The sequence below is a fragment of the Euleptes europaea genome, chromosome 10, assembly GCF_029931775.1.
Source record: "Euleptes europaea isolate rEulEur1 chromosome 10, rEulEur1.hap1, whole genome shotgun sequence".
NCBI classification, from domain to species: Eukaryota; Metazoa; Chordata; class Lepidosauria; order Squamata; family Sphaerodactylidae; genus Euleptes; species Euleptes europaea.
In genome coordinates this window covers 58,641,476-58,785,654 of record NC_079321.1, presented here as the reverse complement: position 1 = coordinate 58,785,654, position 144,179 = coordinate 58,641,476, and positions in this window count along the sequence as shown.

The following is a 144,179-nucleotide window of genomic DNA, read 5'->3' as shown; positions in this document are numbered from 1 at the left end:
TGTAGAGTTAGGCCATTGAGAGATAACTTAGATAGCACTTTTGCTTTTCTGATCCTTGTGACTCAATCGTACTTAGCATTCCAAGCACTCCAGATACATTATTCTATTATATGTGTATTATATGTGAGCTCAGTAATTCTAACAAAAGACCTGTACAGAAAGCCAACATTGGGTGGGATCCAGTGATAATTTTTACCGATTTCTGTCAGCAAAATGGGATTTTCTCACCTGTCCCATCCTTCTGTAGCCTGATGTGCTTCCTGGGCCTCCAGGAACAGCAAAAGGGGAGAGATGGTAGTGTGCAGTGAAAGAGGGGAAATCAGCAAAAAATTACTCCTGTTTGTGGAAATCTATTGCTGGATCCAACCCATTTCCACTACCCCACAATTGCTAATGAGAGGCTGAGAATGAGAGAGTAATCGTTTTCCTAAGGCCACCTGCCGAGAGCACGGTGGAGGTAAAATCTGAACAGGGGATTTCCCAGCTTATCCCCTGAGCTATTACACCATCCCTGCTCTTTAATGGGACTGCCGCTGAACTCCTTCCCTTTAATTCATTTGTGTGATAAAAAGTAATGTAGTAGATACTTGGAAGTTAGCTGCTTGTGCCGGCTTTCCTACCTCCACTGTAAAAATGCCCTTAGAGTTCTTAAAGGAAAAAGAAAACATCATAAATCTTTCTGATAAGGAGTGCTGTTCAACATGTCTTGCTAACCGATGGAAGTAAAAAAAAAAAAAAAAGGAACAGGAGACTCAGGGCTCTTTGGCTCATTGTACAAAGGTGCAGTGTGTGTGAGTGTGTGTGTGTGTGTGCATGCAGGGGGAACGCAAGCAAAAAAGCTTTCACAAATCAAACCCAAATCAAACCGAGCAATATATTGGCATGCATCCTCAGGTAAGTTATGATAACGTGCCACTGGGCTTCCAGATTTCAATACAGAGAGGAACCGACAGGAATGAACAGTGCTTTGTCATTATTCTTAGGGCAGCATGGTTACAATAGTCTCCTTGCAACTTTCTAACTGCTCTGTCGGCCTGGCGTCACTTTGCTAATGACAAGTAAGATGGCTTCTGGCTTTCTAAGAATCACATCTGCAGCAGGACCTGCCTCTTGGGAATCCTTCAGCTCCTTGCTAAACACAACCGCTATGCATCAAACGTTTCCACTTTCTCTAACCCCTTTTAACACACGGGTCCCTCCCCTCTCCGCAGGCTGCTTGCAGCTATCTAGGGGCTCTTTCGCTTTTTGTCCTTTCCTGACCCTTCTGTACCCCATTCCGTTTTCTCATTCACACCATCTGCTCTCAAGGAAGGTAAAACGTCTGCTTTGAAAACCTCCCTCGTTCCCGGGTAGCGAAGTACGTTTTGTAAGTTACCTATTCAGGACCCAGCAACAATCAAAAAGTTATGTTTGAGGGATTGCAATTCAAGCGCTCATTCGGGCTTTAAAAATAGTTGGTCATTGATACATTTGTAGCTGTCGACGGCCTTTTCCTTTCCTCCCTCCCCCCTTTTCCCAGATAGTGGTACAATCTTCTTGTTCCTGACAGAAGTCTTTCTAAAGATCTGCTCAAGCCTCACTAAGCAGCTGTGAGTTAGGTCATTTTCCCAGGAGTTTTACATGTGGAAAGCTGGGCATTAGTACGGCCTCAAAAAGGACACCATCTGGCCCTAGTAAAAAAAGAAAGAAAAAAGGATCGTGACACTTTTGGTGGTACCAACGGGCCCTGATGAACCATAAAGGAATTTAGGCCTAGACTGTGATCCAATGGTGACTAGCTCAACAATCGCCCCAATGACAGCTAAATCCATTCATCTCCCCAGTTATCTCGCCACACAATAGACTTTTGTGCCACGCTGTTTACTGAAAGAGTAGTAAAATCCATTTTGATTTTTGTGCCCGATTTCAGGGCCAGCACATTTTCACACAACTCAGGGCAATATAAGGAGAAAAAGGATGGAGAAAGATCATCGAAGACACATCACTTTTAACATTCAGCCCCCCCCCCCATATCATTCTTATATTGTATGAGAGAGTAGATGAAAATAAAACGTTAGGCCCTGGAAGCATTTTACAATACAGTACCTTTATTGGCATCTTGGAATAATAAAACATGCCGAACGGCCGGCAAAAATAAGTTAAAATCATTCTTATTATTCATTAGTAGTGAAGGAAACATTTTTATGCTGAAGAAATGTCTGAATTCTAGAGATTTCAGGCAACATGGAGGACCTTGATTTGTGAGACGGGAATTCTGTTAGTGCAGTTTACAATTTATACTTCTCACTTTTTAACATTTTTGAAATGATGATTCCTCTCAACAGCTGCTAAAATTAATAAAAAAAATCTTCCCTAGACTCAAAGAAACTTAGAACTACTTTTTTTATCCAAGTGAGTTAATCCTTGGTTTTGTTACAAAAACAAGGCAATTCTGTAAGCATTATTAAATATAATAAATGTAGGTTGTAAACAAAATATGGCCTTGAATTTTGTAATGCTCCCTGGTTACTTTAGTTTAAATGTAGTAAATAAAGCAATATACAAATGTAACACGTGTAAACTTACATATAATGCTTGTGTATATGTGTGTTGCTATAATTTACCTGTATAAAGGTAGCATATAGTACTACTCGATATAATAATAACTTTATAACGATAAAAATACTATTATACTACTAAAATACTACTGTAATTACTACCATTAACCTTATTATAGTCCTTGTTTCAAAACATAAATAAAGGTCTTTGCAAAATTCAGTGCTCTGACTAATGAAAGCTCACGCTTGAATAAATATTGTTTGTGGCCCCAATGGTAGGGAGAGGTGGCAGGGAGGGGGAAAGGGGGACACAGAGGCACACAGAGAACCAGGTAGAGTGAAACCGGCCATGGCCTTATTGATTACAGCTGATAGAGCATTAGTGTGGCATAGCCTGTGGGAGGAAGCCCCTGCATGGTTCCCTTACCACCTGGCAGTGAAGTTGGGTGAAAGCCCCCCACTGCAGGGCTCAACCCCCAAGACCCCTTAGGTGGTCCCCACCCGGAGGAGGCAGGCACACAGTTGAAGCCTCCCCCCAAATGGATCCAACCCAGTGCCTGAAACCTCCTTAAAGCTGTGACAAAATTAAAGCACATGGTAAATGACCACACCAAACAGCATGCAAACGAGGGAGGGAGGGATGTCTGAAGCCAACTGGGCAGCTGGGCCCCGACAGCGTGGCCTAATGAAGGGGAGGAGTGGACCAGAATGAAAACTGTGCTCTTCAGGTCCGCTTCAGCCCCACCCCTCAGGCAAATCCGGGCAGCCAGCAATCGGCTGGCTCAACAGGAAGGCTTCAGGGACAGGCATGAAAAGAATTTTAATGCGCTTTTGGGTGGCTTAAGGCTAGACGGCAGTGCCTTAGTGTGCAGCTCACAGTGTTTGAGAACAATGTGACATCCCTGATTGCGTCCTGCGTTGTCTTCCACAATATATGCGAGGAAAAGGGTCATGATGCTTTGGAAGAACACCCACAGCATGGACCAACCCTCGCACAACTCTCTGAGCCAGAACCTACCGTTGTCTGCACCGCTGTCTGGGGCAGTATGACCCCAATGACAGGCACTATTTATATGAGGGAAAGGCAGTTAGAGAAGTTCTCGCCGCATTCATGCAAGCCCACGGGAGCGGCTGAACATAGGGTGCGGGTTGGCTTCCCTGGGGTTCTTGAACATAGCACACTCTGCACCTTGCTTTCCACTGACACTCCACTTGGATGGTGTTTTGGCCTTCTAGGTTCTCTGCAGGTAAAAAATCCACACAAAAAAGTTTGGGAGACCCACCACTGCAGAGTGGATGCAAGTGCCTGAATTACAATTTCAGGGCACTGTGCTGTTTCTTATCAGGGGGGTTGAGGACAGGAGTGGTGGTACAGCAGCATCCGGGATCTGCAGCACTCTCCTTACGGTGCTGTTTTTGGGGTGGGGGAGGTTAATGGATTGCATGTCATGTGGTTTGCATTTGGAAAAAACGCACACTTCAAAGCAACTGGTTAATGTTTGCCTTTTCCATTTCCCCCTGTGAAATGATGGAAACAAAATGCTGAAATGCTGTTTACTGTTACCAGTTTTGCTTTCAGCCCAAATTATTTAAATGGACTTGAACATTAGGCAAGTTTGTAAAACCCCACCTTGAACATTGACTGCATAGGTGCAGAATCACTTGATCGCTCACCTCAATTGGCCAATTCAAAAACACCTGCCTTTCCCCAACATTCCCATAAGCATTAGCATTAATTCACTCATCATGCCTTCCAACAGGACTGGCACCTTTTGGCAGAAGGAGGAAATTGAGTGGATCCTCTGCTACACTGAGCGCAGGGGGCATGCTGAGTGACTCATGAAAAGCACCCACATGCAGGGCACCTTGATACTGGTGGATACCAGCAGTCTGCGGAGCAATGCGGAGCAACCTTCGTGGATGCCCTTGAGGCCTGGAATGGCATCCTTTGGGAGACAGTGCCCCCCCTGCAACCAGCTGCTTTGTCTTCGGGAGGCTGAGCACTTAAACCATCACTACGGAGTTAGCATTGAGGTTGCCCCCCCCCCCATTTACAATTGACATTACGTCTCCTGGCCACCGTTGTGTTATTGCACCTTACTGGTCCATCTGTGGAGAATCCACCACCTTTTAGTGCAACTACGGCAGGAGTCCAGGAAGCGTAAGCAGCCACAAGCGATGCCCCACCTACGCCTGCAACCCTTGAAGGCGTGATGGAGGTCGTACAGCCCCTGGAGAGGTAGTGTCTCAGCATGCATAAGGACTTGTATCAACAGATTCACTTACACTGTCCTCATTGTCAAATTAGACAACAATGATCGTTGCCTTTCATTCCAAACAGTGCAATCATTTGAACGGCAACTCCAGAGTCTGGAATGGAGTGTCTGGAAGATAAAGGAGACAAAGCTGCTAAGGATCACTCCCTAGTAATTAACGAACATAATTATTTCCCCTCATAATTTATTTGAGAATGCTTTGGGAATTTCTCTGAGGGTATTTTTTCTCAATGGGTCCTGGCTGGAGCAAACTAGTGTTTGTTGTCATCGTTCTCTCTGTTGAATTGGCACTTTTCAGATTTGTTTCAAATGGATATACTCTGATCTCATACTTGGATACAAAATGACAGAACTGTGGCCGTAATTTCTTCTCAAGGGGAACATTCTGTTGGTTGTAAATTGTGAAGGTTTTAATTATGGTTTATAAGCCACCTTACCCTGACCCTGGCTAGTATTTGGATGGGAGACCTTCAAGGAATACCAGGATGGTGATGCAGAGGCAGGCAATGGCACACCACCTCTGAACGTCTCTTGCCTTGAAAACCCTACAGGGTCACCATGAGTAACCTGTGAATCGATGGCAAAAAAAGCCACCTTAAGACACAAGGAAAGGCAGGATATACATATTTAATAAACAAATCATGGGCCTTTTGAGGTCTGTGAAGGCACTTTTTACCCTAATACATACTTTCATCTAAACTCTGAATCAGGTTGATGCAACTTCTTACTAAATTAAATTAGATTAATTAAAAACATTTCGATCCCACCTTGTCTCCTCAGAAGGTGGCTAAATGTCTTATGAATGCATCCGCAGTTAATGCTTGCTAGTAATCTAGTGCTGTTTTGATGATATTTGGTAATGCAAAAGTTAAATAAATATGGTTATATTTTGTATAAAAAGAGCCACAGGTATTAATGAAGGATGATCAAGAAGGTTGATCATATCTGAACCCATAGCTCAATAGAAATATAAAGCTGTGATCAGTGCAAGTTTAATTATTTTACTCAGAAGTCATTCCCACTGAGTTCAGTGGTAGTCATTCTCTGAAAAGTACCTTTAATTGTACTTTTTGAAGGGGAACATCATGGCTAAGCTATGAGATAAGGGGAGAGTGAGCCTTTATGGATGGTTCCTATGCATGGATGTAGCCAAAATGATTCCCAAGTGCTAAACCTTTCCGAGACACATTGTGGGCTAATGTTATGCCTCCCAAGAAAACACTACAGACTATACATCTGATTTGCACAGTGGCTACTTTAAAAAAATGCACTTTAGTGCAAGCCATTTGTGTGCTACTGCTCACCCAAGTGCCTTTGTCCATTTTCATCACATCACTGCAAACATTATTTCAGCATTTGGAAGTGAAAACATGAAAACATGAAGACTTGTGCACCCAAATGTTTGCCACATTCTCAGTCTCCACATGGGTGTTTTTGAAGGTCCCCTGATGCATCTGCAAGTAGGCCTCTGCTGGGAACAGCTTGAGAGAGGCATTGTCATCATAGATGGCTTGCCCTGTCTATTCATGTGGTCTGCAGTGCCTTGTCATAGTCCAATAAAGCAGTTTCTGTGGCAGTGCCCTGTGCCGGTTCTCTAGGCATATTATGAGATATGGTAAGGTCTATTTGGAAGTACTAAAGGTTGCAGAGTGGGAAACAGGTCTCATGGTGCCAGTCCATGAGGATGACCGACTGTGCAAACTCTTTAAACACACAGGAGTTGTACAAGTGTTCTAGAACCACTCATGCTCATTTCAAATGATATGTGCAAAGGAGAACTTCTCAAACCATCCCCTACATTAATTAGAGCATGTCATCATTTGGATTTCCTACCTCAAGGTACCTCTTCCATTTGGACCACACCACCTGGCCACAGCCTGTGGTGGCTAGCATATGCCATATTCATTGCATATACAAATTCTGTATGGACTGGGCCATACAGACTTCAAAATCATGCTTGCTAAACTGAGTAATGCCGAGACCTTTTAAAAAAATAACCAGTGATACCTTTGCAGAGGTGATGTCTTTTTTTTTTTTTTTGAAATTTTTATTAGTTTTTTAGGATACAGAATTTAAAAAGGGGGATTAAAGGAAAACGGGAAAACAAGGAAAGACAATATTACATGTTGTGTGTATCCTGCAACCCTTCTCTAGTAACAGCCTTTGCTGTAAGATTTTGAGTATCACTTTACTTGCGTGAGAAATTATTGCAATGGTCCAATAGTTGCTGCAATCGTTGATGTCTCCTTTCTTGGGAATTGGAATGTAAATGGATCATTTCCAGTCTGTGGGCCATTGTTTTGTTTTCCATATCTGTTGACATATTCTTGTCAAGATTTTGATGGACTCCGTTTCTGTGGCTTGGAATAGCTCTATTGATATCCCATCTGCTCCTGGTGATTTGTTTCTTTTGATTGCTCTCAGTGCAGCTTTCACTTCACTTTCTAAAACTGTCTTGTGGCTACGAAACAGCATAAGAAACCCTGAAAGCATCCAATAAAAAAAAAGGAACATAAACTTTGGAGAAGGGCATGCACATGGTACAGAACTGAAAGCTGAACATTTGAAGAAGTGGTGCTATCATGTGCGAGTTCCAACGTTCCTCAGAGATCATGTTATGTTAGAACAATCCCTTTTGTGTATGTCTAATTTAAGAGATCTAAAGCAAGGACAGAAGCAGCCAGTATCCACTTACTGAAGTGTTTGCACTATTATGCACACAGATGCTTATTCTGAGTTGAAGCCTTTCAGAGTTTGCTTCTAATGCTTAAATTAGAAAATTGTCAATATGCTTTCAGCTAAGAAGACACACTGAGAGCCGCTACCGTCAGCACACAAAGAATATCTGTGAAGAGCAGTGCTGGGTGAACCCCCAGAGCAGAGAGACCTGCGTTTTGAAAAGGAAGGAATGCAGATATGTGGGAAAGGCTTTTGAAGTCCACAAAAAGCTTTAAAAAAAACTCAAAGAGGAGCAGGAGGAATAGATTGCAACCTTGTTTTAATTCTCAGCTCCACAAACACTGAAAGCTTTTACTTAGACAACTGGAAACAGTCTCGTTCTGAAAATCAGGAACGTGACTCCCACCGTGTAAATAGTTAAATGTTCTGTAATCCAAGGTACATGCTCACTGTGCATTCAGGGATCTCGCGTCAGCGTAATGAAAAATGTTGGGCTCGTTTTTTAATTTATGACTAAAAGAACAATTTGGAAACTTGATATATTGCAAAACCATTAATTTAAACCCTCATCTGTTTGATGCCTTTTTGTACCACTGATTTCTCCATGTCAGATGCTTTCTAAGGATTAAATGATTTTATGGGGGATTAAATGTTAATTAAAAATATAATAGAAATATCTGTCGCAGAGATGGCCAACATAAGCATTTGTCTGCACAATCACACTGTTATCATCCACGCAGGCGCCCCCCCCCCCACACACACACGTTGGAGCCACAGTTCATAAGGATATAAATTACAGATATGGTAGGGGTTCTTTCTTAAGGCTGTTTGACAATGCATTTGTTTACACTTCACAGAAGCAGAGCAATGTCCTTGAAATGTCTAAAGGTCATTGTTAATGAGATCAATTTTTTTTTTTTTGGCACCAACTGTGTCTTTCTTAGCTTGTAAGAACACTATTCCCGGAGAGGATCTTGAAGGGGCGAGAGGAACAAATTCCATGCGGCCAGTTCAGCCGCAATAATCTCTTTTCTCCTTCTGGTCCAAGCCACACATGACAGCACTCTAGTGTCTTTCATCATTATCTGTCACTCTTTTGTGTCAAGAAACTTATATCCACAGCCATTCTGGCAATTAAAATGAAAACGGGCCCGTCGTCATTCACGCTGAATAACTCGGAGGCAATGACATCAAGCGCCAAACGCTCTGTGGAGCCATTGGTACCTGATACCACTAGACTATTGTAAGTGTTTTATGAAGAAAACAAAATACACTGTTACATGCAGGGTTCAGAGCCCGAGGAAGACATATCAGATCGCTGCAGTGTCTTGGCAGTAACCACTGCAAGAATCTTAGGAATCGGTTGTGACTGGTAATGAGTAGCAAAGAATAGTCAGAACGGGAAACAATGGCTTGACTCTGTAGACTTATTATTATTAAAAAAGCTGCAAATTTCATAGCTCATTTGCCAAAGTCTCTCAGGCTACATCAACAACAATTTCCCAAATGACATCTGCCTGCTAGGAAACTAAACTGTTGATTAGAGCACTGGGCAGTTGCTCCTAGTAACATTAGGGCCCTGTATAACTTTTTAAGGTGAATGGTTTTCTAGTTAGGACTTCTCTGCAGGTTGGCAGACTAGAGGAAGAATTTTTTAAAGGGTACAGAAGAAGAAGAGTTGTTTTTTTTATATTCTGACTTTCTCTACCATTTAAGGGAGACTCAAACCGGCTTACAAGCACCTTCCCTTCCCCTCCCCACAACAGACACCCTGTGAGGTGGGTGGGGCTGAGAGAGTGTGACTAGCCCAAGGTCACCCAGCTGACTTCATGTGTAGGAGTGGGTAAACAAATCCAATTCACCAGATTAGCCTCTGCCACTCATGTGGAGGAGTGGGGAATCAAACCCGGTCCTCCAGATCAGAGTCCACTGCTCCAAACCAACGCCCTTAACCACTACACCATGCTGGCTGTTAAGACAGTGGAATCCTCTTGTTCAAGCAAAGCCTACAAGCTTAATACATATATCTAGCTCTCAGACAAATTTCACTTTTGATTAGGCTTGATGAGCCTAGTCAGCAATTAACATCTTCATTAGAAGCCTGCTTGGGTGATCGCTTTCTGAAGTAAGGTGGGTAACTACCAGAGACAGGGCCTTCTATGCGGTGATGCCCCATCTCTGGAACGTCCTCCCCAAGCGGATGCCTAGTTTACTCAGCTTTAGGAACCAAGTGGAAATTTTTCTTTCACACTAGTTTTTCAGTTAACATTTTTTTTCTCTTAACAAATACCCCACACCTGAATTAATTGTATGGGTTTGATTGCTTTTTTTAAATTATGAAGTTGGTGCTGTTCTAAATTATTATTGAGAATGAACCATTTAGGCCATGAGTGTGAACTATAACTGTTGGCATTTATCTTACCTTAGGCTGGAAGAAGGCTTCAGACTAGGGTTGCCAGGTCATCCCTGACCACTAGGGTTGTCAGCTCCAAGCTAGGAAACTCCTAGAAATTTGGGAGTGGAGCCTGAGGAGGATAGGGACCTCACTGGGGTACAATGTCATAGAGTCTATCCCCCCAAAGCATCAATTTTGCTCATGGGAACTGATCTCTGTAGTCTGGACATGACCTGTAATTCCAGGGGATCCCCAGGTCCCACCTAGAGGCTGGCATCCTACTTCAGTTATTGCTCAGTGGAGAGGTAGGCACATGCCATTTTAATAAAGAAAGATAGAAATACTCACATTTGACCTTCTTTTGTTATGATACTTCTGCACACTAGTGTTTCAAAGTGGGTATCGGTTTCTTTTCCCATGCAAATATTGAGCACTAGGGCTGAAAGCTTTGATCAATTTAATTAGTAAGTTAGCCAACAGAAGTTAGTTGACTAATTTGTGACATCAAACTTTGATTGGTGGGATTGTGATTTAAGGTCATATCTGTTCAAATTATGAGACTAAACTGAGGATAGTTTAATAATGGTGTGTTAATTACATTAAGCATGAAAATAAAACATCAAAGATGTTTTTTTCTAGCTGGTAGGCGTCAATTATCAAATCATAAGTTTAGTTGCAACTTCTTCAATGACCATATTTAGACATCACAAACAAACTCTGATCCATTGATGATATGTTAAAGCCTGGTTTAATCTCAAGATCATGTGCTCTCTAGCTCCCCTGTTCATGTGCAGATCCAAGATCCAAAACTTCTGAGTTCAGGAATTCTTCAGCCTAACCAGTTTGTTGAGATAACATAGCAAGGTACACTTGTTTCGGTCTCAGTACTCAGGATTAAAAACCATAGTTTAATTTTGTTTTGTGAGAAAAACAACAACCAAACCTCAGTTTGCTGTGGCACACACATTCAGACATTCTAACAACAATCTGTGGTTCAAATGAAGACTTTCTAAACCAAGGAACCTTCAATCTTCAGTTTGTATATGACAGGATGAGAGAAGGAGAAGTAAAGGATGAAAATAAAAATCAGAAGCACACAGCCTGACCTGCTTTAATTGGTTAACTGCTATTAATAACTGTCATCATCATCTGTATAGCAATTTCTGTAGAGGACTTCATTAATTGTTACAGTGTTAGATCAATAATATCTTATATTCTAATAGTGATGTCGACCAAATCTTTGGATACTTGAATCTGGTGACTGGAGCTGTGAATGGGCAAGACGGATTTTTCTACAAACCTGAAAAGGGCCCCAGGGTTGCAGAAAAATCTGAAATCTAAAAAGAGGGGGTTAAAAAACCCCAAAATTACAAAAGGATGGGTTTTAGGCAATGGGTTCTTTCAGGCAACCACAGTATTCCAAGGCTTGGTTCTGTCAGTAACATCAATGGGGAGGGGACAGGGCCCTTTCCGGGCCTATTTTGGCCTTTGAGGGAGGGCATCTTGGGCCCAGGCCTGGCTAGGGTTGCCAGCTCCTGGTTGGGAAATTCCTAGAGATTATGTGGTGGTCTGAGGAGGGCAGGGTTTGCAAATGGGAAAGGCCTCAGCCAAATATAATGCTATCGAGTCCAGTCTCCAAAACAGCCATTTCTCCAGGGGGACAGATCTCTGTTGCCTGGAGTTCAGTTGTAATTCTGGGAGATCTCCAGGTCCCACCAGAAGGTTGGCAACCTCAGGCCTGGAATCAACCTCTGGGTGACTTGATACCACTCAATTTCTATGTCTCAACTAGGCCTGGCATGTATCTTATCTTAGGCTAGAAGAAGGCTTCAAACTAGGGTTGCTTGGTCATCCCTGACCACTGGCAGGGGGTGGCGGGATAGGGTATTCTGGGCCCAGTACACAAAAGGATTTTAAGGTTTATAGCAATACCTTGAATTTAACCTAGAAGCATGAAGGCAACCAGTGTTGCTCATACAAGACTGGTGTTACAGGAATACAGGAAACTGCCTTATAATTAACCACCATTGGTCCATCGCGGTCAGTACCATCTACTCAGACTGTCAGTGGATCTCTAGGGTCTCAGGCAGAGGTCTTTCACACAACTTACTGCCTTGTCCTTTACCTGGAGATACCAGATTTTGAACCTGGGTCAACCAGATACTCTACCACTAAGCCATGGCTCCTTCTGTTTTTCTGTACATCCTGCAGGCAACACCATGGCTGTTTCACACAGGGGTGCACAATGGTGCCGCCTCAGGAGTAGCAGCAACAAATGAGTTAGAGGTGAGTAGAAACACCATTCACATACCGTTTGCCTTGCATTGTGCCTTTCTGGTGCCTCCTTGCCCACCTCCTTCCCCCTCGTTGCATTGTACTGAGAGAATTGTACTGCCCCTTCTCCCGAACCCTGGCAATCTCACTTCCCCTCTGAGAGTCAGGTCACAGCTGAGCCCCCCCCAAAAAAGAAAGGCCTGTTTAAAAGCTGGAAGAGATGTGGGGTAGAGATTAGTCCAGCCATTCTTGCTTCTCTTTCGGATTGGCTGCAGGCAGAGATTTTACATAAAGGCTCTGGCTTCAGCCATAGCACCCTTTCCTGTTTAAACTGAAGCAAAGAAGGCCCTGAAAAACCCAGAACGACATTCACAATCTCCAGTTGGTGAATCAACAGCATTTTTCTCCCCACAGTTAACACCAGAAACAATATGGCTGCTGTATTCTGTATCAAACAAGTTTACAAAAAGCATTAAAAAGTAGTCCAATTAAAGTGCATTATAGTAGTCAAGCAGGGAAGCTACCTAGACTTGCATTACAGTGACCAGGGAAGAACATATTTGGAGAATCAGCCATGTTCCTAGCTACTAGTTCAGAATGAGAATCCATACCTCATCCATACCTAACAACATCTAACATTCTTATCATTATGTAGTGGAAGGCACTAGCAGATGAAGCTTTTTACATCATGCCCGGCCACCAGCAGTCACTTTTGATCCCTGGGAAGATTATTCCTGGGGTAATAGGACTAGGGTTGCCAACCTCCAGGTGGCACCTGGAGATCTCTTGTTATTACAATGATCTGCAGACAACCAAGAACAGTTCCCCTGGAGAAAATGACTGCTTTGGAGGGTGGACTGTATGGCATTATACCTGGTAAGGTCCCTCCCCTCAAACCCCACCCTCCCAAGACTCTACCCCCCAAATCTCCAGGTATTTCCCAACCCAGAGCTGGCAGCCCTAAGGAGGACCCATGTGGACTAAAATCAACATGGGTTAGTTGGGGGAGGCTGCAGTGAGCAGGGGAAGGGGAAAATGTCCCTTCTCCCATCAGCAGAGCTGCCCTTGTGGAAGAGTAGGAAGGGGTGATTTCACTCCTTCCTCCTCCTCACTGCAGCCCTCTGGTTTGCCTAACTTAGTCCATGTGGATACGGAGACTCTGGGAGTCAACTTCTCTAGGAGTTGGAAGGGAGCGGTGGAGGAACAGGGACACAGTAAACAGCTGCAACCCTTTCCCTGGAGGGTCCCACTGTATCCAATCATGCATTTGCCAGTGGGGTTGGCTGAGTGGGGGATGAGGGAATAAAAGCTCATCCAAGACCATTCAGTGAGTTCATAGCTGATGTGAAATTGGACTTGAGGTTTTGAATTTCCTCAACTTAATAAATGCTGAAAAAGGAAGGGCCATAGCTCAGTGGTAGAACATCTGGGTGGCATGCAGAAGGTCCCAGGTTCAATCCCTGGCATCTCCAGTTAAAGAGACTAGGCAAGTAGGTGATGTGAAAGACCTCTGCCTGAGACCCTGGAGAGCTGCTGCCAGTTGAGTAGACAATATTGACTTTGATGGACCAAGGGTCTGATTCAGTATAAGGCAGCTTCATGTGTTCATGAGGGTCAGTCCTGGTTAGTACTTGGATGGTAGCTCACCATACCAGGGTCACTATGCAGAGGAAGGCAATGGCAAACCACCTCCATTAGTCTCTTGCCTTGAAAACCCTACTGGGTTGCCATAAGTCTGCTATGACTTGATGGCACTTTACACACACAATAAATGCTGAACAGTTTGTAAAGATATCAGCAAAAACACCAATGAGACTTGAAGTAGGGAGATGTGGGTTCAGATCCCTGCTGGGTGACATTATCTCTTAATGTAAAGAAAAGGGATCACCTATCCAAGCACATGTCTCCAAGCTCATTGCAAGAAGGGTGCGAGACAAATATGAGCAATAAAAGATGGGTGGATTCCAAAAGGTTGCGTTCAAAATAACCTTTTCAATTTGAAAAAGACCAGCTTGAACACAGTAGATATTTGAAGCTATAAAGTCTACATTTCAATTAAAGCCATGCCGTTAGACAAGTTAAATATAACACTTCCTTTTTTTTAATTAGAAAGGGGATCATAGCCAAAACCTGTTATTGCATAAATAGCAAAAATAGAAAATAAAAATGACACCTTGCCCTGGAATGTGTGAAGCCTTTTAATGACAACACAAAGATGCAACTTTGCTGGAGGGATGAGCCAAACAGCGAAGTTGTTTGTGCATTTCACTGTTAATTGGTTTTGATTTGCTGAACTTTTGTTACATTGTTGATGAGGGCTTTGTTTCTTACAGTAGCCAACCAGATGCACCCAGGAAGTCGGCAAGCTGGGCATGGAAACAACAGCATTCCTATTGCAGAATGGAACATAAGTGCCTTGCCCACAGGTGTGTACTAACACGGTCTACATTTTCCTTAATAAACTCTGGGGGTATTCCATCAAGCCCGGGAGCTTTGCCCCGTTTGAGCTGTGACAGCACGATAGATTTTCCCTGAATATGGAAGATCCACTTAAGCATTCTGATTTAGTAGTTTGTGATAACCTCTTTTCCTTTCTGTAAATGTACTGAAATGTATTAAGACAGCAAGGGAATAGCTTGTTGCTGGGCAGGATAACTCTTTGTGTGTGCTAAAGGTAGTGGGGGAAAAGTCATGGAAAGTCATGGTGAACGGTAACAAGAACTGGAACTGGATAGAACTGCTGGAGCTCTTAGGCTCCAGACTATGTAAAACAACCTGATAAGTACAGAATGTTGATGTGCCTCATCAGAGCATGGATTTTGGATAAATGTCTGACTCCCAGTAGAATCGGGGCTCAGTGTTTGACTTGCTAGAGTAACTGAGCCACAGCTGTGAATAAAACTGTTTTTCTTGATAACGGTTTTGGGTCTCTCTCTTTCCCCCTCGAACCCTGGTTTCTGCTACAGAGCCGATTAATGGGTGACTCAACCTCCTTTAATGTGACCAGTGGCAAAGGGGGAATACTGGGTTCGTCTGGAGTGTAAGGTGACTGAAGATGTATGTCATCATAGAGGCTCTGGGAAAAAGAAACCCATTTGTCAGGAGCCACGAAGGAACTTAATGGTGAGATCCCCTTCATATTACATCCAGTAATGAGTTTTCAGAAAAGTGATGACTTATTATCTTTGGCTGTTTGAATCAGTATCTTCCAGGGATCCCTAGTACGCTCCTTTTTCTTCTGAGCTAATTCTTCTGAGTATTATTATTATTATCACGGCCCAGATTAATTACTCTCTTCTTAATCGTCCTCAGCATTTCCTGATAGCCCATATTCCTAACCCTAACACTTTAGAAAGCATCTTCCTTCAGCAGGTGTGAGAGTCCCCCTGGGTAAAGGGCATTGAGAAAAGAAACTTCAGTCTTAAAGTAAAAGCACCAAATCACAACCAGAGCCTCCAGTGAGCACTGTGCAAACTCTGTTCTGAGTGCAGTTCCTGCAATGCATTTAGGCACTCCTGCCGTCCAGCGAAGGATCTGAAGAAGTGGACTTTCTATGGACTCAGAGGCTCCATTAATCCATTTGCCTACCCTAAATAAAAACTGAGGAATCATCTTGGCAGCAAAGCTGCAGGTACATACTGTCCTCCTTTTGAGTAAAAGCACTTTAAAAGAGTGTTTATATTTGCCCTGGCATTTTTGTAGCTAAATAAACATGAGTTTTTCATAAGAACATAAGAAAAGCCATGCTGGATCAGACCAATGTCCATCAAGCCCAACAGTCTGTTCGCACAGTGGCCAACCAGGGGCCTCTAGGAAGCCCACAAACAAGATGACTGCAGCAGCATTGTCCTGCCTGTGTTCCAAAGTACCCAACATAATAGGCATGTTCCTCTGATCCTGGAGAGAATAAGTAATGGTATGCATCAATGGACTAGTATCCATTTTGACTAGTAGCCATGAATAACCCTCTCCTCCATGAACATGTCCACTCCCCTCTTAAAGCCCTCCAAGCTGGCAGCCATCACCACATCCTGGGGCAGGGAGTTCCACAATTTAACTATGTGTTGTGTGAAGAAATACTTCCTTTAATCTGTTTTGAATCTCTCACCCTCCAGCTTCAGCAGATGATCCCGTGTTCTAGTATTATGAAAGAGGGAGAAAAGTTTCTCCCTGTCCACTCTCTCCATACCATGCATAATTTTATAGACCTCTATCATGTCTCCCCTTAACTGCCTTTTTTCCAAGCTAAATAGCCCTAAGTGTTTTAACTGCTCCTCATAGGGCAGTTGCTCTAGTAATGTTTAATTAAATGTAACCCTGACCTGGATGGCCCAGGCTAGCCTGATCTCGTCAGATCTCAGAAGCTAAGCAGGGTCGGCCCTGGTTAGTATTTGGATGGGAGACCACCAAGGAATACCAGGGTTGCTGTGCAGAGGAAGGCACTGGCAAACCACCTCTGTTAGTCTCTTGCCATGAAAACCCCAAAAAGGGGTTGCCATAAGTCAGCTGTGACTTGACGGCACTTTACACACACACACACACACACACACACACACACACACACACACACACACACAGGCCATAATGAAGGTGTGCAGTTGTGTTCTCATATAGTTTAAAAATTAGCCATATACCTTTTATCTATTGATGTTTTAGCTGCTTTAGCCCAGAGACAACATCTTGCTACTGAAACAAATGCTGCCCGGAGTTCCGTAAATGATGAGGATCTATATGATGGCTTATGAAATAAAAAAACAAACTAATAAAACACATGCACAACATAAAAAGCGGTCACAAACATTAGTGGCTAGTATCAAATTAGAAGCAGTTAAAGTGACCTTAATAGCAGCATACCATAACAGCAGCAAAATCTTCCCAAATGCAATTATCATTTTAATACACCAGAAATAACATTCTTTTCAAAGTAGCACAGCAATACATGCATCTCCCCCACACACCCCAAAAACAACAACACATGGCCCACAATTAGCCTGTGCGATTGCACTGTGTTTATGTGCTGCATGCATACACTGGTTATGAGACCACTTGTGACCAATACAGTATAAATTCAATGGGAAGCGAGATCAGCATAAACTTTTCCCATGCCATATTGTATTTAGTATGTGCTTCAGTTTTGTTGGTTAAACAGGTCTGTATAACTTGTGATGCTCCAGACATATATGGGAGCTCCCAAGTGCTTTGCATTTGTCTGCCTAGGATGGTAAAAACATGAGTGTTATCAAGTACCTGGCAGACGATTGTAAATTATTTATTACATTTTCACCCCACCCTTCCTCCAAGGAACTCAAGGTGGAGAACATCATTTTCCTCTCCTCCTTTTTATCTTCACAAAAACCCTGTGAAGCATGTGAGTTGGAGAGAGGTTCTTGTTTGGAGGTTCTAGCAGGGGAACGCAGCTATCGTATACCCTTGACCGAAGAAGAGTACACTCCTTCTATCTGGGATGGTCGTCCTCTTCCACTGGCCGCACAGCTTCAGGAGGGACGCACATGGAGCGGTGAGGGAGGTATGGGACACCTGCCTAGCCAGCCAGATCAGCCGAATCAACCCTGGCGATCAATGGGGTGACAGATGTCACAGCCAGATCGCCCTCACATCCAAGTTGGAGAGAGAATGACTGGCAGAAAGTCACCCAGTAAGCTTTCATGGCACGCAGGAATTTAAACCGTGGTCTCCCCATGCATAGTTCAGCACCATAACAATTATGCCACACTGTCAAATCATATGCAGCTTAGCAGATCGAAAGTTTCACACTTTGATGTTTTAGAACTACTGATGTCAATGGTATTTATGGTATGTAGCCAGTGATATAAAGAAAACAACCCTCTGACAGCCAGCATGGTACAGTGGTAAGAACGGTGGTTTGGAGCAGTAGACTCTGATCTGGAGAATCAGGTTTGATTCCCCATTTCTCCACATGAGTGGCAGAGGCTAATCTGGTGAATTGTATTTGTTTCCCCACTCCTACGCATGAAGGCAGCTGGGTGACCTTGGGCTAGTCACACTCTCTCAGCCCCACCTACCTTACAGGGTGCCTGTTGTGGGGAAGGTGATTGTAAGCCAGTTTAGTTCTCCTTAAGTGGTAGAGAAAGTTGGTAAATAAAAACCAACTCTTCTTCTGGCGAATGCATAGTGGTTTTGAGAAAGTCATAACCCCAAGTGGAGTAGCTCTAGTTCTGTGATGCTGAAGAATTTCAGTTTGCCAACAACACCAACTCCCACTTAAGCCTAATGGTTATTGGCTTCACTACAGAACACAGAAAAAAAAAACCAGCATATAGGAGACAGCTCAGTTATGCAATCACTTGCTTTTGCAGTGTATTTTTAATATCTGTTACTTGATTTCCTGTATCCACCTCTCTCTAGGGGAACAGAGATAATACCTATGAAGTGCAGCACTTTCTTTTTCCGACCAGTGGGCAACACAGGCTGGGATTCAGAATATGTTATCCATTTGGAGAATCAGGCGTGTGGCTCTTAAGCATCAGTGGGATGCTAATGCTGAAGTGGTGGGAAGCTCCGGCTAGCAGCAGAGCACAAGGCTTCTGGGGACAGCCAGGATGCTCTTCAGTGTACTTCAAAGGGGGTTCTCAGTTACAGGGAGAGAAAAAAGAGAGATTTTGAAGTTTCTCGATGCCAGAAAGCTTGAAGGAGAGCCCCTGAAAGGGTTCTTCTTTTAAGCAGGGATAATGCAGGTAAGGCTTTCCCCTTTAATTTGAGTTGTGGCTTTCAAAACTTCACAGAAACTGTAAAACAGGAAGAACGCCTGGTTATATTTTTTTAATTTGGTTGCTGGCCAAAATTACCACCGTTGCCAAAGATAAATCACTTCTTACTTTGCAATCACTACTTTTTAATCATACTTCAGAGGGCAGTCATCTTTAGATTTTATATAGCCCTCTGTTTTAAATATATATATCAATGTGATACATATTCAGCAGCAGTCAGCACATGTGGTGTAGAGCCACTGCAGTATAGTGGTTAGAGTGCCAGACTAGGATCTGGGAGACCCAAGTTCGAATCCCTGCTCTGCCATGGAAGCTTGCAGGGTGACCTTGGGCAGCTCACATACTCTCAATCTAACTTATCTCATAGGGCTATTGTGACGATAAAATGGCGGACACAAGAATGATGTATGCCACTTTGGGTCTCCATTGGGGAGAAAACTAGAGTATTAATGAAGTCAATAAATACAGTAAATGTAAAGGGCTGAGGGACAGGACTGACCATCAGTACCCCCTCCCCCACAGTTGCTCTTCCACTGCCAAGCTAAACCTGGAGCACACTGGTAGCAGCATCTCATCAGGAGGTTCTGCTCCCTATGGATGGTCAAGTGCTGCAGGACTGTATGGCATCTTTCTGGTAGGAAGTGGTTGCCTCCAGCTTTGACCTGGGTCTTTATAGGACCACAACTAGGAATAAAGAATCTTTCTGAACAACTTTTAATTTTCACCAGAAGGGCCCGTGCAAGGCTCACAGGGGAGGGCAAATCCCATTTCCTACCCTTTCCCTGGCCACTGTTGTTGTTGTCTTCCCCATCCCCACCAGCTCCCGCTCATCTTCCCCACCTCCACTGCAAGTTTGCAATCCTGCGTCTTCATTTCTTTCCTCTGCTGGCTTCCACCAGCTCCTCCCTCTTGGTCCTTCCTGCTGGTGCCTGCCCCCCTGCCCACGCTCTAAAGGTCTGCTTTTTTGTCGCAGCTTCACATATGCTGATCTTACAAATAAGGGTGTTCTTTTTCCCCATCACAAAATTATATTTTTAAGAAGAAAGATTATTCCAAAAACGGTGAGGTTTTCCAGCTGGCAAATCTTCTACTGCGGTTGTGGCTGTAGTGTGGATTTAGGTATTGGCACTTGTGCCTGCCATTTGCTATTAGATATAATGATAATGTATTCATTGGTCATTTATGCATGGTCGCTTTAACCTCCATTATTCCCCGTTTCAGCCAGGATCAAATTTTTCAGTATGCATGACACCTCATTCCTTGGAAGCTCAATGCTGTTTCAATGCAAAACGAACCCAGCTTTTCCCATTCCTCTTCTGGCACAAATTAAACTGTGGATCCTGGCTTATTCCGGAGTCACAGAGCATGCATACTCTGTTTTCAGGTTGAGCTTCCCCGCACCATCACGTCCCACCCTTTTCCAACCCCCTCTTCAAAGCAGCATGCAGAGGGGAAAACAGAAGATTGGCTTCTCTCACAGCTAATCACAAAGCAGTGTCTAAAGAGGCAGGGATTCAAGTGCTTCCCTGCTACCTCAAAGCTCTTTCTGAGCAAAAGAAACACTTTTTTAAAATGAGCCTTGGATACACCCCCTTCTTTCAGATTGCTCATTTTTTGTTTTTTGTTCTTAAAATGCTTTTTTATGCAGCAGTTGGGTTTTGGGGGAAAGGAAATCTTCTCTCAAAGGGAGCACTGCGAAGTAAGCCAATTACAGAGCAGCATTTAAAGGGGTGGGACTTGATTTGAGCATGGGAGACTGTTTTTCTGTATTCATGGTTTGATTAGCACACAGTTTCGTCCCTGATCATTCAAGCCAATGCATACAGTTTCACCCAACCCGGGTTACTTTAATGTGCGATGAACCCAGGTCCAAGCAGGGAGATCCAGCCCTTGCATAAAAGACCATTGTTTATGTTAACTCCTGGATTTTAATTTTTTTTCTGGAATATTTGCCAAGTATGGAATAACCTTTCCAAAAAAGAGAGATTAAAAATAACACAATATTTTAAAACAATTGCCAGGCACGAGCAATGTACCACCTATGTTATATACAGAGCCTTAAAGCGAAGTATGTGACTTGTTCACAGCTGACCCTGGCAGACTCTGATATTAATAGGTTATTGACGTGCTGGGCCTTAAACAGCCAGAGGGAACATCACAAGCAGTAGCTGCAATGCATTGGAGATTTGTATCATTGATTGGTCTGTTTAACCCATCATCTCCAGGCATTTAACCAATGATATACGCTTGACAAATCTAATATTTCATTTTCTATCCAGGGACCACAAAACAGAAATTTAAGGCGGGGGGGGGAGGTATGAGGGATAGACACATCCCAGGAAATGGTGACAAATTAGAGGGGAAATCCCAGATAGCTAGTGGCTGAAATTTTGTCCTGTGTCATAGGCGCTATATATATATATATATATATATATATATATATATATATATATATATATATATATATATATATAAAATAAATAAATAGTGGGGCTGTAGAATGCAAACAAAATGCTGCCTAATACTAAAAATTCTGCACCAGACATAGTTACTATGAATGCATTGTCAGTCTCATTATACTTGATATATATGAGACAAAACCAGGACCATAGGGATCCTAAGATCAGGAGATCGTATGCCAAAAACATTGGATTCTAAGTGTCCATGAGTTCTGTAACTGTAGATATAAGTGCAATTCTGGGCATAATACAAGACCTCTGTGCAAGCAGGGGGTCATTCCTGACCCATGGGGCAATGTCACATTCTGACGTTTACTAGGCAAACTATGTTTACAGGGTGGTTTGCCATTGTCTTCCCCAGTCGTCTACACTTTACCCCCAGCAAGCTGGGTACTCCTGTTACCAACCTCAGAAGGATGGAAGGCTGAGTCAACCTTGAGCCACCTACCTGTAATACAAGTCACTGCTCATTTATTTAGCCCAGTAATTGGTTTTCATTGACAGGTCCCAACTGTGGAATATGTGAAATAATAGAACAAAAACAGACAAAAGCATGTGCAGAATACGTTTTTCACACAACTGCAAGGGATGGGTTGCTCCATTAAAAAAAAACTTAATTATAGAGAGGACCCAGTAATCTAGTTTCATATTTCCAGAGGATATTTTTCATGGAAAAATATTCTACCATGTCATCCTGCACCTACTTTGTAAAGTGGTTCTGTCTAAAATGGTTGTTTGGATGTGTGGTCAGAAATTTATTACTAAACAAAATACAAACCATATAACATCCATTTGTAAATATCAGAAGTGCTTCAAATTGGTGGGGGAGGGAGAGCGGATCCTGACATTCAGGAGAGGTCAAAAACCTACTTATGTTATAGCTCATTCTGGTGATTTACTGTCTAGCTTTGATTTCCCAGGTGATTGGAAGAAAGACAGGCAGTGAACTCACAGTACAATCCAAAGTAGAGTTATGCTCTTCTAGGTCTTTTGAAACCAATAGGTTTGGAACAGTATAACAGGATGGCTCTACTAGCATCATTACTCTATCTCTGATGGGGTCACTGGGAACAGAATTGTCCAGATTGGAACCTTTATATTTAGAATTTATTCTTTCCGTCAATCACTGTATCATCTCATTGACTTGGGGAGGACTGCCAGAGTCCATGCCTATGCATCCTGTTTGTGTTGTCCCTCTGTCTGAAGCTGCACCTGTGTTAGGAAGGCAGGGGAATACTTTTGCTTGCATGTGCTGGCAGACAGGCAGGGAAGATGGAGGGAGGAGGTTAGATTCAAAGAAACTATGGTAAATTTTTTCAAAACAGACAGTGCCAGCCATCCTGCATGTCCTGCAAGGGACGGAAAGAAATGCTTTGCTTGTACTAGCTCCTAGGCAGGACTTGGGAGGAGAATGGAGCAAATAGAGGCAGATGTCCAGGTTTTTCACCTCCCCCAGAAACAGGAAGTACTCCAGCCTTGCAGACTTATTGGGTATGTATGTGTGTGCCATCAAGCTGCAACCAAATTATGGTAACCAGGGGGTCTCAAGGCAAGTGAGAAGCAGAGGTGGTTTGCTTGGTGGTCTCCCATTCAAAGACAGGTCCTACTTAGCTTCCAAGATCTGATGAGATTGGGCTATACCATACCATTCCACACATATTGTGTGTGTATGTCTTAGATCTCAGAAGCTAAGCAAGATTGGCCCTGGTTAGTATTTGGATGGGAGACCACTGTGCAGAGGCAGGCAATGGCAAACCACCTCTCAACATCTCTTGCCTTGAAAACCCTTCAGGGTTGCCAGAAGTCATCTGCGACTTGACAGCAAAAAAACAAAAAGTCTTAATGAAAGAATGAAGTTTCCAAGATGAGTAGAGGGGCCTATAGACAGAAGCTAACATTTTATTGCTTGCCAGTAAACACAGATGAATATACATACACTCCAAACCAGATGAGACTTGAGAAATCACATGGGATGAGGCTGTGTGATAAGAAATGATTTGATCATCTCTCTTCTGATCATGTTGATTAACAATCTGAGATCAACATCTGTAGTTGGCAGAAGGAAGCAGCCACACATTTTCTTCAATATGTATTTTCAATCCCCAACGATATTTCTTCAATCAGGGAGTGAATACTCGTAAAGGAAGCAGGGATGTCTGTCTGTGTTTTTAACAAAAACTGGACAGTGTGGGTCAGGGAAATGTATCTATTCTCCATCCTCTTTTTAGTTTGGCACTTGAAGCATTTTTTCCCGAGCCAGTGAAGTCAGCTGGACTGGGAGAAAATTGCCAAAAGAAAAGGAGTGCAGAGAGGTTCAATGAAGTGAGTGGAGAGTCGATCCCCTGCACTGCATATTCACATTTCATTCCTCATCACATAAAAATCCCCAGAAAGGATGAAGTAAGGCTATTCACACACCTCTTGTGCCTACTTGGCAAGTGACGATTTGTAAGGGAGGATACCTTTAGTGAGAACTTCATCTTGATGGGAATCATTATCATACCCAAAACTATGTTCCCTTTCATAGAGGCTCTTTAACCCACTTCGGCTCCTGAAGGCAAACAGGTTTTTTAAAAAAGGGGACTGATGTTTCCTGTTAAAGCCAACAGAAATGACTATTTGACCAACTTCTTAATATGATTAGTTTTATTGCTGATATGAAAGAAATCAACTTAAGTGTTGAGCTACTTCCAGATCTGACTAGCTGCTCGTGCACCTTAACATATCCCCCTCCTCTCAGGCTTTTTTGTGTGAACCATGCATAAACAAAGGTTTCTGTTGTTTTCCCCCACTCCAGAGACAGAAGATCTGTCAAAATTCTTCCCACACATCTCAGTGACTGAATCCACTCGTGAGCCAAGAAGCCAGGTGCAAATCAGCAGATGAGATCCATAATGTCGAATGTGGAAGGTGCTGCCAGCCCAGCTCGTTCAATTGACATTGGGGAAGGGGAGACTAAAGAGCACCTTGCCCGTGCCTTGGCTCTCATTGGACATGAACCAATTGGGCTGACTTTGTGGCCTGAGATTTTTGTTGTTGTGGTTTTGCTAAGCGGAGGCTTCAAATTAAGGTTCTTTGAGTCAGGCGGCAAACCAATATAGCTCTATAGGTCTCTCAGATGGAATCTGAATGCTACTTTGGTCTTACCTATAATCATATAAGGGTAATCTATCTGCTGCATGGCAGATCACCTTGCCTTGTGGTGAAGACTGCAATTAGATATCATGAGGTAACAGTAGGTATAATTACTAAGAACCATGAGCTTGGCCTTTGCACACCTGTACTTGTGCTTGGATTTCTAAGCAGAAAGCAACTCTATTTAGTTAACATCTACATTAATATAATAATTATGTGATGGCTATTTATATTCTGTATGTGATACTGAAATTGTTCTTGAGCCTGGTTGAAGCATCATTCAGTTGTAAAAGGCTTCATGATCTCTCAAGTTAGCAATGTGACTGTGATTACATCCACACTCGCAACATGGTGTAGTGGTTAGAGTGTCAGGCTAGAAGCCAAGAGATCCAGGTTTGAATTCCCACTCTGCCATGGAAACTTGCGGAGTGACCCTGGGCCAGTCACACACTCTTAGCCTACCCTGCCTCACAGGGTTGTTGTTCTGAAAATGGAGGATGGAGAAAGATGTCTTAAGCAGTTGGGTCCCCATCGGGAAGAAAAGTGGGGGTATAAATACATAAATTATCTTTCAAACAAAAAACACATTTTGCAAACTTTGGATCCAAGCAAATTTTCTACTAACAGAAGAGGAGGTGTTTCCCCAATTCCCTTTTCCTGCTGTAGACCCCCCCAAGTTGCCCTTATGTTTTTCCTGAGGGTCCCCTGTTCCCTAGCAACAGCTTTTTGGGGGAGATTAATGGACTGCATTGGGAGAGTGGCAGGAAAGTTATGACAGGAGTGCCTTCAATCAGCAGAAAATTCAGCCTGGTTCCTTCCCTTCTTGATGCCCTATGAAAACCCGTTAGCTAAACCAGCTAATAATTTGTCCCTCCACAGGACCAAAAGGACTAGACATTTGATACATTAAGATAAACCAGCTAGGGAAAAACACAGACTTAACAGAGCAGGTTCCTGAACAGACTGGCTACTCTGAGTTTTGCAACTGTGTATTTTAGCTGACAGATGCTGGGGTTGAATTTAGTGCCTGTGGAGTTATGTGAGGGATGAACTTAAGTCCTCAGGGATGAGTTTAGATCCTCCAGCACAACCTCAAGCTTTGTCCATGTTTCTACTTCTTTCTCTGACATGTCTGTACAGCCATAAAATACAACCTGGCATGTCACAGCACTTAGATCGGTCTTTCTCCTTCATGTATTCATAATGTAAAGACATTTGTCTAATGCATATTGTATTAAAATATGTGTGTGCGCATTCGTCACATACTGCATTTTGGAAAAGTCTGCAACTGCCAGGCTCTTATTGGCTGTGCTTATAAGAAGGATATGGAAGTTGTTCCTAAAAGGGTATAGCTTCAAACGATTGCCAGGAGCCCTATCCCATTTAGGAAGATGGCTCTGTGTTCATCTGCCCAGCTAGATAAGAAGAAATACATGCCAACAGCGCTGCATGCATAGATCTTTCTCCACCAGTCAAGCTGCTGGGGCTTTACATAACCCCCTTTAGAAAATCTTTCTGCAATGACAACCATGGGTCTGAATTAGAATTGCCAACCTCCAGGTACTAGCTGGAGATCTCCTGCTAGTACAACTGATCTCCAGCCGACAGAGATCAGTTCCCCTGGAGAAAATGGCCACTTTGGCAGTTGGATTCTATGGCATTGAAGTCCCTCCCCTCCTCAAACCCCAACCTCCTCATCCTCCACCCAAAAAACCTCCCACTGGTTGCAAAGAGGGACCTGGCAACCCTAATCTGAATTATGCAACCCTAATCTGAACCCCCATTGTTAAACAGCTGGCTGCACCATTGCCATTTTAAGAGGAAGTTACCAAGAAGACCAGCTCTATCGTGAGAACAGCAGAGGTGTTGGGTGGTGGCAATCTCGTGTCCTGCCTCCCTGTCCCCAGCCTCTTACACATGTGCAAGTCTTATTCACTGTTGCCCCCTTTCTTCCTCTGTTATATTAATGTCAATTACCACCTCTGCCATGGTCTCACCTCCATCTCTGCCCAGGAGCTGGAGTCTCTTTGCCCTGTTTTCCTGTTTAACAATTATGTGCCAAGTCTCACGTTCCCTTTAGGGCTTCCTGAACTCTCACATGATTTCCCCCCTTCTTACTATTTATTTACTTTCTATTTATTTCCTATGTTTTTATTCTTGCTATTTATTTATGAGAGCCAGCGTGGTATAGTGATTAAGAGTGGTGGTTTGGAGTGGTAGACTCTGATCTAGAGAACTGGTTTAGATTCCCCACTCCTCCACATGAGTGGTGGAGGCTAATCTGATGTAATGGATTTGTTTCCCCACTCCTACACACGAAGCCTGCTGGGTGACCTTGGGCTAGTCACACTCTCTCAGCCCCACCTACCTCACAGGGTGCCTGTTGTGGGGAGGGGAAGGGAAGGTGATTGTTAGTCGGTTTGAGTCTTCCTTAAGTGGTAGAGACAGTCAGCATATAAAAACCAACTCTTCTTCTACTGGTAACTCATGCAGAGTTTACTTCATGAGGGGAAATACTCTTCAGAAACAGTGAAAAAAATCTTTTTGCCCAGGAGGTTCAAGCTGCCTCTGGGATCTGGGATTTTGTACTAAAGGAAAAGCATAAGAAGCATTTGGTATATGTGTGTGTGTGTGTGTGGGGGGGGAATACTAACCCTGCTACCACAAATAAGATCACATAGATCAGTTGAAGACACATTATATGGATCCTCCAGTAGCCAAAGTCAGCCAGAGTCCAGTAGCCAAAGTCAGCCAGAGGGTGACAGGCAGACCCTTAAATATTGTCCGTGTAGATATCTGTGGCCCCTTCCAAGAGTGTGTGTCGGGGAACAGATGGGCTCTGGTTCTGGTTGACGACCACACGAGGTTTGGCTGGGTTTATCTGCTCAAGCACAAGAGCGAACCTCGTAAAACAATCAAGTACTGGGTGAACAGAGTGGAAAGGCAGCTAGGTTTGCCAGTTGCCAATCTCCAGTCAGATCGTGGTGGAGAGTTCTTGTCAAATGAGTTAGCCCAGTGGTTAGAGAGCAAAGGGATTCAGCATAGACTTGCTAACCCTTGTGTCCCCCAGAAAAATGGAGTTGCAGAGAGATGGATAGGATATTTAAAATCCATGATGCAATCTCTGTTGGAGGATGCTAATCTAAAGCCTAGGTTGTGGGCGGAGGCAATTAAGGTTTCTAATTACCTCATTAATAGGTTGTGGACTTCAGGCATTGACAACATCCCCTATACGGTTTTGTATAAAAGGAATCCATCCTTGAAGCATTTGAAAATGTTTGGTGCCAAGGCTTGGGTGGATATCCCTTTAAAGCATAGGAGGGGAGGCAAAAAGTCCAAACCACTTTTGTTCCTTGGGTATCAGAATGCTGCAAAATCCTACCGTTTTGCTGATACTTACAATAGGATAACAATTATCCGTTCTGCTAATTTTGGAGAGTCATTCAACTGGGCAAGGTTGCACGGTTCAGATAAGGTGCCTGATATGATATCTCTTCCAATTAATGAGCAGCTGGAAGCCAGAGGTAACAGTGGTTCTCCAGCAAGGACTCCAAGAAGGGAGAGTGTAAGGTCTGAAACTTCAGAAGGTTCTCCAGGAAGGAAGAGTGTAAAGTATGACACTTCAGAAGGAGAGAGTTCAAAAGAGACTGAGGTCAGGAGGTCTGAATGCAGCACCAAAGCTGTGCCACCTAAAAGGTTTGGTTGTGATTGTGTCAATAATGTGTCAGCGGTAGAGCCAGATTGCTATGAAGAGGTACTTTCTCTGGAGAGGGGAGAAAGGAACTTATGGCTAAAGGCGATGCAGGAAGAAATGAATGCATTAAAGGAATATAATGTTTTCACTCCTGCTCAACTTCCAAAGAGTCAATCTGTGATAGGTTGCCGGTGGGTCTTTAAGTTGAAACAGCTGGCTGATGGGACAGTAAAACGTAAAGCAAGGATAGTTTGGAAGGGGTTTGCCCGACGCAAATATCTGCATTATGAGCTGACCTTCAGTCCTACTGTTCATGCTGACACAATTAAGACCGCCCTGGCTGTGGCAGGGTTGAAGGGTCTAGAGGTGTATCACTATGATGTGCAAACAGCCTATTTGAATGCACCTTTAAAAGAACAAATCTTTATGCAGCAAATTCCTGGCTTTGAGTTGAAGCAGGAAAGCATGGTCCTGAGGCTAAACAAGGCATTGTATGGTTTACATCAGTCAGCAAGAGAGTGGAATCATTGCCTGACTTAAGCCATAAAACAATTAGGATTCAAACAGAGCGTGTCAGATTCGTGTTTGTTTTCTAAATGCTCAGGACAGAAGGAGGTCTTTGTGATGTCGTATGTTGATGACTTGTGTCTGATGGCTAATAATAAAGGTGACATAGAACAGTTTGAAAAGCAATTAGGAGAACGTTTTAAACTGAAATGTCTAGGCAAAATCAGTAATTACCTAGGAGTAAAAATAAGCAGAGATGAAGATGGGATGTTTTCTTTGTTTCAGCCTGACAAGATACAACAGCTACTGGAGAAGTTTAAAATGGTAGATGCAAATGTTGTGGATTCTCCTATGGTAACAGGATATGTGAGTGGTGAAACAGAAGCACAGGCAGAATGTGACAAGACTATGTATCAGTCTTTGGTGGGAAGCCTGCTGTATCTCACAACCTGGTCTAGACCAGACATTCATCAGGCTGTGCATTGCCTGAGTAAGAAATGTGTGTCACCAACAGTAACTGATTGGAAGGCAGCAAAGAGGGTGCTAAGATACCTGAAAGGATCTAGGCACAGGAAGCTGTGTCTGAGAGTTTGTGATAGGGAGCTGGTTGCCTATTCTTATGCATCGTGGGCAGATCAGGGAAAAGCAAGGTCTACCACAGGATATGCACTGTATTTGGGCAGAGCTCTAATTCACTGGAAATCAGTTACTCAATCATTTGTTGCAATGAGTACTTGTGAGGCTGAGAACAGTGCAATAAATGAAACAATACAGTTGGAATGGTTCATGTATTTTTTAAAAGAACTGAATGCAACTGTACCTGTACCTGTAAAGATATATACTGACAATACTGCAGCAATGCAGTTGGGAAACGAGCAATGTTTCAGAAGCAAAAGCAGACATATCCGGATTAGATATCAGAATGTGGCGGATGCTATAAATAGAAATCAAGTTTATATTGAAAAGTGTGCAGGTGACGAAAACATAGCTGATCTGTTTACTAAGACAGTAGATAGTAACAGATTTCAACAATTGGTAAAATTATTATGACAACTTGAGAAGGAGTGTCAGAGTAACAAGTTGCCCATAATAATCTGATAGAGACAGCTGACAGGTAGCTGTCAGATCAGAGGCATCTAGGATGATGTAAGAGGCAGCAATAGCCTTGCAGGTTCTAGGGTGAACTGCAACTAACCGGTTTGAAGCAGTAAGGATGATGTAATACTGTGGCCAGGTCTGCAGGTGGCCTTATTGGTTTCAGGTGGAGTTCTGTATATAAGCCTATGTAACTAACTCTGTGTGGGAAGTTTGGTGGAGAGAAGTGTACGTGTCAGTTTGTCTTTTATCTGTGCACTGTAAATTAAACAATACTGTTTTCTATAAAGCAAGGAGTTCTGGTGGTGTGTCCTGGATAACTGCTAATCTGCCTGCTTCCACGTCAAAGTTCTGGTCCCAGGAGAACGCCAGTCGCCACCTGGAGATTGGCAACCATATATATGAAGTAAAATTAAAAGGGTTCTCTTCAGTGCTGGCAACTTCACAGGGCCCGCTCAGCTCAAACTTGGGCCATAAAAATGATGATGGAAGAAGAAGAAGGGTTGGTTTTTATATGCCGACTTTCTTTAGCACTTAAAGAAGAATCAAACTCGCTTATAATCACTTTCTCTTCCCCTTCCCACAACAGATACCCTGTGAGGTAGTTGGGGCTGAGGGAGCTCTAAGAGAACTGTGACTAGCCCAAAGTCAGCCAGCTAGCTTCTTGTGTTGGAGTGGGGAAACAACCCCAGTTCACCGGATTAGTCCACTGCTCATGTGGAGGAGTGGGGAATCAAACCTGGTTCTCCAGATCAGAGTCCACTGCTCCGAACCACCGTTCTTAACCACTATACCACACTGGCACCAGGCTGGAAGAAGATGCTGGCATCCCTGGTGGGAGCTCTTGCACCTGTTGTCATGGTTTCTGCAGCCCTGGTTCTAGCTGAGCAGCTGTTGCGATGCTGCCCATGCCGTAGAGACTCAGCTCAGCTTGCCCCTGGTTGCCAGTAACCCTCCAGGAGAGCAGCCCACTGAGAGAACCTTTCCTGGTAGTTTAAAAGGCCATTCTAGCCCCGAGTCTCAATGAAACCAGCAGGGCTTCCATGGGCAGACTCCCGCTGCAAGGCATCTTTCAGCAACAACTCAGCCTCCCTCTGTGCCTGCATTCATTTCCCCCTCGTGCTGAAACAAGGCTGCAACAGGGGAGGAGGGGTGGAAAAAAATACAAAGGCCAGGGCAAGGCTGAAGCCTCCACCGCATGCAGATCTGACTGCTCTGAAAATTTACGCCGTGCTTTATCAGTTGAAAAGAAATCGCTCATCAGAGCCGAAAGTCATGGTATCATCTGCAGAGAGTAAGGGCATGTATAGATCAACACATGATGAGCTATAATATAGGCCATTTTTCTTTCTTCCACACATTATGCAGATTGTCTCCTACATGTGCCATTTCCACAAGCAGGGAGTGGGGGAGGGGAAAAAAAGGCTCAGTCCCTGACGACAAGGCTAGACCCAGCCATTTTTCTGATAATGGAGGCTGGCTGTGACTGCAGTTATTATTCCGCCATTGACTTCCTTGAGCTTCCTGATGCACAAACCTGTCATTTGGAGTACTCTCCTCCCTTCCGATAAGTGTTTGTGAGACGTCTCCCTCGCTATCTCTTCCTATGTGGCTTTCTGTAACTCTCTCCCTCGCTATGTTAATCCTCATTTCGAGCAATTAATCTTGAAGAATAGCCCTATAGCAATCAGCTGGTATTTCTCATGCGAGGAAGTGCTCATCAGGGTAAGAAAACAAGCTGTTTGCGGAATGAATGCAGCTACATTTGAAGAACCAGCAATCCCCAGTGGATGAGGTGATTTGGAAGGGTGTTTGGCAAAGCAGAGTTCCCCATTGGGGTCATATTTGTTCCCCATTGGGGTCATATTTTTAAGGGTCTCTAATTGTTTGGCATTGCTTGGGTATGCATTGCCATCCCATTCCATTGTCTATTATTAGAAACCTGCATTGGTGGTTCCCTGGACAGAGTGGATCTCACTGAAATCATCAGGGCTCAGTTCTATAAGTAGTCTTGCACTGGAAAGGTAGCGTTCTGCCCTGGGTTACAATCTCTGTTTTCCCATACAGGGCCCAAGCATCATTTGGGGGGGGGTACAGATTTGTGTCATGAATCCCTCCCTATCATATTTCACCAATACACTTACATGGACCATGTTTTTTTAAAAAAACAATTTGCATGAACAGTCAATTTTGTCATAATGCCCAAACAGCTGCATCCTGGACCCTGCAAAGTGTACCCCCCCCCAGTGCTTGGCCTTTGTTTCTATCTGACTGCTAATTTGCATTATCTAGCCACAATTTATTTATTTGTTTATTTAGATTTTTACCTCACCCTCAATCCCTGGCCAAGGCAGGGCTCATGGTGGCTAACAGCATAATAATTAATACATAAAATGCATGTTCCTCTCAGCAAGAAAACTATAGACATTCAACTATGCAGTTATTTCAGAATGCTTAGTCAAATTCGTTGGAGCATTGTCACCCATTTTGTTTGTAAAGAGATGAAGAAGAGGAGGAGGAGGAGGAGGAGGAAGAGGAGGAGGAGGAGTTGGTTTTTACATGCTGACTTCCTGTTCTGTCTTCCTGTTTTGATTATTTTTTTATTTCTTGCACAAAATATTGATCTACCAGATGATATTGCCCTTACTTTCTCTCACTCTCAACTGCCTTCAGTGGTCATCAGTTATACCATCACATGCCACATCAAACTGGCTAGATGAGATTGTGGTACCACCCAGTTCCCCATGTGATCCAGAAGACATTTTAGTCACTCCCAGTTGCCCCCATTTATCCTTTATGACATTATCACATGTCCAGATTTGATGGACTATGTAGTGATGTGTTATCCCATCCATGATGTGATCTCTGATTGGCTGGAATCACTTATTTGATTAATTTATAACGGAGAAAGAAGTAGAAGCCAGGAAAAATCATGGTGCCAAATCATGCTGCCCAGCCACATAAATCAAGATTTTGTCAAGAGCACTGTATCAAAATAGCTATTCTGAACCTAAAAATTAAAACTAGGAATATTTGGCAAGTATACAGCAAAATACATCCAAATATATACTCATTTGCACAGAAGATAGTGACATCCCATACTATTCAGGCAACTGCTTTCCACCAAAGTAAAACTACAAGTGAGGATGTCAGGACAGGATTGTTATTATGAAGATCAAAACTCTGCGTTTTGTCATAAAGAAAACCTCAGCAAGACAGCATGAAATGTTACCACAAGTGCAGAAGACAGCAGTGCTAGCAACACAAAGACTCTTTCAGGCCCAGTATTCATCCCAGGGAGTGATTGCTTTGAATAACCTGACCTCTTTGACTGATGGTTTGATTCCTTTTAGATGGTCAGAAAGAGGAATGAACGAGGGGAAGCGCTTTAGCCTGAGCTGTCCTGAATCACTTCACTGCAAAACGAGTCTGAAGCTTGCAAGCTTCTTGAAGTTCTTACAGGGCATTGATTTCAGCAGGAATTGTTTGCAACACACAGTACTCTGCATGAGTGAAAATGGTAGGGAGGAAAATGCCATTTCTTCCCTTTGCATCCTGAAAGGAAAGACTCTAAATTGATTGTTTTCAAATTGCTGGCAAATTGCAGGCAATTTTCTCCCCCCCCCTTTTCTAAAAAGTGCTAAATACCTTTAAAAATAGGAATTGAATACAAGCATTAAGGCAAAGGCATGTATATTTCAATAAATAAATTACAGTTATTTACTTGTTTCCTTTATCCTTAGTACTAAAAAACCGTTTCAGGAGCACTTTTTCACTATTCCCAATCCCTGACATACACATGTATAGGCTAAGTTATGGCATCCTGGAGCCCACCAGTCCACATATCCATGCTTCCCAGCATGCCTTGGGTAGGCGTGGGCGTATTTGCCTCCTATACTTAGAGGGATAGAAGATGAGATTAAGTCATGTTTGTAAAAGACCCCTGAGCCAATCAGGAGGAGGTGCACCCAAGGTGCACCCACACTTTCTTAAAGAGGGGCTCCCCAAGTGCAGTAAACCAAGTGGGTGGTGGGATGGGTATCAAAAATGCATAATTGTGTACTACTTAAAATATGTATATTCCACCTTTCCTCGTGGCTCAAGGAAGCTGGGATGCTGAACTAGATTGTGAAGACGCAATGTAGGCACTGATAAATGCAACATTTCTAGGTTGATCGAGTGCCTACTTCCAAACTGTGACTAATATATAAACTGGATATTTTTTCTCTCAAGAAAGAAAGGAAGACACTAAAAAAGTTTATTTTAATGCCCCTTAAAAAGCCATTTGCAAGCTTGTGGGTGTATTACTATAATTTAATGGCAAGTAACTTATATATCATAAATAGAGATATGAAGAGGATGTCATTTGTGCCAGAACTAGCCGAAACTCTAACCCAGCCAAGTTCCATTACTGTAAATAGCCAATCTACTCCATTCTTAGAATAAATAGAACTTAGATTTATACCTAAGAACATAAATCTTTATTCTAAGGCAGTGAGATAGTTTAATGAAGGAAATCACAATTAATGACTTATACGGAGTAATCTTTCTTTCCCCTCTATTTCTTTTGGAAAATGTAAACAATGTCAGTGCAGTTAATGGAAAACCATATCTTCTGTAGCAAATGTTTATGTCAGGGCAAAACTAAACAATATGATGGTCAATCCAATGGATCACCTATGTTTTTTAAAAAAACAATCAAAAGAGCCATGGGGACCAGGACAGTGATGCTGGTGGAGAGATTTACTAACCTTTTGTGATATACCACTTTCCTGATTTAAATCCCATATCCCTGAAGCTATGTTTGCCCCATACATACATCCTTTCAGGAGGGGCAGTGAATAAGGAGTAGAATATATGGTTTGTATTAATGTGGTGTTGGAGGAGAGTGTTACGGATTCCGTGGACTGCCAAAAAAACAAATCAGTGGGTTATAGATCAAATCAAGCCTGAACTGACCCTAGAAGCTAAAATGACTAAACTGAGGCTATCATATTTTGGTCACGTCATGAGACGACAAGAGTCACTGGAAAAGACAGTCATGCTAGGAAAAGTTGAGGGCAGCAGGAAAAGAGGAAGACCCAACAAGAGACGGATTGACTCAATAAAGGAAGCCACAGCCTTCAATTTGCAAGATCTGAGCAAGGCTGTCAAAGATAGGACATTTTGGAGGACTTTCATTCATAGGGTCGCTGTGAGTCGGAAGTGACTTGACAGCACTTAACACACACACATTCCCCACTCCTCCCACATGAAACCTGCTGGGTGACCTTGGGCCAATCACAGTTCTCTCAGAACTCCCTCAGCCCTCACAGAGGAAGGCAATGTTGGCACCTCCAAATATCTTTTGCATTGAAAACTCTATAGGGTTGCTATAAGTCAGCCGTGACTTGACGGCACTTCCCACCACCACCATGCAGGTCCAGGTCCAGTCTTGCATTGAAGTCCTTCAGAATAAGCAGGTAAGGAAAGGCCCTTCTCTGCCTATGAACCTGGAGACCTACAGCCAGTCAGAGTATTTTCAATATTGAGCTTGATGAATTAGTAGGCAGACCTGGTATAAGGCATTGGACAAAGCTTATACCCATAAACATGTTGGCCTTTAAAGTGCTACTGGAATCTCCTGCTCTTCTACTGCAGACCAACACAGTTACCTGCCTGAAACAATCATCTTCATACAGAACTTGAGTTGTTCTCCTATGGGACAGCTTTGGGGAGAATTTTACTGCATGAGTAGCATGGGTTAAAAAATCCTTCCCCAGCACTGCTGTACTCTTCTACTCCCTCACTTCAAGGCTGCTTTGAGTTTTAAAACAGAAGGTGGGAGTTCCCATCAAGGATCTTATAGCGTGGGTTTCAGTTTTAGCTCAAGATGTAGAATTCCATTTTCATATTTTATCCTTCTACAGAAATACATCCCAGCAATACCTTTCATTCTTTCCCACAGATATTGTCCTTCAAAAGTATGAAGAAGCAGTAACATATCTGATTGCCATTGTACAACAGACTTTTAGGCAGTCTGTGAAATAGGTGATACCTTGTTAGAACTTCCTCAATTTTTTAAATTAAAACATTTATATCCTGCTTTTACTCTTGGTTCAAGATGGCTTACAATAATAACTAAAATATCCCCAGCTAAAACTAAAGATAAAATAACCAGGGAGGAGTTGATGATTTTCACTAATGGCTGCAGTGGTGGTTTGGAGCAGTGGACTCTGATCTGGAGAACTGGGTTTGATTCCCCACTCCTCCACATGAGTGGTGAACACTAATCTGGTGAACAGGATTTGTTTCCCCACTCCTACACATGAAGCCAGCTGGGTGACTTTGGGCTAGTCACAGCTCATAGAGCTCTCTCAGCCCCACCTACTTCACAGGAGGTCTGTTGTAAGGAGGAGAAGCGAAAGTGATTGTAAGCCGGTTTGATTCTTCCTTAAGTGGTAGAGAAAGTCGGCATATAGAAACCAACACTTCTTCTTCTTCAATACCTTTTCCTGGCAAGATTTTAAAAGCCATGATGGTCATGGGTCCAGAGCACAGGAGATGGCCCTCACACTTCCAAAGACCACCTCAGCAATCTGAAACTATCCATAACAAAAGGACAAGGAGGTATTTCTAACAACTCAGATACAGGATCTGCCCTCAATTACGTGTGAGGTCAGCTTGTGATCAGATAGCTTTCATATTCCCTGGTACAGTTTCTCTGGTACATAGCAGTGTGCAAAGCTGCTTTCCAAGTTGGTCATTGTGGCTGCTTTTTCCAAGAAATTAAATCATCTCATTACCAGAGAAGAGGCTGTATCCCTCGGGGTCGTAATCAGTTGGGTCATTAAATTGACCAACTTGTATACAGCATGGAATTGCTTATAGCTCATCCCCTCTTTGCCCCTGTGCAGTCCGAGGCATTCCTGAAATAGCCAATACTAGATTGCACTCCCCCTTTTTTTTTTTTTTGCATCTGCATAGTCAGCAGCATCCATTCAAGGAATGATTGCAAGGAATGACTGCAAGACTAGCTGGGTTTATGGGCAGAGCTGAATGCTCAGAGACACCTAAGTAATAATCTCAGATCAAAACTCAAGCTGCTTTTCCCCTCTCCAACTATATGTCTTTTAAATTTGGAGGTGGCAGAGGGCAGACAAGTGAAAGAACACAATCTTATCATGCAAAGTGGATTCATCCAAGTTTGCACAGTCACAACACACCAAATGGTTGGTTCCCTGCAGGTGTTTGAGCAAATGAGTCACTTGCCTGTTTCAAGTCAATGATACTCTTACACTTACTGTTTTTCTTCTGTCAACTCCTAAGGTCCCTTTCTTTAACCCACTTTGGCTTCTGAAGGCATACGGATTTTTTAAAAAGGCTTCACACACTTTAAGGGTAAAATGATGTCCTCTTGCAGTTAATGAAGTCTTAATCTAGGTTTTCCAAAACCTGTTTTGCTCCAATTTGGGGTGCGTGAGTGGGAAGGACAGGTTAGATTTTATCCCTAAGGAGCGTGGAACCTTTTTTAATCTGTTTGCATTTGCAAGGCAAAGCAGGTTAAAGAGCCCATATGAAATGTACCTATATTTGCCTTTGGCACTGCTGTAGCATGCTGAATTGGTCTTTTTGGTACACTGTTTGCCACAATCCCAGCAATGGGCATGAAGAAACTGGGCTGTTTCCAATAGTCATTTTGCACCTGGACTGAAGAACATAAAAAAGCCATGCTGGATCAGACCAAGGTCCGTCAAGTCCAGCAGTCTGTTCACACAATGGCCAACCAGGTGCCTCTAGGAAGCCCACAAACAAGATGACTGCAGCAGCATTCTGGCTGTTAGGTTCCACAGCACCTAATATAATAGGTATGATCCTCTGATACTAGAGAGAATCGGTATGCATCATGACTAGTATTCATTTTGACTAGTAGCCATGGATAGTCCTGAGGACACCTATGTTGATGGAGAAAGAAGGGTGATTTTCTCTTTTTCCGTTGCAGACCCCCCAAATCATGCCGAGAACTATTCTTTGGTCTCCCATAAATCTGGCACCATGAACCTCAGTCAGGGGTAGGGAGCAAAGTCCCATTCACTACATTCAGCCCCATATATCATTGCCTGCTTTCTTCCTTTCTAGTCTCCTTCTAAATAGCCAGGCTTAGATGGTTATGTAAGGTTTCCTGAGATAATGTGAAATATTGAGTATGTTAAGGAAATGCATTTTAAATGCCTGATAACAGTGAGGTTAGGAAGCTTTTTAAAAACAACAACAATAACAACAAACACACTGTAGATGTATTTGTGACATCAAGCATATGCATAGCTTGGAGAAGCAGGGAACTTATTACAAATATTTTGAACTAACCAATTATCTTTATTCCCATATTACCTTGCCCATTGCTCTGGGGATTTTCTGGGTAGCACACCCATACATCCTCAGTTACTATGGGCTAGTATTATCAACAGAAAATTACTAATCAACCAACCAAACAAAAGTGTTGGGTTTTGTACTTGTTATGATAAATGGGGAACTGTTAGAAATCAGTTACTGTACATACTTTCTCTCGCTTTTTAATTTGGAAACAAAGCAGGATGAATTGGATCAAGCAAAAACTTTGTACTTGATAACACACCCACCAACTATTACTAAAGCCCCACAAGTTAAGGGATGGCAGATTTATGAGCCTTACTTGTTACCTTAGGCTTGTCATATTTTCCCCCACCTTTATGTTAGTTAATTGCAGAGTAACATAAATTAACTTTGGAACCAAGAAAAAAAAGGGAACTTTATTTATGAATTTCTTGGATTTCTTTACCTCAAGCCAAACAACTAAATTGCTACTTAGCATAAATTATTTATTGGCCCAGGCTCGATACCATCCAACACCAGCCCCCGGAGGTATGGGAGATATAAAAGATTTAAAGCTTCTGTGCTATGGCAATGGAGCAGCAGCCGCACCAGGCTTCTTTCCAGAAGGGTCCTCTTTATTTTCTTGTAAATAAATAGAGCCAAATTTCGAGGGGGAGGCAGGACCAGAAGGACCACGGCACTCTGGCTATGTTAATTACATACCCCCCCTGTATGTATGTATGTATGTATGTATGTATGTATGTATGTATGTATGTATGTATGAATGTATGAATGTATGTATATTTGAGACATTAGCATCAGAAGTCAGCACTTGCCTGGGCACCTAGGATGAAAGTCGACTAGGGATAAGTGAATCCATTCAAGGCAACTAGGGATAAGTGAATGTTCCTTAGTTCTTTTTCTATTCTTGTCCATTGCTTCCATTTTCTGCTTTTTGTTCTTGATACTGTAGATTCATTTATTTTGTGCATGCATCTCCGGTGGCCTTTATAGAAGAAGAAGAGTTGGTTTTTATATGCCGACTTTCTCTACCATTTAAGGGAGACTCAAACCGGCTTACAAGCACCTTCCCTTCCCCTCCCCACAACAGACACCCTGTGAGGTGGGTGAGGCTGAGAGAGCATGACTTGCTCAAAGTCACCCAGCTGGCTTCATGTGTAGGAGTGGAGAAACAAATCCAGTTCACCAGATTAGCCTCTGCCACTCATGTGGAGGAGTGGGGAATCAAACCTGGTTCTCCAGATCAGACTCCACCGCTCCAAACCACCGCTCTTAAACACTACACCACACTGGCTCTCCATAAGCACATATTTGCCTATATATATATATATATATATATATATATATATATATATATATATATATATATATATATATTGCTGATTTAATGATGATGTGCAGACTGTGCTGAAGGATGGGCAACCATTCGAGGAGAAATCTGGTTCAAGGGAACGGAACAGGGTGTAAAAATATTGCATGACAGATTCAACGTGCACAAGAGGGAAGCAAAATGTGAACTGAGATGTTCAAGTTAAAAGTGCAGGGATGAGAAACTGGAAACCATCCCTACTGGTGCCTAAGCAAGTTTATAGTGCCATGAAGGTAAAATCAATGCAGGGGTGCCTTTTAGGGCTGTTGAAAAAAAAATTCGGTAAAATTCGGATTCGGCAAAATTCAGCACATTTTTATTCAGGAAATGCCGATGTCCGAACTCCCCCTATTCGGATCCATGGAATTCGGCATGAAATCCGGCGTTTGTGAAAACATTCGGCCAAATAATGCCATTTATGCACATTCACGGCTTTCTGCGGCTCCGGGGGGACATTTTTGGAGTTAAAGGTCCCAAACCTTCAGTGTAGCTTGAGGGGACCCTTCTTGCAAGAACCCCCAAGTTTGGTGCAGTTTGGGTCAGGGCGACCCGAGTTATGGGGTCTGGAAGGGGTTCCCCCCCTCCACCCATTGGAATGAAGAGGAGCCGGCAATCCTTAATGTGCATCAGAGAGCAGCAAATCCAAGGTTGGCAACCCTACACCACCTTGATTCTCAGGAGGTGGTGTGGAGTAGATTCAGAGGCAGGTAAGTAAGGGGGAGTGAGGGAGGGAGAAGGGGGGAAATGGCAGCAGGGCCAAAGTGGCCCAAATAATGCAAAACAAAAATTGGCATTATTTGGGATCCACTTATTCAGCTTCCTTTATTGCCACCTTTTCTCTATACTGGTAAAAAACCCAACAACATATGTACACCCCTAGTTATAACCAATCCTTTCCCCTCCCCATATGTCCTTAAAAGTGTACTCATTTTTGCTGGCTGTGTTAGAGGTCAGCTTTGTATTTGCATAACTGGAAATATCGATTGCCCTGAATTATTCTGATACTAATACTCATGGTACCAATTTTCAGGGGTATTTTATGTTTGAGAACTGTTGTTGATGTTGCCACTAACAATAGATAATCTAGAGTAAATAAAAGGGGAAACTGAAGCAAATGTTTAGGAGAACATGCCTGGTAAAACTGTGGCTTGAATGACCTCATTTGCCAAGTGACCTATTCAAATGAGTCCAGGGTGCAAATGATGCTTTGCCATATGCTACTGAACATGCCTTGTGTGTAATATACACCTGTTTGCAACAATATCTATTGAACACACACTACATTAAAAATGTCAATGTGTAACTGAAAATCAAAATGTAGATCTAAAATTAAAAAGGTCAAGATGTAGATAAGTCATCTCTTTTTCCATGAATTGTGTTCCTGCTGACAGGTTTTCCATCTCCATATTGACATGAAAAATACCCTGACACTTCACTGCAAGCTGTCATGCAGAATTTTTAGCTGCTAGTGTGCTGTTTATTTACAGTAAGAGTATATTTATGAGATAGTAGGGTTACTTGTTTATGAGATGAAGGGAAAACAATACAAGAATAAATATCAGCACCAACAGGTCCCCAACTAAAGATGATAATGAAATCTTGATAGCCATCATTCCTTCCTTTACAGAGCAGTGATACGCAGTGCAAACCTTACAGGTAGATGGCATAAAAAAGCCAAAGTTGGTCACAGGCACATGCAATAAAAAAGAATTGTTTCCTCCTAATTGCTGTAATGGCATTACTGGTTTGTTACTTCTTTCAAAAGGAAGTGGATGATCTTCTTAGGGCCAAGATTAACTTGGTGATGTTAGACCCATTTTTTAAAATGTAAACATGCTCCATTCACATATAAAGCAGGGACAACTTAACAAGCAAAAGTAGTACATGAATGGTGGGGGAGACAGGGGGTCTGAACTCCATCCGTATCTGTTGTTTATCTGTCTCCAGCCTCTCTGTCCAGATAATTTTCTCCCAGTACGGCTTGTTTCTTGGGAGGGGCTGTGGCTCAGTGGTAGAGCATCTTCTTGGCATGCAGAAGGTCCCAGGTTCAATCTCTGGCATCTCCAGTTAAAGGTACCAGGCAAGTAGATGCTGTGAAAGACCTCTTCATGAGACCCTTGAGAGCTGCCGTTGGTTTGAGTATACACTACTGACTTTGATGGACCAAGAGTCTGATTCAGGATAAGGCAGCTTTAGGTGTTTATGTGTTCTGATATTGGACTGGCTATGGGAAAAGAAATGCATAGGGACAGACTCTGGGGACGTATGGAGAAAGTTCATCAGTATTCTGCCTCATTTGCTCCTAAAACTGGATTTCACACACCCGGTTTGAATCTGGGGCAGTCCTGCATTGGCCCTGTCTTTGCCATATTGCCCCTTACTGACAAATGATGGATTTGCAAAAGGGATGCCTCATTCCAATATAAAACATACCAGGCCCGAACCACACAATGTTATAAGCGCACATCTTAGACCCTCTTGCTTTTGATGGAGGATGCTCAGTTATATTAATTTAAACCGAAAGCTAGTTTGGTATGCAATGACTGCAGGAAAAAAAATGTGATAAGATTTTTTCTTTTTCTTTTTACATAATATCTTCAAGCCCTGTGGGTCACCTTGTACTTTTGTTAGGGAAATAACATTAAGAGAACATTTGTAGAGAACCTATCATTGCCTCGATAAGACTGACACCGAAACTAGTAATCAGGGAAATTGGAGGCATCGTGTTTCCTGTAAGAAAGGAAACTGCATATACACACACAAAGAAAGAGTCCATCTCAATTTGTCTTGGTATTTCTTGATTCAGATTAGACTAGTTCTTCTTTACCTTTCCAGGTAGCTTTCTGAGCAGTTCCTCTACTGTTAAAAGAGGGATGTTACAATTAAAGGCAACTGTAACAGATTAGGGTTTTTCCCCTTAAAAATTGCTTTTCTTGGCAAATACTTCCTGTGATTTTGAACCAAATTTGTAAATTTCAGCTCTCATTCCTACAATTGTCAATAACTTTAAGTTGTTTTCTCTCTACTTTGCAAACAAGAGAAAAAAGGGTGGATCCAAAGATGCCCTTGCATTAGCAGAAGGCTTAGTGTATGTGTGTGCAGGTAGGGCTAGAAATATTCTGCAGTAGTGTTATAAACCTCCAGATGGGGCCTCAAGTTCTCCTGGAATTATAAGTAATCTTCAGACTACAGAAATCAGCTCTCCTGGAAGAAATGGCCACTTTGGAGAGCAGACTCTATGGAATCACATATCTGCTGAGCTCCCTCCCCTCCCCAAACTTTGTCCTCCCAAAGCATCACCCTCAAATCTCCATGGATTTCCCAAGCTGGAGACCACAACCCTATGAATTCCCACTACAGAGACAGCCTCTGCTCACTGCATCCCAGTGTATCCCAAAGAAGGTTGAGGAAGATTATAGTTGTCCTATTTGTTGTTGTTGTTGCCGTCAAGTCACAGCTGACTTATGGCGACCCCTGTTGCGGTTTTCAAGGCAAGAGACTTCAGAGGTGGTTTGCCATTGCCTGCCTCTGCGTAGCAACCCTGGTATTCCTTGGTGGTCTCCCATCCAAATACTGACCAGGCCCAATGCTGCTTAGCTTCCAAGACCTGATGAGACCAGGCTAGCCTGGACTATCCAGGTCAGGGCAATTGTAACTCACAATTAGCAAATTCATATATGAAGGAACTATTGATAATAGATACTGTACAATTTAAAAAAATACAGGCTGAGAGAGAGAGAGAGAGAGAGAAGTTGTGTATATGCATGTAAAGTGGGACTGAATAAAGTAGCAAGAGAAGCAGAATAAACAGGCAGTTAGAGCCTTATGGTAATTTTGGACCTAAGAGAAAATAGCAGTAAAGGGTACTAAAAACCTGCAGCCCTCAAACTGACTGGTTAGTTTAAACCAGAGGTTCCCAAATTTTCTCCTAGCACCTATATACTAAAGTGAATGACAGTAGTGTTTTTCTTTCCAATCTCTTCACAGAGCACTAGGAGATGTTTCGCGGAGCACCAAGTGCTCCTTGGAGCACAGTTTGGGAACCTGCTGGTTTAAACCAATTTGTGAAATTCAGTCCTACGCTACCACCCAATGCTTTTTGACCCTTGGTGCCCCCTCAGGCCTGCTGGACACTACCACTGCAATGACAGGAGAAGCTTCAACTGGATGGATTCTCCCATCAGAGTTTAGATTCTAGACTAACCCAGCCAATTCTGCCTTTGCTCCTTTGACAATAATGATGGCCCCTCCTGTCTCTAGAGCCTAAGTGTAGTTTTGTTTAAGTCCTACTTTCTTCTTGGCTCCTCCTGTCAGGTCCTATTGATTCTATTCAATCATTAAATCTTCTGATTCCTGCCTGCAGTCACCCTGTCTTGGTTGCACACTGCAAGGTCTCCTTTCTCCTGTCACATTTCTCCTTTCACACAGTGTCCTCTGCCCTACTACTCAGGACTCTTTCTTCTCAACCTTCTCCCTAGCTTCCTCATCCTAAAGCCACTGTCTGAAGCACACTTTTTTTGACCTCCTTGTTCCAGTCCTTAGCTTCCCTGAATCCCAAGACCAGGTCCATTGAGTCATCTTGGATCCATGGAAAAAGATTCTTTCCACTCACCATTCATGCATTAAAAGAAGAAAAGGCAAATATTCAAGGAAGTGTAAGAGGGAGGATTTGAAAACAGAGCATGTGCTTTCTTGATAAGGAGCCCAGTTGCTATCATTTCTAGTAAAGAAAGGGTTAAAATAAGTGATTGTGTAATCTTCTAGTGGCTGTTGAAATCCTGAGACTGCAGGAATCAAGCCAGGTGAGAAGAAGAGAGCAAAATAAGGCAACTTTGTTCTACATTTGCTCTCTCTCAGAAGTAGTGTTGCCAACCTCCAGGTAGTGGCTGGAAATCTCCTGGAATTAAAAACTGATTTCCAGATAATAGAAATCAGTTCCCTTGGAGAAAATGGCAGCTTTGGAAGGTGAACTCAATGGCATTTTAACTATTGTTGTGAGAAGTATTAATTGCAATAAAACTGAAAAAAAAATCCCCTTCCCTCTCAGAAGCTAGACTACAAACCTCTTTGAGCAGCTCCAAGCCTGCACACACATGATAGTTCAGCCTCTCAGCATTAAAAGCTTTACAACCATAATACCATGTCGAAATCTTCAGAAGTTATGAAAAAGAAAGCAAGGAAAGCAGCAAGGTTAATCTCAAGTGGTAGGGTTTTAAAAGCATAAGAGGCAACCAGAGGAAAAGAATGAAGGTAAGTTACAGCAGAAGAGGTTAAGAAAGGTGTTTTGATATATGAAGCATAAAACATATTTGAGCTTTTCTTGCAGTTTATGTGAATGTTTGATTACAGCAGAAGAGAAAGTGGAAAAAGGATGACTGTATAATGGATTTTGACTTGAAGAGGGAGTCAGTGTACATAATACAATAGGAATGAATGGGCCAAGGGGTAAGCAAGGAAGGAGGGATGGCAAAGCAAAACTAAATAGAAAACATATATGAGAAGAATGATATGAGTACAGGAGACACACAAACAAAATATTAATATAATCTAAGTGGGAGGCAACAAGAACATGCTGTCATCTCTTTCAGGTGACCATCCCCTACTTGTAGAGTTGCCAACCTCCAGGTACTACCTGGAGATCTCCTGCTATTACAACTAATCTCCAGCTGATAGAGATTACTTCACCTGGAGGAAATGGCTGCTTTGGCCATTGTACTGTACGGCATTGAAGTCTCTCCCCTCTCCAAACCCTGCCCTCCTCAGGCCCCACCCCAGAAACCTCCCACCAGTTGCAAAGAGGGACCTGGCAACCCTACCTACTGGATTGCATCTTGTTACCTATTTGGGGGGGATTTTCATTTCCGGCCCCAAATATGGTCTGCAGGCTTAGGAAAAATAGGAGGTGTGGTGGTCAGAGTAGACAAGAGGACACCAGGCTGAAATGCCTGCTCAACATGAAACATACCAGGTGACCTTGGGCCAGCCATTCGTTTTCTGCAAAGCCTACCTCACACAAGTTGTGAGGATAAAATAGAGGAGGGAGACCCATGTGGGCCAGCCTGAGCCTCCTGGAGAAAAGATGAATTAAAAATGTAATAAATCCACAATGTGTTACTGAAGGTAAGCAGGTGTGGGGCTGGATTGCGTATGGGTGGGAGATCTCCTGTGAACTCTCTGTATTATTTATGTATTTAATTTTTAATGCCCCCTTTTCACCCAGATCAAGGTCCCCAAGGTGGAAAGCAGTTTTTAACAAAACAGAAAAGTCTTGACTCACACCAATGGATATTAAGAAAATGGATGACTCATATGATACCAGCTGTTGGAAATGCAAAGATACAGATGGAACATATTTTCATATGTGGTGGACATGCAAGAAACTTAAGAAATTTTGGATACAAATCCATCAAGAAATGCAGAAAGTTTTAGAAATTAGATTTCCATTGAACCCAGAGATCATGTTATTAGGAATTGAACCTGATAATTTGGACAGAAATGCTGAAGAACTATTTGGTTATATGACAATGGCGGCCAGATTGGTACTGGCATCATTGTGGAAACAGGAAGATGTGCCAGACGTGGAAAGGTGGCAACAGAAAATGGATGAATTTGGGGTGATGGCCAAGCTGACCAGTTTGATGAAACAGAAGACAACTAATGATTTTCAACGAAAATGGGAAGGATATTTAGATTATGTACAACAAAAGGGATTGATTGTTAGAAGTAAAACTAAGACTACATAAAACTCAATTTAAATAGATGGAATTTATTATATAAATCACGAAGATAATGTAGAAGACTTTTGAGATGTAAGATGAAATAGACTCCCTGAAGGAGTATAAACTGTATGAATGTAAGTGTGGTTGTATGTTTGTTTATATATATTGAAAATTTAATAAAATATATTTTTTTAAAAAGTCTTGACTCCTTGGTGGAAGACAGTGATAGAGTAGGACAAATGAATCTCCCCGGGGAAGGAATTCCATAATCTTGGTGCCATGACTGAGAAGGCCTGTTCTTTGGTTTCCACACACTTAACCTTGTATGGCAGATGGACTTGAAACAGGGCCTTTGAAGAGAATGGTCCTTAAACTATGCTGGGTCAAGCCCTGTAGGGCTTTGAACATCAATACTAGTGCCTTGATTTGGGACTGAAAGCAAACTGAGTATAGAGGGAACAAGTGTGGAGTGATGTGTGGAGTGATGTATTCATGGCTGTTAGTTAGAATGGATATTAGTCATGCTGCATACCTATTCTCTCTAGTATCAGAGGAGCATGCCTATTATTTTGGGTGCGGTGGAACACAGGCAGGATGGTGCTGCTGCACTCGTCTTGTTAGCAGCTTCCTAGAGGAACCTGGTTGGCCACTGTGTGAACAGACTGCTGGACCTGATGGGCCTTTGTCTGATCCAGCAGGGCCTTTCTTATGTTTTTATGATGTGGTCTCTATAAACCACCGCAGCCAGCATTCTGGCAGCACCGTTCTATGCCAATGGCAGCTTACCAACATTTTTCAAGGGCAGCCCCATGTACAATGCAGCAGTCTAATTTAGATATTATCAGGGCATGCACCTTAGTGGTAAGATATTTTTTGCCACAGCTGAAGCTAGTGAAAAGTGCTCCTGGCAACTGTCAACACCTGTTACCCCACCTGTTACCCAGCCAGACCCCCGGTCCAACAACACCCTCAAGCAACAGACGTGTCCATTTAGGGGAAACCCCATTCAGTCCAGGAGACATCTCAGTTCCTGTATGTTTGCCACTTTGTGTTCCATTATTTTTAATTTAATTTAATTTATGCCCTGCCCTTTCCCAACCAAGTCAGGCTCAGTGTGGCTTCCAACAGATAATGCATACAGAATACAATATATAATAAATTTAAAAACATAGAATTAAAACTATAATCACTAATTTAACTTTTGGCATTCTGAAGGGAGGGAGGCTAGCTGATCTACTAAACTGTTGCTGCTCCAGCCTGGTGGAACATCTCCATCTTACAGGCCTTGTGGACTGAGCTAAGTCCCTCAGTGCCCAGGGATTTAATTAGACAGAGAGTTCCACCAGGCTGGAGCCAGAGCCGAGAACTGATAGATAGTTCTGGTGTCAGGTACCACTAGCAAGTTGTTTTCTGAGGAGCATAAAGCTCTCTGGAAGGTATATTGAAAGAGGCAGTCCTGCAGTTACAAAGGGCCCAGACCATTTAGGGCTTTGAAGGTACGTACCAAAACCGTGAACCTGATCTGGTACTAAATCTGGAGCCAGTGCAGGTGGCGGAGCACAGGTTGCCCTCCACGGGGTCCCCATCAGGACCGGCACTGCCACATTCTGGACCAGTTGCAGTTTCTGGAGCAACCTCAAGGGCTTCCCTGCATAGAGTGAGTTACAGTAGTCCAGTGTAGAGGTGGCCATTTCATGGATCACTGTGGCCAGGTCAGCACGGGACAGGTAGGAGGCCATCCTAGCTGTATCTGCTACCTGGGCCTCCAACAAAAGTGAGGCATCCAAAGTCACCCAGACTCTTGATGGTGAAAGCTGGTACTAGTTGTACCCCATCAAGAGTGGGGAGATGAATCCCCTGCTCCGAACCAAGGAAATTTGGGGGCTCCAGAGTAGAAACATGGTGACCCATGTGTTTGCTTGTCCTGAGTGAACTGTGTTATGAACCCCAGTGTATTGTAGAAAAAGGAGGCAATGTGAGCTGTGGCTTGATCAGGATTCAGGCCTTAGCCTTGCCAATCTCTTGCTGCTTCTGCCAGCTGGAAATTCACCTGTGGGGCAGTGGTGTACAGTGGGAGAAGGAGAACCTTTCCAAGGTATAACCCTTGTCTGCTCAAATATGGCTTATACGTAAGCTTTCTGTTGCTTCATTGCATGGGATGCAGAGATGGAAATTGTCATGTGAACATGTGGCTGTGCTGTCAGGCATCTGGAGCACTCACACCAAGACATTTAAGTACTAAATGGAACTGACACTGTACTCTACTGATCTCAGCATCCTTAATGGGGAAATATGCACATTACAAAACCATATAAGATTTCATTGGTCATGTTTAACATTAATGCAGCACACTTACAGATCTTGAGAATGGAAGTTTTACAATATATGAAGCCCATTATGTTATCACTAGAAATCTGTATCAACATCAGACATGTTGCCTTTGACTTCAGGAGGGTGACAAAATAATGATGATGCAAAGTTCTCTAGATGCACATCTTGTTTAATATTGCGATTATATTTGACATGTAGGTGGCGTGCATCATATTATTTCGAATTTTGTGAAAATAATATTTATTCCATGGCGGAGAAAGCCCACCCATGCAGAATAAATAACGCCTTCTCCATGAAAGGGTATAATTAGCTGAAAACCAAGAAATGACAAACATCTTGTCTGGTTGGAAGTTTCCTCCATGAGATTCTGAGTTTGAATATTTTGAAAGCAAAAATGATAGTATTCATTGATTCATAAATATTTACTGCAGCATGTCATGATAAGTCAGGTCATAGGAAGTTCTCTTGCAGTTGGAATCACATCTCCTCTGTTTACAGGGTGAAGGTTTCCTAAATCAAAATTCTTCAATATATCAGGTTTTTGAATCAGGCTCTATGAACTGAGACGCAATAAAATACCCTGTAGTATTAATTGGTGTGTAACACTAGTTGCATCCGCAGATCTTATCAGTTTCAAGTGGTGTCCCCCTTTCTGCCACTGGCATGATTCAGAATTGAGCTTGGCAAACCGAACTATTTTCCAAAATACCCCAGTTCTGAATTCTGAACCCCAAAATGCCCCTGATTTATTTATGATATTTCTGTGCTGTCTCTTCAGAGTCCTGCTTGAGGCAGCTTACAGAAGAACATAAGAAAAGCCCTGCTGGATCAGACCAGGTCCATCAAGTCCAGCAGTCTGTTCACATAGTGGCCAACAAGGTGCCTCTAGGAAGCGCACAAACAAGACAACTGCAGCATTATCCTGCCTGTGTTCCAAAGCACCCAATATAATAGGCATGCTCCTCTGAGCAAAGGCGAATAGCCAAACCTGAAGAAGCCAAATGCTTATTTGTATTTTTCGGGAATCACCTATTTGGCTTCAGGGAGATCTCCGGGTTTTGGCATTTGGTAAAACCAAAGCCCAAATAGTGCCAAAATGGCCAGTTTTGGTTTTATTTTCAGTTCGGGCTTATCGATATGCGCAACCTTACTGTCAGCTCAGGAATGGAGACTATTGGACAATGGGTGGGTGGTATACCAACATAATCCCTATTCTGTAACGAGTCCCCAGAATCAGGTACATCCACTGAAAACTGGGGCTCTGGCTAACAATGCATCTAGTGAGTGCCACAGAGGGCCAATAGACCATGGCTCCCCTTCTCCCTGTGTACCAAGCCTAAGGTGACGCTGCTTAAGAAAGCCTGGGTGGCAAAGCTGGGAGAGGACACCCTTCCCTATTCAAGCAATGATACACACCAGGTTAACCTCCTCACCCAGTGTTGAGTCCTGAATGAGGGCTGCTTTGTTTTGAACTGACTTGACATTAAGAAGCAGCTCTTTTAGGCTTGCCGGGTAATCAGCAAGATTGCCAGGGTTCCTTTGGCTGAGAAAAAGGCTGGAAGCGTGGATGGGCCCATCCTGCCAATTCCTTCTTCCCCTTACTGGCCTGTGCTTCTCCCACCACCATACCTCCCTCTGCCCACCAGTACCTCAATAGTGGCACATCTTGACCCTCCTCCTGAAGTGTTATGATAAAATATACAAAGGATCAACAGGTATTAAAAGTCTGTCCAAGTGTCTTGGCTGTCTGTTAATCCACAGGTGTTCACTCCTGGGTACTTTGTACTCTACTATCAGTCCTCTGGTCTGTAGCTCCCATTCTTCTTATGGTGGTGTACTGTCTGTCCAAGTAGGGAAGTACAGGGATGGCTGGGCTCCAATACGTGTCATGCTACCTTCTGCTCCTGCCCCACAGTGGTGTTCCTGCTGCTATAGTCCAGTGTGCCCTATGGCATGAGCCATAGGCTAAGAGCCAAAAGGTCAAGGACCCTTTGGCACTTGCCATTTACCATTTGTCAAAGGCTCATGCCCTTGGCAACTTGGTTGTTTAAAAAAGCCCTACCTTTTAAAAGAGGGGAGGCAATCACTCCCAGCAAGTCTTATAGATGTCCCAGGTGTTCTCATCATCATCATTAGCAGCAGCAGCAGCGTAACAGATTCTGAATCTATTGCTTCAACTTACCAGTTGCCTCAAAACCCTTCTCCATCCCACCCTATTCCCTTCTTCAGAACTTAACTGATGGCGAAAGGACAGCTGCAAAGTCTCTGTCTAGATGCTTCTGACTTTCTTACTGCATCACTCCCTCTTTGGTGTAGTGGTTAAGAGTGGTGGTTTGGAGAGGTGGAGTCTGATCTGGAGAACTGGGTTTGATTCCCCTCTCCTCCACAAGAGTGGTGGAGGCTAATCTGGTGAACTGGAGTTGTTTCCCCACTCCTACACACGAAGCCATCTGGGTGACCTTGGGCAAGTTACAGCTCTGTTAGAGCTCTCTCAGCCTCACCTACCTCACAGGGTGTCTGTTATGGGGAAAGGAATGGAAGGTGGTTGTAAGCTGGTTTGAGTCTGCCTTAAGTGGTAGAGAAAGTTGGCATATAAAAACCAACTCTTCTTCTTTTCCTCCAGAGTCTACTGCTCCAACATCAACATTACAGGACCCATACTGCCTATTAGGTCAATGACAAGAAAATGACAAAAAAAATCCTGGGCATAATAGGAAATATAGTTCCCAAAATGCCTAGGTACCTTGGACGGACCACATATGAACAGCAGCGCTAAAACCTCCATGTATTCCTTCTGCTTCCTCAAAAATATCTGGTGACCAGAAATCTCACACCCTTCCATTTTTTGGGATATAAGTTTGCACTAGTTTCTTACCAAAACCGCTGTCTTCTTCCTCAAGCCATATGAACACACATGAAGCTACCATATACTGAATCAAGATCAGTATTGTCTACTCAGACTGGCAACTGCTCTCCAGGGTTTCAGGTCAAGGTCTTTCACATCACCTACCACCTGATACTTTTAGCTAGAGATGCTGGGTATTGAACCTGGGACCCTCTGTATGCCAAGCAGATGCCCTACCACTGAGCCATGGCCCCTCCCCACCTCTTCCATTCCTAGCACTGTTAAAAGATGTGAACAGGAAAGTATGCAGTTCTGTATGCCATCACAGATATTTCTTGACTACCCATGTACTGTTACTAAGCAGAATTTGTGTCACATGTTATGAGTGCAAAGTGAGAAAAGGGTATCAACAACTACTGCATAATTAATGATTAAGACCTTTGAAAAATGCAGAGAAGTGTACTGTTTCAGTCTTATTTGGGAGGATGTGTTGCCAGGAGCTTTACCACCCATTAAGAAACATCAGCCAACCATTCTGAGTCACTGATATAACAAAGACCTGGTCAGCCATGACAGCTGCAGGTTAGAAAAAAAGTTAATTGTAAATTCCCACAGCCTGAACAACAGGCATCAACATATACATAATTCTGGGCTGTTCAAAGAATATTAAAAGGATAGTGAGGTCAGAGAAACACTGGATGAATGTCATACCCTTGTGAATATGTTTCCCAATGACTTATTTTCCCTCCTGTCCTCCTCCATTCTTTCTTTTCCATTTTTCTCCTATGTACCTAGAATGAAATAACTGGTTGGATATGACATTGTTGGGAACTAATCCAGAGATTAAATTTTATGTTTTCTTACTCCTTGGGGTGTTTGCTCTGATGTTCTAAAGCATTTTATGCAATGAATTTGAATTTACATCCTATGACCAATTTGTTAAAATATATCTTACTTTGTCACTGTTAATGTACCTGTACTGAAATGACTTTCCTTCCTTTTTCTTCCCTCCACTCTCTACCCCTTCCCTTTTTCCTCCTCCCTGCAACTTGAAAGTGCTATATAAATGATAAATTGTGCTAGGGTATGCCAGGAAAGGAGTTGCTATAAGAGGAAGATTACGTCGTACTGAATGCATAAGGCTGGAACTTTTAGGTTTTATAGCTTTGACTCAAATTCTTGTATCATCCTGGAAAAAACCCTGTCCTTCCTTAGGGTGCTGCATTTCCCCCCTGTTAAACAATGATAAATCATCCTGTGGTGTTTTAGTGATGTCACCCTTTTTTTTCTTTATTCAGATACTATTTTTGTCTAGGCTTAATGTTATGGGGGTTTCCTGCCAAGGATATGTTCATTTGTAGCACCTGAATGAAAGGCATGGGAGAAGGCCCAGAAAATAGTGTGAAGGCATATAATATAGCTGTATTGCTAAAGTTAAGCAGGTCTGATCTCATAAATTGCATTGATGGAGAACACCTAAGAATAATATATAAGTTTATCTGAGCAGAGAAGTAGGTTATATACACAATACAAACACATAAGCTTTGGTTTGTGTTTGTTTGAATACTAATTTGGTCTTATAGTTACAATGCAACTGTGTGTTTTATTTGTAAGGCACCTTGAAATGACCACAATCTAAAAGGTGATAAATTAATAGTGGAGAATTGTTTGTGAAATGGTTGCCACATGTAGCCAATGGATTTCTTGCATTCAATCACAAATCCTCTCAAGTATGTAAAACCCAAGAATCTCTCCCATAGGAATGCTATTGCAAGCCCAACCAATGTAAAACCCAAGAGTCCAAAACTATGTAACACCCAAGAATCTGAATCTATGTAACAGGCAAGAATCTCAAACAATACAATACTACACAAAATACACAAACCATCTCCAGCAAAGAACAAACTTTTTAAAAACACCATGAACACTTTAAACTGACAGAATCTTACCTAAAGCAGCTCGGCCAGCTGATACCAAGCCCCAGTAGAAACAGAAACACAGGTGGAAGGTGGGGGAGGGCAAAAACAGTCCTGAGACCAGGTTTTTGTAGGCCCTGGGTGAGAGAGAGTATAGTTGGACCCACTTTCTCACTTTGAGTCCTTGTTGGGAAGAAAGACAGGGTACAAATGAAGTAAATAAACAAATATCTCAAAACAACCCTGTGAGGTAGGTTTTAAAAAGCTATAGTGTCTTGATCAAGATTACCAGTGAGCCTAGATTAAGGCTGAGTGATGACAATTTTAAAACCTAGCCTTATCATCAAGTGGTGCTCACTTATCACTTTTGAATTCCAATATAGCACATGCTGCAGGTACCACTGCAAAGACTGGTAATTACTGGACAGTGTTTTGTTATGACATGGAAAGAATGTGTATGCATTGTGTTTTGTTCACAGTTAAAATGTAAAACTTAGATTTCATGGGCCATGCTTGTTCATTAAAAATAAACAGAACCAACAGAAAAATGCCCTATTTATTAAGACTAAAAGTCACAGCTAAATTTTCCTCCGGATTTGATCATAGATCTGCAATTTAAAATTACTTAGAATATAATCTCAGATTTTGATAATTCTAGACATAAAATGTGTCAGAAAATCTCTGTCTTTTTTGTGTACAAATCTTGGAGCCTCACCAAATAGCACTGAGCCGTCTCAGCTCGGTGTCAGCTTTTCACTATCAAAGGTATAGGCCAGGGGTATCAAACATAAGGCCTGTGGGGCAGATCTGGCCCCTTGAGAGCTCTTATCTAGCCTGCAAACCAGCTGAGGGAGCCACCCCCTCCTGTCCCTTTTTCTGGGCTGGCGAGGCATGGCCCAGCCTGATCAAGTGACATTTATGTCATATCTGGCCCTCATAACAATTGAGTTCGACGCCCCTGGTATAGGCAGAGGTACCTGAATTCCTGGTCTTTACAGACTGGACATGCCAGGTCCCAGGTGATGGCCCTTGGGAGTAGCAGAAGTTTTCTGGGACTAGAATGATAGGTCCAAGGGTGGAAAGATGGTTCTTGTAATTGCAATCAGTGCTCTGCACCTGTAATCACAAACCTTAGAGTGGAACAAAAGGCCTTACATTGATTTCAATCCCAGGGGCCGTCATTCCACTCTAGGACCTGCCGTTTCAGTCCCAGAACACTTCTGCTGCCTCCAGACACTGCCATTCTACTCTGGGGGCTGACATTCCAGTTCCAGAGCGGTCTATCTGGGCTCAGGGACCTTCATCCAAATTCAATTCCGCATCTTAATTGCAACTTTTCTTGTGCTGTAATTTATTTCTGTGGAGCCCAAGCAAGTCAACTTGACATTCCTGCCTCCCATTATATCCAATGAGCCTTCAAGCCGCTCCCATTGTTCCCAATGGGCAATCCTGTCTTTTGTTTTAGTACATTCCACAGCAAAAACACCAAATCCTCCCAAGCACACCGGAGCAAATACTGTGTGTAGACAGTAGACTGCAAGGGCAAAGCTGGGGAGAGGGGAGGTAGGTAGGAAGTGGTAGAGGGGAGCTGGGAAAGAGGTGACCCCTGCCCCACCTTCAGCGGATTCCTCCAGACTCTCTCCTTCACTTGCAAGAATCTGCCACTGTGCGTGGGCCCTCTGGCAGCTCTCATTAGCCAGCAAGTGATCACCCAAGCCTCCCTGTGATGCGGCTGTGCCTGGGACCCTACAAATGCTGGTTCCTGATATTCCCAGTTAATCCCAAATATTTCTGGGATTTTTCGGGACCCATCTTTTCGGGACCCCACAAAAATCCTGGATATATTTGGGAGACCTGAATGTATCTGTAAAATGCAAATAAGGTATTTTTCAGATATATTTTTGGACCAGGAATATCCAAATGCATATCCCTACTTAGGCTTGGATCCTAAACTTCCTTTTCACTTGTGGCTGAATCTTTTACCCCCAGAAGAACGGGAAAGTGATTTTTCCTGAATCTACCTCTCACTATAGCCCCCACTTTCACCCTCGTAATATTTCCGAGGAGTCCACTGACCTACGGGGCACAATTTCAGGATGTGTAGATGGCTGTGAAGAGCCCCGTGGCGCAGACTGGTAAGCTGCAGTAGTGCAGTCCAAGCTCTGCTCACGACCTGAGTTCGATCCCAACAGAAGTTGGTTTCAGGTAGCTGGTTGACTCAGCCTTCCATCCTTCCGAGGTCGGTAAAATGAGTACCCAGCTTGCTGGGGGTAAAGGGAAGATGACTGGGGAAGGCACTGGCAAACAACCCCGTAAAAATCAAAGTCTGCCTAGTAAACGTTGGGATGTGATGTCACCCCATGGGTCAGGAATGACTGTTGTTTGCTCAGGAGACCTTTACCTTTAGATGGCTGTAGTAGAAGGGAGAAAGTTAGCATTTATGAGTGCAGCTCTACTTACACTACAATCCAAGGCTTAATGCACCTTAACCATAATCCTGGGGCTCCTAACCCTTATTTTTATCTCATAATGCTAAAGCACTGGCAGAGGGGACACATTTGCATAAGACAATCGGTGGGTGAGATGGTAACAAAACCTGTCCATCATTTTCCAACCCACCCCCCTCGGTTTTTATGACTGTTTATTTCTTCAGCCAGGTTCGGAATTTGGAAGCATGCCCAGTTGAAGAGAAAATGTTGTCTGGTAGGGGAGGGGAGGGTTGCTGGGGAGAGTGAGTGGGTACACAAAAGGTAAAATATCCACCCCTGCCCATCAGTTATGCATAGCAATGTTTCCTACCTTCTTGTATGTTGACCTGATGAATGTGGCCATTTCCTGTGGTAATGTGGAATTCTATCCTGTATTGAAAACTCATTTGGGCTGATTCACACATGAATGTTCATGATATGACGATGAAGACATAGAGTGCTTACTTGCATGCTTGAATGGGATACGAACAGACCTCTAACATCACAGAGGTAAAATAACAAATATTTCCTCAAATGCAATATTTTTCAGTAGACTCAATTCAAATATTTGGCCGCCAGTTATCAAGTGCTGAAATATCAAGTGAGAAACAGCCCATTATTTCAGACAAATTATAGGCAATAAGTCATATACAAACAGTACCCAATGGAATATATACATTAGTGCTTGTGAGTTTTGAAAAGTCATTACTGAATAACTCTTTTCAAGCACCCTTCCTACCCAAATGTACACCCAGTCCCAATCCCAAACCAAAAGGTGCACATATCAATACATGTTTTAAATTGTTTTTTCAAAAGTGAGTAATAAAAAAAAAAAACACCCTGGAATTTCTATATCTGTATTATGTAACAATCAGCACCATTATGATGGATAACTTTTTGGAGCAGTTCCTGATTCCATTACTCAACTCCTCTATCGGGCAGTAATTATGAATCATATCTTTAATTAGCTGCTGCTCTTCAAAAACATATGAAAGCCAAGGGCATAAAGTAATTCGCATAAAAGTTTTCCTAATTAATTTATCTGTCCATGTGAGTAACCAGGACTGGAGTCAGGGGAACATTTATAACTCTAGGAAAGCCAGCCCTGGAATCCAATGTCAAAAGAGAGAGAGATTTGTGAATTATTTTAAAAAAGAAAAGAGCAAGACCTAGAATTACATTAGCTCCAGCGAGACAGCCTATGATGCGTTTGTTCAGAGTCGGGCAAAAAAAAAAAAAAAGTACTTATTGATCCTATTCATTTTCATCATATTCTCTAGTGAGACTTTCAAATCTCCCTGGCTGTTTCCCTCATTTTACATTGTAGCAGTAATCAAGCACATTAAGCAATTCATTAAACAACAGCCCCACTGACCACAGGGAGTACTGCAGCTCACATTCATTAGGCAACTAGTAACTCTATTTAAGCACGTACAGAGCTCAGAAGTACAAAATAAGGGCCCTTTATCTTTTGGAGTCGGTATACAGACCACCAAGGTTGTACTGTACCGACCTTTCAAAAACAATTAATCCTCAGTCTTTGCGAGCGGGGTGCCGTTTAGGAAAGGTGGGACAGAGGACCCTCGCTAGCGTTTCAGAATCTATGCCTGAGTTCCTTTGCAGCACCGAACTCTCTGGCCAGCCTTACTGATTTTACACAAGAAATGACATTGCTATAAACAATATCAACACTTGGTATGCCAAAGACACAAAAACCCTGAGGTTGAAAAGAGGGTTATCCTCAGGTGAAAACACTGTTGGGAAGCAGAAAAAAGAAAAAGAATACAACAAATGCTCTGAAATACACTGTGGAGTGAAGGTTTTCCTTTTAAAAAGCCTGGTCCCTGACTTCCTCCTACACTCCTTTTTTTTTCAAGCTCTCTTCCTTTTTGTCCTCTTTCACCTCATTTACATGATCTCCTTTACTACTTTACTCTTTTTTTCTACTTTATTCCTTTACTCTTGTCACCTTTCACATTCCTTCCTTCCCGCTTCTCTTTGCCTCTTTCTTTCTTAAGTCTCTTGGTTATTAAACTATCAATGCAAGCCTATGCAGAGATTCTGTTATGCGGGGCAGTAGAATCACTTTGCTGCATTTTGGGAACCGGTTTTTCTTACCCCCATTCACAACTAATGACAAAATGAAGATAGGACAGTGTTGTGTATGCTGTTGAAATGCTTCTCTTGCTAGAATAATATTTCTCAAACATCTAAACATTTCTGGGCCTCGGGTGTACCTGCTGAAACATCATATTCTTTTTTTGACAGCATTTTGGGATATGCTTCTCCCCTCCCACACACACACAGCTAGTCGAGTTTTTCTTTGCTAACATCTTTCTCTGGTATTAATTATGCCACTGATTTGAAAGAGCTGTGAGCTGTGTGTCTTGTGGAATACCCAAAGAAGCACTTACTATAGAAACAACCCTGCTGATATGTAGGTTACCTTATATAATTCCTTCTCTTTTTTTTTTATCTCAAGAAATACTCATAGTAACAATAGGAGAATCTATTCTTGAAAAAAAGAATCTTTTGCTATTATTGCTGATTATCATCTGAAGTTATCCTTTCCCCCCTCCCTTCCATTGTAAATAATGGCAGTTATTGTAGAAGTGGGCTAGATTTTACAGTGGACTCGGAGTGCGCTTCAAAACAATTATTTGCCTTTCAAAAACTGACAACTGACATGAAGCTTGTTCTATTTCTAAGGAGAAGAGGCAAAAATTATCCTTTCCAAAGTGAGACTTGGTTACCACAAAGACTTTTGTTTTCTTTGTCAAGTCAGTGGCTTATGAGGGTGGAGAAGAATGAGTGATTTAACTTTTCAGCTATATTGATGGTACTAAAGGAAACATATCAAATACATTTCAGTTTACTACTAGCATAGTGCACATGGATGCATGCACTTGCTAGCTGACTATATATAACCTACATATAACACCTATGGACCTTCAAGGTCTGGTCTGGTCACTGCGTTGCTAACAAAGGGGGTATCTAGAGAAGGCTAGAAGGGTTTCCAAAGGTAAATCAATGCAGCTTGATTGCTCTGCACCAATTACCTTGCATGGAATTTTGCTGTAACTGTTGTGGTACAAACTTTCAATTTTATTCCTTGCTGAAGGTATTGAATTTGATGGGCTGCTAAGGAGACTGCCATAAAAAGAGATAGTTTCATCTATGGTTTCATGGAGACCATGCCATGTTCACAGCCTCCAGGATGATGGACAAGGAAAGATGAATGTATGAATATGAATTCCACATTTGAAAAGTGTATCCAAAAAGTTTTACTTATCTTATTATCTTACTTATGATCTTATTAATATGATAAATAAATCAGATATGGATCCATCTCATGAATCAGTGTATTTGTCCATCCAGCTCAGCAGTTCTCCAAGATATCAACAGAGGCATTTCTCCTCACTATGCTACCTACCATCCTTTAACTGAAGATGCCAGGGGTTTGGCCTAAAACGTTAGACATGAAAAGCATGGGGCTCTGTCATTGAGATATGTGCCTTCCCTAGCATAACGATTAAGATTGAAGCACTGTTTTACATTGCAGCTACATCTAGGATCAAATTGTAAATCTGTAGTCTTTTTAATGAGCCACACAACCAAAAATACTGTTGTTTCTCTACAAAAGTTTCAGGGGGTGAGAATTAGACCAAGAAATTTTATGGGGAGAAAAGTTTGAACATATACTTGGCACAAGCTCAGCTCATCCCAATTGAGGTTTTTAAAGGTTTTTTTTTTTAATACACCGATGATCCTGAATCTCTCCAGTCATATATTATCTGACCTTTATTTATCTGTTGACTGTGGCCAGTGATAGCTAACAGAAGAGGTATAAGATTATTGTTGCCGCTGTTTGTTTCTACTCCTAGTGTTAATGTGTTGTGATGTCACCACATCTTCACTGGCTTTGGACCTTGCGTCCTCCGTGGTGGCACTGGGCTTCCCCCAGATTGTACTGAGTCCCACACATCACGTGAGCCACACACTGGATCTGATCTTTGGGGTGGGGATCGAGGTGGGTCTGGTCTCTATTGGCAGAGTGCCATGGTCAGACCACTTTGCCCTAAAGGTCTGGGTTGATTTCCCCTCCTCCTCCCTGTTTAAGCAGTCAGCAGATTGACGCTCGCCTGCGGAGACTTCTGGATCCGATTGGATTCCAGAATTATCTGCAGGATCTGATTCCCCCTGGTGGTTCCTTAGATGAGCTGGTGGAGGACTGGAATGGCCATCTTTCTGAAGCCATTGACAGAATAGCTCCCTGATGCCCTCTTTGCCCCCATGCTAACTGAGCTCCGTGGTATACTGTGGAGCTTTGGAGTAAGAAGCAGGAGCTTAGATGGCTAGAGTAAGTTTGGCAGCAGGTTCGCGACAAAGCTACAAGAACATCTTATAGGGCACTTATGAAAGCCTATAATTAGGTTGCTTACATCTGAGGGACATCCAAATTCTAATTCTGCTATCAGCTGTGAGGCTTTTGTGAGCTGTTTTGCAGATCAAATCCTGTCACTCTGCCATGGCCTACCTACTAACATTGATACAGTAAGTGAACTGGAGGCCCCTTGGCTGTCCTTAGGTCCAATATTGGACCAGTTCAGTCGGCTCTCCTTGGCCGATCTTGACAAGATCCTGATGGCTTTGAGGCCCATCAAGTGCCTCCTAGATCCGTGCCCATCCTGGTTGGTCAAGGCCAATGGGATACGGTGTGGGGTCTCCCAGGGAGTTTGAAGGAGGCAGTGGTGAGTCTGCTCTTAAAAAGACCATCTTTAGATCCTAGTGATCTGGCCAACTACCGCCCAGTGTCTAATCTGTCTTTCCTGGGTAAGGTAGTTGAGAGGGCAGCTGAACAACTTCAGGCTTTCCTGGAGGACACATCAGCTCTGGATCCATTTCAGTCCAGCTTCCACCCTGGCCATGGGACAGAGACGTTGCCCTCACAGATGATCACCATCAACAGCTAGATTGAGGCATGTCAGTGCTGCTGATTCTATTAGATATTTCAGCAGACTTCAACACAGTCAGTCATGATCTGCTAGACCACTGCCTCACCGACATCAGAATTCGGGGGCTGCACTCCTTTCTCCATGGTTGGGGACAGATGGTAGCACTTGGGGAGAAGGTATCACCGTGGCTCCCCTTGGTGAGTTGGGTTCCACAGGGAGCGATTCTCTCCACCATGTTATTTAACATCTATATGTGCCCCCTCGGCCAGCTAGTCCAGAGTTTCAGGCTGGGTTGTCATCAATATGCTGATGACACCCAGCTTTACCTATTGATGGAAGGCCAGCTGGATATCACCCCAGACACACTGGCCAGGTGTTTGGAGGCTGTGATGAAATGGCTGAAACAGAATCAATTGAAATAAAATCAGTTGACAATGGAGGTCCTGTGGCTGGGTCCAGGAGGGCCAGAGGTGGTGTGCCGGTATCTAGCTCTTGATGGTTTGCAATTGACACCTACGTCCACCATCAAGAGTCTGGGTGTGGTTCTGGATGCCTCCTTGTCAATGGAGGCACAGGTCACAGATGTAGCTAAGGTGACCTTTTACTATCTCCGCAAGGTTAGGCAGTTGGTGCTGTACCTCTCCCGCCCAGACCTAGCCACAGTGATCCATGCAATGTTCACCTCCAGGTTAGACTCCTGTAAATAACTCTACATAGGGCTGCCCTTAGGACTGCTCCAGAAACTCCAGCTGATCCAGAATGCAGCAGTGAGGGTCCTTTTAGGGACCCAGCTAAAAGCACACTGGTGGAATACTGGATCAGGTTCAAGGTATTGGTATTCACCTTTAAAGCCCTAAGCGGTCTGGGACCATTGTATCTTTGGGACCATCTCTCCCACTATGCCCCCCCCCAAGAGCATTATGCTCAGCAAACCACAACTTGCTAGAAGTCCCTGGCCCAAGAAATGTCCAGCTGTCCTCAACCAGGGCCAGGGTGTTTTCAGCCCTGGCCCCAGCATGTAACTCTCTATCCAGTGAGACCAGGGTCCTGCAGCATCTGATGCAGCTTCGCAAGGCCTGAAAGACTGAGATGTTCCGCCAGGCCTATGGTTGAAGGCAGCAACGGTTTCCATCATAGCTGGCCTCATTTCCCCTTCCCCTCTCTTATATTGTTTGATCTGATTCGGGGATCCTGACCGTTCCCCTCCGGGGTGGCTGTTGACCTGTGTGTCAAAGAACTGGGACCCAGTTGGAATTTATGGAATTATGGTTTTAATTGTAAATTATATTTTTGTATGTTAATGTAACATGGATCATATTGTAAATGATGTTTTTAATGGCTTTGGCTGAGATAGAGCGGGGTATTCAATCAAAAATAAATAAATAAAATAAATATTTCTGTCAGTGTACTTGTAAACATACGTACTGATAGGAAAGTTCAAGGTTCAAGTGTATTGCATAGGGCCAAAGTCCATTACAAAAATTAAACTAAAAACACCATAAATTCATATAACATACTTTGATAACATTTATATATACATTTACACTTTAGCATCAAATTAAAACTTGAGGAGGAAGGAAAAAGAAAAAAAGTTTCTCGAAACCACTAAAACCTATCAAAATATTGAACAGAAAACGTTTGAAGTAATCTAGAGTTTAACTAACAAAAACCACAACTGTTCATGATTTGAAATTGAAGCTTTTAATGCTTGCCTGAATAGAGCTCGCTTTGTTGAATGGAAAATCGTGCATTTTACCATGTCAACCACTAATAAATGGGACATGTAGTTCAGTTCTGGCCCTGACCTGGATGGCCCAGGCTAGCCTAATCTCATCAGATCTCAGAAGCTAAGCAGGGTCAGCCCTGGTTAGTCTTTGGATGGGAGACCATCAAGGAATACCACGGTTGCTGGGCAGAGGAAGGCACTGGCAAACCACCTCTGTTAGTCTCTTGCCATGAAAACCCCCAAAAGGGGTCGCCATAAGTCGGCTGCGACTTGACGGCACTTTACACAAACACACAGTTCAGTTCTTATCTCTAACAATACTTTGGGTCAGCCTAGCCGAATTTTATTTGCCGCTAGAGCAAAGAGGCCAACTTTATGTGAGGTGGCTGGCTCTGTGTCTGAGAGGAGAAATAGAACTTCCTCTTTTACTGTGCAATGATCTAACTTGGCTAAGATTGTCCCTAAGAATTTTTGCCTTGGAGTGTGATATAGTGGGCAAACCAACATGTAATGGCATAGGTCTTCCAGTTCTGAGCCTCCACAAATGCATGAACGCTGAGCAACTGGACGTTGGGAATAGCATCCTTCCAGCATAGTCGCTTGCATAGTTTGAAAGCGGATTGATGTGTAGGATGCACTGATAGTAAAACAGTAGCAGAGACAAGCAAGCAGTTGAAACAGTAGGGACAACCATCCCAGGATACAAAAGGAGCAGGGATGGTAACTGAAGATGATGCACACCTGAAGGAATCGCCTAGGGTAAAAAATGTCTGAAGTTGTGGGTCCCATGAAGCCATCAGTGACAATTGGGTAAGTAACAGTTAGCTAAAAATTAAGCAAGGCAAAAACAATACACCACAAATATCCTTTCCAAGTTCCACAAACCTCCTCTTTCTTCAGCACCGCGCTTCTTCTGTCTACTTGCATTTGCAAACACATCTGGGCCATTTGCCAACAAAGAATTGCACCATCAAACTTAATCACATCTCTATTGGTGTAGAAAACTAGTGGTTAGAAGGTTGACCCTGGGTTCAAAACTCAGGCTGAACTTGATGGTTAACTAGAGCCAGTCATTCTTTCCCAGCCTAGCATATCTCATAGCATGGCTGCAAGAGAAAAATGGGGTCATCTCATCTGTGTATGACACCCTGAGTTCTTTTGAAAAAGGCTGAGGGCATGAATGTGAGAAATGAATGCATTGTAACCTAGACTTTTTAAACTGTGTGTATTGTTCACAGCTACTTTTGTTTCATTAAACAAACAGTTCCACGCTGCACCCTTTCCAGGGCACTCTTAAAACCAGCCACGCATATATTAGCCAACACATCTTCCCTGTAGCCTTCACAGCATCCCCCTCCCATTGCCTGAAACGATATAAAAACCCTTTGGCCTCAAACCAGAGAAGACCTAAATGCTGTAAAGTAAGGATAAATTAAAGTGACAGGGTCTCAGCAGTGGAAATTAGTGGAACTCTTCTAATTGCATGTCTAGTCTGAATGATGGGATACTTAATTCTTACACATCCCAGACAATTGCTTTATACCAACATGAGCTCTGGGAAAAAAGGCAGATTCTGGAGACATATGGAGTGGTAGATGGAGTGGAAAAATAAATCAGGGTCTGAAACCACAATGAAAAAAAATGTTTTATCTTTATTGTTATATGCTGGTGTTGGTGCTAATAATATTAATAATGCCCCTTCCGTCCAGTTTTACTGCAAAAAATTGTGCATCAAATTCTTATGTGGAAAACTATCATTCATGGCGATATTTATTACGTGCATGTGTGTGTGGAGGAAGAAGCATTGGATGAGGTGCTGATATAATATTCCAGTAGTTAGTGGACAGATGCCTAAATATGAGGTCCCAAGAGATACAGCTCAAAAGAGCAGCATGTTCCCCTCAATGCTTTTAAAAGGACTTCAAATAAAAGGCCTCCGAACTAGCATTGGGTTCTTATATCTATTTAACCTCTTGCCCCAAGAAGCAAAGAGCATCTGGTTAAGTGGAGAGTAAAAGCGCAGCTACTTTTCATTATCAAGGTTTACAGCCAGAATGTGCAGAAGCCATAGCTGCCAAGCCTGGGTTAAATGCCTGTTGCCTTCACTGCCTGAGGCCATCTAGCGTGTTTAGAAATGATTAAGTACTGCAGCCTAGAAAGGACCTGTCCTGAGCGTTCATCTCTGACTTTCAGCAGAAAGGAGAGGCTGGCAATGACAGAGGCAGATGGATGAGTCTCATTAGTATAGTGAGGCAGCGAACCAGGCTGCCTTCACAGAGCTGTCTAAAAAGAGAGAGAGAGAGAGCAAATTAAAATAGGAGCTGAGAAAGCCAATGAGCAAGTGTTTTAACTCTCTGGTACCTGGCTTCCTCTGAAGCAGGTTGTATGAATAGCAGCACTTTCACTCAGCTTTACAAAGGGATGCTTGGGTTTCCAGATCTACCCTCATTTGTTTACTGAGATAACTAGTAACACAAATGGTAACCCACTCATTACAGGATAGAAACTTTAACAATTAGACTCACGTCACTATATCTAATAGTAAGCTGGTTATCTGTGATTATGATGATGATGAAAGCAAGACCAGGTCGCCCACAGGCAAAGCTCTACAAATCAGTGGTTTCCCCAGGTACGCAGATGTATGGGACTTGGTTTATCAACCAAAATAGAAAAACTCGGAAATAGAACTTGACCCGATAAGGGCTAAATATGCTCCAGGAATCATGTAATGTTGAGAGCAACTGAGTGACAAATAAAAGGAAAAAAAGGAGAGAGTGATTAATTTGTTCAATACGCAGAAGATCCTCATAGAATCCTGTAAGGAGAAATTGGAAGGGTGGGGTAAGATTTCCAAATTGTCCCCACCTGATGACGTCTGTGGGTCATATAGAGCATTAACTTCTTCTCTGCTCCTACATACACACTCTATAGCTTTTCCAAGTTCATCCCATACTCAAAGATTTGCCACGATTCCCAAGAACTGACCTCCAAACACATTTTCAACTATCTAGTATCTCTGTCACTGCAGGAAAGTAGCACTTCCCTCTTTTGAAGGAGCGATTGGTCTAGTGGGGATCAAAGCATTGTTGAAAAGCGGATGCCTCAAAGGTTCCTAGTCACATTCCATGTGTGGAGTGATTTCGAGGTGTCTCTTATATTATAAAATAGGAAATTATGGAAAGTTTATATATTTGTCTCAGATGGTTCCATTTCAAAACTGTAAGGAAAGGAGAAGAAAGAATATGAATAGTTACCAATGCAATTCACTAGGTAATTCTTTTTGTTATAATTACTAAATGGTACTACAACCAATCTGAAAATTAACAGGAGAGAACTATATTATATAGTACTTATGACCGAGAACCCTCTTCCACTAATTGGCTGAAGTGGTGCAATGGCAAGAGTATTCACAAATTCAGAGAGCATTACTGTCAGAATGTTGTGGTCCAACTTTTACAAGAGAAGGGAAAGTTGTCAGTTTGGCTAAGACTAAACCATATATAAACTCCAGGTACAGAATGAGAAGAGGATCGGGTGAAGGGAAGCAAAATGATAGGGGAGTGAGATAAGATGGCTCAAGAAAAATGATGCAAAGTAAGTAGTGGATTTTTAAAAAGACCAATCTAATGGAATGGGAAGCTTTGGAACATCAAGAGAAACCTTGGTGAAAACAGCAGTGGAGACAAAGTAGATGACCACCAAGAGGAGGGTTTTTCAAGAAATGTGCCAAGTCAAGAGCGGTCACAGCTTATGCTGTAAGCCTGAGGGAGCAGTACAAGGAAGTCCAACAAAAAACACCCATTGGCCAGAGAAAAAATGGGACTCATGTTCAAATCCCTGGGTCTTCAGAGAGACTTGGAAGATTCATGATCAGTGTTTCATTCAGTCATGAAGGTCACTGAACCGCCACAGTCAAATTATCTCAGTCTAATCTATCTCACAGCATTGTGGACCCAGCACCAAGGGGGAGGGAAATGGGTGAGGCAAACGGACAACAGACACATTGATGGAGTTGAAATGGCCACAGATTTATTGGCTACAGCTGCTGGATTCTTAGCACAGCACAGGGCAGCAGATACATGCATCAGCTGACCCGCCTGCTGGCTGATGGACATACAACACACCAGTCCACCTGCCAGGGGTACCATGGGTTGGCAGGACGCAGGATGGGCACAAGCTACTGCATGGTTTTCCCCATCACTTGAGAGTGAGGGTGCCATGACAGCCCCTGAGCTGGGCATGTCCCCTGCAAGGCCTTGGAAGGTTGCCAGCCCCAGCAGCCAACAAACCATGCCTTGCCATCCTCCCAACCCCCATGGGCCTTGGTGGCCATTGTAAGGGCACAAAGGAGAGATATACATTTTATAAATGAATAAATAAATAATGGGGTCCCACATGAGTCTGGGGCTCATGGCTTGTTGTGAGTATAAAAGAGAACTGGAGAACCATGTATGCCCCCATGAGTTACACAGAGGAAGGGCAGGATAGAAAGGTGATAGATAGCTCCCAGGTTCATACAACTTCTCTAAATTAAAGAATTAGGTTAAAAATTAACTGGATATGGATTGATTCAGCAGTGACTTTGTTTTTGTAAAGTTGTCTATTCTTAAACCTTGGGAGGAAGAACTCTTGAATTCAGGAGACCATCAAGAACTGCAGGCCAGGAAAAATCAGGCCATGAATATCCCTGCATTTCTCTTCACATGTTAAACAGTGTGTTTTATTTTTATTCACCTCTAAGACTGAAGAGCTCATAAAAGTGTATGTGAAATGTGTATGCTGTGGAGAGAGTCAAAGAGTGTCAGAGATTGCTCAGAACAGGGCTTGACCTGTGCACTATTTATTACTATCAAATTGACTAAGACTGAAAATCATATCAGAAAGTAGGAACTATAGATTAATTCACACATTACGTTTTATGGATGTACAGTTTAGATAATTGTGAACATAACAAGCACATGTTTGCAAACTTGCATGTACTTGTCAGAGAACTTCATCTCCCTGTTGGACACTTGATGGCAAAACCATCTTCAGTTTCCCTCAGTATAATAGATGAAATGTGTTTGCACAGTGCAAGAGGTTTTTGTGATCATTGCTAGCATTCAGATTGATGCCTACTAAAATTTGCTAAGGGATGCCAAAAAGTGGGCAATGGTCCAAGTCTTATAAATACTGCTCATCAGAATAAGAAGTCAGACTTTGTGTCTCTTTTCCACCGCACGCACAAATATTGTGGAATATAGAATTCCATCAGAATCCATGTGGGTGGATACTATAGGAAAGAGCTCTAAGTGTCAGATGGTTAGGAATCTAGCATCTTACTTGCAGATATTGCCTGCAAAATTGTGAACTTTGCATTCTGAGGTAACAGCCCCCCCCAATATATTTCTGCATGATCATTTTTCCACAGGGAGATTCATGGGGTTTGATCCAATGGTTTCACTTCTGCTAAGAGAAGAACAGCCCATTCCTAACCTTTTGGCAGCCAGGGACAGTGGCTGAGGCACTGCTGCGGCACCTTCAAAGCCGTCTCATGGCCACCAAAAGGTTAAAAAAAAAGCCTTTTACAGGCTTTTTAAAAATAAAAATGGGGTGACTGCTAAAAAGCAGTCACAGCAATGCCGTTCTCAATGCTTGTGTTCCAGGCCGAACAGGGACTGAAAGCTGCCTGTTGCATGCCCTGGGAATGCCCCTCAGAATGCCGGCGCAGGGATTTGCACCAGTGGGATGCCGGTGGAAAGCCCAACTAGTGTCCTCAGGCAGCACTGCTGCAGCAGTGCCAGAAGACCAGTGTCCAGGCCTCCTCGCAGGCGTTGGGGCCACTCATGGTGGTGTAAGTAACCCGGGTGCTGGTGCGGGGCCCCCCCAACACCAGCGCAGCCCCTTCCTGGCCTCCTGAGGACTTTCAGACTTAGAGGTCAGGAATGGGCTGGAAGACTCCTTCCAGTGGAAGGATTATTTCCTCCAACCGTGGATTCCTCATTTAGTGGAAAAAAGGACCCATTGAATATAACTCATTGTGTCAAAATAAGGACAAGCTTGTGGAAAATGCAATCTGTTCTAAAGTAGCTAGTAAAGTTGAAAGGTCAAAATGTGATGCATTCTGCATGCTGAATTTCCTTTGCCCAGTTTCTAGCTCAGAGAAAGATGTGCACTTTCCATAAACTATAATTTATTCTTTCCATAATCACATTAAAGAATTGATTCCCTATCACAGTTTGTGCAAGTTCACTAATGTACTTTTCCTTTTCTTGTCCTTATGTAAAAAAAAAAACTATGATAAGTCATTTAACTAAATGTAACATGTCAGAAAATGGTTCACACAAAGGAAATAATATTATGCAGTATAAACTCCCATTAACTAGTAATGTGGCTGACATTGATTGAAGGTGATTAAGCATACTGTTCTCCTTCTCATTGAAGTTTGTTAAAATAAATACCTGTACGTACGAGGAAAGTTGGTGTCTTCTCCATTTGCAAATGGATTCTCTGAACCCGATTTCTTTCTTACATTAAGCTGCAGATTAGAAGATATATTAGGCAAACACAGACAGGCAGGTAAAGAGATAATAGTCAATGTGGCAATTTCACCTTCCTGGCTGAGAAAAGGTTATTTACCTGAAGATGAAAGTTCATGATCAGTTGCGTATATATAATTACATTTGATTATAGACCTATTGCCATTTCAATTTTTTCCCTGAGGTCAGTGTAACAGTATATTTCCTGACCTCTGCCCAGGAACATTTTCAAAGGCATTTCATAAATGGTCATGAATGCTTTCACTAAGAAACCAGCTATTGCTGATGCCATTCAAAGATGATATACTGGATTTTAAAAAAATTGTGGAAGCAGCAAGGATGGTGGTGATAATGTACTTTGTTAGCCAATGTAGATATTCAGTGCTGGCTTTATGGTTGAAAACCTGGCCACCAGGGATAAAAGGATCTCTGTTCCTTTGATGCAGGTAAATGTCACTTGTCCCTGACTTTCGCTCCTCCTGAATTCAGTAGAATTTCTAAAATTAATTTCTCAATTTCAATTGAAATTAATTGCTGCAGCTTCCTCAATTTCTTGGCAACATTTTCTACCTACGTTAGCAATGCACCATGCACCAAGGAAGAGAAGTATACTTTACATGATTTGTGTGTGTGAATAGGTCTCTGTGGGTGTGATCCTTCACCGATGCATGGATATGCTATTTTGGAATGGGGACTCACCAAGAAAACAATACTCTTGATATAACCACATGTACAGTTATATAAAGACTATGATATTTTTTTCCTGGTCGTTTCACTGTGCATATCAGTAATGAATAAGAGGCTGTGGTAAACTGAATATGCACAGTGCTCTATACCAAATGAGGGGTTTTTTTAAAAAAGAGAAAAGAATGGAACACTTTGGAAACTACACTGGGTAATTTGGTAGTTAAAAGTCCAAGGAAGAATGTGGATGAGGATAATTTGAAGGGTTGCCAGGTCCCTCTTCGACAGTGGCGGGAGGTTTTGGGGGTGGATCCTAAGGAGGGTGGGGTTTGGGGAGGGGAGGGACTTCAGTGCCATAGAGTCCAATTGCCAAAGTTGCCATTTTCTCCAGGTGAACTGATCTCTATCGGCTGGAGATCCATTGTAATAGCAGGAGGCCTCCAGCTTGTACCTGGAGGTTGACAACCCTAATAATTTGGCCCTAATGACCACCATATTAGAGGCCAGAAGGGACATTTCCTATGATCTATAGTTGTTCGTAGTATTGAGGGCTTTTCACTTCCACTACCTGAAGGGCCAACACTTGCTTGTCTAAGTCAGTATCTCATCTACTGTCACCAAGTTCCTCTTGGGGGCCCTTTCTTGCCCTGTATCAAAGATAACTTTTAGGAATGTAATATTTAGCATTTTAAAGTTCAAAGCATATTACTGTAATCCTCATAACAGCCTTGTAATATTGGCCATTGTTGTTACTGCAGACGGGAGACAGAGGCAGACAGAAGAGCAGCTTGCACAAGGCCGTGTGGTGAGTTCTTGGCAGAACCAACTTCGGAACAGGGGACTTGGTAGCTCAGACACTTCACTGCTATTTTATCCCAGCTATCCCTGGACATCAAAAAACTGAAGTGGAATTTTGAGCTGCCCTTTAGAAAGATGGTTCAGTAGGCATGATCCTACCAATGCTTTTTTTTTGGCCATTAAGTCACATCTGAGCTATGGCAACCCCTGATGTGGTTTTCAAGGTAAGAGACATTCAGAGGTAGTTTGCCATTGCCTGCCTCCATGTCAGAACCCTGGTATTCCTTGGCTCGTCTCTGTAGAGCTTTTTGCTTGGCTAGATTGAATGCTAATCCTTCTATGGTAATGCAGGGAAGAATTCTGAATATACCATACTCAGACAGGATCTGCCCTTGCTCTTCTGGCTCTACTGACACATTAGCCCATGCCCTTTTGGAATGCCGCTTTTATGAGGAACTTCGATCGCACTATATTTTCCCCCTTTTAATATACAAATCCAATGCCTCTGTGACTGACATAATGCCTTTTTTACTAAGCGACAGGGACCCCAAGGCTACATTGTCAGTGGCAAGATTTGTTTCAGTCCTTATATCCCTCCAACACTAGATATATGCTGCTCAAGATCAATTGATCAAGGAGCTTCTAAGGGATAAAAAGGAAAAAAAGGTATTCCTTGGAGGTCTCCCGTCCAAATATTTGCCAGGGTCAACCCTGCTTAGCTTCTGAGATCTGACAAGATCAGGCTATCCTGGGCTATCCTAGGCAAATTTAAATCTAATTGATGCCAGCCTTCCTATTCTGATTATATTAAAACTGAGAAAGGCAAGGAAGTAGACAAAATCTCATTCTTAAGTACCCCAAGGAAGAACTTGAACATCAATTTGTGTGTGTGTTTTTAATAAGAATAAAGATGACTTTCCCTAATTCCTTGGATCTTCTTCTTCTTTTTGGTATTGAACTAACAGATGGCAACTCATATCTAAGCCACCTTCTTCTTCCTTAACCACATTCTTTAACTAGTCTTTAAGCAGCTGATTTCAAAAGGAAACTGGTTTATTGATTTATACAGAGTAAAGGTAAAGGACCCCTGTGCAAGCACCGGGTCATTCCTGACCCATGGGGTGACGTCACATCCCGACGTTTCCTAGGCAGACTTTGTTTTACGGGATGGTTTGCCAGTGCCTTCCCCAGTCATCTTCCCTTTACCCCCAGCAAGCTGGGTACTCATTTGACCGACCTCGGAAGGATGGAAGGCTGAGTCAACCTTGAGCCGGCTACCTGAAACCAACTTCCATGGGGATGGAAATCAGGTTGTGAGCAGAGTTTGGACTGCAGTACTGCAGCTTACCACTCTGCACCACGGGGCTCCTTTTATACAGAGAGATTATTGTTATTGTTAGACTGTTAAAATATTAATATTTTATTCAGGATCTGAATCAGCCTGCTTAGTGAACGGTAATAATGCTGCTAACATAAAAAAAGAAAAGAAAAGAACAGTGCTACTAAAGCCGGATAACTGGCTAGGCACACCAAAACAGCAACAGAAAAGAGACAATTGACAACATTTTTTAAAAATAATAATAATACTTTATCTAACTGCTGAAATTTCTAAAACTTGTAAGGGACATGCCCTGGCTAATCATGTTTAAAACATTTTGTGACTCCCGTTCATTTCAGTGGGGCTTGCACAGAAGAACGTCTAGAGGTCCCATAGTCCCAAGTATACATTTATTTTATTTAACATGGGACCTCTACATGTGACCTTCCAGGAGGAATATCTCCCTCTCATAAAAACCCAAGATTTGGGTGGCAAGCTTTTGAAGGCTTGCCTCCTGTGAGCTGCATGCATTTCCCAGGGCAGACAATGAATATGGGCTGAACCATGAACACCTATAATTTTGGGCATACAATACAGAAATGTGTAGCCTATTCTCTAGTTCATCATAGTTCCTCTGTTATGAATTAACTTTGCTTTTTAGCTCACCATCTTGAACAAGCTAGTTATATACTATTATTTTTTATTTATTTACAGCACTTTGACCTTTTCTGTTTAAAAGCTTACAACATCTACAACCCAGTATTGAAAACAAAATAAAATGACAGGAAAACACATTCTACAATGAGGCTCAGCTTTACCCATATAAGATCAGCACAGGGCTCAATGAAACTGTCTTTCTTTTTTCCTTTCCCCTCCTCAGCTCAACATGCATGTAGATTAAAGCAAGCCAATCAGACTTGATTCAGAGGATTAGAGAGTGCCAGGCGTGGATGGAGGGAATGCCTACCTCCTAGGGTTGTCAGGTCCCTCTTCGCCACCAGAGGGAGGTTTTAGGGGCGGAGCCTGAGGAGGTCAGAGACTGGGGAGGGGAGGGACTTCAATGCCATAGAGTCCAATTCCCAAAGTGGCCATTTTCTCCAAGTGAATGGATCTCTATTGGCTGGAGATCAGTCATAATAGCAGGAGATCTCCAGCTAGTACCTGGAGGTTAACAACCCTACTACCTACACAACTGTGCATTCAACAGTTGACACAAATAGTACAAAGTGTTTGTTTTTTTCACTTGTAAAGTGGTCAACACGGACCATGACAACCAGCATTTTGTTATCCTTCATTTTTATTATCATTTACAAGAAAATTTACAACACCAGGGTCCAGTCAACCGTATACCTATATATGATTGCAATATAAAAATATTCAAGTAAGTACCAAACCCATATTGACTTAATGTTCATTTGTCATCTTACATGATGGGGATAAATTATGCATGAAAACCATGCATCAAAGTGGTGAACTACACTATGAAAAACAAAGTATTCAAAAGATGAACATGTGGAGGGAGGTCCATCATCGTAAATAATTAGCAGAGGAGGAAACACCAGTGAAGAAAGTTTGAATGAAAAATAGCTCCAAACTTTTTTTCCTTGAAAATCCCTTCTGTTCAGTCAGCTTGGAACATAACAGAAGCGCGACCCAAAAGTTAATAAAGAACGCATGTTTACTAATTAGGTTTTATTCTCGTTGGCCCATGTTAATTGCCAAAGATCAATCTATCTCATATATGAATATGCAAATGCATGTCAGAGTGGTACAAGTTTTCAGTCGTCTCTCCTCTGCCAGTTTTAATTAGATCAAAAGTGGGGCCACCTTATTTTGACAAGAGGGGTCCGACTCTTAATAAGGAAAACAAGTTTGTCTCCTAACAGGTATCTTCTTCTGGCAGTCAGCAAACACTAATTAACAGACATAACTACATTAATTGCATTACTTGGCTGTGTTCTTATCAGTTAGCCTATGTATCCTACTTGCTAACGCAAATAGTTCTGACTTTAGTGAAGTCAACTTGAAAAGCCTTTCTAATGCTAACTAGCCACCAACGCATGCAAAATTTCTAAGATTTCTGTGGGGAATTCTACCCAATAAATGGATTCAGTCTTTCGAGGTATGTAGTGCCACTTACTATAATTGTTTTTTTTGAGCTGTATCCATCATACTATCAGCAACTGCAGAGGATAACAAACACACAACTTACTTGTTTAAGAATAAAGGGACCTAATCGTTTTCTTTAGAAATCACTAAACCACTGATAAACTCACATTTAAAGTAATTAGAATTTAAAGCTTCTTGGACATTTTCTATTTGGTTTATTTTCACTGAACTATTATTTTTTTCAGTCAGGGAAAAATTTTATGATTCTTGGCAATGAGAAAGAAAACAGGCACACCTTGTAAATCTACGTTTACCCACGCTGCCCTCTCCATGAGCTTTGCCCTGAGCTATGTTCTGGAGAGGCCACCCCTAGACCTACTGGGGCAGTTCTTTCTCTATATTCATTCATGCCTTGATCTCTCTAATAAGATTGCAAAACAAGGGTGCCGATTAGTGTCAGTTGTGATGGTATTTCAAGATGTAGACAATAGGCTGCTACAGGCTACCCTGAGACCACCCACTTCTTTTACATGGATGACCAAAAGCCAACATATTATCATTAAGTCTTGTCAGCATTAGCACCCATCTCAGTTTTAATGGGACACAGTTAAATGTAAGTATCTTTGAAAACAAATGCATTCGTTCTGAATCAATCTTCTCCCTATTTTGAACTAGGAATCTAGATGTGTTCTTTGTGAATGTGAATCTAGAATTTTCTATATTATGCCCTTGACACCTCCTGTAAAAAAGGGGTGGCACCTGCTTGAGACTTCAGTGCCCGCTAGAGCAGATGGTACTAGGCTACATCAACCAATGGGCTGGCTCAGTGTAAAAACAATGTGTTTGAAATATCCTGAGTCACCTCAACATGTTCAGATTATTTCTCCAGAATGCCACATCAGTGTGTAAAAGCTTGAACATTAATGGTAACAGAGGCAATGTCAAAGGTTTCCCCTGCCATGCACATCCTCTTTCTCCCCTAAATACTACAATTGTTCAGGAATGACAGGTTAAAGATTGAGTTCCTTGACACAAAAATAATGGAAGTTTGTCAGCTGCAAAGAAGAGCTAGAAAGAGTTTGGCACTGCTGTTTCATTATCTCCCCCACTTCCTGTTGGCATTCATTAAAGTGTCAGCATTTTGAAGGCATTCCTGCACAAATACATAAAACACATCATAATTCCATTTATAGTTTAAATGTGGAATTCTGCCATGGTCTGTTTAGAACACGTCCAGGTAGTTCTATCAGTGTTAATATATAGCAAATCAAATATAGATTGATCCAGTGAATATTTCACAACCTTAAATCTTTTTGCTATTGGGTTGGATCCAGTGATCCACTATCACTGATGTTCCCTGCCTCCCCTTCCCCCCAGAAGCTTGTTTCTGACCTAGGGAAATTTGATGCCTGGGGTAGTGAGACCTGTGTAGAGTAATAGCCATGTATGTTGGTGTGCTGTAATGAAGAAGGGGTAAAAATCACCATTTCCATCACTTGCATTCTAATAAGCAGTATGGTCAGTTTCCCCTGCTGAACCTTCTCATTGTAGCCCAGTAACTTGCATGACTGCGCTCTGTTTATCATCAGTATAGGGAATCAGAGTTAAGGTATCCACCAAAGGAGTATTTTGAACTGAAAATGATCATGCATCAGCTATTTAAAGAAAAACAAAAGGTCTTTTTACAGAAATGTTGGGAACCCCTTGTCCAAGCTACATTAAATAATAATACGAGGAAGTTTTGGGCCCTGATTACGGATTTTGAGGGTAGGAATAGTTCTGCAACCAGCTCAATAACAGCAAACTCATGGTATGAGTATTTTGTAAAGATCTTTCAGGGAAATAGTAGCAATATGGTAGAAGAACTGGATGTTAGATTGGATGAATGCCCTGAATGGCCCCCTGGGTGGCAGAGGTTGCACTGCTGATGGCAGAAATGAAATCAGGGAAAGCCCCCGGGCCGCACGCTATCCCTCCTGAAGTAAGCAAAGCTTTTTGGGAGTGGTGGGCCCCGTTTTAACTACACTTTTCACTGTTATCAATAGGTTGGGTATGATACCTGAAGCCTGGACAAATGCTATAGTGGTTTATCCACAAATTTGCATGACTGTTTATCCATACAACTCCCACAACCCCAGCAATCAAAATTCATGTTCTTTGAAATGGTTGTGTGGGGGGGGGGGAGTGGAAAAAATCTGTGAGTGTTAGCATCTTCTGCTGACAGATTGCTGGATCCTTTGACCACATGGGTGATCACTGCATATGATAAGCATTTAATTTGAACACAAATGAACACATCAAGTGGCCTTGCCAAATCAAACCAATGATTCATCTACCTCCATTATTTACTGGCAGTGGTTCTCTGCGGTCTCAGGCAGAGAAAGGTCTGCTGCCTTAGATCCTCCAAGTAGATGTCAGGGATTGTACCGAGGACCTTTTGCATGAAAAGTATATGCTCTACCACTGAGCCACAGTCCCTCCCAGTTGATCAAATGTGACTAGCTTCCCAGGTAGATTGGTTGATTTAATCTTTGTCATATCATTACAACCCTTCCTTACAAAGGGGAGTTGTGATGGCATACTTCACAAAGTGCATAAGGAACCACCCATACAAACTGTTTACATTTTGGAGCAGAGGCTACAAAGGTACAGATTTAAGTTGCTGCCCATGTGGTTGCCTTCATACACCTTTGAGGCCAGCATCAAAAATTTTAATCAGGTCTAATGATGCTTTGCTTCCATTTGTTTGAAATATCCATACACAACAGACAAAATGTTCTCATATAAAGTGCAGTAATATGTAACAGCGAAAATGGCGGGGGGGAAAGCCCCATTGAAAACAGCAATGCTGTGCCCAGAAACCCTAGCACAGCAACGTTGTTACTGGAGGGGACATTCCTGGGCTGGAGGGGCTTAGGAAGCGGCTTGGAGTGTTACAGATCGCCTCACTGAAAGAGTCCCATCTTCTTTAGATGCATTAATTTGGCCTCTCCCTAATAAATTATCATAAAACAGGGGATGAGCTGGCAATGTTTTGACTAATTTCTAATCCTGTCTTAGAAAAAAAATTATTGATCTTGCTTTGACAACTAGAACATTTACTAAGTACTACCAGGCTTCCTCTTGAGCAATTATGGTCCTATTTGGAGGAAATCTTCAAGGCCTGATGTACAGAGTTCCACAGAAGGCTCTACTGTCCATCTTGTTTTATAACCGATGAAGCCGGCTGGTAAGATTTTCAAGAGTTTTGGAATTGCGTCATCGATATGATGGTGACACTGAGCTTTATATTTCATTAACAAAGTACCTGACAGCTACTCTTTCTGTGCTAAAATACTGTCTGAGATGGTTCAAATTGAACAGACTGATATTCAATTTCAAACAAGGCAGAGGTGATGTTGATGTTCTAGTAGGGGGGGTTTGTTTGTATTTGATGGGGTTGCTATTTTTGTTTATATTTATTTAAAACCGTTATAAGGCTGTCCTTCTCCCAAACATAGGGAGGCAATAAAGTAAAACGATTTAAATCAAGAAGCATCAAACAAGTTTAAAAATTAAAATCAGAATATTTGAAAAAAACCCAGAAAATTAAGAAGTGCTTTGACTGGCAGCAGCTCTCTAGGATCTCAGGCACAGAAAGGTCTGCTGCCTTAGATACTTTAAGTAGAGATGTTAAAGACTCAGCCAAAGACTTTTACATAACAGATAAATAGTACTAGTTTTTTAAAAATCCTGTTCTCTCCCATCGTGGTGTACTGGTTAGAGTACTAGGCTAGGACCTGGGTGATCCAAGTTTGAATTCACTCTGCCATGAAAACTTGCTGGGTGACCCTGAGCCAGTCACATACTCTCAGCCAAATGTAGAAGAAGAAGAAGAAGAAGAAGAGGTGGTTTTTCCACTTAAGGAAGAATCAAACTGGCTTACAATCCCCTTTCCCTCCCCACAACAGACACCCTGTGAGGTAGGTGAGGCTGAGAGAGAGCTAAGAGACCTTTGACTAGCCCAAGGTCACCCAGCTGGCTTCATGTGTAGGAGTGGGGAAACTATCCCGGTTTACCAGATTAGCGTCTGCCGCTCATGTGGAGGAGTGGGGGAATCAAACCTGATTCTCCAAATTAGAGTCCATCGCTCCAAACCACCACTCTTAACCACTGTATCACACTGGCTCTCAATGTACCTCACAGGGTTGTTGTGAGGGTAAAATGGAGAAGAAGAGAATGTTGTAAACTCCTTTGTGCCCCCTTTGGGAAGGAAGGCAGGGTATAAATGAACCAACTGAACAAATTATAAGTAAATAATATGCTGACCAAGTATAATGCAATCACATAATCCCATAGGCCTTGTTAAGAAGTTCTGATTTACTCTCCTTAGGAAAGTATAATAAAGACAAGGAATTGGATCCTACGAACTAGTTGAATGCACATTAGATAGTCTCGGCCACAAAGTGTGCTTCCTCTTCCACTAAAACTTCCATTTGCTCAAAACCAATGGTTTTCAATGTGCCCTTGAGCAAGTGGAAGTTTAGCAAAGGAGTAAGTGTGCTCCCCAGCACAGATTATCTAGCATTCATGGAACTGTTTTTAACATCCAAGCCATAGTCCCATCCAAGCCATGGGAGACTCCTCCATGGGGCTGGAGCAGACACTGAAAAAAAACCTCTGTAAATAGGGCTGCAGCAGAACAAACCTACACAGGAGGTAAGACAACACAAAAATATTATTATGCAGAGTAAAGCTGCTGCCGTCCTGGCTCATACAGGGAGAGGCAATCCTTTAAGTATATATGTTCCAGGTTGTGAAGGGCGTTAAAGCGAAGCATATTTAGCAATTATATGGTAACTATTCTTAAGAGCAATACGGTAACTACATCCAGCTGTAAGGAACTATAGGACTTAAAATAGCAAAAGCATTTTCCACTTTAGAAGCCTCAGCTAGCCGTCCATGATTACAAGGAAGGTACACTCCTTTGCTTCATAAATGGTATGTTTGTATTAACTGAGTTATTTGCAGATGCATATAAAATTACGAGATGTGTATTTTAATATAGCATAAATTGAATAATTTTGTATAATAGGTTTATATGTTATTTCACAATGTTGTATGAATTTCTTAGCAATGTATTATATTCCACAGAACTCTCAAGCACACAGAAGAATTGGAATTGGGCCACTGTCTATCACTTACATCTGTGGCATAGCCCTGAAGAAGAAAAAATTACCAGCCACAGCATGGGCCAGTTCTTCCTACATGTTCCTGATTTTTAACCAGTGCTTTTAATGCTGTCTGTCTGTCTCTCCGTGCATCATCTAATTGTATGCATATCCACCTACTTACTGATCTTGACAAAACACATGAACACACGTAGCTGCCTTATACTGAATCAGACCCTTGAGTAGTCAGTACTGTCTACTCAGACTGGCAGAGGCTCTCCAGGGTCTCAGGCAGAGGTCATTCGCAGCACCTACTTGCCTAGTCCCTTTAACTGGAGATGCTGGGGATTGAACCTGGGACATTCTGCATGCCAAGCAGAGGCTCTACCACTGAGCCACAGAGATATGTTTGCAAATTTAGATTGGTTTTATTCATGCCTACCAATGTTATGGTCCTTTCTAACAATGTATCTTAAAGGTCTACCATACCTGATTTATATTTTGCACCATATGAATGTACATGGCTTAAATAATGCTCTTTTAAAAGAGAGATGGGACTGAAAAGTTTAAAGACAAAAGAGGGAGTTCTCTTACAGCATAATTTCACTGTGTTGAAATATTTATCTGAAAGAAGTCTTGCATCTTGAAGGGAAAGCATTGTTCTGCAGATATATCGTGTCGTTTCTTTCTGGAGAGGATGAAGGGGGTGTTACCAGAGAGATGGGAAGACTCCAGCAAATATGAAGTGCGACATTTTGAACTTTTCCTACAGCTGTGTGGCATAAGTATAACAAGAAGCTTCCAGGAGCCACCAAGCCTCTCCTCCTCACCATGCACCAGCACTTCAATAGAATGCCTTTATTCAGCTACATGGAGAACAAATGTGCTTGCATCTGTTTCTGGCAGACACTCAATTGTCTTGTTTGTCCTTGTTTGTCCCATGAATTTGTCCATTCTTAGCCATGACATCATGTGGTACTTGTGCTTTCAACTTTAGAACTGTAGTTCATTGCTTCCAAGACAGCTGTTTCTTTATGAACCCTACATCCTTCTTTCACTATGGTATGTTAGGTTGCTCTATGAAAGTGCCCCTTTCACCACAGTTTTATTGAAACTTCATTTTTTTTAAAAATCCAAGAATTCAGTGTGGTGATTCTTTTTGCAGATTGGGGAATATCTTCTGCAGTGCTTATATACCTTATAGAGAATCAAGTGAGACAATCTATAGTCTAACACTATTAGTATTGATAAACAACGAACTGATGACAGCACATACATAAAAAATAAGTTACCTTCTGAATATTTTGGTTTGGTTTTCTTTGCTCAAGTTTTGGATTTTTAATCTCATATAAATAATGCAACCAACTTATGGCGACCTCTTATGGGGTTTTCAAGGCAAGGGATGAGCAGAGATAATTTGCCATTGCCTTCCTCTTGTTTGCTTATGAAAAATTATTTATAGTTCAAATGTCAGTTGGGCATCTAACTTGTATTTAAGGGATATATAATGCAGCAGTGGGCAATATCCTGGAAGTTGTAGTTCTCATGCTTTTGTCTGCATCCCCTTGTGTCATTATGAACCCTGGAGGAACTGCCACATGGAGGGAGGGAAGTTACAAAGACCAAGGAGTTGCAATCTCTCCTTCCTGTTCTGCATGCACAGCTCCGCTGAGGGAGAGAGCCCATTTCATCCCCTTGTCCCTCCTTGCTCCAGCACACTGATCCTCAGAGCTGTGTGGATTCTGTAACTCCAGAGGGGATCTTTCTGGGAATCTGATAGAACTGCAGCAATAGAAGGAAACATGCAAAAACTCCATGCATGGTAGGACATTGCCCAATATTTTTGTCTTTGAAGGCCTCACCCTGTGCCCTCTCACAAGCTAGAAGGGAGGTTGGAAAGTGGTGGACCTTGGAAGATTTTGTGCTCTTCTTATTGGACAGAACAATGGGGGAAAGCTTGACCTTCTGTTCTTCTTAATATACATAAAGCAAAAACTAGAGTAATTATTGTAACTATATTCCATATTGTAACATAAACTTTGCTGTGCATTTGTTAAATTCCTTCAAGTTGCTTCTGATTTATGGTGAATTAATGGCCTCCAAAATGTCCTATCATTAACAGGCTTGCTCAGGCCTTGCAAACTGAGGGCCGTGGCTGCCTTGTCAAGCTTGACTACTCTCTTGGATTTAGTTTGACACAGAGAAATATGCACATGATCTGAGAACTGTGTTAACTCCAGTTGATAGTCTAGTAAGGGCCTGGACATATATATGGAACTTGATATAACTATTCTCCTTTTAGTGGTTTTGAGAAGCAATTCCTTTCTTTCTTTTCAATACAAATTTTGGGTTCGGGTTTACCTAAGTCCAAAACCTGGGGGGAAGCCAAAGCCGAATTGGCCATTCCCGAAAACACCAGGTAATTGTCAGGTTTTTCGGGTTCTCCCCAGGCTTTGCAAAGCTCCTGGGGGGCATTTTTTTTGAGGTAGATTGTGTCTATGTAGCGAAAGTCGGTGAATGGAAAATTCCCATATCAGGAAACAAAGGGGATTTTTTTTTGCAAAGCTCCTGTGGGGGCATTTTAAGGGGTACAGGTCCCAAATTTTCAGGGTAGCTTTCAGAGACTCCTTGCACGAACCCCAAAGTTTGGTGAAGATTGGGTCAGGGGATCCGGTGTTATGGGCTCTGGAGAGGTCATCCCTCCCTCCTCCATAGAGAAGTATTAGCTGATTAGTGAACAGAGAATCTCTTACCTTCCAATGCTTCTGTATGTAGGTGCAAGTGAGCGACCACTTCCAGACCCCATAACTTTGGACCCCCAACCCAATCTTCACCAAACTTGGGGGTTCTTGTAAGGAGGGTCCCTGCAAGCTACCCTGCAAGTTTGGAGGCTCTACCTCAAAAAATGCCCCCAGGGCCACATTTTTTCAGGAAACCCGAAAATAAACCGAATTACCATATTTACTGGTAAGGGAATTCGGCTTATTTCGGGTTTCCTGAAAAAATTGGGCCCAATAAACCCAAACCTGAATTTTACCCAAAAACATTTGCACACCCCTAAGTAGGTTCAATTTGAACTCAACTCCTTCCAGAATACTTTCTAATTATGCCTGAAAATACATTCTGCAAAAAAATCAGAGTATAGACCTTAACACAGAGCTAGCCCCTACCAATATGTATGCCAAACAGCAACATGCCATAACATTTTGCTTGGCATGCAGTTCTCTGTCTGTGCAACTAAGGCACTGTGGCACTAGCTGAGCTGCTAGTAGTTTGGGAGAAACTAATACCATGTCTTATACCATTCAAGGCCTTCCAGACCTGTGCAGTGCCAGCCCAGGCCTTAGGTGAAACCTGGGAGGGCTAGCAGCATCGTTGAGGTATAGCTTTCTCCCAGTGTGTATAGCTAAGAACCAACCATAACTATCCCCCTATTTTTGTTTTTTGGGGTTCACAGGTAGATATTGCATTGGTTTTCAGCACTCAGGCCAAAAAGGAAGCCTCCCCTGCCTTTACAAAAGGATGCCCCCCCGCAACATTTCCCCCCCTCATACCTTGTTTTATTTTCCTTTATAATTATTTTCAAATATTCGTGATATTCGTCTGGACAACTCAAAACCATGCACATTGTTTTTAATATTTTAGTTGGCTCTAAGAATTTTTTTTAAATTTTCTATTCCATCAATGGTCTCTGAAAAACATGGTTTATAATATTTTTAAAAGGTTTTGTGACATATGCAGTGATCTCCATATTACAGGCTGATTCCATCTACAAGTATTGCGACAAGCAGCCTAGACTCCTCCAAGAGACCCAGAGACAATTATGAATGCACTAATTTTGTTACAAGTACTGAAGAGCAGTTAAATATACATGGGAATAATTTTGAGAAGCAATGCCTGAGCAGTTTTTACTGTACATGAATCAGATGGCATTACCAAAGATTATCATCAGCATGAGAAAAATTGTTACCTTAAGCCATCTTCATTGCCAAAACCCTAATCCTTATCAAATGGAAATCACCATCTGCCCATTAGATCAATGACTGACACTTGAGTCTCATTGATCTAGTCACTGTGGAAAAGAGATAATCATATAAGATCATAAAAGATACAATCATATAAAATCAGACTCCTCGTAGATAGTTGGTCAGATTTTTCTCAGCAGTTTTGAAAAAGATAATTAGCTGCAGCTTTCCTAATTGTACGGTGTGTTATAAGTTACAATTTTTCCTTTCTTGTACACTTCCATTTTCACATGCATGCATAATGAGGTTTTTATCATGTTTTTGTTGTCATATTTTTCAAAAAGATGCAAGGCAACTATTTGTACCCTAAGGGCTTTTTTACAGCATGTTCTAAAAAAAATGTTGCACTCTCGAAGTCATCAATGGGTACAATGGAAGAAGCAGTGCTTAGCTCTCTGGCACGGAAATCAATGGCACTTAAAAGGGCTTAACTTTGGCTGGATCAAACAAATAATTATAATTGATTAAGCATTTGCCTTTGAACGCATAATTAATTCATCATTTGAGTTAAAGAACAGTGTAGGTGCCTTTTTGAGATATTGAAGGAAGTGCAAGATTATTTTAAAAATGAGCTAGAAGGGAGACCCATCTTTTCTTTTAAACTCCCCATTACACTGCCCTGAGCATCAGGGAGGAAGGAAAAGATAAAAATGAGATAGCTATATAACATACCAAAACCAAAATCGCTTGGAAAACAAACCCAGATCCTGGTTAAAATTCACCCTCACTAATGAAAAAGCAACCCTGTTAGTGGATTCATGTCCAACGTAGACCAAATAAAGCATGTGGCCCTAATTAAAACAAGTATTTTAAAAATATCTCATGGGAAGTATTTTTTTTTAAAGCGCTGCAGAGCCTCCATAATGACACACCCATTTATGCAGATAACTTTTATTTTCTCTCTTGCATCTTTGTGGAACGCTTTACCATTTCAAAAATCTTCTTTGGAAAGAAAAAAAAAGCATTTCAAGCTATTTCCCTAACACTCGCCGCACCTTTTTCCAAAAAAAGAAAACCCAAAAGTAGAAAGACTTGTTCTTAAAACCTTTCGAAGGTGTGTGGTAGATGATAATAAGTGTGACAAATACAGAAACTACCTGTGTTCTGATATGCATTACATATCCTTAGGATGGCATTTTCGAAAAGGTCTCAGAGGCAAACACTTGAAAGCAGCTGCCAAGTCACCATCTCTTTGAACATCAGTTCTCCCCTTGGCACTTCAGAACAGGGTTTTGTTATAGCCGGTTCATGCAGGAAGATTGCTTTTCTTAGTGCAGGCTTTGGGGATATGAGTTCTTCTCGTCAAACTTATTTGTATTTCCTGTGCTGTCGCATTCGAAAGTCTAAAGTGTAATGGTATTTCTTTCTTTCCCACACTGGCCAGTGCTGGGCGATCCCAAAAGTGGGCTACAATTCTACTCTGCTCCTAGCCACTTTGTTACTGCCATAACGTGAGGGAGCAACTTCATTTAGAAGGGAAATAATCCTCAAGTGGCACTGTTTAGTGGTTTTCAATATATGACTGCAGTTCGGGTCACCCAGGGAGCTGTTCAGTTTCCTCCTCAGCAATGTGATATACTGAAACACAGCTGCCAAGTTATTCTCTGGAAATTACCTCTGGTGTTCCAAAATGTGTATGCCAGATGAGACAACTCTGCCCCTGGACCTGTCAGTGGGGCAGAACCTGATGCCGTCACAATGAATTGCTGTTGAATGTGCTGTTGGTTACCAGATTGTAGCCTCACATCCTCAATCTACGCATGCACAGAGGTTTGAAAAGACAGCCCTGAGGTTTCATCTTTCCACTCGGAGTCCCAAAACATGAGTTGGAATTGCCTTGAGATCAGGAAATTTTAAAAATAGTGGTCACTGATCATGAAAGTGTCTTTGGAAATACTCAGAGACAAACCTTGCAAACATCTGTTGAGTGTTTTTCCTTCCATACATGTGCATAAATTCCATAAAATTGCAACCAACGAATGCTAACCACAGCAAAGGGCTTTCAAGGCAAGTGATAAGCTGAGGAGGGGTTGCCATTGCTATCCTCTACAGAGCCTTCCTTGGTGGTCTCCCATCCAGGTACCTACCATGCTTAGCTGCCAAGATCTGACAAGACTGTTCCAGACCATGACTCTTTCCCTTCCTTCCATATAGTAGGACAATAATGAATTTATTGACACCTAGTTTAAGAGGGCGAGGACGTCTTTTGAAACTGGACCATCCCTGGCTCCTGCCTGGACAAAATTAAAACAACTAACAAGAAGGAAAACAAGAATAACTCATAGAATCACAGAATCATAGAGTTGGAAGGGACCACCAGGGTCATCTAGTCCAACCCCCTGCACAATGCAGGAAATTCACAACTACCTTCCCCCACACCCCCAGTGACCCCTACTCCATGCCCAGAAGATGTCCAAGATGCCCTCCCTCTCATCATCTGCTTAAGGTCATAGAATCAGCATTGATGACAGATGGCCATCTAACCTCTTCTTAAAAACCTCCAGGGAAGGAGAGCTTACCACCTTCCAAGGAAGCCTGTTCCTTGAGAGGTGGTAAGCTCTCCTTCCCTGGAGAACTCCTTTGCTTCTTTGCTCCTAAGAGGCTGGTAGGAACAATTACATACTTCAGGATGAGAACTTTAATATTCCCAATTACCTACAACAGACCATTTCTGACAGATTAACAGGCAAATAGATGGCACGATCTGTCCTCATGTTAATGCAGCAGGAGGTCTGAATGGCAAGCCAGGTATGACTGGATCACTCTAGGAATATTCTCCAACTTTTTAATAGATAAAAACAGGCAAATGGCAGAAACAATCATAAGGCTGTACATTCTCAGTAAAAAGCCAACAAACTGTGCTAACAGATGCCTTAGGAAATAGAGCCTATTATTTTAAAAGCTTTTCAACATGATCGAACCCAAGTTAAGCACATTGGTTCCAATGGTTTCAGTGGAAGAGCACATGCTTAACTCTAACTCAGGGGTGTCGAACTCATTTATTATGAGTAGGGTTGCCAGGTTTCTCTTTGCCACCAGCTGGAGGTTTTTGGGGTGGAGCCTGAGGAGGGTGGGGTTGGGGAAGGGAGAGACTTCAATGCCATAGAGTCCAATTGCCAAAGTGGCCATTTTCGTGAGGTGAACAGATCTCTGTCGGTTGGAGGATCAGTTGTAATAGCAGGAGATCTCCAGCTAGTACCTGAAGGTGGGCAACCCTAGTTACAAGGGTGGGAAATAACACAAATGTCACTTGGTCAGGCCGGGCCATGCCACGCCAGCCCATATCAGGACTGGAGGGGTTGCTGCCTCAGCTGGCTTGCGGGCTGGATAAGAGCTTTCAAAGGGCTGGATCCGGCCCACAGGCTTTAGGTTTGACACCCCTGCTCTAATTGATGTCATGTCTGACACAGCACTATGTTTTGATCCCTAAGGTTGTGGTTCTGCTACGCATGTGCTCACTTTTCATGGCACCTGAAGATAAAATTGGTCTTCAACATCTATAAAAAAAAGTAGTCAAAAAGTAGTCAAAATTAGGGATATATGCTTGGATCTATCTGGTATTTTTCAAGTATATTTTGGTGTCTGAAGTGGTATTCAGGATTCTTGGGAATACCGGTATCCAGGTCCTGTATATATCCAGAAATATTGTCGAAGGCTTTCACGGTCAGAGTTCATCGGTTCTTGTAGGTTATCCGGGCTGTGTGTTACTCCTCTGAAGATGCCTGCCACAGCTGCTGGCGAAACGTGAGGAAAGAAAATACCAAGACCACGGTCACACAGCCCAGATAACCTACAAGAACCGATATCCAGAAATATTTGGGAATATTCTTGACTGGCGTCTTCAGGATCCCATGCCTTTCCCCCCACCTTTAACTGGTGTCCTAGGCAACAGGAAGGATAGGGGAGGGAGGCATGTCCTCTGGCTTGTGAAAGGTGGCCCCTGGATGGCGCAAGTCTTGTCTGGCCTGGAGGAGGCAGCTTCTGGCCTGTGTGAGCCAGGTGCTGAACCTGGCAGACGTGTGGGTCTGGCTGGTCCCTTCTCCCTCTCTCTTTTCTTCCTGCTCTCCCTCCCTCCTTTGTTGGGGTGGGGTCCTTTTCCAGGCCTCTTTTCCTCCTGGCCTGCACCCCTGCATGTTGGATGGCTAGGGCACCTTGTTTAGGAGCCTGTAGAATTGGACCCCTTGATCCAATTTGCTTGAAACATGGGGTGTCGTTAGTGGACAGGCAGCACTAGGTCCCAAGCAATTTTGGAGTCATTTGGTTCACTCCAGCTTCCCCTCCCATGTCCCCCAGAGGGAACAATGGAAACAGAATAGTTCCAGAATTCCAGAGAAACCTGAAATGATACCATTGAACAACAGTATTTATGCCATTTCCAAAATCTGAATTTAAAAAAGTTGCATTTTTTCAGGTGCACATTTTTAATCAGAATGTTTTCCTGTGATATTGGCACTGCTTTTGTGTGTGTGTGCGTGCATGCATGTGTGTGCGTGCATGCGTGCGCGCATGGTGATACTCACCAGTACTGAATATCAGAACCTATTCAGAAGGCTTTTCAAAGTCCTGAGTAGGGAATTGGTGTAAATCAGTGCAACCTTATATATGTACTGACCACTTTTATTTTACAACCCACCCTTGGTTTTTGGTAATGTCATTTGCTGTGCCCAGATGCCAATAAAGAACTTGCTTTAGCCAAAGTTCCGATTTCTTCAGCTTTGTACTTGGCTGGGTCTTTGAAAGCAAAACAAAGTAAATCCTGTGTCATGCAAAAGTAATACCACGTTTCATGTTTTTTCATGATATGTTCTACCCACCAGTTTCTTCTTGGGTGCTTTAGAATTTTCCACTTAAGCCTCCGAGGTAAACTGTTCTATGACCCCCATAGACATTTTTTCAAATATATACCTTTGTTCCCTGGCTGGGCTATAAATGAAAAGAGCAATGGCATCTCTAAAAGGTGTGGTCCTGTAAAGTCACAAAAGCAACTTAAATAGCATACAGTGTGAAAGAGAAAAAGGGCAGGATACCTGAAATGTGAAGAAATATAATGTGAAGAAAGCTCAAATGAACTATTGTGAAGATCCCAATGGAAAGTAATTATTGATAAAAATCCGTTTTGGGGGTTCTTTCCTATGTTCACTTATTTTCTCTCCTTCCTTCCTTGCAATCTTATTTTGAATCCATCTAATTTATTCCACTGACACTGTCTCCTAATGTGCCCTTGTTGTCTGAATAAGGGAGGAGTCAGCATGGGAGTGCTTTGTTATTCATCAGAATTCTTGCTTCAGTGAAGTCCCAGCCATATTTTCTTCCAGAATTATTTTGCTTAAGAAAAGGCAGACTATTGCCATAGATGTTTCTGAATTTTTTACTGCACATTAGCTAAAAAATATTCAGATTATTGCATTAGAAAGGGATTCAAAGCTTTTAAAAATCCACCTTGTATTTAAAAAAAGATGTGCAAAAACTTTCCACTCCTTCCGTTCTTGATGTGGTGAACGGAGGAGTTCATTCTTTTTTTAAAAAAAAGAATCATTCTGCTGCATTAAGAAAAGCAAGTTGAAAACTTTATTTTTGAAAAGAATGACTCTGCGTTCAAAACAATAAATACATACATACACACTGTATTTTAAACCAAGCTGCCAAATCCTATTAGAGATTCAATCCTATTAAAACATTCCCAGATTTAAGCCTGCTTTAGAGTTTTTCATAAGAGGGCATGACCCCTACTAAAACCCCTACATGTGTGGTCAAGAAACCCAAGGATAATTGTAAACTCCGTGGGCTCCCATTAATCTTAGCACAGTCAGATATTAGGGCTTGTAAATCCGTACCTAAACAAGGACAATAGTTAAAGCCATCAATAGTCTTTTAATGAGGCAGATCAAAAACAAATGGAAGCAGCAGGACACTGCGTTTCCACAAGGAGGGGAAGCAACACCAAAAGGCTTTGTCTGATTTCTTACACAAAAAGGTATATGGAATTAGTCCAGGATCTTTCCTCTTAACTCTCAGATCTGTTGTAAAATAAAGCTTCACTCACTTTCAGCTGAGAGGAAACAGGATAGGAGAGCAGGAGAGAGGAGGAGGAGAGATGACTACTGATAATCATGTCAGGTGGATGTGATGTGAGTATGTGTGTGTCTGTCAAGAATTGTAATAAATTATCTCAGTCCTTGCAGGCATACCAAGCAGCCTTTGAAATCCCCACAGATGTTATTTAGCCATCAGGAAAAAAGAAAGAAAGAAAGAAAGAAAGAAAGAAAGAAAGAAAGAAAGAAAGAAAGAAAGAAAGAAAGAAAGAAAGAAAGAAAGAAAGAAAGAAAGAAAGAAAGAAAGAAAGAAAATGTCCTGTTACAGCTTAAGACTCGGACTGTAAACCTTTGTCGGTAAGACCATTTTAGGCCATGTATCTTGTTTTATCTGGCCAAGGGCCGCAAATTATCTATCTATCTATCTATCTATCTATCTATCTATCTATCTATCTATCTATCTATCTATCTATCTATCTATCTATCTATCTATCTATCTATCTATCTATCTATCTATCTATCTATCTATCTATCTCCTGTTACAGAGTTTGTTATTTAAAAGGAGGAAAGAGAAAAGTTGATAAGAATTTATGGCCTACCACGCATGTGATGCAGCACTAGAACAGTTGCTGAGCAACATAAAGGCACCATGTCATGGACTGGGGAGAGGGTCGGAGGGGGGGAAGAGAAATGAACAGCAGCCTAGCAAGCTGAATGAAGTACTTTCCAGAAAGCCCCACTCACTCCAAATCATTTATATCTCTCCTTTTTCTTTTGTAGTTACTCAAAAGGCAACTATAATTTTAAACCCAGTTTTTAAAAGCCATAAAGAAGAGCCATTTTCAGTAAAGACAGGAGAGAAAAAATGAAAATGCATGTTTGATATTTTTCTGTAGAAACAGAAAGCTGCCAAGGGGGGAAAAAAGGAAAAAAAATACAAAGAATAATATCTTTCAAGGCCTGACATGTAGATTTTTCCAGAATGTTACACTTACAGAACTTTCCTAAAATTTTATGGAAGTCAGCTTATCTAATAACTGGGAACAAACATCACTCACTTGCATAAATATTTTAGAATCTCGTTTTTCCATTGTATAAAAAGGATAATTTAATTATCGTGTTTATGTCAGTTGTTTTACGCCAATTGTTTTTAGTCAGTATGCAGAATCTGATCACCCAGAATTTCAATGTACTTCCAACCTGCATCATTTTGACACCCGCTTAAGGTGGAGCTAGGTAATAGGAAAATGGCTGTATAGGTATGGTATATGTTCATCCCTTTGTCCCACTATTGTCTCAAATTGCTTTTTCAGGGTTTGGAAGTAGGGCAAAAAGTTTCTTTGACCAGAGATGATTGGGACAAAGTGTACATACCATGAGAAATAATGGCATCACGCCATGAAGAATCTAGGAGAGGAGGAAGCAGGGCCAAAGGAAGCAGGTGGAGAGCAGGGTTGCCAGCTCCGGGTTGGGAAATAGCTGGAGATTTTTGGGGCAGGGCCTGAAAGGGGGATGGGGAGGGGAAGGACTTCAATTCCATATAGTCCAATTGCCAAAGCGGCCATTTTCTCCAGGTGAACAGATTTCTATCGGCTTTCTATCAGTTATAATAGCTAGTATAATAGCTAGTACCTGGAGGTTGGGTTATAAGAAGAAAGTAGCTGTATAATTGATATTATACAGTCAAACACAGTCTTTATCAACTTTACTAAGCATTGTATTGCCTTAATATTTCTCAAGGTTCAATCATACATATGCTTAACATACAACAAACCATATGAACAAAATATATATACAAGGATATAATACGGCTGTAAGTACTCTGTACTTTTTTTCCAGTTATGTGTACAAAGGACTACAGGTCTGCAATCAGGCGATACAGGTTGCCGGTGTAGGAAAATTGCTCCTCCTCCTTTCATGTGCTCTCAACATTCTGGGCTCCTGAACTAGACTCAGATTTCATCAGGCTGAGGTAGGGTTGCCAGGTCCCTCTTCGCAACCGGAGGGAGGTTTTTGGAGCGGAGCCTGAGGAGGGTGGGGTTTGGGGAGGGGATGGACGTCAATGCCATAGAGTCCAATTGCCAAAGCAGCCATTTTCTCCAGGTGAACTGATCCCTGGAGATCAGTTGTCATAGCAGGAGATCTCCAGCCACCACCTGGAAGTTGGCAACCCTAGGCTGAGGTGTGTTTTTTTTTTTGGGGGGGGAATCTTTTGATTAATTCACCACACAATATTTTTCTGTATACCTAGGGAGTTCTTCATCTATAGAGAGTTGAAAATTCTATTTTTTTTTTAAGTGTTACAGTTTGGTGTCTTCTTAAGGCCATGTTGAAGTTGAGGTTATTTTGTGCATGTGCATTTTCATGGGAGTCATACAACCCCCCGCCCCGAGTCATTACCTGACCTGACCATTCATGACCTCGAGAAAGAATTAATCTGTGCAGATGCAAAAAGAGATTTACAAGACAGAAGATCATGAAACTAAAACACACCTATTGCACAGCTAAAAAGCTGTTTGGCTGCTGATGAAGGCTGATTGCAGCAAACTGAAAAGACTTGAGGATGGGCTCATAATTAGGGCTGTCAGGATCCTGGCAGGGGCAGGGGTCCCCCACCCTGGCTGTCATTTCTGCCCACTGCTCAGGAGAAACCCTATTTTTAAATGGCTATCAGGCCGACAGCATGATTTCACTTCTGGGGAAAACCCAGAAGTGAAATCAGTCCTCCCTTGGAATCACCAGAGACTGTATGGTTTTCCTGTAAGTGACATCACTCCTTCAGTACTGTACACCCGCATATCCTCCCCACACCCAGCCAGTGGTGGATCTACTATGAAACTAATGAAGCTTAAGCTTCAGGGCCCCTATTCCTGGAGGGGCCCTGAAGCAACATTTTTCTTAATTTTTCAACAAAGAAGAAGAGTGGTTTTTATATGCCGACTTTCTCTGCTGCTTAAGAGAGACTCAAACTGGCTCACAATCACCTTCCCTTCCCCTCCCCACAACTGACACCCTGTGAGGTAGGTGGGGCTGAGAGAGCTGAAAGAAAGTTGTGACTAGCTCAAGGTCACCCAGCTGGCTTTGTGTGTAGGAGTAGGGAAATAAGCCCCGTTCACCAGATTAGCCTCCGCCACTCATGTGGAGGAGTGGGGAATCAAATCTGGTTCTCCAGACCAAAGTCCACTGCTCCAAACCACCTCTTTTACCGCTACACCACGATGGAGTGTTTTTTTTAAGTGTTTGTTATTAAAAGAAGGCTGTTTTCGTGGCTGAACCATAAGCCAATGGGTTGAAGTACTTAATACCGACCTTAGAACATGCTCTAATACCATTTCATATGGTCTGCCCTATTGTTGCCAGTGGGGAAGGGCCCCCCATAACAGTTGCGGACTTCAGGGTCCCAAAAATGCAAGTCCGCCACTGCACGCAGCTGTCCTTGCCTGGCAGCCTTACTCATGAGAGACTGCAGGCATTGAACACAGTGTATTTGATTTTGGAACATGCTCACCATGAAATCTGTGGCACCCCTAACAGAATTGGGAAGTTCACAGAGCTGACTTTGGCCACCTCGTGTGGTTGGTCGGTGTGTTCGTCACAGGATGTTCATGCCTGTTTTAATTGATTAGCATATTTAGGGTTCAAAAGGGAAATTCCCAAAGATCTCTTTTTTAAGGAACTCTGAAAGTTAGTCAACTATGGTGTGCTGTGCTCGCATACTCTCTGTTTATATATGGTGCAGATTAATGCACAGGGAGCCCAATGTGTGGTATAAAATATTGGTTAATGTGTAGAAGAATCTGCCTTTGGGCATGAAATTGGATGAAATGGTGTCTGGTCACATCATTCTATAATTCTATTATGTATTTCTCAGATATCTCTTTCATTTTAAAATTGGTTATGGAGCCCAGCAGCCAACTAAGCATGGAGCCCTTAGAACTGGGTGCGGTGTAAGGAGGAAGACGCAGCTAGAGGAGCCAAACAATATGGTAAGAGACTTTTACTGAGAGTTCCTGAAGAAGAGAATATTCACAATGGAAATTTGGTCTGACATATAGAAGAAGAAAGTTTGTAGTAGTGTTAATTGTCAAGTGCCTACTAAATATGAGTATTTGTTGTTAAAATTCACCACATTTCATAGCAGCAAACAAAATATATAGTACCTTGATGTTTGGGTGGTGAGGTTACCAGCCACATCTCTAGCACTTTAGTTAAATTTTGTTGCTTGGACTGTGAAATATTAAAGATCAAAGATAAAAATGTGCTTCCCCAATCTGACCAATTCTATTACGTGCACTACTGAAGGATGAAACTTTTCTTCTAGATCAAAATGGTGATGAAGAATATTGATAGTTTATATAAAGTTATCTTCTTGAAAACAAACACACTGAGTGGAAGAGTGAAAAATAAGGACTATAAACTGGCTATATTTGTATTTTCAGATAGGTCAGGACTTAACCATATTTATTTTTATTGTTACATTTGTCAAGTTGTTATAGTTCTGCCAGGTTTACAGTGTAACTTATATAACAGTGAATAAAATATAGTGCATAAAATTAATTTAACTGGACTTTTTATTGTGCTGGCAAAGCACTTTCACCTGCACCTCTGAGAAGCAATTTGCAGCAGGTATGAGGGCTCTGATGTACATCAAAGGTTGTCAAGGTTGCTCCTTTTATTTCAACTTGCTACACACAGAGCTCCCCCCTCCACAATGAAGTGAATATAACATTACACACATTTTGCAGCATAGAGGAAGGAAGGGAAGGAGAAGGAAAGTGGCATGGTATAGCACGATCTCGTCATATTTCAGAAGCAAAGCACGGTCAGTACTTGGATGAGAGACCTCCAAGGAAGACTCTGCAGAGGAGGCCGTGGCAAACCTCCTCTGCTTCTCCCTTGCCTTGAAAGCCCTTTGCTGGGGTCACCATAAGTCGGCTATGACTTGACAGCACTTTACACACATGGGGCAGAGTGGCTCTGTATGTCAGAGGGATCATACAGTTCAATAAACTAAAAAATGTAATAGGTAGATAAATGGTTTGGTCTCATTGTCAGTACATAGCTCAGACCTCATTTTTTTGTGTGTGTGTGTGCTTGAAGTCCTGACTACTGTCAGCCTAAACTAAAGGAAATTATGATGCAATGGTGAGGCAGGACAGTCCTCAGGTTTCCCAATCAGGTACTGTTCCACAAAGCAAGCAAGTAATCTCTGGTCACCAGATGAATCATAGAATCATAGAGTTGGAAGGGACCACCAGGGTCATCTAGTCCAACCCCCTGCACAGTGCAGGAAATTCACAACTACCTCCCCACCACACCCCCAGTGACCCCCTACTCCATGCCCAGAAAATGGCCAAGATGCCCTCCCTCTCATCATCTGCTTAAGGTCATAGAATCAGCATTGCTAGCAGATGGCCATCTAATCTCTTCTTAAAAACCTTCAATGAAGGAGCTCTTACCACCTCCCAAGAAAGCCTGTTCCACTGAGGAACCGCTCTAACTGTCAGAAATTTTTTCCTAATGTCTAGATGGAAGCTCTTTTGATTTAATTTCAACCAGTTGGTTCTGGTCCGACCTTCTGGGGCAACAGAAAACAACTCGGCACCCTCCTCTACATGACAGCCCTTCAAGTTCTTGAAGATGGTTATCATATCACCTCTCAGTCTTTTCCTCTTCAAGCTAAACATACCCAGCTCCTTCAATGAGATATGAGTGAGATGTTGGGGTGTTCCTCACTTGGAAGAAGTGTTGCAAATGGTGGCTCTGTAACCTTTTTAACCATTTTCATAACTCTGTTTATTGTATGCTGATGTAAATGCCTAATAAAGGTGATGATGATGATGATGATGATGAAATGGTGGCTCAGTAGGTAAGGCGCATATGTTTGGATCATTCACACGTAATTGCTTAGGTGGAAGGTTGTTGCTGAAGTGTGTGTGTGTGTGTGTGTGTGTGTGTGTGTGGTGGTGGCGTCTAAAGGGCTATTGACCATGGCCTGACACATTACTGCAGCAATCTTTGACTGGAGGTATATGAAGAGAAGCTGCCCTCTTTGCTTTCCCTCTGTCCTAACTCCCCATTCTCTCCATGCAGTTCCCCTCAAAAAGTCAATTGTCTACGGAATAACAGTAAATACGGAGCTTCTGTAAACCACTTTGTTACTAGAGCACACTGAGAGGGTAGAAGGGGTGATAGAGGGAGGAGAGGAGAGGCTACCTTCTAGATGACAAAAGGCAAGAGTGGTTTCAACTTTGAGCTACTCTTTGTGATGTGTGGCTACTCCCCAATGGAGACAGCAAAGATTCTTTGGCCTTGATGCCAGAGGTGTGGGAAGGATACACACTAACAACTTTTGGTGTGAAGAAGCCTTAAGTGAGGCAGAAGTATCTAGTGTGATACTAAATTCACATAATGGGTTGCAGAAGGCACTCCCAGCATGAAGAAGCCTCGTTTTCTTAAATACACTGGGGGGAAAATATTAATAAGTTACCTTTGAACCTCCAGAGCTCCTTACACTCTTTCATTGCAAATAACTCAGGTTTGCAGGACAGTAAACAAAGCTATTCCCTCAGATTCCTGGATGATACAATGAAAAATGCAGCCAGGACCTTTTGCCGACCATCCTGACTACTGTCAATAGATATGTGTTAAGAATGCTTCCTTGTCTAAATCACCCTCCATCAAATCCATTTTAGGTATGCTTATTCAGGTGGCCCTTCTACTACAGGTTGGCTCCCCCATGCTATCACAGTTCTGATCCTGAACTTGCATCAGTGGGATTCCAGAACCTAAAAAGGCACCAATCAGAACTTGATCAAAGGTCCCCTACCATCATGGATTCTTGTTCTGCACCAAAATAAGCTAATAGCAGACTTTCTCCATTGTCAACCAGGTAAATCCAGGCACATAAGAAGGGCATCTTTGTACATGGCTGTGCTCCTGAACCATCATCCAATGCTAAAATCACAGGATTCTTCCTTCTTCTACTACCACTGGATGCTTAAATCCTTGGCCCCTCCTTGTCAAGATAAGCAGAATGTGATTTTCTCCTTCACCTATTGTGTTTCCCCTCCTGGAATTCATCTCCACTGTATTGTATCCACTCCTGCTCCCTAGCTTCTCCCTTCTCCGTTTGTGGCTGGGCTGCCTTACAGCCAGACCTTTGTTGTACCATCCTAACCTGACTATGGATTCCTTCCCTTTCATTCCAAGATTTTGGGTAGTTTTTCTGAGGACTAGCCAAGTGGGAAGGTTGCCACATGTGAACTGCTGCTGTTGTTGCCACAGGATAGTTCACGCTTTCTGGCTTGCGCTGTTGTCTAGCACCCCCATTTTTTTGTTCTGTACAATGTTATTGTTGTTGTTTTTGCTGTCAAGTCACAGCTGACTCATGGTGACCCCATAGGGGTTTCAAGGCAAGAGATGTCCAGAGATGGTTTGCCATTGCCTGCAACTGCATAGCAACCCTGGACCTCCTTGGTGGGCTGCCACCCAAATACTGGCCAGGGCCGACCCTGCTTAGCTATACTGATTAGGTAAATAAAATTAACTTTGTGCTAAGTATCTGGGTTCCCCCCCCCCATCTTTCCTTCTCTGGGAGATTTATTATGTCAATAATAGGTCCCCTGGGAGAAAGATGTGATATAAACGAATTATATAAGTAAATAAATAATCAGGGACTTGTGTATCTGATAGGCTCCAAGTATCCTTTTCTATCCAGGGACTCATGTTCTGGTTCTTCATGTGCAGCAGACACTGTTCACATGACAAGCCTGACAAAAAGATTTTATTTGGCTAACACTTTTCAGGTGTCTTTGTAGCCAGGGTGGACATGAAATGTTGGTGAAAAACAAACAAGGATTAAGCTGGGCTACCATGTTCATGCATAATGCAAAAACATACTTAAGATTAATTGTGGTTAATAAACTGTCAGCTATGGATCTTTGTTTGACAGATCCTAGGTAACCGTATTTAGCATAGCAATCCACATTCAAATGATCCACTAATTATGGTCATTTGAACTAAACCATGGCTTCACGTTTATGACTGAAATGACTCAAAGTTTAAAGAAGCTAAAATAAATTAAATATGGTTGCAACCAGATGAGAAAGGGAAAATCTTTGGATGAGGTCATAAGCATAACTGGTAAATAGCTCTTAGACAATGCTGGAAGTAACTGCATTTGAATGTGATGTAAAGAGATTCCTGATCTTTCTGGCAATAGGTTGCAAAAGGATAATCTCTCAATAGAAGTTAATATGTTACAAAATAAATGGGAACATTTACAAAATCTTTATGTGGTCTTTACTCTTGGTATGTATACATTGGAAATTCCAGTGACTGAGGCAGTCACCATAGTATCTGGAGTAAAGTCGCTAATAGTGCAGTTAAAAAACTGTAAAGCGCCAGGGGAGGATCATTTAATACCAGAGTTACTTAAACAAAATGTGAACTGATAGACATAAATGTTAGCTAAATTATTGACGAAGAATAATAGAAACATAAGGTTCCCTTCAGGTTAGAACACTAGGATAATTGTGCCTATTTTTAAAAGGGGGAACATGATGGATCTAGAAAATTGCGCAATAAATGTTTTAGATATTCGTTTGAACCTTATACTTGCATGCTATTCAATAAATTGAAATCTTGAGCAGAAAAAAATGAAACCTTTGCTGAAAAGCAGGAAGGATTTTGTACTGAGATGTCAATTATAATTATTTTTATCATTTGATCTAGAAATATTCTGTTTACCACAATCAACCCTTATTTGCAGCTTTGAAGACCTTACCCATTTGAGTTGGGGGAGAGTAATTGTGTGAAAGGTTGGCATATACAGCACTAATATAAATTAAAGGCTTCTCATATTGATAATAAATTTCCTTTTTTTAAATTGTGCATGAATTCATATTGGGACTAAAGGACAACTGTCTATATTTACGTCTATAATGTGGGGAATGGCCTACTTGCCTTTAAGTTCTGTGTCAGGGGTCTGGAACACCAGCGTGGTGTAGTGGTTAAGAGCGGTGGTTTGGAGCGGTGGAGGCTGATCTGAAGAACCGGGTTTCATCCCCCACTCCTCCACATGAGCGGTGGATGCTAATCTGGTGAACTGGAGTTGTTTCCCCACTCCTACACACAAAACCAGCTGGGTGACCTTGGGCAAGTCACGGCTCTGTTAGGGCTCTCTTAGTCCCACCTACCTCACAGGGTGTCTGTTGTGGGGAGGGAAGGGAAGGTGATTGTAAGCCGGTTTGATTCTTCCTTAAGTGGTAGAGAAAGTCGGCATATAAAAACCAGCTCTTCTTCTTTCTTGGTACCCACCAAGTATTTTTAGAATATGGAAGGAGCCAAGTGAGGCTTTTGCCCAGCTCATGTGAAGTAAGGTTTAGATGCCTGCAAAATGAAGACAAGATACTGCCAGATGCAGATTTCTTAGATAGGTTGAGATATATATATATTGTGTGTATGCATGAAAGTAGAGGAAAAGCAGCATGGCATAGTCCGATCTTGTCAAATCTCAGAAGCTAAGCACGGTCGGTACTTGGAAGGGAGACCACCAAGGAAGACTGCAGAGGAAGGCAATGGCAAACCACCTCTCTGCTTCTCACTTGCCTTGAAAGCCCCTTGCTGGGTTCACCATAAATCAGCTGCAACTTGATGGCACTTTACACACACATGCAAGAAAATATTTTTAAACACTATGTTAACTTTAAAACCCATCTTGTTAATAGAGCTCCTGTCTGAAATATTGAAGCGTTCCTATCATAATTATGCAAAATCTTACTCCCTGGCATTTTGTGGTTGGTTCTGCCTCTTGCAGTTGCACCCACTACCATGTGTCAGAATTCCAAAGGTGCCCACAGGCTCCAAAAGGTTGGGGATCCTGGACTAGACCATACTACTAGTTAAAATAGAGATAGTACCAAGCTTGGCAGATCAGTGACTTCCCTCTGACTTCCCATGTCACAATACGCCCCCATTCTCCTACCCCTCCTCCAATTCCTCCTTCACCCATCCCCTCTGCAATGCCCCAAGAAGCCATATCGGAGATGGAGACTGAGGCAGCCATGGTTAGTTCCTTCTCTGTGCCCCTTCGCTGCATGTTTTTTTTTTTTTAAATTAGCTGCTCTGATGGAATACCAATATATCACCATATCATCCAAAATACTATTAAAAATCACAGAGGGAGCCAGTGAAAGCTAGGATCACATGTTTGCTCTCCCCCCTGCATTTGGGTGATGACTTTCCCATGGGGGGGGGCGAGTGAGTGCATGATCCTATTGCCTCTCTGTGATTTTTAATAATATTTTGGATGATATGATGATATACCGGTATTCTATTGGAGCAGCAGCAGAAGAAAAAAAGATGGTGAGGGAGCACAGAGATAGAGGCTTCTATTTTAGTGATTTTCAGCAGTGTGTGCCCAACGGCAGAGATTCCCCCCCTTTCTTTTTGTGTGATTCACAGGGACGAATGGTGAACTTGCCCGTCTATTCTAGTCTTTCAGCAGTACACAGGAGAATCTCCTCTATTTTACTCTTGTGGATGCAATTCTGTACTCCGTTTTGGGTTGTGAAATGGCCACTCGCGGGGGGGAGAGGGGAGGGGTGACGTTTTTTGTCACTACTGACAATACAGTGCAGCATTTAAAGGGGCAGGGACTCAGGCACTTCCGGATTTCTCCTTGTGATTTTGCTGTGCTCATGAGACTGTCCAGGACTTTCTTAACTACAAGCAACGCCATGCATAAGTTTTTCCAATCTCGAGATATAAAAGTGTGAGACAACAAAGGGACAAACCAGGGACGTACTAACCATGCATAAGAACTACCGCGAGGTTTTTTCCACACTTTCGTAGTCTGCATGTGGACATTTACTTCTGGACCCAAACCTAGATGGTGGGAAAGACTTATTTTTTAAGAAGGAAAATATTCTAATAATATTGTGTAATTAATTTTGCTTTTGCTTTTGAAACAGCCAGCTCTCTTGTAAAGCAAATCTAGAGTATACAGAATTTAATATTATATATTTACATTTCGGTGACCAGAATAGACATTTTTTGTTTATGGATATGTTCTTGATTATTGGACATGGCTTATGGCTTGTGCAATAAAGATCTTGACTGACTGGCTGTTTGGTACGCTGGGGACTTTATGAGCCATCCAGACCTGCTCACCTTCTGTAACTAAGTGCCAGCAGTTTACAGAGAAGAACTCATTTCTCAGCACATAAAGACTAAAAATCAAACAACATTTTTTTTGCTATTGTGATAAATGGTTCCCTTAAATCTTAGGAAGCTTAGCCTTTTACCCTTGGTAGACTTCTACATGTTGATTCATGGTTATCCCCTGGACAAAATAAAGAAATTGCTCTTTACCACTCCTTTTCGGTTCCAGTGTATTTTTTTTAAATTGGACTCACAAATATCACTTGGTGAAGCAAAATCAGTTTTTTTAAAAGCTGCAACCACTGTTTGCAAAATTAATTGGGACCAGACTTTAAATTGGTAATTTTATCTTATGCATCGTTATGTTGCTGTTTAAACAAATGAGTGCCAGTGACTGGGGGTATGGGTCATGTTGCCCAGGAAAATGTCTTAATAAAAAAGAACACGATATCAATTGTATAATAAGGTTGAATAGTGTCGTAAAAGAGCAGTTGTAAATACAGATTTGGCATAAATAAAGGTGCCCCTTACAGCAGTGGCAGGAGAGCCTCTATCTGCGGGTCTACCCATAGCACTTATGTAACATTTAAAGGTCTGCTGTCCTATGGGATCATGTGCGTCCTTAGCAGGCAATAACCAGGCAACCACGATCAGCCATTCGGTGACGTATTGTGAACCACTACAGCACCGCCATGGGATTTGTGCCATTGATTGTTATTTACCTCATTTATACCCCACCTTTCTCCTCAGTGGGGACTCAAAGCGGTAACATTGTTCTCTTCTCTTCCATTTGATCTTCACAACTACCCGGTGAGGTAGGTTAGGCTGGGAGTGTGGGACTGGCCCAAAGTCTCCCAGCAAGCTGCCATGGATCAAATCATAGATCATGAGTTTCTCTATAGCTGCTCAAATGTGTAATGGGTACCAAAAAGATTTTGCAAGGCATGTTAAGAGATTCATACAATTCAATTTAAAGTTTGTGTTACAGCAAAGAAAGAAGAAGATATATACAAAATACATCATATACTTTATTAAAGGCAAACTTCTCTGCTCTGCTAATATTTTATATTTATTTTAAAAGTGGATTGCAACGAGGTTTCAGGCTGTCCCAGACATTATGATTTGAAGAAGCTTGAGTCTATTCAATGACCATAGGTGTAACTCTGCATTTATGTGTATTACAGAGCAATATTAAGCAGGTCTTTGGTTCTTGCAGGTTATCTGGGCTGTGTGACCGTGGTCTTGGTATTTTCTTTCCTGACGTTTCGCCAGCAGCTGTGGCAGGCATCTTCAGCGGAGTAACACTGAAGGACAGTGTCTCTCAGTGTCAAGTGTGTAGGAAGAGTAATATAGAGTCAGAAGAGGGTTGGGTTTGAGCTGAGTCATTGTCCTGCAAAAAGTATCAAAGGTAATGTGCTAATCATTGTCCTGTAAGTATCAAGATAATGTGCTAATTAGGCTGTGGTATGCTAATGTGGAACCATAGTATCCTGAAGTGATCTGTTAACATGTGGAATCCAAAGCTAATCTGCATGGCCATTGTGGACTGTAGTCTTTGTTAGTCTGGAGGTTTTCAGGACAGGAAGCCAAGCCTTATTCATTCTTAAACTCTCTTCTTTTCTGTTAAAGTTGTGCTGGTGTTTATGAATTTCAATGGCTTCTCTGTGCAATCTGACAAAATAGTTGGTAGAATTGTCCAGTCTTTCAGTGTCTTGGAATAAGACCCTGTGTCCTGTTTGGGTCGGTCCATGTTCAGCCACTGCTGATGTCTCAGGTTGGCCAAGCCTGCAGTATCTTTCATGTTCTTTTATCCTTGTTTGTATGCTGCGTTATGTGGTCCCAACTCCCGATGTAAACTTGTCCACAACTGTAAGGTATATGATATACTCCTGCAGAGGTGAGGGTGTCTCTTTTGTCTTTTGCTGATCGTAGCATCTGTTGTATTTTCTTGGTCGGTTTAAACACTGTTTGTAGGTTATGTTTTTTCAGCATTTTCTGGTTAGAAGTTTACTCAGGTCTACTCACTGGGACTTACTTCCATACAAGAGTTCTCAGGCTTGCACATTACAGCCCATTCCTGAGCCTATTGGCGGCTGGGGACGGCATGGCTGAAGCACCGCCGTGGCACCTCCAAAGAGGTTCCCCAGCCTCCAAAAGGCTTAAAAAAGCCTTTTCTAAACTAAAAAATGGGCATTGAGAACAGCGAGGCTGCACCAGGAAAAACCTGACGCAGCAAAGCTGTTGCTGGAGAGGGTGTTCCCAGCTTGAAAGGGGTTAGGAAGCTGCCCACTGGTAGCTCAGCCTCCCAGAACACCCTGGGAATGCCCCCCTGGGACAACAGCGTGGGGACCTGCGCTGTCAGGATGCCGGAAGGAGGCTGAGCTGGCATCCCAGGGCCACATTGCCACGCCAGTGCAGGGAGGCCGGCGTGAGGGCCCCAACGCCGGCATCCGTGCCACTCTCAGTGGTGCAAGTGGGCCAGGCACCAGTGCAAGTGGCCCAGATGCTGGCGCAGCCACTTGCACAACTCCTGAGCTCTTTCAGGCTCAGGCTGTAGATTACTTACTATGAGGACCTGAGTACTTTATTGATCTGCTATTCCCAAGCAACTCACAATATGTCCCTTTGAAATAGGAAATTGGTTATGAACTCAGACCCAACAGAAGATTTGGATAATAGAGATAGCAGCCTAGAAAAGCTAACTGTATCTAAAATGGGACACCGAAGACAGAGAAAAGAGGGGGCAGCATGGAGCAGTTAAACAGTACAGAAATAAAGGACTTGCTCGGTTTATCGGTGTGGATGGAGATTTTAATCCCAAATAAACTCTTTAATTGCTTTGTCCATTAAAATGTGCAGCTCTGTTGGTAACATATGCATCTGGCTTTGCAGCAAAACCAATTCCCTGTGATGCAGATTTCTGGAATTACTTCTGAATCACACGGATTTGCTGGAGAGTCAGATGTGTTCCTTACAAATCTATAAGCAATGCATTTGTTTACATAAGTACTATTAATGTGTCACCTACTCCAACTCTTGCTCAAAGGAGTTTAGAACAGCCTTTACAATACCTCTGAGAGGCAGTAACATGCCTCCCCCCAACATCTGCTGAGATTGGATCAGGACCAGAGATTCCAACAACTAACGCCCGTGCAGCGTTTGTTTCTTCAGTATTTGTAACAATTTCAGTATTCTCTTGCAACCCCCTCCCGCACCATCAAAAACCACTGCATTCATTTCAGAGGAAAGAGAAATTTGTAGATATTTATGTTTGTAGACTAGTGTTCACACACAGATCTTTGGTTTATAAAAAATGTCTGAGCTGTCCTCCTGAGTGAAGTCAGTAAAGGCTAGCAATGGTAGAAATGACTGCAATTAGACAACGTGTATACTAAGCAACTGAATAAGAGGACAGACTATTAAGTGAATAGAACAGTAAAGTCATGATCTACCACCAAATTCATGTAAAGCCTACTCTAAATGAGTATATTGAAATCTCTTTCATTGCCTTTCCGAAAGTCCTCCAGAGGATATTTTCCAACAGCATTGTCTACCATGAACAATATTTCTTTGTAACTACGGAAGGGCCTTTGTATTTCTCCAAGAAAGAAACACCGCTCTTTCACAACTACAACCTCCTGTAACCTTCCTGCCCTCCTCACTCCCACACCCCCACACAAAGACCCTCCTTAATTGTATTACTGTTAGGCTGCCCTCCAACCCCTACTCAAATGAGGACAAGGCTAGTTCTGTATTTCATGGGATAACAATTTATGAGCAATTAAAAATGAAGAGACACAAAGCATTCATCACAGCAGCAGCTAGACAGGCAGCAGAGGTCAAAGGTTCTGGCAATGAAGTGTGCACAATATATTTTTATTTCTGTTTTCACTAAGAAGGAAGCGGGTTAGCTAAAAATTATGGCTTGCAGTCCACAGTTCAAAATAGGCACAGTTAATCTTTCGAGACAGTCTATTCGAGGGCAGATGGGTTATGACAGGGTGCTCACAACCACACCAGCACGCAGCCCCCACACTCACACAAGATTCTGCATGCTACTGGCAAACCCAGAGCAGTTGTAAAGTGAAACTCATAGCCTACCCGTTGCTATTCATGGGTGAGTTTTGGTGTAGTACTGTGTCCTAAAATGTGAAGTCCTGGCTAAAATGTTGCCTCAGCCATGGACTCATTGGGAGGCTTAGGAAAGTCATGTTGTTGTTGTTGTTGTTGTTTGCTTCAGCCATATGGAGATAGTACTACCTTTTTTGTAACAATTGCTTAGATAACAGATATGATGTGTTGTGAATATTCCATAGATTCATTAAACATATATGTTCCTTATCTTTAATACATTGGCCTTCATGGAAAGTTAGTTATAAAGAATCTACCGTTCTTGTGATTAAAATAATGATAGAAACACGGCTTCCTGGCAGAGAAGAGAAACGCTGGGAACACAGGACCAGGAAAATAACCCCATAAGGAGGTGTGATTATTAGGGTTGCCAAGTGCCAGGTGGTGGCGGGCAAACCCCCACCAATCCACCTGGCTGCCCGCGGACCAACTGAGGGTTGGCGGGCAACATGTGCACATGCGCCTGTCCGAGGCGCCACGACGCTTCCGGTTTACACCTGGAAGCGCCGCATCGCAAGTTTGAGTGGTAAAGGCCCTGTTGCGATGCAGCACTTCCGGGTATAAACCGAAAGTGCTGCAATTGCATCGGCACGGCCGCGTGATCTCACTCACCTCCATCCCAAAAACCTCCCACCGGAGCAGAGGAGAGACCTGGTAAACCTAGTGATTATGATCATCTCTAGAGGGTGAGACTAGCCAAATGTAATGTGATCCCCAGTTCTTCTCTTGGTGGTGAACAGAAATGTTGTAGACGTGTAATCTTAAAGCATATCCATACTAAGTATTGTTATTAGGGTTGCCAACCTCCAGGTACTAGCTGGAGATCTCCTGCTATTACAACTGATCTCCAGTCGATAGAGATCAGCTTTGGCAATTGGACTCTATGGCACTGAAGTCCTTCCCTCTCCAAACCCTGCCCTCCTCAAGCTCTGCCCCAGAAACCTCCCACTGGTGGCGAAGAGGCAACCTTAATTGTTATTATCAAACACTGTATTTCTTCTTCACTGATGCTTGTTCCAAGAGTAAAGGGGAAGTATACAAAATTTTAAAAATTAAGAAACAATAATCTGTAATCTATTTTTTAAACAAACATTTATCTACTGCCTCTCTGCCAGAGGACCTGAGGCAGGTTTCAGTTAAACAAAAAACAAAACAAACAGGTTGCTGTTTGCTGTATAAACTATATAGGCAACTATATACACAAACCAAAATTAATGTAAAGACATTAAGCCAGGTATCTAAAATAACTTTATAACTGAAAAAAATGTGCTTGCATAATTTTATTGTCTTGTGTTTTTTTCTACATCTACTTAGTAAAACTCTTTATTTTGGTACCATGGAGCATAGATCTGCTGATATAAAAGTTAGGCCTAGTTATCACCAAAGGTAAGTCTGACCTCTACTTGTGTAACAGCAAATTTTCTGATAACAATTGAGGTTATAAAAAATGCCCATGTGACACACAGCATCCTGCTAATCCAGTTTTAAGTAATCAGGAGTGCCATTTGCATAGGACTACACTAACAAAAATGATTGTATACATAGACTACAGTTTTCTAGTAGAGCAATCCTGTGTGCCCTTTCGTATAATGTCAGGACTAGGGAGCATCTTCAGCACCCACATAAAAGAAAAACAAATCTAGCACTTTTTAATACAACACGCAGTTGATTTGTGGTGATCTCTGCAACTGGTAAAGAACTAATTTTATGCCACCTGAAAGTGCCTGCTTCTGTGATAATACAGAACAAGCTTTTCAAACAACCCTAACAGAATCTATATTTTTCCAGAGCAATATATCACCAAACCAAGTAGCAACTACGTGTTTGTTAAGCACCTTTCACACTATGCACATGCTGTTCGGAAATGTATGAAAAATGGGTCTGAGAGCACATATTTGTTAAACTGCAGAATAATATTTACTCTTGAGAGCCTTAAAGAGAATTTAAGCATGAATCTTTAAAGTCTATGGTTTAACAGCAGTCTTGTATTAAAAGCTTATGTGTCTCCCTTCTGCTTTGCCCTTATATTATCTATTCATGTATTTTAGTGCTATAAGATACATGGTCACCATGTTGACTAAAGAAGAAGAGTTGGTTTTTATATGCCGACTTTCTCTACCACTTAAAGGAGACTCAAACCGGCTTACAATCACCTTCCCTTCCCCTCCCCACAACAGACACCCTGTGAGGTAAGTGGGGCTGAGAGAGCTCTAACAGAGCTGTAACTTGCCCAAGTCACCCAGCTGGCTTCATGTGTAGGAGTGGGGAAACAAATCCAGTTCACCAGATTAGCGTCCGCTGCTCATGTGGAGGAGTGGGGAATCAAACCCGGTTCTCCAGATCAGATGCCACTGCTCCAAACCACCGCTCTTAACCACTACACCACACTGGCTCTCTCTCTGAAAGGGCAATGTGTGAATTTTGTACACATGGACAGCCTCTGTATCTGCTATATGGAATCCTGATATTTTTAGGGTTCTATTCACATGTATCAAAACTGAAAATCCACACAATCAAATCTTTTCAGACAACATGGGGGCAATGCATTGCAGGAGGATCTATGTACAGCAGCTGGCCTTCCAATACACATGAACGATATGGTCTGGAAAGAGCTCGGGAAACAAAAAATGTGTTGAATACGTATGATATCCTAACTGTGCACCTGATTTTGAAGGCATTTTTTGGTGCAAACTAAATTGTGAGCCTAGACTCACAACTAAGTGAACAAGAACACATCAGGTGCGTTCCCCTTCCCATTATAGCACTGTGTGATTCTTGGAAAGTGGCTTCTGAAAGTTGGAAACATTTAATGTGAGGATCTTCAGTGAGAAAGGATGATGATCCCTTCTTGCTTCTGTGAGCAGAAATGACTTTCTGCTTGCCAAACAGGAACTCTGGATCATGTCAGGACTTACAAGATCTGTTACAAATGACTAGATACAACCAGAGGGAGGGCAGCTACTATACTAATGTGATCAGAAAATAGCATGGGAGCTGGTAGCCTTTAAACTAATTCCCCAAGCTGCTTTTTGCCTGCATCACATCTCCATGTTTTCTCCACAGAGCAGAAAGTAGTTGGGTTTGGGGAAACGGTTTTTAGATTAGGGAAATGGTGCAGGTAGGGTTGCCAACCTTTAGGTACTATCTGGAGATTTCCTTCTATTACAACTGATCTCCACCTGGAGAAAATGGCCACTTTGACCATTGGACTCTATGGCATTAAAATCCCTCCCCTCCCCAAATCCCACCCTCTTCAGGCTCCACCCCCAAAATCTCCCGCCAGTAGTGAAGAGGGACCTGGCAGCCCTAGGTACAGGGTAACTGACTTAAATGCACACTCCAAATATTGGTCCTTCAATGAAATTCATGGTTGGTTCCCTTCATACACAGCTCTGTTTACGGGGTGGGGGGGTGGGGGGGATCATGAGTTCACATATAAGTTTCCTGGCATTACACTAGTTTGACCCTTTTACATTGCCTTTTTCTATAGCTGGCTGTATGTCTGCCAGTGGCCAATATTTCCATGTAAATGAGTGGAAACATACCCTTGGCACCAAGAATAAAACTGACAATGTGATGGTCAACAATAGCTCTGAATTCTTATTTAAGATAACTGAATTGATTAGAAACTTTCCCTTTAAAGTATCAAAAAGACTCTATAGCTTTCAAAGTGACATCAAAGTTTATTTTAAGTACAGATTTTGCATAGCCTCTAGGTTTGGAAAAAAGAGACGAGGCTTTCTACAGAGAAGGTCACAGTCCTGTGTAAAGTGCACCTCGTGAGCATAGAGATTCAACTCTCTGTGTATAATGAGCTCATCGTTCTAGGGTGAAAGGCCATGAGAAGATATGATGCAGCATTCAAATATGAATAATCTCCAAGAATGTTAAGAAGAACACAAACATAACTCAATTTCCATCAATGTTCTCAACCTTTCCAAAGCCAAAGAAACCCCCTGTTTAGGTCACTAAGATCAACTTAGTGCTCTTGGCAGTTCTTGTAGATCAGGAGTCCTGAGTTACTCATAGGCTATGAGTTTTACAGATGCCAAGCCCTATAGCATAATTGGATTTTACTTTCTGAAGAAAAGATTCTGTCATCAGAGTCTACCTGGAATTGGCCACTAGCCAGTCCTTGATAGTTCTGGTTGGTAAATGTGGGGAAATTAAGTGCCAGCAGCCAAAACAATGCTGTTGCTAGTCAGTCATTGGATTTGTATGGAAGGAAATAGAACCATAGAACTATAGATCAGAAGGGGCCTTATAGGGCATCTAGTAGAACCCGCTGCTCAGTGGAGAAAATCCAGAGCTAGAGCATCCACAAAAGATAGATAATACTTTTCTATGTAACTATAGAGTCACAAGGCTGGTCCTGCCATTTAATTTTCAGATGAAACATTTGTACCCACTTATCAGAACACTTACCTAATATTGCAAATGGATAGATGAAAAGTAGTAGTTAAAATGCAGCTATGAGTTGATAGAAACCAGTATCTAGGTGTCTGTGAAAGGAGGAGATCTTACAATACAACTAGAGGATAAGAACCATGATTGGATTGCTTGATCATGGTTATCAGCACTATCCTTTCATGCAAGGGAAACTGATCACCCTAGTCAGATGTTTAATTGCATATACATTAAATATGCATCAAGGAGAGAAAGATTACACTTACTGATGTTGCCTCCCAATTTAGCAGATGATCTGAATAGAGCAAGAGAGCCAGCGTGGTATAGTGGTTAAGGTGTCTGACTAGGATCTGGGAAACCCAGGTTCGAATTCCCATTCTGCCTTGCCCGTGGCAAGTATTTGGATGGGAGACCTCCAAGGAATACCAGAGACGTGATGCAGAAGCAGGCAATGGCAAACCACCTCCGAAAGTCTTTTGTCTTGAAAACCCTACCAGGTCTCTCTTAGTCAGTTGTGATTTGATGGTAAAACACACACACACTGAATAGAGCCCTATTTGTATAGATGTAGGCTTTATAAGTATGTCCATGGGCTCAGATTCTTTTCGGGGTTCCAAAGTGTGAGGAAGAGCCCCACACACACACACACACCTGGCATCTCCAGTTGAAAGGACCAGGCATTAGGTGATGGGAAAGACCTCTTCCTGGAGAGCTGCTGCCAGTCTGAGTAGACAATAGTGACCTTCATGGATCAGTGGTCTGATTCAGTATAAGACAGTTTAATGTGTTCAACTTGGATACTAAGTTCACATTGTATGGTTAGAGACAATGTTGTCCATCCTGGGGTCCTCTGTTGAATAGTTATACATGTTTTTATCTTATCTGGAATCCAGCCTGAGAGCCAAATTACACATAATACAGGAGATCTGTGACATTAAAGTGGCTGGGTGGGTCTCCAAGTTTTAATGGAGGACCAGTTTATTTACCATAATTTATATGCTTCTGTACAGAAGTGTTTTGGCAGTAGTTTACAGCAATCACAGAATTCTGGGAGAGTGTTAAACTCTCTCTGTCCGACCCAGATGTCGTCGCTGCACTTACTTCCAGGCGGCTCCTCAATGCCCCTGTCTTCATTGGCCTGGTAGGCTGCACCCTTCTTTCTAGCAGGTGAATCCTCAGTAGCCCCACACCCTGTGGGCCTGTCTCTCCCATAGGGTTGCCAGGTCCCTCTTTGCCGCCGGTGCGAGGTTTTGGGGGCAGAGCCTGAGGAGGGCAGGGTTTGGGGCGGAGAGGGACTTCAATGCCATAGAGTCCAACTGCCAAAGTGGCCATTTTCTCCAGGTGAATTGATCTCTATCGGCAGGAGATCAGTTCTAATAGCAGGAGATCTCCAGCTAGTACCTGGAGGTTGGCAACCCTACTCTCCCAGCAGCAATGGCAAGAGGTGGAAAGGGCAAGGCACTTCCTCCAAGGCTGACAAGTCCATTGGTGAAAGGGTAAAAGGGGTGGAGATACTTTCCTTTAAATGAGGACCAGAGCGAAGACCAAGGAAGAGATGGGCTGGGGGGGTTCAGCCAGGGGTTGGTAGCTGAGTGGCTTTTGCTACTCCCACCTATTTTGAGGCCGCTAAATGGGGTTGTGCATATCGATAAACCTGAACCAAAAATAAACCCGAAATTTGCTGTTGCAGCAATATTCGGGCTTTGGTTTTATCAAGTGCCCAAACCTGGGGGTCTGCCCGAAGCTGAATACGCGATCCCCGAAAAAAGCCAAATAGATATTCAGCTTTTTGGGATTCGGTTATTTGCCTTCTGCGGAGTCTCCGTGACATGGCCCTTGTTGCGTTTGAGGGAGAGCCATCTCTTTTCTTCGTAATCCTGCCCCCTGGCTGGTTTCCCTCTTTGCTGGTTTCCAGGGCAGCAGGAGGGAAGGAGCAGGCATCTTGGAGTGGCCAATAGGAAGGTTCACTGGAGCTTCCCATGTGGCCAATGGCAGCCATGCATTTTGCATTGCTGCAAAGCCAGCTGGTGTAACCTACCTGGATTGCAACAGAGGACAACCTAGAGAGGAGGTGGGAGGAAGGCCAGGAATTCTCAGTGGCCAGTAAGAACCCAGGTAAGGAAGAACAGTATTCTTTCACTAATCACAGAAGGTGATTTTTTGGCAGGAATTATTTCCAAACTTTTCTGTGCTTGGCCAAAGACTTTAAAAGAATGTGTGGTTCCCAGACCAGGCCATTCCTCACAGAGGTTTGAGAAAGTTTGGTGGCAAAACGTGGCTTTAGCTCCTGCTGCCTGATTCTCCCTCTGTGTCCTGGTGCCTCATCCTGACTTGCTGGATTACAACAACCTGCTGCTTGGATTGGATTCCTTCCTGCCTGTTGCCTGGAGGAGGAGATATCAAAAGGGTTGAGATATCATCATTTCCCTTTTAAACCAGTTGTTGTATTTGGAGCTTATTGTCTATATTCTGCTAGAAGTCAGCAGGCCTTAGCCTATTGGTTAGTGGGGGTTGGGGTTGCTAGTTTTAGGGGGTGATTTGATTGATTGTTTGGGGGGGCACTGCTTCCATTTCTCCACTGCTTGCTCTTTCGCAGTTCCACTGTCTGGATTTTGAGGGGTTTCTCTGCCTCAGATCTTGCTGGATTTCGGCTGAAAGGAGGGGGTGATTTGATTGATAGTTTGGAAGGGGGAGGACCTGCTTTGTTGTTGTTGTCATCATTCTCATTGTTGCCTTTAGAGAGAGGTTTTTTTTGTGGCAGTTTGGTGTCTTGTGTTTTGCAGTCTGCATAAGGTTTTGGTGGATTTATTGGGTCTACTACACTCTCTTGGAAGGTTTGCTGTTTAGCCAGCCATGACACTACTAGCTTTAACAAGGGCCTGTTAGGAAAATTATTTCAAAGCTCCTGTGGGGGCGTTTTGGAGGTAGAATTACCAAATTTTTAGAGTAGCTTGAAGCGACCTTGCATGAACACTGAGTTTCGGTGAAGAATAGGTTTGGGGGTCCAATTTTATGAGGTCTGGAAGGGGTCGACCCCCTCCTCCATAGAGAAGCATTGTAAACTGTACCATATTTTTCTATGGAGGGGTGCATCCCTTCCAGACCCCATAAAATTAGATCCCCCATAACCCAATCTTCACCAAACTTTGGGGTTCATGCAAGGAGAGTCCCTTCAAGTTACCCTGAACATTTGGGAACTCTACCTCCAAAAACGTCCATCCAGCATGGCCTTTCTTATGTTCTTATGCCTATAGTACAATCTTGATGATGCTGTCAGTTCTGGTCACCACGCCTAAAAAGGATATTGCAGAGCTTGAGAAGGTGCAGAAAAGAGCCACCAAAATGATCAGGGGACTAGAGCAACTGACCTATGGGGAGCGGTTAAAACGCTTAGGGCTGTTTAGCTTGGAAAGAAGGCATTTAAGAGGAGATATTGTAGTGTTCTATAAAATTATGCATGGTATGGAGAGAGAGGACAGGGAGAAGCTTTTCTGCCTCTCTCATAATACTAGAATGCGGGGTCATCTGTGGGAGGGTGAGAGATTCAAAACAGATAAAAGGAAGTACTTCTTCACACACCACATAGTTAAATTGTGGAACTCTTTGTCCCAGGATGTGGTGATGGCTGCCAACTTGAAAGGCTTTAAGAGGGGAGTGGACATGTTCATGGAGGAGAGGTCTATCCATGGCTACTAGTCAAAATGAATACTAGTCATGATGCACACCTATTCTCTCCGGTATCAGAGGAGCATGCCTATTATATTAGGTGCTGTGGAACACAGGCAGGACAATGCTGCTGCAGTTGTCTTGTTTGTGGGCTTCCTAGAGGCACCTGATTGGCCACTGTGTGAACAGATCACTGGACTTGATGGAGCTTGGTCTGATCCAGCATAACTTTTCTTATGTTCTTATGACAATGCCATCCTGAATTTAGTGGGCTTAGACTGGAGTAATTCTGTATAGGATTGCAATATAGAATTCAGTGAGATCTTCCAGATAATAATGCTTCAGATAGCAGTCATGGAATAGCAATTACCAAAATACAGGCTGAAACTCATTAGTGCATAGAGAGAATCTTGTGGCCAGCTGCTGGTAGATGTTGAGAACACAACAAGCCAAGAGCAGGCTTACAGTTCAGGCCGAGCAAATTACATGCTCAAACAAAGAACAACAGCCTGATAAATGGATCTCAGAAGCACTGACCAAGAAGCTCCACCGTCAGCTCCACGCACTGAAGTAGGCATTTGTTTTAGCTGTTTAGAACAATGGGGTTAATTAAAGGTAGTTTTTAAGGCTGCCAACTTGAAAGGCTTTAAGAGGGGAGTGGACGCACTGAAGTAGGCATTTGTTTTAGCTGTTTAGAACAATGGGGTTAATTAAAGGTAGTTTTTAAGGCTTACTCCCAAATTTGAACACCAAATTAACATGAAAGGACAACAGAGATGCAGCAGCAGTCTTGAAAAAGTTTCTTCCTTGGTGTTTATTGACATACTTGCTCCAAAATGTCAGTAATTAAATACGTTCTAGACTTTAGATTGTGTTCTTTACTCTCCCTCCTGCACTCTGTCAAATGTCACTCATTGACATTCTTATTTTCTTATATTTTTCTGTGTTTAAATCTAGGCTCATACACCAGAGGTTGACTGGAGAAAAATTATCATTGAGATTTTGTGAAGCATCCTGATGAAGCCACTGTCTTAATTTGTTTTCTTCCAGTTACTTAATACACAATCTGTGGAGTGCTTAAAAGACCAGCACTACTAGTCAAAGTATCATATAGATGAAAGAGTTGTTGAAGGAAAACTTTTCATTACTATGCATTCATAGGCTGCAAACTAAGCATTTCATGCAGGGTAGGCAGTCCCTGACTAGATTATTTTGATCATCGTTTAGACTTGGTTCTCCAAGGACTTGAGGTGTGTACCACAGAAGGTGCCACATGGGCTCAGCTTGTTTCCAGTGTTCCAGCTAAGTATTTATTTATTTATCTGTAATTTTTTTTATCCCGCCCTCAATTCCTAGCCAAAGGCCCACCCTAGCGTAGAATCCAGCACAATGTTTCTGCAGAAACAAGGACTTCCACCCATGGAGCACAACTGTTGCAGTTCTCCCCTCCCATTGCAGTCCAAGTTCTCCCTGAAATGCTGCTCCTGGTGGAGAGGAGACCCCCTGGAATACTATTTCAGGGGTGCATTTCGGGCTGATACAGGAGAGTAAGCTATGAGAGTCATACTCTGTAGGTGGAAGTCCTTGTGTCTGGGGGAATGCTGCTGTGGATCCAACCCTAACCTCTAACCAACTCCTTTTGTTTACAAGCACATCAACATCTTCACGGGTAGCAATCATAGCCATTTGACACTCAGGTCAAAAAGGTTGCCTGCACAATGATTCTTTCCACATTTTTAAAAAGCCAGAGCAGCCTGGGTGTCTAACAGTACCACCCTAAACAGAGTTACACTATTTACAGTGAGCCCACTGATTTCAACGGATTTAGGAGGTTGTAACTCCACCTATGAAAGCCTGTAAATTTGCAATCCAAAAAAACCTTCTCCATTGAATAAATGGGGCTTACTTTTGAGTTGACCTGCTGAGGCTTGCTCCCTAATTATGCACTCCTATGCAGTAAAATAGGAGCCCTATGATGCAGAGAGGTAAGCTGCAGTATTGCAGTCCAAGCTGTGCTCATGACCTGAGTTCGAACCAGACGGAAGTTGGTTTCAGGTAGCTGGCTCAAGGTTGACTCAGCTTTCCATCCTTCCGAGGTCAGTAAACTGAGTACCCAGCTTGCTGGGGGTAAAGGGAGGATGAGTGGGGAAGGCACTGGCAAACCACCCCGTAAACATAGTCTGCCTAGTAAATGTCAGGATGAGACATCACCCCATGGGTCAGGAATGACCCAGTGCTTGCACAGGGGACCTTTAGCTTTATGCAGTAAAATCCCAGTCTAAGACCATGAAGTCAACAGACAGACTAGAGTTACTTTGGATAGGGTTGCAGTGTAACTGAAGGAAGAGTGAGTGGTTTACTCTTTTCTCTCATTCTTTTCCAGCTGAAAGGGTTGCATCCTACAGTAGTGCAAGTGGAAAGAGTCAAAAAGGTGGCTCTTTCTCCACCTTTCTCTTTCCCTTGCTTTTCTAGTGCCTTTTGAAAATAATCTTCCATGAGTGGAAGTGAAATAATCTTCAACAAAATGCACCATGACAGAGGTGTACAGTAAAAAAAAAAGGGGGGGGGGAGATTGGATGAAACTGGAAAGCCTCCTCTGCCAGAATGTAGGAGTGGAAAGGGAGGCAATCGTGATTTGTTTCTCCCACTCTTCACTGTGATGCATTTTGTTTATGAGGGTTCCTCAATCTTCTGCAGAAGATTTTTGTACTGCTGGGGGCGGGGCAATACAGCGATGACTAGCTTCTGTGAACTCCGTCTACTCAAGTTACTGTAGAGGTGAATGCATTCTCACTTACTCAGCTGCTTTTTTTACCTGTGAGATGGGGAGCAGATTAGGGTTGCCAGGTCCCTCTTTGCCACCAATGGGAGGTTTTGGGGGCGGAGCTTGAAGAGGGCAGGGTTTGGGGAGGGGAGGGACTTCAGTGCCATCGAGTCCAATTGCCAAAGTGGCCATTTTCTCCAGGTGAACTGATCTCGATCAGCTGGAGATCAGTTGTAATAGCAGGAGATCTCCAGCTACTACCTGGAGGTTGGCAACCCGAGAGCAGATATATGATCCCGGTAACTCCTCATTTTTTGTGTGCGTGTGTGGGGGGGAAGCAGCTCTCCTTACAACAGGAGCTTGAGGATGCTATTTTTTTAGTTGACAAACTAAAAAGGGAAGGGTATGCAGCCTGCCCATCTTCTGTTCTAGTCTGCCTAGATAGCTTTTGGTTAGAAAAAAATGGAAGGAAGAACCACAGAATTCTGCATAACAGATCATGTCAGCCAGAATTAACAATGGACGCGTTTTTGTTTGCAGATGTCCAAATCATTAAGTAATTCTAATTTCTTTTACAGTTATTTTTGTTTTTATAATTTGTTTCCTTTGGCCAGAGAGACAGAGAGATGGAGAGAAAGAGAGATTAGCCCTTTGGAAATATTAATTGAGATATAAAGGTTTCCAATTCAGAGATTTATGATTGGTTGTTGGAAGTTAGCACTAAGGATCTGCCAAGTTACATGAAAGCCTGGGACAAAGAGTTTGACAGACAATTAGATGAACAATGCTGGAACAGTATATGGAAGAGTGGTCCACAGATTTCAATTAACGTCAACATCAGAGAAACTGCCATTAAATTTTTGTTATGTGCTACCTTAGTTTCAGCAACAGTACAAATTAGAAAATGGCTTTGTCTGAAAAACCATGGTCAGCTTGGGACCTTCTTTCCTTCAGGCAGGAGTTTTCAAAAAACAGACAGGGGGTTGTTGTAACAAGAGAATTTTAAACTGATCATGGTATAGTTGCCCCTGAAGACCTGGTATTGAGCATTTTGTATAAGGATGGTAATTGTCTATTACGTTTTTCATACATAATTGATCTATATATTATTCATAGCTGTCTATATGGGCAGCTCCACATAGCCTACGTTAGAGGGCATTGCCAGAATGTAATCAGAGCATGGACAACCATTGCTCAAAGTGGGACCAAAGGTGATGAACTAGACCAAACTGGTTAAGGACTGTTCATAAAGTACAGAGAAGAACTGTGCCTCATTCTGAAATCCCAGGTCAAAGGGCACCTCCAAGCTATGTACCAGCTCTTTAAAGGGGAGTGCAAACCCATCTGTAGCTAGTATTCTTTGCAAGCCTTGATTTGGCCCTGTTATCAATCAACAATAACTCAGTCTTATCTGGACTGATCTGCAATTTTCTAGCTCTTATCCAAATTATAGCTATGTCCAGTCACCAGGTCAAGGCATCCACCATCCCACCAGATGCATTTATAAAACATAAGTGAATCTGGGTGTCATCTGCATACTGATGAAACCTCTGCCCAAAATTCTAAATGACCAGTTTAGAGGAATACCATGGTGCCCCAGAGAGCAATATGGACAAGAATAGTGGTCATAAAGACTAGGCTTTTTATGGTTCTTGATGCTAGAATAGCAGCAGCTCTCATCAGGATGCCAAATTTTGAACAGATTGTTTTGTCGGGCAAAATTGTAAATTGGTTGGCTATTCATGAGGGAACAGTCTTAGTCTCCCCACCACCACAACCATGGCAGAACTAGAATTTTATCAATAGCTGAACTCCTACGTCATGTTGTATGACACATTTGCATGTCCTGATTTTGGGGCATAGGTGAGATTTCCTACTTTGAAAAGAATTGGACAGAAGACTCAGGAATCAGGCTTTTAAAACTATATACGTTGCATTTCAATTTACAGCTCAGTTTCAACAGCGATTAAATCTGTACCAACATAGCAGCTGCCTTTTCAAGTGCCTAGTCTGAGGAAAGCATACCTCACAGGTGCATAAAATGGAGCACAGTTCAAAAGCATGAGCAGAAGAACTTAGGAGAGGAATAGATTCTCTCTAGAATATATTCAGGTATTATGGACTGGTCTGTTTGTATCCCATACCTGGGATTTCTGAAATTTGGCAACATCAGATATCATTAGTCCTGCAGGGTTTTGTTTTGCAATTCTAGTTCCATTTTGAGGCTTCTTGATAAACCCTGAAGCTGTTTATACTTCGTCACCTATGATCCAGCTAAGGGCAATGTGTATACAAAATAAGGCTTCTACATTTGTACCTGCAGCCAGGTGGGATTGTGTGTGTGTGTGAATTATCTGCCTGATCCAGCTTCCAAGGAAAGTAATTCTGCTCTTAGAAAGTAATTATGACAATCAATTTTTCAGGAGATGGAACTGAGGTTGGATTTAGTCACCTGCTGTTTGAAGAGGAATACATCTATGCCTAGTTGCTCAGTGACCATAGATTATACACACTTGAACTAATTCTGTGCAAGGGCACCCTGATCTTTTATTTGTAATTGTGATTTTAATTTGCTTATCTCAGTGTTTTAAATATACCTCACTCTCATAAGTACAAATTTAACATGGGGGTGGGGGGTGTCCTACACTGATGGTATGATTGTGCATTGTCCTAGTTAAACTTCAAAGAATAACCAGTGATGGTAATTTCTCTAGATGGGAAAATGCATAAAACACCTTCTATCATTTATTGTATTCATGTCGAGATGTAATTAATTTGTGGACTAATATTCTAGGAAATATTACTTCTACTATTAGATTCGCCTTGACTGTAGATTAGGGCTGTCGATTTGGTTCGTCTGAACCGAAAAAACTGCCGAATTTTCCCGGATTCAGGGGTTTTCTGTTCTGATGGAACCGGATTCAAAAAAGGCGGGAAAACGACGAGCCGAATTTGGTGAGTTTGGGGCAATCACCGAATAAATTCGGCAAATTCAGGGGCTCCAAATCAGCAGCATAACCGTCAGTTAGTAAGCAACTAGCAGCATTCTCCCGCGGCCAATCGGTGGCCAAGGTGGGTTCTTCTTCTGGCCAATCAGTCGCAGTTGAGTGCATGAGCCCAGCTGCTGCATGGCCCGGGGAGAGAAAGAGAGAGTGTCTGTTTGTGTGTGAGAGAGATCCCCGTGGGGTGCACATTCATGGCTTTCTGCGGCTCTGGGGGAGCATTTTTGGAGGTAGATGTCCCAAACTTTCAGGGTAGCTTGAGGAGCCGTGGAATGCCGCCAATGTGCTTTAAGTGACTTTATTCCTGTGGGCGATTTGGGGGGGGGCGACCCCTTCCGGGCCCCATATCCCGGGACCCTCTGATCCAATCTTCACAAAACATGGGGATTCTTTCAAGAAGGGTCCCCTAAAGCGACCCTGAAAGTTTGGGACATCTACCTCCAAAAATGCCTCCCGGAGCTGCGGAATGCCACCAATGTGCTTTAAGTGCCTTTATTCCTGTGGGCGATTTTTGGGGGGCGACCCCTTCAGGGCCCCATATCTCAGGACCCTCTTATCCAATCTTCACAAAACATGGGGGTTCTTGCAAGAAGGGTCCTCTCAAGCTACCCTGAAAGTTTGGGACCTCTACCCCCAAAAATGCCCCCCCGGAGCTGCAGAATGCGCAAATGTGTTTTTAATGGCTTTATTTGGCCAAATTTTCCCCCGAACTTGGAACTTGGTGCCAAATTCCACGGATTCGAATCAGGGGAGTTTGGACTTCAGCATTTCCCAAATTAAAATGGTCCAAATTTTGCCGAATCCGAATTTTACCAAAAAAAATTTCAACAGCCCTACTGTAGATCCTTTATTAGATCTTTTGACACATATTATAGCAAAAACTAAATACAAAGAGGCTCTCTGCTACAGTTCTCTATGCAAAATGCTGTAGAATTTTAGAACAGAGAAATTTCAAGTATGAGAGTAGGAATGTAAATAACCATTACATGCTGCAATGGTTAAGATAGCAAACTATGGGATAATAAAAGAAAGGAGACAGAAAACCAGTTGGGTATATTTCTTAATTTTTGGTAGAATACGCCTTGATGCGAGAGACATACTATATTTGTTTAGGACACTATACGGTGTAGAAATCACATGTATATTTTAAAAATAAAAAGAGGTAAAAAGAAGGTTCTCACAATACTGGACAGATATGGTGGATAGATATACATCTTTAAGGGTAAGGGTCATTGACTTCTAATATGCATAAACACTGTTTAAATACCTGCAGGTCAAAGAAGGAGGCCAGGAAGAGGGTTCTGCTGTCTGGCTGCATCACAGAGTCATAGATGGTGGGGGGTCTCCTGGGTGGGGGCTCGATGGCGTTCCAGCTGGCCAGTCAATTGTGGCTGCCTGGTTCAGCCTGGGGGTAGTGGTCAGGAAGAGGACCTCAGAGGTGGGGTCTTTCCTCTGGCCCACCTCCTCCCCTCTTGTAAGACCACACATCTGTCGTCCCTCACACTCTCCCTTGTTTGCAAGTTTGTAGTGGGGTGGTATTTCATTGTATTTCCTTCCTGTCACAGCTTTAGGGCAGTTCTTGGCGTTTGGCTGGATCCATTTTGAGGGGAGGCTGTGCCTGAGTGCTTGCCTCCCCCAGGTGAGGATCCCTTTTAGAGGTCTTGGGGGGAGTCTTGCAGTAGCATGGCCAGCTCGGGCGTGGTCACCTGGCTCCACTTACAGGCAGCAAGGAAACCACGCAGAGGCCTGCACCCATGTGGGCTCACAGGACTTGTCATTCCAGGTTTACCCCCAGCAAGCGGACTGGGGAAGAGTTCCATTGGTCGGCAGGCAGGTCGCCTGATGCTTGGATCCATGCCTTATGCCGCGCCAATGCTCCATCAGCTGTAATCAATAAAGCTGTGTCCTGTTTTACCCCAACTGGGTTTCTGTGTGCATCTGTTCCCCCTCTTCTTTCCTTTTCACATCCTCTTGGCCCTTAGGGCCACAATATTATTATCCTCGCATAGTCTCCAATCTTCTAGAAGATATGGATCTTTTCTGTTACCAAATATATAGTGATGTGCCCTGCAAGTACTTGTTCATTATTTTAAATCCTGCATTTGTTTTCCATTTGTTTTCTTGTGAGTTGCCGCTTGATCAAAAGAGATTAAATAAATCAGCAAGCACTAATCGGAAGCCATTATGACAACTTTTCTGCTTAAATGGCTTGGCAGCCACATCTATATGCTGACTTAAATGCAAACAATCAGAGGCTTCCAAACTAATTATGCTACCAAATGTTATAAGTCACAGGATATTTGACAGCCTTCATTACAAAAAAATACAGAATTTATTATGCAAAAGGGTACAGCATTACAATACATCTAATGGAAGTAATATTGATATAATGCAAACATTGATACTCTGAAGCACTGGTACTTCCTCATTTGTATTAGTTAATTTTTTTGCTTCCCTCTTCATACTTCAGAAGCAAGCTTCTAGAAGAGGGTTTGTAATTTTCGAAGTCTTACTCTTTTTAGCCATAACTTGCTTATGACTACCTTTGTGCTCTACCCATTCCAAAGATGTCTGAAGGCCTCATTAAACTGCCAATATAATTCAGGCTGGATTCTTTTCAGAGCCCTCATTAAGTCTTCTGTTGCCAACAACAAGGGACAACTCATCCTCTTTCACTGTTACAGGAGCTGAAGTTGAGAATTCCTGCCAACAAATTTGCAGAAGAGTAGTTTGAGAGGATATTGTGAAAGAAAATTATTTTCTGTTCAGTATTACAGGAGAAACTGAACCAGAAATAAAGAATGATTGGCTCATGGTATTTTACATCCAGTTTTATTTTGGTAAAGAGCTTGTTTTTAGAGAAACTTTGGCATGCCAAGACTTGGAGATAGGCTTCTGGTTTTGAGCAGCACTTAACCATTAAGGAACACACAGATTAAATATCTTAACTGAAATGAATTAAGCATTTAATTGAAGCACAGTGTTTAAAGAATGAGGTCCAGATGTCAAACCATCACTGCTCTACTCATCCTGATGAAAGTCAAGTTCCCTAAACTTTTCCAAATATGAAGCAGATTTCATAGTTACCTATCAGACTCAGGATTCAAGATACCCCTAAGGAATCTTTAATCTAATTGCCTTACTCAACCTCAGCAAGCATGCTCTGTCCTGTGACTTTTATATATTTCTCTTGTTCAGGCATGAAGGAAGGGGCATGGACATAACACACACACCCTTAACAAGACAAAATCCTTCATGTTCCTTTGTCTGTCTTTTCTGTCTCCAAAACAAGTATTATCTGCATCTCCCCCTTTAACTTGACTTTGCTTCTGTGAGGCAACTTGGGGATGCCATATCATGTTCTTCTTGCGTCAGAATTGCTTACTGTCTTGTTTTCTGCTTCCCAATGTCTCTTGCAGCAGTTTGAAATCTGGACCTGATCTTCCTCCTGTCCTTTTATATATATATAATGAATTCTTTTTTCTCTCCCCCCCCCCGATACTTGTTTCCATGGAAGAGCATCTCTTTGAACCCCATGGTTTTGCTGGCAAACAGTTTTAATCGTACAATTTGTTCAGTTGCAAACAACAGTTGCTTTCAAGCCATTTTCCTATGGCCTTAGGATCTTCAGCCGTCTATTTTATTGGCTTGTATACTTCAACTTCTTTTGGCAAGATGCCTAATTAGTAGCATCCATATCTGGCGCTATGGAATCTCATTGTTCCCTTTTCAGCCAGATTCTTCTGCTGAATCTCCTCAGCTCTTACTTTTGCCATGAGAATACTCAAAATAAGATTCAAAGTCCAGTTCTTGTGCTTCTGTTTATAAGAATAAATTCCTTCAAAGAATCTTCATTGGCTACCTGGATTGTAGTCAAATCCTTATTTTCACTATCTGTGGTCAAGGTGTTCCTAAACGGTATCTGGATCTGCAGTGAACTTATTGTTTGAAATTTGGTAAAACAAAAAAGGTCTTTCTGACCCATTTCATCAGCAAATAGCACTGTTATAAGCTCTTCATAGACCAGACACAAAATCGTGATTCCCCACTGAAATAAAATCTGTCTTATTTGGGGGGGGGGGGAGAAATTGATGAGAAAAAAGATTGAAAAATGAAGATGAATATTTTTAAAATCTTATATCATGTCATCCTCTATATATCAAATAGCGACATGTGGCCTCCATCTGTGGATACCTAAATCTGCTGATAGGGACCACACCAAGTGGTACTTGGTTAATCAGGTAGTCCCCAAATTTGCAAAAAAATCTGAAAACTAAGAAAAAAACCAACACACAGGGGGGTTTAAGTTCCCTACATTTAAAAAAAATTGTCACTGGGAGAGGTTCTAGACCCAGCCACAGGAGCAGCGGTGGTTGCCACAAGTTGCCTTTTGAGAGGGCGGGGGGGAGGCCTCATGCTTTGCCACACACCCCTGGAGTGCCTCCAGGCAAGGAGGCAAGATCAGAGCGGTCTGTTGGGGGAGGAGGGCCTTGCCATGCCCAGAGTGCTTTCAGGCAAGGTGGCAAGAGCAGGGCTGTCTGCAGGAGAGAGGGGGAAGCCCTTGCTGTGACTGGAGCACATCTTGGTGAGAGCGGGGCTGTCTGTGGGAGGGAGAAGCCTCAGCGTGCCGGCCCAGAGCAGTCCAAGTGAGCTGTTAGAATGGGGCTTGGGGAGAAGAGAGAGTGAGTAGGGATGGGGGCAGAAAGAGAAAGAGCATGCTGGGGCTGGGAGGTATAAAGCTGAGGGAGAGCTGGGTGGACAGGCGAAAGATAGGAAGAAAGCTGGGGTAGAGTGGCAGAAAGTTACAGAAAGAGAGCTGGGGTAGGGAGGGAGAAAGAGAGAGCTGGAATAGGTGGGCAGAAAGAGAGTTGGGGTAGCTAGGCAGAAAGAGAGAGTTTTGGTAGTGGGGCAGAAAGAGAGAGCTGGGGTAGGGGTCAGAAAGAAAGTGAGCTGGCTCCCCTGTTGATGGGTCAGAGCCCAGGACTGGCTTGCCTTCCAGCCTCTTTTCTGGAATATGTCTAGGATGAGCCTCTGAATCATTGGGGGTGGGGAGCAGCTTTGCCCCTTGCCATCTCTCTCTAGCTGTCTTTCTCCACTCCCTGCAAGCTGCAGAAGAGGTCTGTCTCTTCTTCCCTGGCCCACCCTTAGACAGCTTTTTAAAGGGTGGTCTTGAGGTAGGCCAGCCCAAAGCTCTGCCAATCCCAACAGCCCTAATGCTGGGCTTGCAGGAAGGACAGGTCCCAGTGCCAGTGGCTCCTCCTGAAGGAACTTCTGCTCCACCCTCCCTCCTGTTTGCCTCAAAAGGGTCCAAATGGACTCTCACCCCTTCTCCTCCCATGACTGACTGTTCCTACCATTAGGGTTGCCAACCTCCATGTGGTGGCTGGAGATCTCCTGCTATTACAACTGATCACCAAGCAACATAAATCAGTTCCCTTAGAGAAAATGGCTGCTTCGGAAGGTGTGGACTCCATGGCATTGAAGTCCCTCCCCTCTCCAAACCGTGCCCTTCTCAGGCTCCACCCCCAAAATCTCCTGGTATTTCCCAACCCAGAGCTGGCAACCCTACCTACCTTACCTCCTTCAGGAGTGGCTGCTGCTGTGGTCTCTGCTTCCTCCTGGAGCTGCCTGGAGGGTTGTCCTCCTTTGCAGGCTGCCGGATGCCAGGGTACTTGCAGAGCCAATGATTGCTGCCAGCTCTGGACAATGTATGTTGCCCCTTTCATGCTTTGAGAGAGTGGTGGGTATTCTCCCCATATGCAAGATCAAACGTAATGACTAATGGGTTTGTATGTTATACGTTCATACATTTAAAGAGTGATTTGGCATTTTAAAAAAAGCAAAGAAAACAAAATCTACTCTTTTTTTCTGAAGATGAAAAACTGCTCTGGTAGGGTGAGAGTGTTGCAAGCCTTCAGCCAATCAGCACAATCCAAAGTGCTCTTTCTCTTTAACCCGGGGGGGGGGGGTTTCCTCCTGAGGTCAGTTCTAGAGAGAAGATTGCCCACTGAAGAAAGTAGGGTGCATATATTTTCAGAATGTAATGATGCTTGTTGTAAAGTGTATGTGTTGCCTCACATAGGTTCCTTTAAATGGCCCGCTATTTAAATCAGCGATCAAGAGTTTTAAAGAAATTTGATTAGCGATCCTTCCAGCTGGCTGGTTACTCTTTCATTTGACTTTTATTTAATCACTCCAGTTCTCAACTTCAGTTTTACTTTATCCTGTGATTAATTAAGCAGACTTCTCTTCTTAAAGATTTATTTCTTTTTTATGGAAAACTGAGGGCACAGTTTGAATAAAAATCATAAGATATATGATCAATATCCACAAATGCTACAAAAATATTGCGGGTCAGGCAATGATTTTTAAATCAATCATATATTTTAATACATTTCAGTGCTTTTTCTCTGCTCAAGAGAACATCCACAGATTATATTGAAGATATACTCACATGCAAAACTGCAGAAAGCAAGCATACCTATAAAGATTCTATATGGAAACAGTTGTTCTTCTGAACATAAGAAGCTTATTTCAACTTTTACCCATGTCCTTTGCATATTATTGCTGGAAGCATTGATATGGTTTGAGTAACTGCTTAAACTAATAATAATATTAGAATTTAGGACTTTTATTCAGATTTTAGTTGATGTTTTATTTGTTGAAGGCAGTGATCCACAATAATATGATAAAGCCATTGAGAACTTTTTGCTAAAACTGAAAAATAAAAGCAGCGATAACAAATATTCACAAAAATGAATAAGTATTTGACCAGAGGCTATATTTAAAATGAGCACAATGCTTCTTCTTTATTTTAGAGGCAGTTGAAAAATATATACGGAATTTTCCCTAAATCTTTACTGTCCCACAACAGCTTAATTGTCTGGACAGTAGATTCAAAGGGCATTCTGGCAAGAACAAATGATAAAGAGTTTCACTATGATATTGGTGCAGAGAGTATAATTGCAGTAAATCCACAACTTGTTCTGTTTGACATATGCAATACCTTAGAGTCTGAATACAAATTTATTGTTCTGGCCTTGAAGACTATTTGAGGCTATACTTTGCATTCTTAATGCCTGGAATTCTTTCCTTAACTTGCTCAAAGGTGTTTTCATTCAGTGATCTTCAAGACTGTGAGTTTATTTAATAAGTTGTGATAACAACTTAGCATAACTGTATACTGGTATCTGTGTTTTATCAGGTTCTTCATTATCAAATTATGTGTGTTTGGTAATCCTCCTTAAATTCATAAAGATAACATTAGTGATCCTGAGTTCCTTGCAAATAATGTGCCTAGGTTCAGGACTCCAGGATGGGAATTGCTGATTTGTATGCAACTTTTATCAAGTAGTATCTTTAATGTATCTGTGCTTGTGCATTTGGCAGCATGACAACTGACCTCATAGGTGCTGCTGGAACATCAGGAGGAGCTGCCAGGATCCACATATACTGATTTAATATCACCAATGAGATAGGGCTTTGAAGCTCAGGGCAGGATTTGGATACAGAGTACAGGAATGTGCATAGAGAGAAATACTAGAAGAGAACATACCTCTGGGTTTCTAGTTTGATTTAGGAAACCCCTTGATCTCTATCTGATCTGGCTATTGGGTGGAGTTGACAGAAGTATACTTCCATAGAAGCACAAAATGAGGGGTGAAGCCATCCATGATTAGTGATACAGGAACATTGTCCTGCTCTAGACTTCCCAGAGTTATTCAGCTGGTGCTGAACATGTTAAGTTTTCAATGCCAGCTTAAGACCTTATTGTTTGTCCTGTTTTGTTGTTGTTGAGTTTTACAGAATTCATCTTTGGCCAGACTTCTTGGCATTGCCGCTATATCTTTCAGCTTTTAAGTATTTTTATATTGCCAATGCTCACATCCTGGCTACATATTTTATTGTTTTTATGTTGCTGCTGTTTAGATATTGCTCAGTGTTTCGCAGCTGTTTCCAGTTGTCTTCTGTAGCTTTGATGCTTTTTATTCCATTGTTATTGATGCTGTTCTTTTAATAACAGATTATATTATTATGCAGTTATCTTTTGACTGATATGATGTTTTTTTCAATTATTTTCTGCAAACTGCCTGAAGAGCTACACAGCCAAAAATGTAAGTTAAAATGATTTTCAAAAGGATTATAATTATTAACAGTACAGTTCTATACAGAGTTACTCCAGGCTACAACTGAGTGATTTCTCTGGACTCTGCAAAGAATTATGCTATAGCTTTATTGAAATGTGGAGACTATCAATGTTAAATACCACTTGAGTTGTTTTTTTTTAATAACATGGATAAAATAAAAATCAGACATTATTCAACTGATCAATATTTATTTTGATTGGATCAAGTAGACTCCCTAGCCCACATTGTTTTAGCATGTCCACAAAATAATATTGCATGAAATAAATATATCACTCCCTGGATTGAACAGCTAAATACACTTTCTGAGAAGTGGATACTCTGTTATCTGCAGTAGATTAGTCAATTGTGTGAGAGATGTGGCAACTTTTCTCTTTATAGTTTCAAGGAAAAAATAAATTAAATGTCCCCTTTTTAAAAATGGTAGATGAATAGCCAATGGCTGTTAAATCTAGGGAACAGAGAACATGTATTTTATTTAAAATGTTTATTAATCCAAATATTCATTGGCTGCCTATCCCTGAACAGTAGGCCCAGTGCTACAAAAATAAGCTTGTAAACTTAAAAAAAATTCAAAACACAGACATTTAATAAAATACTCTACATTCATAGTCTACATTCAGTCAGGAGATTTTGGGCCAGTCACTGGAAGAGGAGTCGGCCTTGAACTGCACTGTTATGTTTTAGGTGTCAGATAGCAGGGACAGACAGAACAATTAAGACTGCACACGAATCTCCATCACTAACAGACAATAGGAATAGGATTCTCTTTTCCCCGGAATGTCAAGACAGCCACTCAGGCGAGTCGAAGAGAATTTCTTCCACTTTAAAAGTCCTTTGTTCAGGAAGGAGCTAAGGCCTACATTTTGTAACAAGCTAAGCTGTGTGAGGTTTTTACCATGAAGAGTGATTTCTAAGAGGCAGCTGTAACCAAACAACTTTGGAGAAAGTGCAGAAAGGGTAAATAAGAGCAGAATATTCTTGCAATTCAAGAAGCAGGCATGTGATTAAAGGGGAAATGGTTCAAATGGAAATGGTTCAAATGGAAATGTTGTTTATTCTTCGATAGTTGATTAAATTGCTCTTTCATTTGGTTTTGTTCTGTAAATTCACTACCATTTATATCACCATAGATGGCTTTGGATTTGCATGTTTGTTTAATTTAAATAGCGAGTATTCCTGACAATGAAGCAACAACATGTAAACCAATCTAACACTCTAATCTGAAACAGTACTGTGGAAATAATCTAAGTCTGCCAGCTGCTGCCTTGCAGACGTCACAGACAGCAAGTTGCAGCAGTGCTACCTAGATATGTGCTCAAGCAAAACCCAAATTAAACTGGTATTCTTTAACCTTTTGTGGCTCCCTTCAAAATCTCATAGATGTTTCACTTATTAAAGGAACTCAGATCTGTGAAGGAAGCACCAAGTGTTCCAAGTTCTTAATGTGAATATGTATTTGTTTAAAAGACTTATATCCTGCTTTTCTATCAGAAAAGATTTCCAAGGTGCTGTACTGTCTACTGATCTGTATGTTGATCTCTGATTATGCAAGTGACCCATAAACTAGCTTGGATATGTAAGAATTCAATCTGTTTTATTTTAATTCTAAATGCTTATGTGTGAAGAACTGCTGTGCACTGGTAAAAATTCAGACCGTAAAAGGCAGCTTCAGAAGACAGTAAGAACTTATGGGTCTTAGATTTCTTGATCCAGTGTGCATCATGTTATACTTATGTACACTGAACTGATTTGCCATTTGGTTGCCAGTTCCCCTGTTGAGATCCTTATGGAGCTCTGTCTGCTTGGATTCTCCCCATGTTGAACCATGAAGCACCATCTGCAAATCTGCCTACCTCACTGCTCAAAACTGACCTCACACCAGTTCGTATCTCTGGAGGATCCTACTGCTTGCTTACTTCCATTGTGAACAATGATTATTCCTACCTTCTGCTGAACGTCTGTGCATCTGTCATGTTTCCTTTATTGCCCAGAAATGGAAGACCAAAAATAAATCTTGAAAAAAATCAACAAAAGTACTTGCGAGAGTGAAATTTACATCACTATTTGAGCTTTATTTCTTGGACACATATAAACACTGGAGGTATCCAGACATTCATCATATCTCCTTTCCTTCTCTTCCTGTCACTACGAATGGGACAGTAACTTGTCTATAATACCGTCAGGGTTTGATGCTGCACCTAGAAAGTATGAGAATGGGCTTTTGACATTAGTGGTTACATAAAGGCCTCAAACAACTTGTTATGTCCTGACATTCTGTAACTAATTGACACATATATGCCTTTTTGATATACATTAAAATGTATTTCCAACAGCCTTTTCTGTCAAGAGTGACAGTGCTATTACTATGAAAATACGTACATAGTTACATACCTCAAGGCCATTTGAAAACTAAACCTAGTACAAATCATATGGCTTCTGATAATGAATGTTTCTCACTATGGGCACATTATTCTTGTTTTCGATTGGCTGATTGCATTCACTTCCAAATAATTCTCATATCCATAAATATTTTAACATATGAAGTTACCTTATACTAAGACATACTTTGTAGGGCAGCTGTCCGCAGCTGTGCAGAACCTCAAGCAGAGGTCTTTTGCATCATCCTCTTCCTGATCCTATTAAGTGAAGATGCTGGGGATTGAACCTGCCTCTAAAACATTTCCCCACTCCAGGTTGGAATGTACTTCCCAATTTGGCCTGGACCTTTATTATACCATAATACATCTGTAAGGCTATCACTTTTAATTCCATGCTTTCTGAACTTTTCTTTTTAAGCCATGCATATGATCCAGATTTAATTGTTACCCTGTGATAACCTGGTGGAAGAGCTGGCCATTAGGACAGATGGGGGAAAGAAGCTAGGAACCTCCCAAAAGCAAGAGATGGGCTTCAGCTGCCACCAGCCATGGAATTGTTTTTACACAAGCTAGGTCTCCATGTGTGTGTGTGTAAAGTGCCTTCAAGTCACAGCCGACTTATGGCGACTCCTTTTGGGGTTTTCATGGCAAGAGACTAACAGAGGTGGTTTGCCAGTGCCTTCCTCTGCACAGCAACCCTGGTATTCCTTGGTGGTCTACCATCCAAATACTAACCAGGGCCGACCCTGCTTAGCTTCTGAGATCTGGCGAGATCAGGCTAGCCTGTGCCATCCAGACTCCATAGCTGCATCTTTTGCTCATGCAGGACCTTGGACAGTGGTCTGCACTCTGGGAGAGCTCTAATGAGAAAAGGGAAGAAGGCAAATGCGCTTGGGACAGAAGGTTAACCTTTCCTTGTTGTTCAAGGTAACTGTGCAAAGAAGTTTCCTAGATGTGCACAGGGAGATGAAAAAGAAAAGATAGTAATAAATTATTTCAAACACAAGTAAATATCAGCTTAATGACTAAAAAAAAAAGAAAAAGAATGGAAGGGAGGGTGTCATTTGGAACAAGTACAGACCTAATTTGAGAGCCAACAAATCCACAAAGAAAAAAAAGCAAAATAAAATATGAACCCATCAGCTTTCTAGATACAGTCCTAGCCATCTTAGATAACATTGCTGAAATGATAAGCCCCAGGATCCAGTCCTCTGTGCTCCTCCAGAAATTATCAGGAAGAGAACAAAGGACAATGATGCTGTAGTCTTCTTTTATAGATAATTTGGAAAGTGGTGCTTACTTACCTCTTAGTTTAATTCCATGGGGAACTGGGAGGGTGTTTCCCCTCATCTTGTTGTGTCAGGGTAAAAGACATCTGGACTATCTGGTCTGGATATTGAATGGTTAGACAAGAGTGACTATATCAATCTTTCTCGCATGTGATATTTGCCTCCCTGGGGGTTAGCAGCTCCCTGGAGGTTTGCCTAAACAGACAGCACTCTTCTTTTTATATTGAAAGGAAAGGAGCATTTTAGGGAGGGGTAACTGTCCTGTCATCACAAACAGGTGAAGAGTGTGAAAGTAAAGAAGCTCGGAGAGCTGCACAAACATGAATTCTAATGTAGGTGGCAATAGGGGGGGTCATAGGCACTGAAAAATAAGAAGCACCTCCTTTAACCATCCTGCTATCTCTTCTGACACCCCATCTACCTCTTTTCTCCTGTCTTCCTGTACTCCACATTAGGGGTGTGCATTTGGCTAAAGCTGAATGGACCCCCCCCCCCAATACCTTTTCAGTATTTTGGTTTTACCATTTTTTTAAAATGGCGGTAATAAAGGGAATTGGAAAAGTGGAACCCAAAGAATGCTGAATTTTCCAGCAATATTTGGGCCACTTTGGCCCCGCAGCCATTTTTCTCTCCCCTCCCCTCCCCCTTCCCCCTTACTCATCTGAGTCAGATCCTGCTGCATGCCAGCTCAGACTTCCATGTGGAGGTCTGAGCGAGCAAGAAGCATGGATCTGAATGCCCCTGCATTCCTATCCCCGCTGCTTGTGGGATCAGACCTCACTGTGAAAGTCCAAGCCACCAAGCAGCATAGATTGGAATGCTGAGCCCAGCACTTAGATCATCTCTTTATGGGGGCCACAGGGGATGTGATTCTAAGTGCTGGGCTGGAGTCCAGTGCTTAGATCGCCTCCCCTGAAATCCTCAATCTCTGGGGTTACAGGAGACCCTGAGTATTTCTCGGGTTCAGGTTTAACATTTTTGATTATTTGGAAAAGCTGAATGCTACATACTCAGCTTTTTCAGATTTTAGAAAAATCCCAGGTTTAATTAACCCGAACCCGAAAAATACCAGAAAAAAATGATGCACAGCCCTACTCCACATACAAAAAATAGTATTGAATAGTTTTCAGTGTGACTGACTTCCCAGCTAGAAGTTGAGGTGTTACCTACAAAAGGACCTGTATCAGGAGACCCCCTCCTCTGGTTTCTCAAGTCTTGTGATGTCTGAGATTGTTGAATGGCCAAGGTTTGATATTAAAGGTAGAAAAATTAAGGCTACATACTATCAAGATGAATAAAGGGTTGCCAGGTTCTCATAGAGGCCTGGGGCGAAAACACATGGTTGCTTTAGCCTCCTTTAATCCCTGTTTCAACCAGGATTCAGCCAGGATCAAATGCATGCATTTCGCCAAATGTGCATTTGATCCTGGCTGAATCCTGGCTGAAACAGGGATTAAAGGAGGCTAAAGCGACCATGCATTTTCACCCATGGATACACCCTGTCAAAGACTCTGTTCTGTGGCTTCCTGAAGACACATTGTAATTCAGGCTAAAGGCTGAGATTTAAGATTGAGGTTTGTAGAATCGTTGTAGGATCATTCAGGAATTTGTTTTCTAATGCAGATTTCTCTGGAAATCTTGCCTTTCTCAGCAGGCATTAATTAGACCTGTTACTCAAGTAATTCAATCTTTTTCCCAAGTCCATCTCATGTAACAATGCCAAGTGTGGTTTCTGTCTTTGGAGTAGCCTGAGGGAGGAACATCTACTTCAATCTACTTTTACTAGGAATCACCTAATTTGATTGTTGCTTTCCCCCCAAATGCTGGTGTGATTTTATATATCATCTAGTTAGCTGTTGGAGGGAAGGCAGCATGGTACAGCCCGATCTCATTAGATCTCGGAAGTTAAGCAGGGTCAGCCCTGGTTAGTATTTGGATGGGAGACCACCAAGGAATACCAGGGTTGCTATGCAGAGGAATGCACTGGCAAACCACTTCTGTTAGTCTGTTACCATGAAAACCCCATAAGGGGTCGCCATAAATTGGCTGCGACTTGATGGCACTTTACACACGCACAGTTAGCTGTAGCTCAGTAAATTCTCCAACTGAGTGTTTTACATTGCTCTTTCTACCCACATTTTCCTGTTTTCTTTCTTATGTTACTATATTTTGAATAAAGATTAAAACTCAACTGCTGTCTTAGCTCACTGTCTGCTAGCAAGACTCACTTTTCGATGTAATGCCCAGGTGGACATCCATCCAAGTGCAGACCAAATGTCCGTTGCTCCAGGTTTTGAAGATGCATTTATGAAGGAGCATGTGCCCCAGATCTCTATTTAACAGAGGACTGTAATCATGAACATTTTTCCTCATGATATGAGGAATTCATAGTGATTATGGGGGAAACCATAGTTTATGCATGCTTGGGAATGTTTTGGTTTTTGATTCTTACTCTGCTATTAGACATTTTGTTCATCTGAAGGTACACAAGAGCTAGCAATCATGTAAGAACAAAGATGAAATATTTATAACAGCTGAGTACTGAAACAAGTGGGTTTTCATGTAAACATGCAGTTGATATTCAAACAGACTGATCTACCACTACCAATTTATGAAGCAAGAATATTTGGGGTTAGCACTATTTAGCTACATTTTGTGGAGAGCAAATTGGCTGCAATCCCAGGGATTGTGGCTTAAGTACTGTTTTCTGCCAAAGTGCAAAATTGGCTAACTATAAAATTGGCAAGCTTTGCAAATGCCAGAGCTAGACATTGTCAAAGATATTCTGAAAAATTGTGCAGCTGATTGCTGTAATGACAAAAACAATGTTGGCCTCTTCGCCTGCCGGTTTTTTTTTTTTTTTTTTTAGTTTTGAAAGCTGCATATGATTTTTTAAACTTTGCTTTTTATAATTCTGTTCCATTGTTAATTCTGGATTGAAAAATCCCATTCCTTTCCTTCCTTTTTTGGTGGTGGGGGTGATGGTGCAGATGATAGGCATGAATCTGCAGTGGCTATGTGAGGAGGGGGTTTCACAGTGATGGTCAGACCCTGGCCCTCACTAGCCAGCAGGGTCTTTTCCTAAGAGATGAGAAAAGGAGGGAATACCCAAGTTCTTTGAAACCAAGCAAAATTTGTATTAAAGATTCCCCCAAGCAATTCAAGCATTCTACTGTATTCCTTTCACACAGACTCATGTATACTGATGACAGTTGGCCACATCCTGAATACAGTGCTTTTACAATCTAGATATGGAGCCTGCTAATGGAAGGTGTCTCTTCCTGCCTTCAGGTCTTATATGGGTTTGCCATATAACATCTCCTCTCAACCCATTCTTTCTTGCTAGGCAGTTTGGGGAGGGTTTGACCTCTGGACACTTTGCCCCAAGTGCTGGAAAGGATGCTAATGAGGTGGAATTTGCCTTGGTACCAACTGTCTCTGGAAATCCTTCCTGAGCCTGGTTCTGGCTAGCATCCGTTCTTGCTTCTTCTCTAAGTAGGGCTCCAGGCAAGGGCACATAGCTGGTTTTCCATAGTAATGGAAGGGCATAAGGATCCTACTTTAACCAACTTCTCTTAGCCCTTATAATGTGGGCTAATCAAAGTCATATGCCTTTGATCTGTAGAATTCCACACTTACCAGACTCTTGCTCTCTCTACATGTTAGCTGAAAGCATTCAGGAGGCAATAGATGGACTATAGAATGAACTGAAGATAGGGCTAGTGCACAGATTAACATAATGGGACAGGAATTTCTCATATAGCACAGGGGAAGTGAAGCCAAGGTGATACATATATTAACATATTACAAACAGATTTAGAAAGGGAGACATCCATGCTAACTCTGAACTGTTTCTTTTTTTATATATAAATTTTTTTATTAAATTTTTAATGAAACATACAAAAAAAAAAAAAAAACATAAAATACAAACCAAACAACCAAACAGAAATACAAAGAGCACTAATTATCTAATAATTAAAAGATACATTCTCTTAATATATATCTCCATAGTGCCCTGAGTCCCAACCCCCACCTCAGTGCCCATCACCATTGGACTTCCGTTGGGGTGTTATGACACTACATTAAAAAAATTCTCATCTTATAGTTAATTAAGAATCACATAATACTACAATTCGTTAAGTACAGTTTCAAAATCCGTTTTTGCCGATTTATCCCAATATGCGGCGGCCTTTGACCATATAGATTTAAAATCCCCCATATCTTTATCATGTAGAAAAGCTGTAAGTTTGGCCATCCGCATATACAACCATAGTTTTTCTCTCCACTCTTTAATTGAAGGTTTATTTATTTGCTTCCATTTTTTAGCAATTGTGATTCTTGCCGCAGCAAAACTATATTGACATATGACTCTATCACCTAGATCTAAATCTTGTTTTGAAATACCCAATAAACAAAAAGCGGGATCTCTCTTAATTTTGGACTTAATCAAATTATTTGTTTCATTCAAAACTAATCTCCAAAACCTCCTAATTTTTTTACAAAACCACCAAACATGCATAAATGTACCTATATCCGTACCACACTTCCAACAAGAGGCCTTACCATCTTTTTTCATTTTGCTTAATAATACTGGAGTTATATACCATCTATAAAACATTTTATATAAATTTTCTCTTATTTCATTTGAGATGGTAAACTTAAACTCTTTTTTCCATAACTTTTCCCATATTTCCAGATCTATATTATGCCCCAAATCTCGCATCCATTTCAACATCACTGGTTTAATCCTTTCCTGTTCTAACTTTATTTCTATAAGTAATTTATAAACCCTACATATCAATCCATTGTTGCCCTTGGCTAATATAATCTCAAAGTTAGATTTAGTTTGATTATAACCCAACCTGTTGTCCTTATTAAAAACATCCTTTAATTTATAATACATAAACCAGTCTTTAATTTGAAGTTCTTCTCTCGATTTCAGTAACCACTTCCCATCTTTAAATTCTATCATTTCCCTATAAACCTTACCATCCAAATTTAAGTGTGCACCTCTTCTCAAAAATGCTTCTATAGGATTAATCCAACCAGGAGTTTTACTTTCAAAAGCTAATTTATATTTATTCCATATTTTTAATAAATCTTTTCTAATAATATGAAAATTAAAATCTTTATTTACTTTCTCCTTCTCATACCATAAGTAGGCGTGCCAGCCGAATCGCAAACTGAATCCTTCTAATTCTAATAACTTCGGATTCTCTAAGAAGATCCAGTTTTTGATCCAGGTGAAACACGCCGCTTGGTAATACATTCTCAAGTCTGGTAATCCCAATCCTCCTGTTTCCTTTAATTCTATTAAATTATTGTATGCAATCCTATGTCTCTCTTTACCCCACAAAAATCTAATAATATCTTTTTTCCAATCTTCAAATATCTGTACACCTTTCAATATTGGTAGGTTTTGAAACAAAAAAAGCATTTTGGGTAGTAACATCATTTTGATTACCGAAATTCTTCCCCACAATGATAATGGCAATTTTTCCCAACTTATAAAGTCTTTCTTTATCTTTTGCCATTGATTTACATAATTGTCTTGAAATAAATTGAGATTGTTATTCGATATCCATATACCTAAATATTTAATTTTGTTTTCAATATTAAACCCCGTCTTTTTGATTAATAATCGTTGTTGTGAGAGAGTCATATTTTTGGTTAAAATCTTTGTTTTAGTTTTATTAATTTTAAAACCTGAAAGCTTTCCATAAACCTCCAAAATTTCCTTCCATCTGTCAATTTGTTCAATTGGATCAGTCAAAAAACATACTAAATCATCTGCATATGCCTTAAGTTTATAATGATTACTACCTATTCGTATTCCAACTACATCCTCAACTTTTCTAAGATTATTCAATAATAATTCTAATACTAAAATAAACAATAAAGGGGAAAGAGGACACCCCTGTCTCGTTCCCCTTTGAATTTCAATCTTTGGTGATAATGATCCATTTATAATCAAATTAGCAGTTTGTTGTGTGTAAATTCCATTTATAGCAGTTTTAAACTTTTCGCCAAAGTCCATATAATTCAATACCTTAATCAAAAACTGCCAATTAACATTATCAAAAGCTTTTTCAGCATCTAAAAATATCAAGGCTATTGGTGTAGTATCTTGTTCTGCATACTCCGAAAGATCTATTACCACCCTTACATTCTGACTAATCAATCTTCCTGGTAAAAAGCCGGCCTGATTCTCATGTATTATTTGATTCAGTACCCTTTTTAATCTAGTAGCTAAAATTGCTACAAATAATTTATAATCAGTATTTAACAATGAAATAGGCCTATAGTTCTTGGCTTCCAGTATATCAGAATTTGCTTTTGGTATCAATGCTATATTTGCCTGTTTCCAGATTTGGGGGATAATACCTTTTGTCATTCCTAGGTTCATCACATCCAGTAGATAAGGGGTTAACTGTTCCTTGAAAATTTTATAATAATACGCATTAAAACCATCCGGTCCGGGAGATTTATTCACTTTACTCTTATTTATTACTTCTTCCAGTTCCTCCTTAGTTATTGGGGAATCCAAAAGATCTTTATTCTCCTGTGTTATTTTCACCCAGTCCCATTTGGCAAGATATTCATCTATTTCTACCTCTGAGATTACGTTTTCCCTGTATAAGTTTGTATAAAATTCAACAAATGTTTCTAATATCTCCTCTTTAATTCTTGTTACTTTACCCTTCCTTTTAATTTGAAGTATTGGTACTCTTTTGTCTTTTTGCTTAAGTTGCCATGCTAGCATTTTACCCGGTTTATTTGCATGTTCAAAAAATCTTTGTTTGTTATACATAACTTTTCTTTCAATTTCTTCTGCAATTATGAATTCATATTGCTGTTGACAATTTCTGATCTTATCCTGCTGTTCCTGTTTGGCTGCTTTATCTTGTACTCTGCTTAAACAACGTTCCCCTTGTTTTATTTCATCTAGTATATATTTTATCTTTTTCTCCCTTTCTCTATACCATCTTGTATTTTGTTGAATCAATAATCCTCTAATTACTGCTTTACCAGCATCCCAAACTATATCTTCACGAGTACCCTTATCTGCATTTTCTTTAAAGTAATTCTGAATCTGCAACTTCATTTTGGTAACTATTTTAGTATTTTTTAATAGAAAATCATTAATCCTCCAGATTTTACATCCTCTATCTCCCAATTTAATTTTAACTAATATCGGATTGTGGTCTGACAAAACCCTTGGCAGGATCTCTGCAGCTTCTGATTTTTCTATTAAACCCTTCGATAACCATAACATATCTATCCTGGAATATGTAAGGTGTCTCTGTGAAAAAAAAGTATAACCCTTCTTATTACCATGTGCCAATCTCCAGACATCAAACATATCCCATTGATCTGTAAGAGCATTAAAAACCCTTGGCAATTTTCCTTCATTGGATGCTTTTTTCTTTTTCCCTGATCTGTCTAATTTAGGTGCCATAACACCATTAAAATCCCCCATCCATATCATTTTCTCTGTAGCATATTCAGCTAGCAATGTTGACAATTTGTCAAAAAATATTTTTTGGTTTACGTTAGGCGCATATAGACCCACAAGCATTATCTTCTGGAAGCCGCATATTATTTCCACCATTAAAATTCTTCCCTCAATATCTTGATAGATAACTTTCGGTTCTAACAAAGCAGGTACAAACATAGCTATTCCATTAGTTTTTCTGCTTTCATTACATGCTGTAAAAAGTGTACCCAACCTTGCTTGTTCCAATCTAAATATATCTTTTGGAAGTATGTGCGTTTCCTGTAAGCAAATAACATTAGCTCTAACCTTTTGTAGTTGGTGAAATATTTTCCTTCTTTTGTTAGGCGAATTCAATCCATTAACATTCCAAGATAAAACCTGTAACATATCAAAATTCAGTTAGATCCCATATTCTTCCACTAAACAAATTAAAAATCCCTATTTCCCACTGTTTCCCTCCCCCCCCCTTGTTAATTAGTTCAGCCTTCAGGTTCATCACTTAGAGAGTCCTCTGGTGGATCTATAGGTAATTCTCCACCTCCTGATGCTTCAGATGCCTTTTCTTCCTCTGTAGATTCTCTGGTTTGATCTTGTTTGGTTGGTTTAATAGGTTTAACCAATTCCGCATCATATCTGCGTAGAAACTGTGCAGCCTTATCCACATCTGTGAACTTGAACCTCTTTGATTTAAAGATGAAAGAGATTCCGTGCGGAAATTCCCATCTAAACTGGATGCCACTAAGTCTCAAACGTTGAGCAATCTCCATATAATCTTTCCTTTTCATCAGTAACCTTGCAGGTATTTCCTTCATCAATCTCAAAGGCTCTTCTCCAACTTTGAGCGGTGTCTTGAAGTGTTGATTGAGTATCAAATCTCGATGACTTCTTGAAAACAGTTGAAGCAGGCAATCCCTTGGTACTTTATTCCTGGTTGCATATGCAGAGTTTATCCTGTATGCTGTCACAATCATTCCTTCAATCACTTCTCCAGATTCTTGTAAAAAATCAGCCAAAAGAACTGTCAGATACCCACGTAGATCCCGGTCTTCCACTTTTTCTCTCAAACCACGAATGCGTATCGAGGATTCTTTTATCTTAAGCTCCATCATTGCCATTTGGTCTAGATGTGTTTGTTCTCTGTCAGTTGAAGCTGCTATTGACATCTCAAGGGTATCCACCTTCTTCTTAATTTCTTTGGTTTCCTGTGCATTTTTCTTAAGCTTGGTTTCAACCTTATCTTGCCTGACAGTCAGCGATGTGATTGTATCCTGCAAAGAAGCAATTGCAGCCGAGTTTTGAGATGTAGTAATTGTGTTCTGGGATAACTCCTGCTTCATCTCTGTAACATCTTGATGAGTCTTAGTAAGCAATTCAAATACAGAGGTCAATGTCACTTCTGGTTTAGACTTTGGAAGCATTTTAGCAGTGAGAGATGTTGATGCCACTGGAGAAGTTGTTTTAGTTGTAACTTGAGTTACAGAGGCCCTTCGAAGAGAAGACTGCACAACCAGCTTTGTATCTTTAAGAATGTCTTTTGCATGCTTCTCTTTGTCTCCCATCAGTAGGCTAAAAAAAGGCTGAAAGCAAAACCTCCAGCAATTGTATTCCACAAGGGGGAAGTGGGGGGGGCAGAAGGTTTCTTTTAAATCATTATGTTTCAGATGATTTCAGTTTGGAGAATACAATCACTATGACATCTCATATATTTTGAGTCATGTCACTTAATTGATTCCCAAGTCTTTCATTTGTTTTGAAGATCTCACTCTTGCCAAAAACTTTTTAAGATGTGTCACACAACTGGCAAAAAGCCAAAAGCCAGAAAAATAAAACGTAACAGAATTGTAGATAGTTCAGAGTTTTTATTTAGAAACCAACCATGCCACACACCCCAATTTGTAACTTTAAAAATCAAAGTGAAGTTTTTCAAAAAAAAAATTATAAAGAAAATCGGCTCCCACCTCGCTCTCTCCTGCTGTCTCTTTAAGATGGCGCCAGCTCTTCAGCGGAGCCCCGTCAGAGCGACCGCCGCCGGTTTTTAGGCAGCTATCGCTCATATGATGGGTCCGCCACCGGCTCCCGACTCCGCATCTCCTCTTACTCCGAGGGGTGCCGCTTGCCGGATTTTCCCGGGGGAGGTTAGTCGCCCCGCGGCAGATGGCAGCAGGAGCGCATCTTCAACGCTGTCGGCGAGGGGATCGTCCGACCGGAAGTCCCCTCTGAACTGTTTCTAGCACAGCTTCATATAGCACTTGAGCAAGGACAGGAAAAGGAAAAAAGGAAGGTCCCTTATGTTCCCATCCTGACTTCTACAAGTGTACACAGAAGTACAGAAACCATTGCATGCATGTAAAGTGGAAGAGGAACAGTAATGAAAGTGAGGCAGAAAATGAAGGTTTGGCTACAGTGGTACTACGGACAACTGACAACCTCTGACAATCAGAGGCATCTATGGCAATGTAGAAGATTGAAGAACTATCACAGACACCATGGAAGGGTAGTGTCAGGAAAGTGAGAACTACACTGAGAAGACTAACCAGCTCCTTTTGGATGGGACTGGTGTCTGTCTCCCTGCTCCAGCAGTAGTAGGATGCAGCCATGGCTGGAGACAAGAGGAGACATCCCAGGGTCTAGCTGGAGCCAGGATGTTGAGAGCAAGTCATGTAGTGGTAATAAAGAAAATACAATTGGATCCTGAAAGACAAAATGACAGGGAGGGATGGAGAGACAAAAAGGGGGAGACAAAATTGGAAAGAGGGTAAGGAGAAAGAAAAGAAGCAAGAAGAATCCATTCAAGTATCAAGAGAAGGTCCATGGAGACAAGAATAGTTCAGATCCCAAGTCATGGGGTCCAGGGTAGAGGGGAAACCAATCTGATGGCTTGGTGTTGCTGTGCTTGGATGATATGTCTGGACTCCACCCTCTAGCAGAAGGAAAAGGTCAGGAAGGACATAGATGTGGTCAGACTGTTAGTCCAATTAGTCTAGCTCCAACCCTCTACTCATACTGGCAGCTACTCTCCAGGATTTCAGGCAGAGAAGATATTTCCCAACAATTGCTACCTGAGATCTTTGTAAGTGGACAGGCAAGTGATTGAACTGACTGGGACCTTTTTGCATGCAACCTACCACTTAACCTCCACCTTTCCCCCCAAATGTACAGAACCCTCCTCTGTCAGCAGAATTTGCACGCCAGCATTCCATGGCCCAGATGGGAACCATCAGTATTGGAACCTACCTTGAAATGATCCAGGTTTATCTTAACCAAGTTGTGTTTCCACGGACTGGCAGATGCTCTCCAAAGATCTTTCTCACACCTGCCACCAGAAGTCTGCCAGTGCCATGGACTGAATGTGGGAGGGGAACCTTTTGCATACAAAGTGTATACTGAGCCACTTTACCATACCCTCTTTGAAGCAGCCTCTTGTCTGTTTTTCTCCTTACTTCCCCAGCATTGCTAGCTGTGGTAGACTATTTGACAAGCAAAATGTGAGGAACTGTGCTTTTAAACGAAACACACATGGTCGTGGCTTATGAGAGCTGGACCCTGGAATGGACGCTCAGAGTGACTGTTAGGACCAAAACATGATGTTCTAGGAACAAGTAGTCACTGGGTTTTATTTGTTTTGCAATTCTTATGAACTTATGAACTGCTGTTGGAAGAAAAAGAACAGCACGTTGTGGAGGGGGAGAAGAGGAAGCAAGATTTTCAAAAGAGATTATCCAGTATTTTGTATTTTCTCCAGAGTTATCTGTTAATATCCTCGTACTGCCTATTTACTAAAGGAGGGCCTGTAGAAGCCCAGTGCTTCTCATTTTAAAACAATCATTTATGAATGTTAAAGGATGCCTGTGAAAGCAGCAGTATTCTGTGTCAATCAAAGCTAATCACTAGTACAGGCAAAGAGCTTTTGTTGGCCTCCATGCTCTAAGCCGCGCTTCCACATCTGTGTTTGAAGAGATTAGAGAGGTGCTTCATACAAGAACTGTATTAGTTAAAGCTGATCGACAGTATTTGGAATAAATCATGAGAGGGGAGCAGGAAAGTGGAGTGCTGGAAGGAGAAGCGTCCCTTCTTAACCATCTAAACTACATGCGCAGTTCTAAGAACATCACCGTTATCCTCTGCCAGCCTCTTTACAGCTGCACAGTTGCTGCTCATTGGCTGAAGGAGCACCCTTAAAAAGATGTTTATATCAATAACAAGGAACAAAACCACAGAGATAGGCTTTCAAACAATGATGCCTCAAAACCGTGCTTTCTGTTTCTGGGTGCTAGAGATCCTTCCTCCTCTTTCCTTTAAGCACTGCTGAGAGCCATACATGTTCAACTAAATTATGAGTGATGAGGATTTGAACCGATAAAGAAGGCACCATGTTTTATGTGCAGTGAATTTAATTCCAGATTGTGTTTCTCCTTAGTTGTGTGACGTGTTTATTGGGGCTGAAAAATGAAAGCATGTGGAGTTGGAGACAAGCATCAGCAGGTCTGGTGGGCACCAGCAGAATGAAAATTTGACAGACTAGAGGCAGAACCCTTAAAATGAAATGCCAGATCAAATTTTACCCCAACGGGCTCAGATGCTCTGTCATGCCGTGGAACTTAGAATTCCACCTGAACAAAATGACACAAGTAGAATGTGCAGCTGAAGGAAACGGCAAAGGTTTCATAACTCAAGGCTAGACAAAGATGCTGCTTTCCACGTTGCTGTAGATATGAACCCCAGATGCACATTCAGCAATCTTATTGCAAATGTTCTTGCCTTTGCTAAACATCAAGTCTTCCAAAAGACCGTGAATCAGTTCAAAGAGCAAGCCCTAATTTATTATGCCTCTCTCAAGTTTCCTCTTTCAGATGTATATGTTGTCCCTACGTATATAACAAAACCAAACGATTTATAGATGGCATTAGAAGGCATGCTGTCTTTCATTTTTTTTAAAGAGTAGTTTTCTTTCAAGGAGATGTGTACTCTTAAGGGGAAAAATAATCTCAGCCATGCACTCATGTATTGTAAGGTTCATTAAAGCCTGTCACATTTTCCTATCACTTCCCAAAGTAACAATGTTAGTTTCAAACCATCTAAAGTGGGAAGGATTGTGCCTCAGGGGTAGAGTACATACAGAAAGTTCAAAATGCCATCCCTGGCAACTCCAGTTAAAGAATCACATGCAGCAATTCTTAGGAAAGGGCCTTCTCTACCTGGGAACTGGTGACAATAGAGTACAGAATACTACACAACTAAAAAAAAAAAAAAATCCCTGTCCGGGGGGTGGGGGGAGGCAGGAATCTCAGCCAGCCCAGGCAGTGAGGGACAGCACCCAACAACTCATCCAAGTCAGGGAGCTGAAGAGAAGAGAGCCAAACGGGGAGCTCTACCGTGAACACAGCAGCATCACAACAAGGCCCCAAATGGCTGTGTTCTTCCAGTGGCAATGGCCCCACAAGTTCTTAGTGGTGGCCTCCAGCCTCAGCCCACCCAGAAGCAAAAACCGGTGGGTGGAAGAAGGTGAGGAGCAAGCATGGCAATGGTGGGGTCCAGTGAAGGTATGGAGAACATCAGGAGAAAGGGCAGGGCAGGAAGAGAGAGGAGTAACAGATGTGAGGGAGAGGAATGGATAATAGGAGATTGGAGCAGATGTAGAAGGAAGAGGAGCAAGGGAGGAGACAGAAAGGGAAAGAAGGCAAGAAGAGGAAAGGATGGAAGGGCAAACAGAAAGACAAGGGGCTGAAAAGGTAACAGGAGGAGGAGATTGGCTGTGAAGGTTAGAGAGAAGCCATCTCCCTGTGACTGGACTTACCTGTAGAGGGGTGTGGCACCACGCAGGATTGAAACCCCTCCTTTATGAACCAGAAGTTGAGAGGAATCCCCTGACAGGGATCTAGAAAAGTGTTACTGTGAAGCAGTTACTGGACATACATATTTTTTCTGTGTTCCTAGGAACCTGGATGGTCCAGGTTAGCCTGCTCTTATCTCAGAAGATAAGGAGGGTCAGTCCTGGTTAATATTTGGCTTGGAGACCCCAAGGAATTCCAGGGTTACTACGCAGAGGCAGGCAATGGCAAACCACCTCTGAACTTTTCTTGCCTTGAAAACCCTATGGGGTCTCCATGAGCCAGTTGCAACTCGACAGCACTTTCCACCAACAAGAACCCTCACAATTTCCATTTCAGATCCTTTGCTCCTGTATGCAAATTAAGCCCGAGCCTTTTATTTTTGTGCTATTTTCCATTTCCTCACACTGAATTTTACCATTCCAATAAATGCATTTTCCAATATAATTTTTGCATCCATTGCATATTGGTAGTGCATACTTTAAAAACAGTACATAAGCGCTGCAAAGAACCACATGGATTGAACATCAGCAACAAAAGTGGATGGAATGAAAAGACTCATATCGACAACATTTTTTAAAAATCCAAAATTAAAATTAAAAAAGGGACATATTCATATGTGTCTATCTGAGCAGACAACACTGAGCTAGATGGACCAGTTCTCTGACTTGGTATAAGGCAGCTTCATATTACAATACAGAGGCCCACAGTATGGTAGTTGTCAGTCTAGTGAAATGATTCTCACTTGAGTGGATAACACAAGCAGAAATGTTTTTGTGTGTGACTGC